This window comes from Vicia villosa, linkage group LG4 (genome assembly GCF_029867415.1).
Source record: "Vicia villosa cultivar HV-30 ecotype Madison, WI linkage group LG4, Vvil1.0, whole genome shotgun sequence".
Lineage (NCBI taxonomy): Eukaryota > Viridiplantae > Streptophyta > Magnoliopsida > Fabales > Fabaceae > Vicia > Vicia villosa.
In genome coordinates, this window is record NC_081183.1 from 2,844,494 (window position 1) to 2,962,788 (window position 118,295).

Consider the following 118,295-nt stretch of genomic DNA (forward strand, 5'->3'; position numbering starts at 1 on the left):
CGATCATAAACCCATTGGAAATATGGATCCCATGGCATATAATTTCTCCTTCCTATATCCTTTGCGCCAACTTTCTTTACTTTCATCCAAGCTTTGATGAAAAGGTCTCTCTTCTTCTCTTTGTCGGAATCATAATGGAAATATTCTGCACTGAGATACAAAGAACGCGGTTTATCCTTCAAGGCAAAGCCAAACTGATGTCGAGCTAGAATGGGATTATAAGTTATTCCTCCACGAACACCAAGAAGAGGTATATTAGGGAAATCTCCACAACTATCAAATAGCAAGGTTCCCTCAAACTTCTTTTGGTACCATAGGATGTCGTCGAAAGAAAGCTTCATAATTCTTTGAGCCCAAGTTAATCCTTCTTCATTCTTTCTTACGGAGAGAGGTAAGTGCGAAATAAACCACTTATGCAATAGAGAAGCACATCCTAGGACACAACCTTTCCTTTTTGATGCTCGGAAATGAATAGAATGTAGCAAGTCACCAAGTAAAGTAGGAACCGGATTCTTGCTAAGGAATATATTGATAGCAGCCACATCAACAATTTTGTCATAATGGAAAAACAAAACTTGTCCATAAATTAAGAGAGACAACACAGCTTCCAAGGCATCCATACTTGAAGCTTTAGCAAGAATCTCCGCTTTTTCGTAGAGGAAATCAAGGGGTAATCCAGAATACTCTTTCTTACTAATCCAAACCTTCTCAATTTCTGATCTTGGCAAGTGCAGGGCAGCAGCAATGACTTCCAACTTAGGCTCTTCTTCTTTACCAGTATAAGGAATTTTATTAAGCACAGGGAGTCCAAGCAAGTAGGAGAATTCTTCCAAGGATGGTACTAACTGAAAATCTCTATAAGTGAAGCAATGTAGTAACGGATCATAGAATTGAACCATGGTGTTGAGAAGAACTTCATCCACATTAGTTCGTACCAAACTTATGAGTGTATTGAGAGAATCACTGAATTTGAGAGAACCAGAGATGTTGTCGCAGAAAATCTTCAATTGTGTTGGCACTTTCTTGAAATTGAGGAAGAACGGTTTACGGCCTTTTTTTTCCATATTCAAACAACCTACAAAACAACATACGGTTAAAAAAAACCTCCAATTCCTTGAAATGGGTTAGTCATGCCATGTATGAATGATGCATGTATGCATGATGCACATACACAGGTAAATCCACACAAATCACACAATTTTTGGATTAAGGCTTGCGTGGAGTTTGATCAAGTGTCCTTCCCAAGGGTATTTCTACGGATAAGGAAATTTCAGCAACGGGTTCTACCAAGTGACTCAGAATTGTCGACCCTCCTAAAGCACCCTCGAACACGATACATACATACCATGCAATGATACTTTGAGAAAGAGCCTATCTGAGCTGTAGTATCGGGTAGCGACTATGCTCTCAACATACATCAAGAGTAGTCCCCCCACTACGTTCCTAAAAGCCAGGATGGGTTAAAGGTAACTAACGGTCCTTGAGCTCCGACTCACCCACAGGTATCCACACGAACCTCCCTCATACAAGAGAAGCATGTAAACACCCATAGAGGCCTAACTCAAGCGTGAACTCTCATATTGACCAATCCCAAGCATACACAAGGGAGGTCGCCATGACTATGCCACTTCCTATCTTAGATGTACTTGAATCCGGGAATAGGATTCGTCCTTCAGTTAATTCCCAAAACGCCCCTGAAAAATAAAACAAACAAAGCAAACAATAGAAAACATTTAAAATGAATCCTAAACTTTTAAGGTAACCCCTCTTTTATCGAAAATCCCCAGCAGAGTCGCCAATTCTGTAATACGGTGAACTGACTTTTTATCGATCGAAATGTCGCGGTAAGCAAGAGTCGCCACCGACTTTTATTTTATCCAAATATCGGAAAGGCTAAAAGAACAGGAAAAACCTTTTAAATAAAAAATAGGGTTCGGGGGGTAATTATGCAAAGGGAAGGTGTAAGGCACCCTTTGCATCCATGGTTATCCATGGGCTCTTAACTTGCTTTGCTCTTTTTGTTTCAGAAAGGTAGAAGAAGAGGATATGGACTTTAGCTCGTAAATGAGCGTAGCCATATTGAAGAATTTTGAGAAAGAATATTTGAAAATATTTAGAGCAAGGCAAAGCAATTTAAGAGCAATTCACCTTATATTTGAGAAATCTGTTCTTTCAGCCTTTCAGAGCGAAAGGGTCTATCCTTGCCATAAGAGGGCAGGAAGCCTTTCATTTGGAGGTTTAAGGGTCATCGAAATATCCTTTGCCATAAGACTGTCCCATGCCATAGAAGGGCAGGTAGTCTAAGGCAAGGATCAGAATAAGCCTTTTCGTAGGCAGCCAGAAGATACCTCAGCCTTTTCCGTAGGCAACATCCGAGGGTCGAGGTCTTTTGTGTATCGAAGGCAGCATCATTAGGGTCATGACCTTTTTATCGAGGCAACACGACTGAGGTATCCTCGAATTCGAGGGACATGGCTTATTCTGCAGAAAAAACGAAGGCAACAGGCAACAGGCAACAGGCAACAGGCAACAGAGAGGGTTACCCAAAAGCGTGCGTGTATGCACCAATCATGTGATTCAATTCAGATTATATTATCTTGTGTTTAGTTATTCTAATTAATTTAGGGTTGCACTCCCTATTTTACTAACCACGCAGTAATATAAAGCAATAAAAGGGAAGGGGACAATGAAACCAGCGGATCCCCAATGGGGTTTGACACAAGTAATAATAAAATAAAAACGAGGGGCAAAATTTAGGGTTACCGACTATGCGAGGCTTTGACATTTGGCAAACCTGAAAAGGCGAAAAAATGGCAAACAGAAATAGGGTGAGTGCATTATCGGTTCGGAGGCAAACATTATAACCCTAAAAATAAAGAATAATGAAATTTAAAAATAAATAAAGTAAATAGACACTTAGCTTCGGATTTGATCTGATATGGTTGGCGGGAAGCTTCGGGGTTAACCCTGAAAGAAACAAGGCAGGAAAGGAATGAAAGCGAAGCAAACCCTAAAAGTAAAATAATCTAAATATAATTTAAATTGAATTAGAATTAAATTACTTAACTTCGAGATTTGTTGAAGGCGCACGCTCGGGACGAACCATGTTGCTAACCCTGATAATGCACAGAAAAGAAAATAAAATCAGTGTAGGAACTGATCTTCGTAAACCCTGATTAGGGTATGAAATAAATAAGAAAATACAAACGATTTAATTAATTATTGGTCTCACGACCTAATTAATTAAATCGGGGTAAGAAAATAAAATCGAGTGCAAAAATATTTTTTTATGAACTTTTATGAATTTTTATGAATTAAATAGAATATTTTTGAATTATGAAATAAATTATTTAATTAAAACAAATAAATAAAATATTAATTATTATAAATAAGCAAACTAGATAATATAAATAAAATAATAATAATTATTTTATTATTATAAAAATGTTCTTATGAGAAAAAGAAACAAATAAAAACAAAGTATATATATATATTTATAAATAAAATAAAATAGAGTATGTAATTAAAAATAAAAAAAAATTAGAAAATTCTTAGCTTTTTATCCTGTGTGACACGCGCGTATAGAGCATGGTGCGTCCTCAGCTTCAGATGCGATGGATGGAGCTTTGGTAAGATCTGGTGGCTGAGGATGCGTGGGTGCACGCTAACGCGTGTTTCATATCGCACCAGATCCATCTGCATTCCACGAGTTAGCGCGCGCAAGGAGGTTTTGAATGGGCCAGTCATACGACGACACATCATCGTCGTCTTCACCCAGACCCTACAAAAACATCTTTTACAGCGCTTTTGGCAAGATGCGCTATAAAAGTCCCTACATTCCACACCTGAAAAATAGCGAACATGACCTAGAACCGATATAAATTTTTCGCGAGGCCATGGTTGAGACCGTCTCAACCTCACGAATCTAACCATGGCATCCATTTGTCCTGATTTTACCTGTGTCTAAAATCCCCAATTTGAAGCTTCGAACCCTAGCATGGCCAATTGTTCATAACAGCATAATAACATCCAAATATTTCCAGAATTGATAAGCACAGTATAACAAACACAAATATGCGTTTGGATTTGAATATGGATGCATGAATATAGAGAATCGAATTGGTTTAGAACTCGGTTAAAAACGACTTACAGTGCTTGATTCGTGTGGTTTTGTGACTCGAAAACGATTGGGAATCGTTTAATGATGTTCAGAGAACGGATTGGGATCAATTAGAAGCCTTCAATTCCTTTGTAGCCAAGGATTGCAGTTTGAGTTTTCCTTGAACTTTTTGGCTCGGGTTTGGAACTCTTTTGCTGCCAATTTCGTCCCCTGGTGATCTGAGGGTGTTGTGTTTATATATTGGAAGGAATTAGGTCAACAATTATAGAAGGAATCTTGCCATATCTTTGATTGAATTTTGAAAAAAATATGATTGAAATATGATTTTAAATCTTTCCAAATTTACTCAAACTCAATATTTTTCACTCATTCTTGGAGAAAACGAAATCACATGGAATATGGGGACAAATAATGATTGGATTTGATTCAAATTGGTATTTTAATTGAATATTTTGATTTTCATGATTTATATAAATTATTTATCATATTTAAAAGATAAAAAATTCATATAAAATCAAATAAATGCCAAAATTTCGTGGGAGTTGGGTTTGAGGCTTTAGATGACTTATGGATCAAGTTTGAATGAAAACATCTTGGGCCCATTTGCAAAAATTTTCAATTTTCTTCACATTTTTCCCTCCAAAATAACCTGACTTTGATAAGGCTTATTTCTCTCAATTTTTGGGGTATGGAGGTGTTCTAAGACATTCTAGAAACCTTAGAGTGTCCTCTAACCAGTGTCTTTGGTCTCATATCAAAATCATTTTCCATTCTTATTTTATGACCTTTTGAAAAACATGTCTTTTTGTTGACTTTCGAAAAGGACCTATAATGTATGAAGCCATATCTCTTAAACCATTGACCTATGAGCTTTGATTCTTGTACTATTGGATAGAGGAATGAATTCCATTTAAAATGAGCTTTGGTGGGAATTTTTCTGATGAAGTATGAATATTTGGCGAATTTTCAAAGTTTGGTTGACTTTTTCAGTTCATGCCCAAAATAGTAACTTTTGACTTTTGACTTCTCTGATCTTTCCTTGCATCATCATGATCAACCCTTGATCAAATGATGATTTTAGGGTTATGAGGATGTTGTTGACCAAATATCTTGAGTTTTGACTATATATTGACTTGAAATGACTGTTTTGCCCTTGAGAGTCGACTGTTGACCTAACCAGGATTTGAGGGACTAAATTTGCTCTGTTTGACTTGAAACTTTATATGGAGATACTTTGGGATGTTAGTGACCCTATGGAACCACCTTGAGCCATTGATTCAATGATTTTCCATCGAATTAATCAAACCCTAGTTCAGAGCTTTTGTATAGGAGAGTGTGTTTTGGAGCTTTGTCTTTTGATTTGGTTTTATGTATGAAAAATAGCATGGGCAAATTTTGGGGTATGACACCACTAAACAGGCCACGTGACCTTAAAAGTACACAAAAGAACCCAAAAAAATATCTTCTTCCGCCCGGCGAGACAGATGCTCCGCCGGGCGCTCCAGAGCAGAAAGATGGCCAAAAAATGAGCTGCTTCGCCCCTGGCTCGCCTACCACTCGCCGGGCGGAGCTTCGCTTCCAAGCTATTCGCCGGGCGAAAACAAGAGGAACACTGACACCTTCAGAGTTGCCAAAATCCTCGATTCTTCGACTTTTTTCCCGATTTTTCTAAACATTTGCTATCACCAATAACTGAAACACTAGAAAATAGATCAAAATACCAAATATTTACATATGACAAAAATCACTTATTTACATAAGCTATTCTTCTAAAAACATAGAAAAAGGGTTAAAAAGTGCCTTAAAAACATACGAATAGAAACAACAAAAGACACTCAACAAAATCTCCCCAACTTGCATCTTTGAATGTCCTCAATCAAAGGAAAATTTTAAAAATTAAACCAAAACGATTCAAAGCACAAAATCAACCGAACAAAACTTGAATGGTTCAAACTCGACAAGTGCACGCCCAAGGCAACTTCATAACTTAGATAGATAGATAGCACTATAACGAATTAAACCCTAAACACAAACTTCAAAATGCAAATCTTTGCCATAACATGCTCATGTATGAATCACCTAAATTTCTCACAAAACAGGGATTATACACAATATAAACAATGGACAAAACACTCTCGCTAATAACTATATTAACATCCAGAACAATTCATACGTTCATCTCGACATTTCGCAAAGAAAACCATGGAACAAAGATCACAAAGGACTTTTCTCGGTTGTAGCTTGGCTTAGGATAAAAAGGAAAGGATAATATATAAGGCCATTGAAACGAAAATTGGTAAGAAACAAGAAAAACAATTCTCAATTCATTCTTGCTCAATTCACAACTTCTCACAATTCACTTCCTTTTCTTACAATGCATCTTCTCTTTATTTTTTTATATTTTTTTTTTCATTTCTTTTTTTTTTTTTCAATATATATATATATATATACATATATTCTTATAATCATGTATTTAAAAGATGCATTGCCCACCACACTTTCTTTCCCGTGGCAACTTCACAAATAGGAACCACTCTCCCCAACTTCACACTTTTCTATCTCAAGAGACGAGAATTGCTTTTCAAAGTAAGATAAAGGTTCAAGGGAAAGTGTTTACACAAGAAAAATATGAGAATGAATCATCATTGACTAAATTTGCTTGATCAACAACACAACTACTAAGTGGTAATCTTAATAATTTGTTGGCATGCAATGGATTCATTCACACAAACTTTCGGCTCAAAAAGGTTTACAAATGCGCACACACTAATTCGGTTAAATGAAACCTTTTTGGAATGGTGGTTTTTCTCAATAATACAAACAATGCCTTGATCCCTTCTAAGTTCCATAATTTCAATGGAATACAAGATTTGACATGAATCGAACGAGTTAAACATAATTACTAGACATCACAATATTTCGGTGAACAATGGAAGCTACTCACATTTATGGTTAAGTCCTAATGATTCACACATGAACATATATTTACTAGATGATGCATATCACGAATTTGCATAAAGCGTTAATTTAATTAACGTGCTGTCATTCTACAAAGCGATTAAAGTAATACCTTCTATGCACACTTTTGAGAATTTTATCATCAGCATCCAAACTTTTAAGTTGACCTAATTTTTTTTCTTGCTCCTTGCGGAACCAAAATCTTAAACAATCAAACTAAGAAGCATCAGATTAAACCAATATGTACAAAGCTAAAAATTTAAACAAACTAAAATATATAAAAAGAAATCCAACTAAACTTAACATAATCCAACAAAACATGGCCAAGCGCCAACATCCAAAAGTTATCAAATACTTAAAACATAAAAAAAAAACTAAGACAAAAACAAAGACAAAATAACTAATAAACTCCTAATCAAGGATGTCATCACCAATCTCATCACCATCTCCATCAGCATCATCCACCCCCTCAGAAAAGAAAGGCCTGCCCTCAGGCCAATTTGCATAAGCGGAATAATCCTCGCGAGAAGGAAAAGGAGGGATCTCACCAGAAGGTGCAGAATGATGCAGATATAACTGCCTCATAGAGTCCATAAGGAACTCATTGGACCTCCTTCCAGCCTCAAGCGCATCCCAAGTATAATTAAAAGATGATCTCAACCTCGGATCCCAATCTTCATAATCCAGAGTCTCACCATGCTCACCTGCAGCAGAGGACTCACCAGCTTCCTTCTTCTTTTTCTTGGCAGCCAACTTAGCATTACAGTAGCGGTTGATGTAGATATCATCAACCACATCTCTTTTCCTTTCATTCACCACACTTGGAAAACGAACACCCTGCTTTTGACACAAAGAAGTAATCAAACAAGGAAAAATGATAGGTGCGCTAGAATGTACCCCAGGACGACGAGTGTTCTCGATGAAGATTTTCATCTCATTAGCAATGATTTTAGCAACGTCGACCGTCTTGTTTTCCAAGATGTGATAAACAAGCAAAGCCACATCAAGAGGTGCCGAAGACTTATGAAACCTTGGCCTTATGTTAAACACAATCAGAAGAAGCACCACCTGAGCCAAAGGAGTCATATCAATCCTGTTGTAACGAATCGGCTCCTGAACATTGTTCAATTCCACCTGCTTTCCCGGTTTAAGGATCACACGAGAAATTACTTCCTGGTTTTGATGAGTTCTTCGTGCCACAGAAAACTCATCAGTCTGGATATTTGGATCAAATGGATTCCAAGGATGGCCAAGTAGCTCACTGATCGCATTACGCGAAAAATCGATCTCCTTACCACGAACAAAAGACTTGTAAGAACACAACTCACCCTCCGGTTGAAGTGCATTAGCATAAAACTCACGGACAATCTCATAGTTTATGCAATCAACCGGAGTGAGCAACCTTCCCCACTTCTTTGCATTGAAAATGTTTGCAATCTCCTTGTAGCTTCCTTCAGTGTCAATCATAAACTTCCTCTCCGCCAAAATCTTTTTCTTTTCCAGCATTGGCATGCGGTCCTGGTGGATTGCACTACTAAAACGCAATGCATCAAAAGCTCTTGGCGGAGGATTTGAACTACCCGCCTCGGTTGCATCCTTTTGAGGCTTGGATCGCTTCCTTTTCCTGCTAAACATCTGCACAAAAAGAAGGAACCACACAAAACAAGCCACCAAAATTGTTAGCTACAAAACATACCACAGAATGTTAGAACCAAAGAAAATTTTTGCAGGACTGGTGTGACTCGCCCGGCGAGCCAGAATGCTCCGCCGGGCGAATCGAGCGAAACAGGGCAACATAACTGCAGAACAAGCAACATCCCCAACACATAACTCTATTACATCCTATTTCAACTAAAGGTTTTCAAAACCCTATGGTAATTTCATTACTCTAGCTTAATAGGCATGAACACAAGAGAGAAAAGATAACAAAGAGGGAAGAATTTACCTTTGCTTAAAAATTGAGGAAGAGAAGAGCAAGAGAAGAGGAATGGGAGCAAGGCAAGGAGAGGAACGGCTAGGGCGCACAAGGGAAGGGGGAAACGAAAATTGCAAGAATGAGGGCAAGAGTGGGCCTCACACAATAAGCCCCTTTTCTCTGCAGCCCAAGCACGTGACAAACAGTCACAGAAAACAAGCCTTCGCCCGGCGAGCCAAATTGCTCCGCCGGGCGCTCCACACCAGAACCAGAAATTTTTTTTAAAAAAAGATTACAGGTCTTCCTCCTTTCTTAACACAACACTCTAATAAAATTAAAAGCTCTAGTAACAACTAAAAAAACAGTAAATACTTACAATGCCGGGGTGCCTCCCGACTAGCTCTTTGTTTAACGCCGGTCAGCTCGACGGCTATAAGTGATCAAGGATCGCTAAGAGCAAGCACACTTGTTTCTCTATTGAACTCGCACCCACGGTACACTTTCAATCTTTGCCCGTTAATAGTCCATGTTTCTTTGGATTTCGGGTCTTCTACCACAATTGCTCCAAAATGCTTCACCTCCTTGACCAAAAACGGTCCAGACCATTTTGACTTCAATTTTCCCGGAAAAAGTCTCAAACGGGAATTGAAGAGAAGCACCATTTGACCAACTTGGAAATCTTTTTGCCGAATTTTACTATCATGATAAAATTTGACCTTTTCCTTATAAATTTTGTTGGAATTGTAGGCATTAAGTCTCAATTCATCCAACTCATGAATTTGAACTTTTCTTTTTTCACCGGCCAAGTTAGGATCAAAATTTAAAAGCTTTAACGCCCAAAAAGCTTTGTGCTCCATCTCAACGGGTAAATGGCAAGTTTTACCATAAACCATTTGAAATGGAGTTAAACCAATTGGAGCCTTATAGGCGGTACGATACGCCCACAACGCGTCGTCAAGCTTGTGAGACCAATCTTTTCGCGAACTTGACACCGTTTTCTCAAGGATCCTTTTGATCTCACGGTTTGAAACCTCAGCTTGGCCATTGGTTTGCAGATGGTATGGAGTAGCAACCTTGTGCCTAACTCCATATTGCTTCAACACTTTTTCAAGTGGAGCATTGCAAAAATGCGATCCGCCATCACTCACCAACACCCTTGGCGTACCGAAACGCGAAAAAATATTCCTTTTCAAAAATTTGATTACGGTCTTACCGTCAGCTTTTGGTGAAGCAATCGCTTCCACCCATTTAGACACATAGTCCACAGCGACCAAAATGTATTCATTGGCAAATGAGGATGGAAATGGACCGACGAAATCAATTCCCCAACAATCAAACACTTCCACCTCTAGGAAGCTTTGTAGGGGCATTTCATCTCGACGACCAATTCCACCACTCCGCTGACAACTGTCACAACTCGACACATAACGATAGGCATCTTTAAACAACGTAGGCCACCAAAAACCCGCCTGAAGGGCTTTAGTTGTCGTACGTAATCCATTGTAGTGACCACCATATGGTGAATTGTGACAATGCCACAAAATACTTTGAGATTCCTCACTAGTTACACACCTCCTTAAGAGATTGTCACTACTTAATTTGAAAAGATAAGGCTCATCCCAAACGTAAAAGTTAGCATCGGATAAGAACTTCCGTTTTTGGTTCCAAGTAAGATCTTCCGGTATCCACCCGGTAGCTTTATGGTTAGCCATGTCAGCAAACCAGGGTCTAACTTCTTGGACCATAAACAGTTTCTCATCAGGAAATTCCTCTTTGACCTCACTTTCAAATTGTGTTACCTCGGTATTCACCAACCGAGATAAATGGTCAGCTACCACATTTTCAGACCCTTTTTTGTCTCTTACTTCAAGATCAAACTCTTGAAGCAGGAGAATCCACCTAATCAGCCTTTGTTTTGAGTCCGGCTTAGTGAGCAAGTATTTGATAGCTGCATGGTCAGTATAACACACAATTTTGGAACCAATCAAGTAAGAACGAAATTTCTCTAATGCAAACACAATAGCAAGCAACTCTTTTTCGGTAGTTGCGTAATTGACTTGCGCTTCATTTAAAACTTTGCTTGCATAGTGAATAGCATGAAAAATTTTGTTCTTTCTTTGTCCTAACACGACACCCACCGCATAATCACTCGCATCACACATGAGTTCAAAATCAAGCGACCAATTAGGAGCGACGATTATGGGTGTGGTTACGAACTTTTCTTTAAGCTCTAGGAAAGCATTTAAACAGGATTCATCGAAAAGAAATTCCGTACCTTTGTTGAGTAGATTACTCAATGGCTTTGCCACTTTGGAAAAATCTTTGATAAATCTTCGATAAAACCCGGCATGTCCTAGAAAACTTCGGATACCCTTCACATTCAATGGAGGAGGCAACTTCTCTATAACTTCAATTTTTGCTTTATCCACCTCAAGGCCTCTTGAAGAAACCTTGTGGCCGAGCACAATTCCTTCGGTAACCATGAAGTTGCACTTCTCCCAATTGAGGACCAAATTTGACTCCACACAACGACTTAGCACGGTATCAAGATTTTTCAAACATAAATCAAATGAAGCCCCAAAAACCGAGAAGTCATCCATAAACACTTCGATGCACTTCTTAATTAAGTCGGAAAAGATAGCTTGCATACACCGTTGAAATGTTGCCGGTGCATTACACAACCCGAAAGGCATTCGCCGATAAGCAAAAATACCGAAAGGGCATGTGAAAGCGGTCTTCTCATGATCCTCGGGATTGACTACAATTTGATTGTATCCCGAATACCCGTCTAAGAAACAATAAAATTGTTGACCGGATAATCTCTCGAGCATTTGATCCATAAACGGTAAGGGAAAATGATCTTTCCTCGTAGCTTTGTTTAGCTTACGATAATCGATACACATCCTCCATCCAGTCACGGTTCGAGTAGGAATTAGCTCATTCTTCTCATTTCGAATCACCGTCATTCCACCCTTCTTAGGCACCACATGGACGAGACTCACCCAAGCACTATCCGAGATCGGATAAATCACCCGGCTTCTAACATTTTCACTACTTCCTTTCTCACTACCTCTTTCATCACCGGATTCAAACGTCTTTGTGGTTGAGCTACCGGTTTAAAGTCATCCTCCATCAAAATCTTATGCATACAAAAGGAGGGACTAATGCCTTTGAGATCGAAAAGTGTCCATCCCATTGCTTCTTGGTTTCTTTCTAGGACCACAAGTAATTTTTCTTCTTCAACCTTAGAAAGGGCGTTGCTAATGATAACCGGCTTGTTTGCATTCTTCTCAAGAAACACATACTTCAAGTGAGAAGGTAACACTTTCAATTCCACCTTTGGTCCTTCAACTTCAAGCTCATCTTTCAACTCATCAATTTGAGCTTCAAAAGGATTCATCTCATCACATGCCTCAAGATTTCTCAAGCAATCTTTTGTAAGCACTTCAAGAGCTTCCATCAAATTTTTCTCAAGAGGATTAGTCAAGTGCATTTCATTCTCTACTTTCATAATCGCTTTTTCTGTGGCATCGATTCTAAAACAATCATCGTCATCACTAGGATGCTTGATAGCTTCAAAGAGATTAAGACATAACTCCTCGTCTTGGTATCGCAATTTCATTAAGCCATCATCAATGTCTATCATCATTCGGGCCGTCTTCATAAAAGGCCTTCCTAAGATCAATGGTATATCAGGATCTTCTTCCATGTCTATGACGACAAAATCAACGGGAAACCAAAATTTGTCAACCTTAACAAGCAAGTCTTCTGTAACTCCATGAGGATGAGTTGTGGACTTATCTGCTAATGATAGTGTCATTCTAGTCGGCTTCAATTCATTAATTCCTAACCTTCTCACCATAGACAATGGGATCAAATTAATGCTAGAACCGGTATCCACCAATCATTTGCCTATTCGAACATTTCCAATAGACACCGGCAAGGTTACCCGTCCAGGATCATTTGATTTAATCGGTGTAGTGCGTTGAATTAACGCATTACAACAAGAGCTCACCGTGACTACCTCCGGATCCAAGAATCTTCTCTTCTTAGTGATGATATCTTTGATAAATTTAGAGTACATCGGCATTTGCTCTAATGCTTCGGAAAAAGGAACATTGATTTGCAACTTGCTAAAGATGTCCAAGAACCGAGCATAGTGCTTTGCATCTTCTTTCTTTGACGGACCGGGAGGGTAAGGTAATTTCTTCACTTGTATAGAATCATCCACCTTCTTCTTTCCCTTCTCACTCACACTCAATTTTTTTCTCTCTTTTTCTACTTCTTTCTCAAGAGTTTCTTTTTCCACTAATTCTTTCTCTTTCTCATTTTCAACTAAATCACCCTCAACATTTTTTTCTACTTCAATCACCCTATCTTTTTCACTTTCAACAATTTCCTCCTCAACTATCTCTCCTACACCCATATCAATATTTCTACCGCTACGAGTTAGAATTGACTTATAATGCTCATGAGGATTTTCTTGTGTAGTAGCCGGAAAAGGACCTTTGTTTTGATCGGCAAGTTGCTTTGACAATTGCCCGACTTGAGTTTCAAGGTTCTTTATGGCGGCATCCGTACTCTTTTGGCTCGCCATTTGCAATTGCATGAATTGGCTAAGAGTGTCCTCGATTGAAAGCTTTGTTTGTTGAGGTTGTTGATTGTAACCACCTTGATAAGGATTTTGACGATTCGATGGACCCGCATCCGGCCTCCATCCTTGTTGATAACCTTGATTACCTCTTTGTTGGTAACCTTGGTTATTGTTGTAAGGTTGTTGTTGTTGTCTCCCACCATAACCTTGATTAGGATTTGACACATAATTCACCTCTTCACCCGGTGGAGGACAAAAACCAGTTTGATGGTCACCCCTACACAATTCACAACACATCACCTGTTGATTTTTAGAAGGGATCCCATGTATCTCTTTGATTTGTTGAGGGAGTTTTGACATTTGTTGAGTGAGCAATTCTACTTGTTGTGTCAATAACTTGTTTTGAGCAAGTATTGCATCACTAGTATTCAATTCAAGAACTCCTGGTTTTCTTTGCGATGCACTACGGTTGTGTTGCCCTTGATGATCATTCAAAGCCATCCTATCAATGATAGCAATTGCTTCAGCAGCTGTTTTTGACATCAACGAACCACCCGCGGTAGCATCTAAAAGAGTTTTTGGTTGAGGTTGGAGTCCATTCCTAAAGATATGGATTTGAGACAATTCATCAAACCCATGACCTTTGCATTTTCTAACCATGGACTTGAACCTCTCCCATGCTTCATTGAGAGATTCATTCGAACCTTGAGAGAACACCGCAATAGAAGTTTTCGCTTCCATGAACCTATTGTGAGGAAAGAACCGATCCAAGAACTTCTCTTCTAACTCGTTCCAATTTGTCATGACATTATTTGGTTGATCAAGGTACCATTCCTTAGCTTTTCCAATTAAGGAATGAGGAAAGAGTCTCCTGAACACCTGTTCTTCTTGGTCTTCCGGAGCACCAATTGTTCCGGGGATCTCGTAGAACTTTGTTAGATGAGTAAATGGATCCTCGTGATCTGCCCCTGTGAAAGGATTCTGATAAAGTAATTGAAGTAACCCCGTTTTCATCTCGGAGTTTCTTCCATTGGCTTGATCACGAGCAAATTGTGCATTGAGTCGAGGGCTATTAACACAAGACCCTCGAGCTGGAACATTAGGATCCGCAGCCATTTCTTCCTCAACCAAGTTTTCAACCGGAGTTGAAGAAGAAGATGCTTCTTGTTGTTGTCTTCTTTCCCTAGCTAGTTGTCTCCTCCTACGAGTTTTGCTATTCTCTCTATGTGCAGTCCTCTCAATCTCTGGATCAAAAAGGAGTTGATCTGCAGGTATACGTCCTCGCATAAACTGTAATCTGAAAAACTAACCAAGCAAATTAACAAACACAAGGAAAATAAATTTAGAAACAAGAGATTAATTATAAGACTCAATACAAAACAAACTATTGCAATGCTTGCAATATCTAAACAACAATCCCCGGCAACGGCGCCATTTTGTTAAACGAGTATTGTGGTACTTTTCGTTTATCGTTTCCACAGGGATTATTGCGATATCACCGCCGTTCTATAGTCTATTTTGTCGTGAGTTAAAGTTATCATGGGGTTTGGTTTTGATTCTGGTAACGTAATTCTTTAATCTCATGCAAGAAGTGCTAAACTTGGTATGTGGTTTTAAAAGATGGTAAAAGAATGTCAAGATTAGATTTGTTTTTGATAATTTGCTTCTAAGATATTTTCTTGATCAAATATGTGAACTCATGAATGATACATATAATCACAATCCTCTCAATATGTTTCATGTCTAAACCATATTGTGAAATTTGCCATTTTGATCCTTAAATGATCTCTCAACCTAACTATCAAAATGACAACACTCAAGGCTTAATATAGGCAAATATCAACTCACAAAGCTATTTCTAAACTTTACTTGTTGATAGATAAAAAACCTAGGTCAAGACTTGAAAACATTTTCTCACATAGAATACAAATCTCATAAATAAATAAACACCAGGTTTTTCACCATATATATATCATCACTTGTTCACATACAAAAGATCAAAAGAAATACAAACTAAAAGCAAATCATCTACCTCTAATCTTGACACCAAGAAGGTTTAGCCACCCATTTCCATGGTGACTTGAGCAACAAGCAAACTATCAAGCTTTATGAACATCAAGATGGAAGTCTCCAAGATTGATGGGTAAAAACTTGAATTTTACTAACAATGGAAGTTTTTGGGTTTTCTCACTCCAAAAATATTGTATTTTGGTTCAAGAGAGAGATATATAAGATGGAATGGTTCTCAAAATATCTAACTAGCACTATATAGCATGGCACATCAGCCCAGATTCGCCCGGCGGAAGAACAGCTTCGCCGGGCGAAACCCACTAAACAGGCCACGTGACCTTAAAAGTACACAAAAGAACCCAAAAAAATATCTTCTTCCGCCCGGCGAGACAGATGCTCCGCCGGGCGCTCCAGAGCAGAAAGATGGCAAAAAAATGAGCTGCTTCGCCCCTGGCTCGCCTACCACTCGCCGGGCGGAGCTTCGCTTCCAAGCTATTCGCCGGGCGAAAACAAGAGGAACACTGACACCTTCAGAGTTGCCAAAATCCTCGATTCTTCGACTTTTTTCCCGATTTTTCTGAACATTTGCTATCACCAATAACTGAAACACTAGAAAATAGATCAAAATACCAAATATTTACATATGACAAAAATCACTTATTTACATAAGCTATTCTTCTAAAAACATAGAAAAAGGGTTAAAAAGTGCCTTAAAAACATACGAATAGAAACAACAAAAGACACTCAACACATTTACAAAACAAAAAAGAGAATATATTGGAAAGATCATTTGCATTTGAAGCGTCTATGAAAGAGAATTTGAGAACTCCAACTTCTATTCTTTCTGCAGTGTTGAAGGGATTGTCTAGTTCTCTGCCCCCGTCACACCTCAGCAGAATGAGATTGTCGAAAAGAAGAGTCGTATTTTGCAAGAAATTGAGCGAGTTATGCTTCATGCCAAACATCTTCCATATCACTTTTGAGTAGAAGAAATGAATATTACTTGTCACATTCGAATCGAGTAACAATACAGTCATGTATGAAGGTTACTTAATATGAGTTATGGAGAGGAATGAATCCCAAATTTAAATCTTTTCATGTGTTGGGTAGTGCATGATATATTCTTTTTTATCATGAGCAACCCAAGAAGTTAGATCCAAAGATAGATGAATGAAATTTCTAAGTTATTCCTTTAACGGCAGGGTGTATAAAGTATTTAAAAAGCACACAAAATCTATGATGGAGTCCATAAATCTGACTGTTAATGACGATTAAGCTTAAGTGATTCCCAGCAAAGACAAAGATCCTAGTTTCACTGGTCCAAATGATAAGAAAGACGTTCCAAATAATATGGAGAACAACGTACAAATAGCTTAAGAAGATGGAGATTCATATGATGAAAAGAATATTGTTTGGGAAAGAAAAGAATCATCATCAATTATCAAGAAGAATGCTTATATAAAAATTATAGAAAATTTAGATGAACAAGTCACTACAAGAAGAAAAGAATCAGTTACTTATATAAATATTTAAAGAGTTCACTTTTTTTTTTAATTTTTCGTTTCTACACCTCAAACCTCTCTCCGACCTTTCACTTTCCACATGGAATTATTTGAATCTCTCTAACAACATGGTGGAAACAAGGAAAGGAACGAACACTTCTGGAAATTAAGACAAGAAGAACTTGAAGAATAAAGCCTCCAAAAAGGATGTTGTTGTTATGAATGCTCATGGAGTTCACATGAAGGGCATAACGATTCGAAGAAAGGCCGATGGTAAGTTCGAAGGTGTTTCTACTTTCATCAAGCCTAAAGAGTTCGAGCGTAAAACTCTAAAGAAAAGGATATGATTGTACCCCTCTTTTCATGTCGGACCAAATTTTTTGTTTTATATGCTCGTCACAATAAATAATATTTTTATTTATTAATAAATTTGAGTTTTCTTTGATTTTATATTTCTCATGTTTTTTAAAGAATGGAAGTTGTATCCGTATTTTTATTGTGTTGTTTGTTTTCCTTTTAGATTTTCCCTTTTATTTTCTTTGAGTCAGTTTTCTTATATATAAATTTTTTTGAAAAAGTGAATTACATTTAGTAATTAGATTTGGACTTTTGTCAATTGAGTGAGAAAAATAAATTTTATGAATTTAGTGAAAGAGTGAAGAAAAAAAGAATGGTGTGAATACAATAAGTGGACAATAAACGTTGAGAAATAAAAAAAAAAATAAAGATTTCTTTCAAAATTAGAGAATATATTCTCATTATTTGAGATGACAATGTCATAATTATTTTTTTTCTTAATTAGTTTTGTTGACCAACTCTAATTACTTAATAAATTATCCATAAATAATTCTCAAATTAAAAAAGTACAAGTGCACCCCTCCCCCTTTTTAGTCAAAACTTTTAAAGAAAAAATACATCTAACAATATTAGAATAAACATACAAAATTAAATTGTAAAATAAGAAAAACTTAACAAAAATATTATAAAAGATCTTCTTCTCTCACTTTTTTCAATCTATCGTTTTTTTCCTTGCGGTTTTGCATCTATTAGAATATTATGATCTCTTTAAAAAAAAAAAATTATTCTCATATAAAACTTTTAGTTTTCTCGTCAAAAGTTATAAATAGATCTCATGAAGCCTTACTCACTTTTCTTTTAGTAAATATGGTTTTTAAAACTTGGTACAACTATAGTTAAAATCTTTTACGATAATGTAGGGTTCTATGAAAGAGAAAAATATATGAAATGATCTACTTCAATATTAAATTATTTAAATTTTTATCTATTTCTCTCTTTAATTGAAACTCTTAAAAATAGTCTTAATACATTAAAACATAACATATACAACAGAAATAGTAAATAACTAACAAGGTGATGTTAAGCATGAGTTCAAGAATTTTTTTCCTCTTAATTGATACTTGCTAATCTAAAATTGAAAGGAAATAACATGGGGTGAGATACAAAATCTCAATTGAATTATTACAACAACTAATAATTTTATGTGGGCTAGTTATTTCATCCACAACTTACTATTGCCACTAATAGAAAAATCAAATAGGTCTCAAAGATACTCAAATGTCTCCCATGAATAAACTGGAATATGAATCAGATCTTGTACACTATAGAGACATGTCATGCTATCCCATACCTCATATATAACCATATAGACCAATAATTACAACGATCCCCCTAATTTGAGTCTAGTTTATGAGATTATTAGCATTCTAATACGATTCTGTGAGACTCCAACTCTACTCCAAATTATACAACCAGTGTATGCAATGAGACATGTCATTCTCTATATGTATTTAGTTCATTTCTACCGTTTATTTTTTTTGGACATTAGTTTCATTTGTATAACGACTATACATTGTAAATTAAGATGTTAGTTAAATTAGTGTTCACTGCTTAGGATTTCCCTTACGAGGGCGTTCCACCACTTAAGGATCCCATGTAGTTTTATATAAAGCTCATTTCCCACTCTTATATTCACTTATACCTAACTATAAGCATCCTACCCTATCTAACTATAAGCATCCTACCCTAGGATAAATATCCATATCTAAGACATTACATATTAGTGTGGCTAAATATGAAATAAATCATATTAAAAATAATGTTATTTAAGAAAATCAGTTATAATAAAAATCGTCTACCAAATATGAGAGATTAGCAAATGTAAAAATGAGAGAGAAACTTGAGAGGTGGTGATAGTGTTTCAAAGACCAGACTGAACCTGCCAGTCAAACCGAAAATCAGAAGGGTCATCGATCTGATTTGATTTTTAGATGGGATAAAATATTAAATCAATGAGAGTCGGCCAGAATCAACCTAAACCGATACAAACTGACGATTTTAAAAACCTGGCGGATTAAATGTTTGTTTTTTCTCAAATAAAACAACGTTATTTTGATAAAAGAAAATTTAAAAATTAAATAAAATTATAAGTAGGCTTTGTTCAGTGTTCAAAATTTATTTGAAACAATTTTTCTTTTTTAGAGTTGAATTTAATAGACATTACACTTATTTTGTTATTTAGTTTATTATTATTTTTATTTTATTTTGTTGTTTGTGGTGATTATGCATAAAATTTGAATTTAAAGAATGAATTTGTAAAATTATGATATTTTGAAAATTTGAAACTTGGTCGATGTCGTGGTTTTTATAGAGATCAAATCATTTAGTTCGGTAGATTTTATAATTTTATAGTTTTGTTTGAAAGACCGATTTATTCAATTGAGCTATTTGGTTTTTTAATTAACTTATTTAATTTAATCCAATTTATTCATGCAGTTTGATAAGTTACCAAATAATTCGAATAAGAAATTAATGACTCACCCTCTTCAATTTGATGACCGATTTAATTTTTTAAATATTAAGAGGAGAATATATATATATATATATATATATATATATATATATATATATATATATATATATATATATATATATATATATATATATATATATATATATATATATATATATATATATATATATATATACTCTTGTCAAATGGCTTATGATGCATTAACTTGTAATGTTTTGGTCATGGTCATACACACAGGCACATGTTACATTCAATATTAGAATTTTGGTGTGGCTATAGCCACAGTCAGCCTATGCATAGATCCGTCCATGCTAAGAACCATTCCTTTGGCATTCCAACCATTATAATACCTAGTATTCATCTCACACCCCTCCAAGAATGGTTAGAACTCACTTAAAGAAAGAACACAACCTTGATTGGCTACGACGCGACCATGGGGCTAGCTAGGGTCTATAGCAGACCAAACAACCTCCAGGTGCACAAACTAAAAGCGCTAACAACTTAGCCGTAGCAAGGGCCACAACCGTAGCACGCATAGGAGTTCATCTTCTTCACCAATGGTACATGCATATATGTTCAAACATAACTTGTCGCGGCCTAAAAAATACTCGAGCGTAAGGAACACTCGAAATACAATAGAGTCGTCACAGTTCTTTATTTATTTCAAAAGGAAAGGGAAAATATCGAATAAAACCCACGAGAAAAGGGAATGGTCATCGCAACAAAGAATGGCTTCGAGAATCTATTATGCAAGGAGAATGCATTAGCCCCCCTCATATCTGTTGTACTCAACGAGACTCATTTAGTTAGTTTTGCAAATGAGTGTTTGCATGATAGTTTATCCGTGATCTTTTACTTATTAGGCGAGAAAAGAACGAAAGAAAAATGTTTTTGGAATTTTTATTATTGTGCCTGACAAGACTTTTGGTCTCGCTCCTACGTATCTACAGGTGCGATGGAGAACTCAAGGTTACGTAGTTCTGGGTAGCAAATGTTTGTGGATTAGTTCATTTTAGCGAAAGAGTCTCAAGTCGCATTCAAATGGAAAAAATTATTTCCCAAAACATGGATAATTGACCATTTGCATCACTTCAAGAATGAATGATTGAATCTAATTTGACACAGATTCTTGCAATAATCACATTCGAGTGGAAAAAGTTTGATCTTCACATGTGGAAGCGTTGTTTGCATCATTTGCATCGCCTCAACAAAGCCTGTCTTTCTCTCAACTTTGTAACTCCTCTTTTGTACCATGCTCTCTGCAACTCCTCTTTTCTACCATTGGCATAATTCTTTCAATAACAACCCCCCACCACCTCCATCTTGATTGACAGATTTGGCTATGGAGTCTTTCAATAACAACCATCACCACCTCCATTTTCACAACAATAATAACAACCACCACCAGCTATGTTTGGTTTAAGACAAGAATTTACAATATAAACACTTAACCTGACAACTGAGAAGAATTGGTCTCAAGTTTGAAAAATCAAAATTAGACCTTTCTATATTTTTATTGTTCATATACTTCTACCTTTTTTCTCATATCTCAGTTACAACCACTAATTTTCTCCCTCTCATATCTCAGTTTCTTAATCTACTCTAATTAAATGTGTTTCCGTGGAGACAGGGTGATGATTAAAGGTATTTCTTGTAACAAAAACTCAACAACAAAATTTTATCCAAATAGAACCAAAGCGATCTTAGGACAAGAATAACATTTAATACTCTTGTCTCTAACTACTTTTCAACAAATCCCAGAGCGTCTCAGGTTCCACATCACACCGGACCCCGTCTTGGAGACCGGTCTGTATTATTTAAGGTTTTTCCTCGCTCTTTCAACACCCGACAAAGCCTTGAAGACAACTAGTCTGTACCGGCCAAATATCCAATAAACCAAAGCCCAATCCACCTCACTTGACCCAAGGTATATAAAACAGTTCACGCTGGAAGCAAGGTATATTCTCTGATCTCCAATTTCTCTATACTCATCTTAAACATTGAATTGACTTAAGCATTGGAGTGTTAGCATGCAAGTACCGTGAAGAAGGTCGAAGCCACCGTTCAAGATGAACAATTATCCAACTATCTTCATTTCTAATTTTCGCACGGAAATAGAACATTCATTTCTGGTTCCCGAATGAAACACTACTTTAATATTTAGTAAAATAAGGGTATTACCAATATTTTTAACTCCGAAGACCTCTTATTTTTCACCTATTGGGCTAAAGATATTTTTGTTTCTGGCCCATATAAAACTTTCTTTCCCTTGCTTTCCAGAATGCAACCAAACGAAGGAAAACAGTATATATTCCATAACCTTTCTCTCCATCTTTCTTTCTTTCTACCTTCCATACAACCAAACACACCCTTGACTTGTCGCTATAGTTAAACTTCATGTAAAACGCTCTCGTTTCGTTTACAGAAAGAGAACGCGGCGCGCTTAAACCTATCTCAAAGGTTAAAGAATTCGCAATTCATCTCAACAACACAAGAAGAAGAGAAAAAGAGAAAAAGAATCTCAAAATTTCTCAATGTCGAGATCGTTGGTTCAACCCGTAGGCCAAAAGCGATTAACAAACGTAGCAGTTGTTCGTCTCAAAAAGCACGGCATGCGATTCGAAATCGCTTGTTACCCTAACACCGTCCTTTCTTGGCGTTCCGGCGTGTACGTATTCATTCTTCAATCTCTTTTTCTTTTCTCTCTTTTTTAACCTAATTAATCGATTATTTTCTAATTAATGAATTAATCGCTTATTTAACAGTGAAAAGGATATTGATGAAGTGGTGCAGTCTCATACGGTTTATACCAATGTTTCTAAAGGCGTTCTTGCTAAGTCTAAGGATTTGAACGCTGCTTTTGGTACTGACGATCACTCCAGTATTTGTTTAGAGGTTAATTCTTTTGCTTAATCGATTCAACACTAGTTAATTCATAGATTCGTATTTACCTTTTTGATAAGCTTATGAAATGAATTTTTTAACCTAAATCATGCAAATTATTGTTGTGATTTTAGTTTACTCCGAGTTGAAATTAGTGCTTAGACCGTGTGAGGGATGATTTATGAGTAGTTTAGTATGATTTAGGGTTTGTTTGGATAAACAGATTATTTGCAGCTTATAGCACAAGTGCTTAACGAAATAAGTGCTTATGGATAAGCTTGCATACGCTCTTTTTATAACAAAAGATAAAATATATTTAAATTGTTTTTGTATATGTTGTAAGTTGTTGTTTTTATTAGCTATCTTGAAGAATTTGTAAAAATAAATTCAAAAAAATATATAAAAATGTCATAAGCTGTTTTGGTAAAATCTTCCAAACAGTGTCACGAAACTTAGGGCAGTAAGAAGCTTCAAATAAGCCAATCCAAGCAGGTCCTTATTAGGGTTTATCTTATGACACAAGCACTTGTCAGAGTGTGTGAACTTTGAAAGAGATTGTAAAAATTGTTTATGATATGTCCCTAAGCCTGTCCAGGTAGCTTATGATAAGATTTACAGTTTACATGAAAATTGTTTAGCTAAAATTTCAATTTGATTGTAGAAATGACTTTTACGTTAGTGCTTATTCAATAAAGATATAACTAATTTGTTTATCCAACTACATGTAAGTGAGTGTTTTTGGCAGAACTTATTTACAACTTTTTTCCTGGTTTGAGAGTGCATATATTCAAGTTATCTCATTTAACCACTCTGTAAGCACTTTAAGAATACTGATTGTTGTGTTTGTGTTGGCTTATGAGTAGCTTATTTGGATAAGCATTGTCACACTGTTTGGGAGGATTTATTACAATAGCTTATGATAATGTCCATACGTTTTTTCAACTTTTTAATAAACTGTTTAGGATAACTTATGAAAACTGTGTGCAGCTTATATTCAATGAACATATTAATAGTTTATAAGTAAGTGTATATATGATAAACATTTGGAATGAACAGTGCGGCCAAACAAAAGTGAACAGTGTCGCACAATGAAGGTGCCAAAGGGCTGCAATGAAGGTAGAAAAACAAAAGAAACCGCAAAGACAACTGTTAGGCTATGTTTGGGAGTTTGGAGGGGAGGGGAGGGGAAGGCTTCAAAAAATAAAATTTTAAAAAAATATAGGAAAATATTTGACATTTTTTGAAAAAATGATTTTGTTTAGAATGATAAAAGAGTCATTATCATTATTATATTTTTAATTTTGGGAATACTATAACAACCTAAAAGATATTTGGAACATTTATGTAAGCCCTTCAAAACCCTCCAAAACCCTCCTTCAATACAATTTTTGAGTTCCCCCATTTTATGGGGTTTTTGGTGTTATGAATAAACTCAAACCCTCCAAAACCCTCCAACCCAAAATCTTTTTATCCTTTTCACCCAATTCTTCTTATTTTTCAAAGCCCTCCCCTCCCTTCCCCTCCAAACTCCCAAACATAGCCTTAGGGTTTATGCGTGAGCAAGACTCTGATATCATGTAGAATTTGAGAATAATTTTAGATATGAATTTAGAAGTAATTTAAGTACAAGCACTAAACTGTTTAAATAGACTATGCTATACCTAGTGAGCTTTATTTACGGACCAGATATAATCTATACAAATAAGTACGCAATATGAAAATATATTTACAACATCAGTTTTGTATGTATAGATTTACGACATATGCATATTCTATAAGTTGATACCTTAGGACTTGTATGCAAACAAGTCAACCGAATTCTCCCCATGACCGTAATACTAAGAATAGCATATATGTAAATGTATAATTAAGTTGTTTTCTCAAATAGATACTCTTATAGAAACTTAAAATTTGTAAAAAAAGAATTGTTATTGAAGAATCATGTATCTATTATAATTTGTAAGTTAGTTGAAGTTAGAAAACTTGGCTATTGTTATGGCATAACAATGGATATGATGTATAATAACTAGTGATTTAACTGTTAGTTGAGAACATATGTGTGAATGTGTTATAAAATGGTTTGCTGTTGCAGATTTTAAAGAAGGGGGAACTTCAGGTTGCTGGCAAAGAGAGGGAATCAATGCTGTCTAGTCAGTTCAGGGACATTGCCACCATTGTAATGCACAAAACTTTTAATCCCGAGACTAAGCGCCCTTACACTATCAGCATGATTGAACGCCTCATGAGGGATATCCATTTTGCCGTTGATCCAAACAGCACCTCCAAGAAGCAGGTCTCTTGTCAAGTCATTCTAAATAATTGTATATAATGTTAGTCTCATGTAACTGTTATAACGATTTGATGATAAGTCAAGTAATGAAAATTGTACTACAGGCTCTGGAGTTGATTCAGGAGCTTCAGAAGCACTACCCTATAAGAAGGTGTCCGTTGAGGATACGCGCTGCCGCTCCTGAGGAGGAAATACCTGTCCTTTTAGAGAAGCTGAACGTATGGAAGGCAACCGTTATTTCTAAAGAAGGGACTTCTGCTCAGTTATCTGTTGTAAGTTCTCTGTGTTGCTCAGTTAGTTTTAAACAACTTTATTTCTCGGTCCCATTTCATTTTAAGTTAAGCAACCCTGGGTCTTCTGTTTTAGAAGCATTGTTATAGTTGATGGTTACTTATATTATCTAATTTTCCAACTTTCCAACACAAAAAGCGATAATCTTATGGACATGCATACCGTTAATCTGGATTCTGCTAACATGTTAAGAGAATTGATATGATTTCTAATTGGGTTGCAGGTTTTTGAACTAGAACCTGGTCTATATAAGGATTGTCATGACTTTGTTATGAATAAGATGCATGGAAGATTTGAAGTTCTTGCCCACTCCCTTTACGTGGACGGGGATACCCAAGTGGATCAATACAATGATCATGAAGATATGCCTGCACCATTGCCCACAAAAACTCCCGAGTCTGTGCTCGAACTGAATGATAAACTTCAGAAGCAAACAATTTCGAGTGCAACTAAGCCTACTGAGGTACAACAACCAAAGCAAAACAAATGCAACACATGTGACGCATGTTTTGAAGATGCTAAGTTGTACAGGGAACACCACAAGAGTGAGTGGCACAAGCACAATATGAAGCGTAAAACGAGGCAACTCCCTCCACTCACTGAAGAAGAAATTGCAGCAGATATGGATTTGTTTGAATCAAAATCTGATTTAAAGGATTACTCATTTTGAGTTGTACATGACAAACACCCTTTATTAAGTTGTACCGTTTATATGTATAATTTTGCTTTTGTTTAAAATCTTTGACCGGTTGACGAAATGACAAATGCAGTTATAAGTTTACACATAAAAAGTATGGAAGATCCTGGTTTTGAACCTGGTGCCACAAATTATCCTGGTTTTTTATTCATATAATGCATGTTTGTTTGGGTTTTTAAGCGAATTCAAAATATTCTGGATTTTCTAAAGTGGAATTGGTTGTCCTTCAAACACAATTGTAATCAATTCAATTCTAAGACGGCAGTAAATTCCTTTGTTCAGTCAATAGTCATGAATGATCCTTTGTGTATCAGGAACAGTCTCCTATTCTTAAGCTTCTTATGAGATCCAAATATCCGAAACTTTCAGGAGTTATGTATCTGCAATATCACAACATATAACATTAAAGTTTCACTTTGCACTCCAAAATCAAGAAAAAAATGCAAGAGAAATATAGCTTCCAAAATAAGGTGAAAAATGTATGAAATGAGTTGAAAAAGAATGAAATACCCGTGCCGAATCAGGAAGTCAATAATCACAATGGCACAAGTTGGTTTGAAAAATTGTGTCTTGCGAACGATTTCTTCAACTTGCTTAATATGGATTAACTTGAAGCTTTCAACTTCTCCATCTTCATTATATGGTACAAAATTTTCAGGAAGTTTCAAATCATAGCAAAATAAAACATCTCTATGATATTTATATCCATCTATGTCCATATAGGAAATAGCACCAACAGGTCTAGCTCTACAAGAACAGCAGTGAAAATATTGGTATATTACAATGCTATCAATAGCAGAATGCACAAGATATCAAAATGCTAAATATCCACCATGTAAAAAAAAAAAAAATAACCAAGAAGGATGAAGGTGTTACTTAATAGAGATGGATCTTGGAATTCCTGCTTCCTCTTTACATTCCTTTACAACATTTTCTCGACAGTCGATTCCATGCGGCTGCGACAGTAGCAGTTAACTCAGAAACTCAAGACGCTTTGAATTAATTTATTACCTAAATAGATGCATATAAAACTACAAACCAGTCCTCCTGCAACTAAATTATCAAGCATTCCAGGAAATGTCGATTTCATGAGGCTTCTCTTTCCTATCCATACATGCTGCTGCTCATTGAGTTCAACATAGCCATTTACATGGATTGCATAAGCCTTTTCATCAAACAGGAGAAAAGAGAAGGTTGCAGATGATAAGTTAATACTACTGTTAAACTAATAGTTTGGCAAAAAAAAAACCCAATCTTCTTCACAAGAGAAATGAAAAGTCTTGCATATACTTCATTAAAATTAGTAAATAACTCTAATTAATCAAACAGTTAGTTACTAATAGACTTCTATAAAAGGCAAAACAACTAACAACTAGTTACTTGGTCAACAAGTAACTAAACAACTAACAACTAACTTGCTACTTGACTAACAAGTAGATAATTAATGCTTAACATTCCCCTCAAAAGCCTAACTTGGACAAAATAGAAGATGCACAAGTTTAACAGTAAATGCATCATCCAATTGATTAGCAATGTTGACAGGTAAAAGAGGCACAAGTTTTTTATGGATTTTCTCTCTAATGACATGACAATTAATCTCAATGTGTTTGATCCTCTCATAAAAGGTTGGATTGTGTGCATTGATTTCACAAGTGAGAAAAGCTAAGGCACAAAACTCAGTTTTAGTAGAGGATCTTGAGAGAATGTTTGGCTTCTTAGATTTCCAAGAAATTATAGATGAATCAAGGAAAACACAATTACCAACAATGGATTTCTTTATTTCAGGACATCGAGTCCAATCTGAATAAACAAAACCATGAAGTTTCAACTGAGCACTACTAGGGTAAAAATTACATGTACTAGGTGATGCCTTGGGTATCTCAAAATGTTTGTTGCTGCAGTAAGATAAGGAACTAGAGGTTTGGAAATAAATTGACTTAAATGTTACGCAATAAATGAAATGCCTGGTCTTGTATTGGTGAGGTATAAGAACCTTCCGATGAATCTGCGATAGGATGTAGGATGTGCAAGAGAATTTCCATCACAGAAAGAGATAGAGTTATGTTGTTGGGTTAAAGGGAATGCACATGGCTTGGAACTTAAGCAACCCATCTCTTCTAGCAGTTCAAGGGTATATTTTCTTTGATTGACTATGATGCCTTGCTCTGATCTTGCATTTTCTACATTAAGAAAGAATCTCAAATTGCCAAGATCCAGTTGTCTGCACAAAAATGTATTATATGTGCCGGCACATACATTTTTCGGGCCAACACATGTAACTCAATATTGAGCCTCTGCTTCTGTGAAGGTCTGGCCGACACGTAAGCCCTTTCAGACCGGCACATACTGAAACTTCAGTTTTATGTTCCGACACATACATCCTTCAGGCTGGCACGTAGAACTCAATGACGAACCCTGTAGCCTCTATTTCATTTGGGTCGACTCGTGCACATTACAGGACGACACATACTGAAATAAATTCTTTTATGTGCTGGCACATACGTCGAACAGGTCGGCATGTATACTTGCTTAAATAAGGTTGTAGCTTTTATTTTGTATCGGCCGGCACGTAGACGTCTTTAGGCCGACACGTGTTGTTATTCTCAATACTATGTGTCGGCACTTGCTTCGAACAAGCCGACACATACTGCTTCTTTGGTCACTTTATTTTTATTTTTTCTAATTCTGAATTTCCTCCTTTTTCCACCAAACTTCCACAACTATAAATACATCAGTCATGCATCATTGCAACTTGATGAAACTATAAACACTTACTAAGCATACACACTAACAAATCACCATAATCATCTTTTGTTGGGTGCCATCTAGATGAGGTTTGATAAAGTCCGATTAGGTTCTTGTGTAGCCGGAAATATTGGGTTAAGATTTGCAGGGGGTTTCATCCGGAAAAACCTAGGGTTTGTCCTCCAAAATCTTTGGTAGATTTTAGAGTTTTGTTACAAGACGATACAAGAAGGAATCGCAGCCTAGTGAAAGCTTTGGAGATAAATCATGCAAAGGAGTAGCGCGATAACAACGGGTTGAATTTGAAGTCTTGTGTTACAATAGGTACAATTGATCGTGCGCGAAAGCTTTGGAGACAAAGAACGCAAAGGAGTAGCAATAGTCGAATATTCAATTGGTAGTTATTGTGTCTTGCTCTTGCTTAAGATCAAAAGAAGAGAAGGGGTTGAATCAACATCAAACGGTTGTGTTTGTGGGTTGCTTTTGGAATACTTCTCTTGTAATTAACTTTATGCATAATAAGAAAATTTTCTAATTCCACAAATGGAATTAGGGGCAGACGTACCCACACGCGAGGACGAAGTGAGGAACTGCCTAAATAAATCCTCGTGTCGATCTCTCTCTTATCTCTTTACTCGCTTTATTCTCAGTATGCAATTTATCGAATAACATTGCATGATCGATCGACTTGTAAGAATTTTCTGCAATTGTTTTTGTTTAAGGTGGTATGTTTATTAGCTTATAATCACTTTAATTATAAGTGGTTTTCATATCAACACAACTCAATAGAAAAATTCTGAAAACTCATTCGCACACCAAGTGTTTGATAAATTGTGTAGCTTAAAATTTTTGTTCTTTAGCATTGGAAATAGCATTACAAATAATTTGGTATAAACGGATAATAGTATGGTACTTGATTGAAGTTAATTAAATCAATCTTATTGTGTTAATTCATTCCATATCGCTTAGTGCATATCAGATTTCCAATAGCGTGATTCGTATAGATGACTTGTTCGATCTATAGGGATATCTTTCATTTGCACTCTTTTCAATAAACTTTCAAAACCAAATTTTAATCGGTGCATTTTATATTGGTGATCTATTCACCCCCTCTAGATATGTTTTCATCGTCTAACAAATCTTTGATTCATTATTGTTGATCAAAGAACTTTTTAACTTTGACATGATTATCATTGTAGGAATGATGGCCATAAGGTAAAACCATAAAGAGGTTTCTGGAGTTCGCAGACCCTGACATGATTATCAGTGTAGGAAGGATGGCCATGAGGTAAGAACATGTAAACTTCTTCATTCAAGTCACCAAGGAAAAAAACACTGTTAACATCCAATTGCTCAAGATGTCAATGCTGGAAAGAAGCAAATGCTGGGAAAACTTTGACTGCTGATATTTTGGCTATTAGAGAGAATGTTTCAAAATAATATATCCCTTATAATTAAGTGTAGCCCTTTGTCACCAAGCTATCTTTGTGTCTCTCAATTGAGCCATTGGCCTAATATTTGATCTTGTAAACCCACTTTCATCCAACAGAACTTTTATTTGGGGGAAAATCAACAATGGTCCAAATTTTGTTTATTATCAAGAGCAAGTAACTCAATAGTCATGGCTTAATTCTACCAATTAACTTGAGAGGCTTGTGTATATACTTTAGGTTTAGTGTGTGTGGATATTGAATCATAGAAAGTTTTATATGTTGGTTTGCAATGATGATAAGAAAAAAAAAAGAAGATAAAAGGTATGCAACAAAATTAGTCAAAAAGTTTCAGTATTCAAAACAAAATTATAGTGAAAACAATGCAAGTTTCCTAGTTTCTTGATCAATCTAGTAGATTTTCTGAATAATGTTGGATTAGAAGGGAAAATAACATTCTCTTGTGATCTCTTTGTAATAGGATTTGAAGATTGCAAGCTAAATCTGGAAAATAAAACTTGGGTGAAGGTTATTAAGTTAAATCTCTGTAAAAGCTCTGGTGAAGGTTATTGAGATAACATGAATGTCATTTCAAATTTGAAGTTTTTCTTAGATACTAAATTCAGTATCAAAGACTTAGGTAAGCTGGAGTATTTTATGGGTTTTAAAATTGCAATGTCCTCAAAAGGCATCTATAATTACCAAAAGAAGTATAACTTAGACTTCCTACAAGAGATATGCCTTCTTAATGCCAAATCAACCTCAACGGTCAATACCAATGGATCCCAATCACAAACACAAATTCTATCAATATAGAAATATAGAACAAAACTATAAATTAATCTCTATGAGTTAAATATACCATCGAATCACATCCCTTAAACCATACCAGAATTCAATCACAGAATGAAAGCCAAACGATACCTAAGTTAGTCAATGAAGGTTCGCATGTATGTGATATTCTGATTGGTAGAGTTCCTTAGGGTGTCTTGAATCTCTTCTAATGGGGATGAAGAGACAAATCCAGATAAACTGTTTATTTCAATCGCTCCACAAATGGGGACCATAACCCATATAAATAACGTTAGGGTTGTTTCTTAGTTTTCAATATTCTAATTTGCCCCCTCATCAAATTAGATATTGACTTATGATATTTACACAATAACCTTACCTTTCATGACATTTATTCTTTTAACCACAGACGTAATATTAATTAGACCATTATATTATTTAAGCATATCCAAGTTATCTCGTCTATTAGTCATCTCAGTATATAAAAATCAAAGTAATTTTCGTTATACCAATCATAACTAAACCCATTAATGACCACTAATAGTGACATACCTAAATGACATAGATTCATCATGAAATATGTAGCATGAAAATCACATGAAGTTGGTATGTACATATTGATTTTCAACTTGTCCTACTTTACTTTAGTGAGATCATTCAATAACTTCATTGTACAAAGTGTAAATAGCTTAATATCAAACTTTATTAATTGAAAAATATTTGAAATCATAGTATGCATACATATTATCAAACATAGAACACAAAGTTCATAAATGACTAACTCCCTCTAAACTAAAGATTCCTCTAACCATAAAACACCCATGTGAGCTTTGTGCTCATGAAAGACCTTTAGTGGAAGACCTTTTGTAAGAGAATCGGCTACCATTGAATTTGTCCCACAGTGTTCTATGGAAATCTGTCTACTTTGTACCTTTTCCTTAATAACTAGGAAATTGATGTCAATATGTTTTGACTTGGCCGAACTCCTATTATTGTTGGAATATATGACGGCTGATTTATTGTCACAGTATAACACAAGTGGTCTTTCAATTCCTTCCATAATTCACAGTCCATTGACAAGGTTCCTTAACCAAATCCCATGGTTGGATGCCTCATAACATGTTATAAATTTCCCTGCCATGGTGGAAGAAGCCATAATAGTTTTCTTAGCACTACGCCAAAAAACTGCACCACCAGCCAACATGTAGATATAGCATGAAGTGGATATTTTACTATCTTTGCATCCAGTAAAATCTGAGTCAGAATATCCAGTGATATCTAACTGGTCTGACCTCCTATATGTGAGCATATAATCTTTTGTTTTCTCTAAATACCTCATAACCTTTTTTGGATGCTTTCCAATGACCCATTTCTGGATTGCTCAAATATCTGTCTAATACTCCAACTATGAACGGGATATCTGAATGTGTACAAACTTGAGCATACACAAGACTCCCTACAGCTAACGTGTAAGGAATCTTTTTCATTTCTTGAATTTTTAAGTTTCCTTTTGGGCACTGACTGAAACAAAATTTCTCTCCCTTAGCAATTCAAGTATCCCCTGGTTTACACTCGAGCATGCCAAACCTTTTAAGTACACTTTTGATATAGCTCATTTGTGATAATCCTAGAATACCCCGAGATCGGTCTTAGTGTATCTGAACTCCTAACACAAATGAGGCATCACCAAAATCTTTCATTTTGAACTTTATTGGTTTTGTGCATCATGTCTATATCATTGGCAGCAAGCAGTATGTCATTAACATACAGGATCAAGAATATCTACTTGCTACCACTGAATTTGTGACACACACAATTTTCAACAACGTTCACCTCAAAACTAAATGATATGATTACTTCATGAAACTTGTGGTACCACTGAAGAGACACCTGCTTTAGTCCATAAATGAATTTTGTCAATTTGCAAATCATATTCTTTGAGTCTCCCAACACAAAATTTTCTTGTTGAACCATATAGATCTTTTCATCAATGTTGCCATAGAGGAATGTCGTCTTGACATCTATTTGATGGAGTTCTAAATCATAATGTGCAACAAGAGCCATGATTTTCCTAAAAGAGTCTTTCTATGAAATTGAAGAGAAAGTTTATTCAAAGTCAATCCCCTTTATCCATAAGATGAGCCTTATACCTCTCCACATTAGCGTTAGAATCCCTCTTGGTGTTAAAAATCCATTTACAACCAATGGGTTTCACACCTTCTAGTAATGAGACAAGTTTCTAAACTTTATTGTCTTGTATGGACTTATACTCCTCCTTCATTGCTTCAATACACTTTTTTGAGTTCGAATCCCACATGGTTTGGCGAAAATTGATTGGACCATCTTCCATCATACCATTATTTTTATCATATTCTTGGAGAAATACTATGTTATCATCCAAAATAAAATTTATCCTTTCTCTAGTGGATCTCTGCAAATGTATTTGTTCTTGTAACACTTGTTCTTGAGGATTTTGAGTTTGTTCTTCATGAATTACCAAATCATCTTGATTAGAAGGAAATTCAACAATGTCTTGTGGAGGTTCTAGACTTGCTTGATCAAAAGCAAATGTATGAATCAGTTTTGGAATTGCTACTGATTCTTCTCTAAAACAAAGTCTCAAACCTTATTTTTCCTCCCAAACTCAATATCCTCAAAGAATGTGGTTGTTATCGTCTCAAAAATTGAGTTTAGTTTGTGATCATAAAATTTATAGCACCTAGATCTTTCATAATAAATAATAAAGTAGTTGCTCACTGTTCGGGAGTCCAATTTCTTTTCATTTTTCCTATAAGTCCTTGCCTCATATGGATATCCCTATACGTGAAAATGTTTTGGACTAGGTTTTCATTCAGACCAAAACTCATAAGGTGTTTTGGAAGCTGTCTTTGTTGATGCTCTATTTAGAATGTAAGCTCTAGTCTTTAATTTCTATCCCCATAATAACTCTTGCAAGGTATAATGTCAAATCATACTCCTTACCATATTCTTAAGAGTCGGGTTTCATCTTTCAACCTTAAAATTCATGCTAGGTCACCCTGGCATGGTGTACTGTGGGATGATTCCACATTCCTCTAGGTATTTGGCAAATGGCCCGGGACGTTGTTCACCTGAGCCATCATATCTTCCATAATATTCACCTCCTTGGTCAGATTTGACTTACTTAATTCTTTTGTTGAGTTGATTCTCAACTTCAGTATTAAATGATTTGAAAACATCTAACGGTTGAGACTTTTCATGTATAAGAAATATGTATGCATATATAGAATAATCGTCTATGAATGATATAAAGTATTGTTGAAAATTCCAAGAAGGTGAGGGAAATGGTCCACAAATGTCTGTATGTATCAATTCTAAGACATTCTAGCTCTATATGCACCAAATTTCTTTGTTTTGGTCTGGTTGCCTTTAACACATTCAACACAAACATCAAAGTTTGTTAAGTCAATGGAATCCAAAATTCCATCAGACACTAGTCGACCAACTCTATTTTTAGAGACGTGACCTAGGCGTTTGTGCCATAATGCTCTTGACTCGTTATTATCAATTGTATGCTTAGTACCACGTGATTCCACATTTAAGGATTCGCCACACGTAACTACTGTGTCAAGCAAATATAGATTATCAAGACCCATAAGTGAACCAGTTCCAACAATACCTGAATTAAAAAGGAAACTTGAACATATTGTTTCCAAATAAGAAAAAATAATCTGATATGTCCAAATAATAAACTAAAATTAAATCTCGTCTAAATGACGGTACCAAAAAAATGTCTTTCAAATCCAATAAAATCCAATACACAATAATAATCTAAATTTCCTTATAACTTCCACCTCCATCTACTTTCCATCTCTAACTTAGATGTATCTTTTAACATCATTTAGCTTCCGCTAGTTCAGGCAACAATGCACCTTTCGGTAGTTCATGCAACCATTCAACATCATTTAGCTTCCGATAGCTTCCGGTAGTGGAAACTGAGTCTAACCACGGAGTGTTTCTAGGTAATGAAGCTAAATTGACCTCAAAACATATAAAATTAAGAAATGTACCTTTCCTTGCACGACAAGCGTGATATTTGAGACATTTCTTCTTCACACGTCCAGACATTTTGCAAAAGAAACACTTATCATCCTGTTTTTGTTTCTTTTGTACTTGAACATTTGCAACTTCATTCTTGGACTCATTAGCTTTATTTCCTTTTCCCTTGTCCTTAGAGATTCCAACAACATGAACACTTTCTGTCTTATCTTGTTTAATTTTTTCCTCTTCTTGCACATAAAATGAAATGAGTTCATTAAGAGACCATTCCTCTTTTTGTTAGTTATAAAATATCTTAAACTGTCTGAATTGTGAAGGAAGAGAAAATAGTACTAAATGAATGAGAAAGTCTTCAGAAAACTCAAGCTTTAGTCCCTTAAATTTTGAAACAATATTTCACATGCCCATGATGTATTCTCTTATATTTCCTTTGCGTTGACACTTCATGGAATTCAAGTTCTAAAGAAGAGTACTTGCTTATGCCTTATCGATTTTCTTGAAGCGCTTTTCAATCTCAAGAAGGAAGTTTTTGGCATTTGTTATATCTTCTAATATAGTACCCGTTAAGACATCAGGAATGTCGCGCTTAATGATCATGAGACTCATGTGATTGGAGCGATCCCACTTCTTGTAACCTTTCCTTTGTTTAGAGGTACTAGATTTTGCAAGAGAGGTTAGTTTCTCTGTTCTTAATGCAAGGTCAAGATCCATGCAGCAAAGAATAATTTCCATGTTCTCTTTCCAGTCCTTGAAATTTTTCCTATTGAGGATCGGAACCGAATTCAGATCGGAACACTTTAAATATAATTGTATAAAATAAAAATTGAATAATCAATTTGGATAAAACAACTAAGGGACACAACCATGTAAACCAACATAACCTAGTCTTGTTCTAATACGTGTATGCATTGTTATGTGTAGCACAACAAAACGCCGCAATTCCGAATTATATAAAAGGGCAAAAAAACTTTACAAAATTGACATTAAATCACATATATTATAAATTATAATAATAAATATAATTATTTATATATTACCAACATTGTTACATCTAATATAATAGCTAACCTAATGTGAATATTGACGTAAACATATGATACTCATGTTATTGTCGTCACAGTCTTAAAAAACATGTTACATTGTAGCATGTTTACCACATGAAGCTGATTTCTAAGCATAGTGGTTCATATAGAGTTATGATTTTGCTTGACAAAGTGTATTGACGGCAACATGATTACAAATTATTAATACATTTTAATCAATTAAGACAAAAATCATGAATTACGATAAAAAGACATGAATCTTACACAAAACAGGAAGATCAAAGGGATCCCAATTTTGGAACCATAATATAAAAAATTCAAATTAAATCAGATATGGGTGGCTCTGATACCACTTGTTAGATCTATTCATAAGCTTATGATTTCTATCAATATAGAAATTAAGAACAAAACTCTAAAATAATCCCTATGAGTCAAATATGTCATCGACTCACATCCCTTAAACTCATACCACAATTCACTTCGAAAATGAAAGCGAAAGCATACTTGAGTTGGTCATTGGGAATGTTGAAGGTTTGCAAGTAGTGATTTTCCAATTTGTAGAAATCCTTAGGGTTTCTTGAATCTCTTCTGATAAGGATGAAGAGAGAATCATGGTAAGCCGTGTATTTCGATAGCTCTACAAATGGGGACCAAAACCCATCTAAATAAACTTAGGATTATTTCCTAGTTTTCAATATTTTAATTTATCCCCTCATCAAATTATATATTAACTTATGATATCTACTCAATAACCTTACCTTTCATAACATTTATGTTTTTAGCCACATACATAATATTAATTAGACCAATATAGTTTTGGCCGGTTAAATAATGACCCCAAAACATATAATATTATATTTGTGACTAAAAAATTATAACAAGTATACCTTAGACTTCCTACAAGAGGTATGACTTCTTGATTCTAAATTAGTCTCAACAGTCAATACCAATGGATCCCAATCACAAACACAAAACTGACACATATAACTTCCTCTTCCAAACCCTACTTCCTTCAAAAGTCTCATGGGTAATCTCCTCTATTTAACTCTCACTAGACCTGTCATAAGTTTTTCTATTTGCAGATTAAGTCAATTTCTCTCAAATCCAACAAATGTACATATTTATGTTGCTCTTAAGATTCTTCGGAACATCAAACTAGCTCATGCCTAAGGTCTATTATTCAAAACTAATACTAATCATACCCTGACAGGATTTACTGATTTGAATTAAGGCTCTTGCAACGAGACCATACGTTCTACTACTAGTTTCTATTTATACCTAATAAGCTCACTCATGTTATGCTGGAAAAGCAAGAAGCAACACATTGTCTCTAGATTATCATTATAGGCAGAATATTACGCTTTAGCAAACACCACCAATGAGACTTAATGGTTGTTGTATCTCCTCAACGACGTTGGAATTCATCACCCCAAACCCGTGACAATTTTTTGTGATAACATGTATACCATACATATTGCAAACAACCATGTCTTTCACGAATGCACCAAATACCTTGAGATTGACTGACATGTTGTTCGTGAAAAAGTTCAGGAGGAAAGTATACACTTAATACCAAAAATTAAGCAAACCAGAAGGTAGATGTGTTCACAAAAGAGATTTATATTGCACCTTTCACTACTTTATTTCAAAAACTTAGTCTGCAGAACATCCACTCTAGTTTGAAAGAGGGTGTTAAACATCATTAACCATTTCTGTTTATTAATACAAATATTATTAATTATTTAATTAGTTAATGCAAACATGTGGTTAGTTATTTATTTATTATAACCATCTATATTTTCATGGCAATTAATTATTACTCCTCCCTTATAAATATGGTCAAAGGGATGTAAATGCTAGCTAGAATAATATAATTTCATCTTTAGCGTTATTCTATTTTTTGTATCATTTGAGGTGTCCAATAAACAAATGTTAATAATTTTTAGGCTCTGTTTGATAAAATTAGCTGGTAACGGATAGCTGGTGATTGGTAGCTAGTAGCTGGTAACTGGTGACTGATAGTTGATAGCTGGTTACTGATAGCTGATAAGCTAATTTGAGTGTTTGGTAAATTAGCTGTTACGCTAGTTGATAAATACAAAATGACACAAAGGACATTCTTATTAAAAAAATTGTGATTTATTTATCTTATCATATTATATTATTATATTATTAAATTAATTTATATTTAATAAAAATAAACATATTAATACAAAGTTACAAAGCAATTTTAATATATGTGAAAAATTTAAGAAACATCAAAATATTTTAAATTTATATATAAATTATATAAATAAATTTAAAAAAATACATGAAATTTGAATTCAGTTAAATTAATCAAAATTAATGATAAAAATAAGTTTATTATTTAATATTATACCATAAAAATACAAAAAAAAATTAATTTTCTTCGTCTCGGTTAATCTCATTGATTCTTCGATTACGTTTCACTAACTTAGAATTATCAACACTGTTTCAAAATTTAGTGTATACTTTAGATGTTACTAAAAACATTAAACATTAAAAAAAACATTAAACATTGAGTCATAATATATATCGAAGGGTAAAAATAGATTTTTGTTAAAATAATAAGGGTATAAATAGAAGAAAAAGTCACAAGCTAAAAGCTACTAGCTCAAAATATACTTTAAATATCTTTTCAAAAAAAAAAAGACAAAAGCTAGTAAAAAAACTAAAAGCTAAAAGCTAAAAACATTTACCAAACAGAGCTTTTTTATTTATATGAGCTGAAAAGCTAAAAATTAAAAGCTCTTTTTATGGCCTTACCAAACAGACTCTTAATATTTTAATAGTGTATTTAATGTGTCCATGTTATATACCTTAATGCCAAAATAAGGAGCTGCAGCGCGTTCTAATAAAAAGAAAGCGGGTGTGTGATAAGACGATTTCTGATAGAAGTGTAATAATAGGATTTATATTATTAGTATGGTTATTGGGCTTTTAGTAGTGTTTGGGCTTTTAAGTTATTATTATTATCCATTAAGAATGTTATATAATGTAGTCTCATGGAGACATTTAGAATCAATCAATGAAAATCAAAGTTATCTTTTAATTCTATTTTCTTAGTTTGTTTACTTGTTTCTCTTAGTTTTGTAAACCTTGATAGGTTTAGCTTTTGCTTCCTATCAATTGGTGCTTTCATCATGTACTCAAATCCTCCTATGAATTACCCTTATCTTACACCTTCATCTCATCAATGGAGCATCCCTCCTACCTATCCCACAAACCCCTCTTTCACAACTCCTATCACACCTTCACCTTCATTTCCATCCTTTCCATGGGAACTTTTCTCATCCTATTACACAAATCCATATGTTCCAACATCATCACCAAGTTTGTATCCAAATCATGGATATTCACCACATCCACCTAACCCTAATCCATATTCATCTTACTCATCATCTCCTTATTCATATTCATATGACTACAATATTTATCACCAACAACTCCAACCAACCAACACCTCCTCCATAATTTCTCATCAATATCAAACCTATTCTAGAAATAGAAGAGATTTTGATAAATATCTCCAAGTGACTCATTCCTCTTTTAAGAAATTATCTCAAAAAAATTCTCAAAAGCTTTCTGTTTCGCAAAAAAAACAAAAAGCTAAGTTTCCCAAAGTTCTCTTTGAAACAAATCTAAAACAACAATCAGAACAAACTCATAATCCGAACATGGTCGGATTTTCTGCTTTCAACTTTGAATTGTCTTCTTTCACCGCGACTTCTTCTATGTTCGGATCTTCATCGGCGAATTCAACACAGTTTGGAGCATCTTTTTCGAACCCATTTGGAGCACCGTCGGATTCTCCACCGTTTGGAGCATCTACCTCGGCTTCTTCGACTTCTTCAACGCTGTTTGGGGCACCATCGTCGTCCTCGACCTCTTCGACTCCGTTGGGATTTGCGTCTTACATAACACCGTTTGGAGGAACTTCATCTGCTTCGACAACATCAACTCTGTTTGGTGGAACATCATCTACGACTGCAACAACAACATCCGTTTTTAACTCATATGAGACCGGCGCGAAGATATTGTTGTTTAATGATGTTTTAGAACATAATGCATATAAGGTGTTTGATAAAATACCTCTCTATGTTTCTGATGAGCTTACGTCGGAAGATACTGGTTCTATTGTTTCTATTGAAGCTGAGAATGACGAGGAAAGGATTGTGGATGGACAAGGTTTTCGAACTAGAGCAGATTGTGATAGATACTCTACTGCTAGTTCAATTGATTATGATGGTTTTAGTGACAGCGTGATGCAACACCATTCCCAACAACCACGGTTCCCAGGGGAGTTAGATTTGGAGTTGCAGCAAGGTTTCCCTTTGAATACCATAGCGAAACCTCCACGACCTCCGGAATCTCCAGTTGTGTTGAATGCCTCAGCAGGCTCATATATTAGCGCCGAGACAGAATCTATACGTTGTGATTTTTCTGCAACATTATCACCAAAAGTCCCTTTGACTTCTCAAGAAATCACACCTTCACCAGCAGTAGAATCAAGTTTTGAACCCCCGGGTCAGATCAATTCACAAAAAGCAATAAAAGAAGGCGAGGAATATCTTCAGGTTCAAAATTGTGGCGTGGAAACAAATGATCATCCACACTCAATCTCATTGGAGTTACACGACCCTACCGGTTCCACGACTAACAACAACACCGAAATTGTGAATTTTGATTCTGCGGCAATAGAAATAGTTATCGAATCACTGACATTAGCATGGCCAGATGCACCGGGAACAAGCTTTGAACCCTTGACTGAACTTGGTCTACATACTGAAACAGAACCTCAAGTATCGGAAGCTGTAGCATATATTGAGAGCCACCATCCTACTGAGAAAACCGGTATTGAGATTGATGCCGCTTCCGAGGTTAGTGCTGAAACCGAAACTGAAAACGAAGGTTCTCAAGTGAAAGTGGAGATGGATGTTCTCACTGGTGAGATGGTAATAATTCAATTGCCTCAAGTGTCGGTTTATCTTACGTATGGTGATAAAGATTTTGAAAAGTCAATAGTATATTACAGCAAGTTTGGAGATTATTCAAATTCTTCTCAAATGGCATTCTTTCTCAATTATTCTCGCACTCTTCGTTTCATTCGTTCTCCCATTCCCGCAATGCTTCTTTCTTCTTCCGCATTTCAACAAGGTGATTATTTGGTGCTAAACAAGTGCAAGCTGATGGATTTCGGTAATGCTTGTTGGACGTATAAACAATTTACGAATGATATTCAGACAAGGCAATATATATGTCCCGAGGTTCTTCTTGGTTCCAACTATTCAACTCCAGTTGATATGTGGTTCTTTGCTTGCTTTTGCTTTGAGCTTGCCACTGGTGATGTTCCTTTTTATCCTCACAGTGGTGATAACGATGATAGGGATGGGGACCATCTGGCATTGATGAGGGAGCTTCTTGGAATGATGCCTCGCAAGATTGCTCTTAATGGTCGTTATTCCCGGCACTTTTTCAATAGATGTAGTGATTGGCGACACATTTGTCGGTTGCGGTTCTGGCCTATCACTAAGGTGCTGCATGTGGGTTGCAAGAGTGGAAATTGCATATGGTCTGCTTCATATCCCAGAAACAAGGCATCTGCTAGATCTGTCAAGGGGATTAAGAAAATTGGTGTCATTGGTTCTCCTTTCACATTTGCCACTACATTAGAGCATCAATACAAGAGTGATATCTTTGGAGAGAGAGGAATTTTACTGGGTCCCGTTCATGGAATTGTTGAGTCCTTGTTTAGAAGGTACACTGAAAATGGAATGAGTGAAGATCTTGCTTATAAGAACACTGTTGAGTCCATAACAGGAGTAATATCTAAAACCATCTCAACTCAGGGCATGTTGGCTGTATACAATGCTTTATCTGAAGATGGAAAGAAGGAATTTGAGAAAAGTTATGGTAAAGCGGTGCAATTCTTTACCATGTTCCGAAAATCAAAATTACCTTGCATGATAAAATTGATTTTTCAAGTTCTGAATTTTGTGTTGCAAATAATCAGTGACAATTTTTCATTCAAGCAATGGGATCCAGGAACAATATCTTTATTCTCATATTGATTTTTAGAACCTTGAGGACAAGGTTCATGTGAACCCCGCGGCAATGATAGAAGTGTAATAATAGGATTTATATTATTAGTATGGTTATTGGGCTTTTAGTAGTGTTTGGGCTTTTAAGTTATTATTATTATCCATTAAGAATGTTATATAATGTAGTCTCATGGAGACATTTAGAATCAATCAATGAAAATCAAAGTTATCTTTTAATTCTATTTTCTTAGTTTGTTTACTTGTTTCTCTTAGTTTTGTAAACCTTGATAGGTTTAGCTTTTGCTTCCTATCAATTTCACCGGGTATAACTGGTAAAACAACAACAACAAAAAACTTATATAGTTTGATATTACAATAAAAACATAAAATAGAATAAAATGATGGAATGGGTAGTACCTCATTTCGTATACCAGGAATGTGCTCCTCACCTAAATACTTAACAACATATCCAACGGCATCGGTTCTTTCCTCAACTGTCTTTAGTAATGAATGCAATGTAACATAGTCACCAGAGGAGTTTTCATCTTTCAGAAAAACAAACACATCACTGTAGCGTCTTAAATGCTCTACAAATCTGAAAAAAAATTTAACACAATGTAAAGTGCTTAGGGTGAGGATTAAACCCATAACCACATATTAAGTTGCAAGAGATCCATTACCCTCTCATCTAAGTGCTATTGAATAATCAAAATCCTATTTGAATTAAACACATCATAAATATTTTTCATAAACTCTGCCAGAGTCGCAATGTTAGTAATTTTCATAAGTTCTCCAAAAAAGTCACATAAATATTCATTTCCATAAATAAATATAAATAAGACATCAGAAACATACCCCCGAAACCATCCACTATGAAATGCTTCATCTGCTTCTGATAACCCGAGCTGCCAGCATAAAGGACTGTTATCAAAAGGTGTTGGAAAATACTAAGTGGATCATTGGGGACGGTTCCAGTGTTAATTTCTGGCTTGACATATGGCTGGAGGAACCGCTGGCAGATTTATTCAAAATTCCAAACATTTTTCGAAAGAATCTCTCTGTGATGGTTAAAGACTGGATGGTTAACAAAGAGTGGTGCATCCCTCCTAATGTGTTGGCTGCATATCCTAGTTTGAGGAATTTAGTGGAGAAGATCAAAATTCCTGAATTGGAGATTGAAGATTCTATAGCTTGGATGGACGTGGTGAATGGCGAGTTGACTTTGAAGTTGGCACATTCTTGTTACCAAAAGAAGATTTCCAAGGTCCTTGACTTCTACCCTTGGGATAGAAATGTGCCTCCTTCTCACTCCATGTTAGTTTGGAGAATTGCCCATGACAAAATGCCAACAGATGAAAATATGGCTGTTAGAGGTTTCATACTCCGTCTACGTGCTCTCTGTGTCGGGTCAGCATTGAAACAACTTCGCACATCTTCTTCCACTACCATTATGTTTCTAACATTTGGCAATGGTTGTTGGGAAAATTGCAATATGCGGGCAGTATATCGAGTCTTCAGGACTGTTCCAATTTGATAAAGGCTTGGTGATCTCCGCAGGCGAAGGATGTAGCGCGATCGTGCATCTGCAGTGTGTTCTATAATGTTCGGAGTGCAAGAAATATGCAGAGGTTTGAAGATAGGAATACCCATTGGAGATCTTGCATTACCAGTATTATATCTAGGGCCAAATTGGTAGGGAACAACACTTCTAATTGCTCTAGTAACAACATGATTAGCTTCACAATCTTAAAGAGCTTTGATGTCTTACTGCATCCTGGTAGACCTATACATTTGTTGGATGTGTTTTGGTGTCCACCCCCTACAGGTTGGATCAAGGTAAATATGGATGGTCTTGCTAGAGGTTCGCCTTTGTTAGTTGCGTGTGGCGGTATATTTCGTAATGAGGAAGCTAATCATATGGGGAGTTTCTGTGATTTCATGGGGGAAGGGGGCACAACGTTGGCTGAGGTGCTTGCAGCTATATGTGCTATTGAAAAAGATAAATATTTGGGTTTTAAAAAGTTGTGGATGAAGTCTGATTGCATGCTTGTTGTTCAAGTTTTCTCTAATTCTACTTTGGTTCCTTGGAAGATTAGATCTCGTTGGCTCTCTTGTATTGCGTATACTCGATCGATCGAGTTTATGATTTCTCATGTCTATAGAGAAGCCAATTTTTGTGCGGATCTCCTTGCGAATCTAGGATTATCCGTAGGTAGTTTTAATTAGTTGTCTTTTGTCCATTCTGTTTTAGTACAGGATTACCTTTTAGACAAGGAAGGTACCCCTAGGCTTAGACTCTGTTCTTAAGGGGTCTTGGCTTGGTTCCCCCCTTGTGTATTTTGTTTTCCGTTTTAATGATATTTTCAGTTAAAAAAACCATCCACTATCATTAGCCTAAGTGCAGTCCAACACAAGCTCATATTCATATAACAAATCATAGCAACATAAAGATTTGATTTATAATCTAATAAGGAGAACCTATGAAACATTCATGAATAACAAATCGATTTTTTTAAAATAACCATATTTCCCCACTTAAATTCGAAAATAACCATCTTTCCCTTCTATATACTAAATTACCCATGTTTCAAACAAAAATTGGAATAAAGAGCATGCACCAGACTAATTGACGCATGCTCTCAAAGTTGTACTTAGGCGCCAGACCAATTGGCACATGCATATAGCAAATAAAAAATGAATACACATTGGCGCAAGACCAATTGGCGCATGCATATAGCAAATAAAATAAAAATGAAAATACGGTGGCGCTAGACCAATCGGCACATGCATATAGCAAATAAAATAAAACGAATACATATTGGCGCTAGACCAATTGGCACATGCATATAGCAAATGCACATAGGTGCCAGTGGAACTGGCGCATATATATAACGCACATACATAGGCGCCTATTGATTAGGCGCATGCTCATTGCTGCAACTTTTTTGGTTTGAAACATGATTAGTTTGGTATATATTAGGAAAAGATTGTTAGTTTGGAAATTAAATTTGGAAAGATGATTATTTAAAAAAAAATTCAAACAAATCATGATATAACACAAGAAATCTTACAAGAAAAAAAGAAGAAATGAAGTAAAATTTACCTATTGTGAATGAATCCAACCAAGTTGCCCTCAACAACAAATGGAAGGAATTCTGATTTTTTATCCTACAACCAATTCCAAATTCAATAACACAGACTCAGAAACCTCAATTTTGATGGTATCAGTAATCACTGCTCAATAAAATACAATAAACATAAAGAAATGTGTATCATTCTTATTCACTTCAAAATCAGACACAAAATTTAAAAATAATCATACATCCTAGTTCCTAATTCAAAATTCAGTTAGATTAAGAAAATTGGCTTCTAGATTCATCCTTGAGTTTGATATTATCACATGGCAAAAAGCTTTTTTTGCTTGTTTGCAAATATTATATGTTCAAGATTTTCTCCTGACTATTTTTATTGATGATTTAAGCCAATATATTTCATCAGTATAGTACCATATTATCCTTAAATATTGTCTTATGATTCCTTTTTTCCCGTTGGCGAGGTTTGTCTTATTTGTCGCAAGACGTGATTGATTACATTTGGGATACGCGCCGTTCATCGTAGAAAAGCTTTCATGACTCAAATATCAACATAATTTTGTCAAGGATACCCTATTTGATTTATTTTGGCAAACGTGAGTATATGTGAAAAATGCGGCGCCTTAGAATTTGTTGACCGACCCACAAGACGGAAGATCAATACTTATACTACTTAATGTTCTAGTATACATGTGGGTAAGAGGGAAACATGCATTCATAGACTTGACTAAAATTTTCCCACCTAAAGTGTTTAAATATGAGAAAGCATGTTCCTATGCATTTGACACTTTTAGCTTTATAACACCATAAACAATGAATCTTTTAATAGAAAGCCCGAAGTCTCATGTACAACAATGTTGTGTCTCATAGGACAATGAAAATAAATTTTAGTAAGATTGATTTTATTTTTCAAAATGGCATAGCGGTGTAGTTTGTTGTATGTGTTCCTTCTATTCCTTTATAATTTGTTAGAATTAATTAAAAAAATATAATATTAAGTTTTTTTTAAGGAAAAGTGTTTATTTATGTTTTCTTCGTAGTATTTAATATTTATGATAAGACTTAAAAAAATAAATAAAATTAGTAAATCCATGTTAAAAAATAATTGGTCGCAAATTTAAAGAAAAATTATAATAAGGGAATTTTTTATTTTTAAAGAAAGTTTTTATTTTCAAAATTAATTATAATTCTAGCGGGTAAGAGTTTTCCGCTAGAGTAAAATACACTTCTAATTATTTATTTTTTCAAAGCTAATATTTTTTTTAGTTTGAGCTTTTTATTTCTCTTTTTCACCACTTCTGCAATTATTTGTCTTTGACAGTAAGGTGATATAGTTGACTCGATTAAAATAAATATACATCAATATTTTAATTCTATAATGTAATTTTTTTTCTTTTATCTTGAAATATGAAAGCAATTAAAATCGACTTTTAACTTGTGGTGGCAACCCTAGTTTTTCTAGAAAACCTCCATCAAGCGCATATTTTAATTAAAGAAAAAAAACATGGTATCAAATGAGAACTTTGGCTATAATGAGAACTGAGAACTTTTAATTATAACCATTGGATTTGAGTTAATGGCTCAGATTTACCTCATATCTTCAAATATATTAATTAATGTTTAAGTGAACAAGATATTTATGTAATATATATATATATATATATATATATATATATATATATATATATATATATATATATATATATATATATCGCATTTATTTCCTACCACATGTTGTTTATGATGCATAAGGTGATGACTTATCAATAGACATGGTTAATTGTTGTTTTTGAACCATAATTGTCATTATGGCTTTGATCATGTCATCTCTATTAACCTGGCGCTTGTTGTAATTCCTTAGACTGCTTTCAGGATTATCGATTGACCCCATTAACCAACACGAGTCTTTTCAGCATGCTTTGTCCTCACTCACATGTTTTTTTAGAAACTTCCTAGAAGGTCACCCATCCAAACACTACTCCAAGCCAAGCCTCCTTAAACGTGAAGTTCTTATCTATTAGGCTACCAAAAAGAAGATACATCTTGTTGGTATAAGTCATACCAATCAATCCTTATAAGCCATTCTTCAACCATGCAGACCCTTCCATGCACAACCTCAGGATCTTTCTCATTTAGATGTGAATTTGGCAACCACTCCTCGCCATCTTCGGCCTCGGGTGTTACATGCCTACCATCTTTCGCTTGGTTCATCCCCGAAACATATCATACTGGAAGAGGCCTGCTTTGATACCATTTGTAACACCCAGACTGCTTTCAAGATTGTCGACTGACCCCACAAACCAACACGAGTCTTTTCAACATGCCTTTTCCTCACTCACACGCTTTTTGGGAAACTTCCTAGAAGATAACACATTCAGATACTACTCCAAGTCAAGCCTCCTTAACTATGGATTTATTATCTGTTAGGCTACCTAAAATAAGATGCATCTTGTTGATATGGTTAGTAACAATCAATCCTTTTAGGCCATCCTTCAACCATGCAGTCCTTTACCTACACATTCTCAGGATTCCTCACATTCCAATGTGAATTCGGCGATCACTCCCCATCCTCTTCAACATCAAGTGTTGCATATGACCACTCTCCGCCCTCTTCGGCCTCGGGTGTTACACTTGTTCATTGCTTGATATGCAACCTTGGGGCCTTTTATGCTCGCTTGTTGAATCTATATACACTCACCTTATGATTCTTTTAGTAAGGTGAATCTTTATATACAAGAAAGATTCATTTATTTCTCGTTTGATTCTTGCTCTCCGTAGATTGGTGTCTTTTTACAGGAAGTTTTCTTGTTCTTCATCGCTGGCTTATATTCTCTCAAAGTATTTACGCTCTCCATTTTCAAACTTCTTCAAGCTTTTACTGGTAAGTTTCTTTGACTTTTATTTGTTTAATGTTTGTTTTTTTTCCTTTCTTTTCTACTAGGCTATTTTCTTCCTTATTGAAAGCAATAACAATTCCCCTAAACCTAAGCCTTTGTATTTTATGCCAATAATGGATGGTGAAGTTAACCTTGCTATAGGGTGATTATTGATGCAGTAATGTTTTTAGATTTCATTCCATCCATACGACTTGGAAGGGTGAGAAGACATACATACTTTCCTCAAACTTAATTTTTCTCTATGTCGAGAGGTATATGGTGAAAACCATTAAGTGTCATTCTTATAGATCTCTGATTGATGACAAAGTGTGTCCTTTATACCCAGGTACTCCTTCGGTATATTCAAACTCAATCACATAAGATAAATATAAAATGGTGGATCAGTTTGGTAATACCCCAGTGATTGAGTAATTGTGGTTTCAACCTTCCTAAATTGAATAGGTCAGAATTTCCCCCATCCCAATTCCCGGAAGTTTGACATGATGCTATCGGAAATGGGGTTCTTCATTCCCTGTACTAAATTTGAACAAGAGATTTGAAAGTGCAGTCACTGTATCTTATGGTATCGTTTATTTGTTTTGATGTTTTTTTCAATTTAAATGTAGTTGTTTTAGTACTTGCATATTTTTAATTTGCTTTTCATTTAATAGGTGTGTGCTGGTACTCTATTCGTATTTCATTTGTATTGTAATCGCTTCAGATATAATATTTTTGTATCATTAAGAACCATTATTACTCTTTTAAATAAGAGTGTTTGACCCATGGTATTGTTTATTTTTTAGCCTAGAAAATTGATACTTTATCCTTTCATCAGGCGTAGCTTGAATCACAAGTTAGAACTCTTAAATCTGGATGTTGAGTTAATTGATTCGAATCACGTTTAAAACATGATTCAAATCAGATTGTGAAACTATGAATTGCCTCAAGTTTAAAAGTTGATTCGAATCAACTCTCTTCATGAATTAGGGTTTCGTCTTGATACGAATCAAAGCTTCTCAAGACCCATCTTTCATCCTTGGTTTAAATAGTTGTTTCTTTGTTGAAAGCAAGAAGTGAGTGAAATATACAGGTCAAACCCATAGAGACAAAGATGAAAATTTGTCTTCTCTTCTTAGTGTGTCTATACCCATCACGATGAATCTTTATATTCTTCTCTATAACAACCTCTTGAGTGTAATCAATGTCAGATTCACTTATTTTTGTTGCATCTTGTTCTTGTGCTATTTGTTGTTGTTTTGAGTGAACTAGAGAGAGTGAGTTGATTAATCTTGTTGTGTTGTTCATGATTAATCAAGCTTATGATAACAACTAAGAACCAAGATCCATTTACCCATAAATTCGAGAGAATCTTGTGTGTGTTATTTATTCACATTCATCTAAACCCATGACTAACACCTTGCATTTTTAGAATGTTTGTGAGACATTATGTCACTATTCATCATCTTCATTCTTAATCTTTTTCCATTTTTGAGGATCTTCATCTTTAAAGATTGAGTGTTGAGGAAGACTTGTGGTATATTAGGGTATCTAATGTTTTTGTGTGAAGTTTGTTATTTGTTACAGGTGCATATACCATTTCTTGAATGTAGTTTGGTATTTGTTGTTATCCATCAAGAAGAGAGTTTCAATATAACCTTGTATCTTTGTTTAAAGCAGATTTGGTTGTCTTGTGATTGACTTGCATTAGAAGCAATCAAGTACTTAACAACATCATGTATTACTTCATTTGGTTTAATTAATTGAGATGCTTCCAAGCTCTTCAATTTTTGTGTTTTACTTTCGTGCTTCTTAAAATTTATGATTTCATATATGGGACCTAAAACATTTTTGAAATCATCTTAAAGGGAAAGAGTCTATTCAACTCCACTACTTGACCTCATTGTGTCCATATTCTCACCCAAGAAGATTCTTTTATATCTAGCGATGGAACCGTCAAACATGCACTCTAACCGTTGGGTCATTATTATTTACTTTTAATTGGTGTGTCATTATATGTCATATCCATCAATGTCTTATTTTTCATTTTCACCCTTGCTTCGGATAGATCAAAGCCCCCTTGATACATTTCAAACAATCCCCAACATTGTTCAAGGTCTTCACAAAGTCTCTTAAGAATTCCAAGTCCAGGTATATCATCATTGAGTTCCGTACTATTAATGATCGCTAAAACATGTGTCGTTTTGAATAAGGGATGTTAATGTTATCTACAAGCCTTTGTTTCCTCGTTGATGGAGTCGAGAATATTTTAGCAAGGGGAAAGCGGATCTGATATTTAAAATGGTGGAACTTTCTGATTATGAGAAGAAATGTTTCCAAGCTATTAGGTAATTGGTTCATAGTTTTTAATAGGCCTCTTATATTAATAACAAATATAAAAAGCATAAAAATGAAAGACCAGTACATATATATACATGGCTTTTGGTTAAATCCCCTATTGGAAAGACACTTTTGGGTTGTTGTGTGCGTTTCATAATTCTTTGAGGTTTTAGTGTTTTGATTACCTTTGAATGAAGTCTCGAATTTGAATGAGCAAGTGGTGGAAACTATGATTTAGAAACTAGAAAAATATGATGAGAGCAAATATTATTTAAAGAATTAGCTCGCAGAAGTTGAATGGGAGACTGTCACCATTAATTCCAAGCCTAAGGAGCTGAAAAAAGTCCTTTGATGTGATTAGAGAAACCTTTGCAGCGAGAAATTTGTCATGATATAATATGTCATGGACACGAATCAATAAGCTTTTTACAAGGTTATGCAACATATTGTATTTCACAACCCCAGGGTCCCTTGCATGTTGAGGTCGTTAATATTGAAAAATAAGTGATCAACAAGGAAATGGTCTTTCATGTAAATGATTCCCCTTGATTCCTTTGTTTTTATTGTCTAGTTTTTTGGACCATGGAAGTTTGTTCCTAGTTTAACTTTGTATTCTAAATAATGGACCGTAGAATTTTCTCGATTTATAATTTTTGTTGTACTTTATCATTACTTTTGTTTGTGACGATGAACATGTCTTCTTGCAAGGCGTTCCTGACCAATTATGCGAATGCTCGACATTTTTCACTGCTTTATCAACTCGAGAAAGGCTAAATCTCTGATTGAGCTAGAACCTCGATGGTGACTAACCAGTTCTATCGAGGATCTCGTGTCTGCCTTCTTGGTGGTGTTTTTTTTTAGTGTTTTCCTTTATTACCTTTGATAAATGGACTCAACCTTTTATAAGTATTTCGCGTGAATTCATTTGACCTTACTTATAGTGTAAAGTAGGAAACATAGACGGAGAAGAGTATTTGTATTATTTGTGTTACAACTTACATCTTTTATTTACAAATTAGCTTTAAAACATCTTATACTTTTCTATATTCCAGGTCTGAGGAAGAGTTTTGCCATTCAAGGTCTCTACAATGTAATATGTCTCTCTGGAACTGGTAATGACTCGATATGGGCTCTCCTAATTAGGGACGGGTTTTCCATATGACGCGTTCTTGGTACAAACACCCCCTAACTTGAGATTTCTTAGGGAAAATTCTAAGGGAATGTCCGTCCTCTTGTATTTTGATGCCTTCTTCTTCTTCTTCACAATGTCTTCACTTATCATAGTCTAATCCTCGTATTATTCTAAGAGGTTTAACCTTTCCTTGCACCCTTCCTTGTTATCTTCCCTAAACACTCAATGAGATGTCCTCTAGCTCAACTCTCATATCTCGACATGGATCACAACTTTAGTTCCGTTAATGATTTGGAAGAGGGTTTCTTTCATGGAAGATTGAGGGGTAGTATGACATGCCCATAATATGTTTGGATGCTCCTCTACCCAATTTCCTTTAGCATTCTCTAGCCTCCGCCTCAAACCTCCTATTAAGACTGTGTTTGCTGATTCGACTTGGCCGTTGGTATGAGGATGTTCAACAGAGGTAAAATGTTGAGCTATATATAAATATTAGAATAATTATCTAAACCTTTTATTTGCAATATGCATCCCATTGTCGGTTACCACGATATGGGGGTACCAAATTTGTTGAACCAAACATGGTTTGAAAAACAATAACATCTATTTGTAGGTTTTTTATGATAACAATAAAATTAAAAGTTATTGATACTCTAATGTGTATCTTTCCATATGAAGAACAATTTTAAATCATGTACATGAAATAAAGACAAGATTGTCTGCAAAAGAAAATGATCACATGTACCAAATTCAACAAGTTTGACCACCTGGTCCTCAAGTCTAAATGATCATTTGCAGTCAGACGGATTTTAAATCATGTAGATGAAATAAAGATAAGATTGTCTGCAAAAGCAAATGATCATATGTACCAAATTCAACAAGTTTGACCACCTAGTCCTCAAGTCTAAATGATCATTTACAGTCAGACGAAGGAAATAATCTTCTACACAAGAGTCAACAAAATTGACTACATGATCATATGCACTAAGATAAAAGGACACAATTTCTGGCCCTAGAGAAAGGGAATGATCATATATGCTCAAGTTAATAAATTCGACCATATGTTCCATGACTGATACGACCATTTACACCTCAAGGAAAAAATATCATTTGTATCCAGACATACGTGATCATCTTTACCTAACACAAGTGACTACTTGTGCCTAAATGAAGAATTGATCACTTATACCTCATTGAAGAAGACATGATATGCTATGTTACTACAAAGATCGTTCTCAACAGTCACATTCTGACAACTGCTTTAGTACAAGGAATAAAATGATAACCATAAATACAAGGAATGAATATATAAGGATTCCATATATATATATATATATATATATATATATATATATATATATATATATATATTATATTTCCCATGACTCCATTCCCAAGGTATAAAGGATTAGCAAAGAAAATTCGCACAATAATTATAAATTTCTAAGTCCTATATATAGGACAACTTAAAATATGGAAGGTTGAACACCGTACCACAACTGCGTTGTATTATTCTTGTGTCATTGAATATTCGTAAGCTTTAAAAAACATTCTCATATTAGCAAAGAGAAAACATCTACAAACAAGAGATATTTTATTCTCTACCTCTACTTTGGAAAGTTAAAAACTTGTAACTAAGATATATTATATTTACCACTATGTGTCAGTTGTTGTAAACAAATCACTTTGTAATTTTTCTAAAGCCATCTAGTGCGAGACATGCAAGTGCTAAAATGTTCAAGGCAAAGAATTCGTTACACGTGGTAAGGAAAGGAAGTCTTATAGTGTGAGGCAATAAAATGTTCGACTAGGTTGTCTTAGTAGTTATTTGTAATCAAGTGCGATTAAAGTGGAAATCTCTCAAGTGTGAGGGGAATGGACTAGCCTCCCATTATTAGGGTGAACAACTCTAAATCTTATGTGTGATTATCTATCGTTATTATTCTTACTTTCCACTTCCATACTCTTTATGTTTGAGATTATTAATGTTATATTAAATCCAATATGAGATAATCCTTTCATTTTGTTGTGTTTTTCTCACCTTTAAAATCTGGTAATAATGCACCTTTTAAAGAAACACAAAATTTATTACCCTTAATCTTTGCTAATGGCTCCACTTCAATCCACTTTTTGTAGTAATTTACATTGAAAGTTAAATATTTTACTTTCCCTGACGCATTAGGGAAAAGGCCTAAGATATCCATTCCTCACCTAGAAAACCGATCCGGGGAGGATAAAGCGCCCCTTTCTACAGGTGGAGCAATGTGTAAGTCACCATGTCTGTGAAATTTTTTAAATATATGTCTTAGCATCTTTGTTTATTGTCGGCCAATAATAGTCGAACATGAGAATTTTTCTTGGCTAATGCTCTTCAACCACAATTTTTTCATGCACAACCTTAATGTTTTACTTCTGATATTTTACCCTAATCTTTATTTTTCAAACACTTTAAAAAGGGATTTATAAAGCCTCTCTTTTTACAAGCGGCCTTCACTGAGTGAATACAAACAAGTTTTCCTTTGGATTTTTTATGTCTTCTTCTTGTACTTCGACAATGGTATGTATTTAATGATCGGTGTCATCTAACTACTTGGTGGTTCTCCTTCCATTTCACCCTTAATGGCATTTGCACCACAGTTCACACTACGGTTCAAAAATACCTCGTGGATCAAATTTATTGCAATCTCACGCTTTGGAACTAGGAAATATTTCTCCCTCAATGTGTGAAGTATGCACGCTTAGAATAATATTTCCAGGTGGTTGTCAAAACCATCAAATATTGTTGCATAACTGCATCTTTGGCTTGTATTCCCCCCACATGTGTCAAAACTATCTTTGTGTTAGAGTTGATCACCACTTATTCCCCTCCTATCTCGAATGTAATGGATATTTCGGTCAAATAGGCTACTCAGCTTGATCATTGGAATTCAAATATTAATGTGGCCTCTAGTGTAAGATCATGACCGCTTTTTACCAAAAGTTTTGATTTTATAACATTGGTGTTGGAATAGTCATCTACAAATAACGTCTACCTAGAGGGTGTATCTTGTTCCTCTATTGCATTTTCTAAAATGAAGTTGGAAAAAGTAGATGCTTTGAGAATTTTCCTTGGTTTATAAGAAACATTGAACTCTAAAATTTTGACGACCCAATTTGTTATTATTACTACTAAGTGTAGTTTAAAAAGTTTTGGTCTAAAAGTTTGTTATTACTACAACAAGGCGTGAAATGAAATAGTGCCTCAAATTTCTTGTAGGAGTTACAAGGGTGAAAACAATTGTTTCTACCTATCAGAGGCATACCTCTGACCGTCGTAGTACTTTCTCGATGAAATACAACAGGTCTTGGGAGATACCACATTACTACACCATGACAAAACATATGACTTCTAAAGAAATGAATTGATAGATAAAAATTGCTTCATTGTCATAAGGGCGAACCAAAATAGGTGTTTGCAACTATAACTCTTCGAGCTTGCTAAAGGCAGGTTCACACTTTGGTGTCCATTCAAATGTGGTTTCCTACCTTAATAGTTAATTTATAGAATGGTAACGCGTTATGACCAAACCTAGGGATAAACCACAACAAAGCTATTAACATGCCATTTAGATATTGAATTCCTTTCATGGTTCTTGGGGCTGCCATATTGACTGCGCCTTAGCACCCTATAAAATTTTATGACTTTACCCCTAAGGTGCATTTATATAGATTTAAATGCATTCCTTAATTTCTAACCTCCACTAGCACGACCTCCAGATGGGTTTGCTAGTCCTTCTCCTTTGACTTGGCGATCATGTTGTCTGTGTAGACTTTTAGCATATCCCTTATTTGGTTCTTGAAAACTTTGTTCATCATCCTTTGGTACATCGCACTCACATTCTTCAGACTAAAATACATGACTTTGTAACACAAATTTCCCACATCACTGATGAATTCCATTTTGTTTCATTTGAGGGGTCAATCAGGATATGGTTATAGTCGAAGTATACATCCATTAATATAATCTTTAACCATGAAAGCTATCAACAACCTTGTCTATGTTTAGTAATGGGCCTGTTTCTATTTTATTTCATTTAAGGGGTCACTCAAGGTATGGTTATAGCCGAAGTACACATCCATGAATGATAGAAGCTTGAACCCTGAAAATTTATCGACAAGCTTGTCTATGTTTGATATTGGGTATGCATTACTTATGAATACTCAATTTAGGTTTGAATAGTTGACACACATGATCCACCCTTTGTTTGATTTCTGCATGAGGACTACGTTGGAAATCCATGTCATGTACTATGCCTCGATTATACATTCAGTCTTTATGAGCTCCTCGATGGCATTATTTACTACTTCAACCTTCTTAGATGAATGTTTCCTACGAATTTCAGTCACGTATGAAAAGTTTTTACAGATGACAAGTGATTGGTATGCTACCTCAAGACTAAGTCCTAGAATTCCTTTAGATGACCAAGTGGGTAAATTATGGTCTCTCTATATGGATATCTTCAGTTTTTCTTATATAGATTTAGGTAGCCTTGCCCTGATTCAGATGACTACTAGTGAATCCTCTCTAAAGGGGATTTCAATTAAATCACCGAGGGGATATGGACTTTCCACCTTTCTTCTTGCTTCCACATGTATGTTTCTGTGTCCCTACATTCCTCTCAAAGGTTCATTATTCCATATAGGTGCCTAGAGATACTAGTTCTCTGGGGATTGGCTTAGAGACCCAATCTCCTCTGATGGGTGTTTCGTTTCTAAAAGGGCCGAAAAATATGCATATATGCAACCAAATATATTTTGAGCACCACGATTTGGACCATAATATTATGAAACTTCATCTTGAGGCGCACCATGTCGGCCTTCCCAGAACACAATTATAAATGGACTCACACCTTAATCACCAAGAACTTTACCTTGACAATGCTTATTTGATTTTTGATACTGAATGTCATCGAAAGTTTAACATATATACCATGAGTTTTTTGTCGGTGTCGTTGAACGTTGAAGGTTCCATCCATGATAGGGTTTAAGTATTGGTTCCATACCCAAAGTATTGTACATTTATGTGTACATGATATCACAATACTTCCTGGGTCTACCAGCACATGTCAGACATTCTGTCCATCCATCTTCTCTCTTTAAGGATAGGTACATGGTGATTCTGGAAACCATTAACTAGTTTGTCTTCGAAGAACGACAATGAGGGATTCTCCCATGCTAATGATCCTTCAAAATTTACCCTTTCGTGAGAGTCTTCACCGGTTTCTCCATCAAAGAAAAATAATTTCTTCTGTTTGAAAGAGGCGGGTCAGCGTCTATGATGAAGGATTGAATCTGAGTTCCTATACTATATTCGATGAAGAAATATATATGAGTAAATGTTCCCAAATGGTACACAATATCCTGTTGACGTAAGTTATGGTGTGGATGTTGTCCCATAAAATGAAATTTCCTTTAGTGTTGGTGATTATTCCTGAGAGACTATGTTGGATATATCTAATGTCAAAATGCACCATCTGAGTTTGAGGTATAGAGAGAGAAATGTCGTTACAACAATTTTTACATACAATCCCAAAGGTCTGGTGTGGACCCGATGTGTTTACTGTTAGAGTGTTGAATTTATATTTGATGGTGTAATCTGGTTTGTGGTTAAAGCTCTAGAATCTCAGTCCAAAATTAAGGGAGGTGCTTATAAACACTCTAACGTTCAAATTAGTAATTATTATAGATGAAAAGTATTTTAGAGTAAGCAAACATATACTTGAATTCCAAGGCATACCTTAGACTTTATATTTGAATGCTAGGATTTCATATCCCTAGAACTTTTATTCTAAGACACTTGTCTTTGGGTGGTTTTGTCCATTGTGATTTTATATCTTCTTTATACAAGTTAGCGCTCTTACTAGATTAAATGTACGCATCGCCCTACGCAGAAATGGATCTAAATGTGTAACATATATATTTCAAATTTAATATATATAATTAATAATATTATTATTATTTGGGGAAAATAATATCATTTACAAAAACTAACATTTTTGTCCTCTGACTTTTATTCTTATTAAATGACCAGCTAATTATTATTTCACTATCTTCTTCTAAATTTGTTTTCTTTAAGAGTCTTTTCTTTCACTTTTTTTTTACAATTAAACAAAATTAAAATATTTTATTTTATTTTCTTCATTCAAACTTTCTAGTAAAATTGAATTCAGAATCTGATAATGACCATTATCATAATAATTTTAAAAAGATTTTGACACAAAAAATGACATTAGGTTTTAAAGGATCTGGATCCTCTCCTGCTGATATTTTGGTGCTGCCCATTCAGCTTCTATCTTAACCATTCATTAACATAAATTGTTGTTTTCAATGCAAATTCATTTTCTAAAATAAATTATGAACCATTGGATTAAGGGCAGCAGAAACAGCAGGAGAAAAAGGGCAGTAAGTGATCCATTTTCGGTTTTAAATTGGTAAAATTGACTTTGATAGATATATTTTTCAAGTTAAACAATTGGTTTATTTGACTTCTAATTCTTTCAACAAATATATGTATTCTTCAATACACGAGTTTACAATTATTAAATACTTTGACATCATATGTCGACCTCTTCTCGCATATAAAACCATACAAATTAATTGGTGTTTTTTTAGTCATAATTGAATTAAGTGCAACATGGATGTAGATTCAAGAGAAAATCATAGAATATTAATTTGTGGTGACATATTTAATGATAAATTAAGAATATTTTTAAGAGATTTCTCATATAGAATTGAAGTTTGTACATTCTTTTGAACTGAATTGCATGAAACCATACCTATTATCGAATATGATAACAGAAAGAATTAGAAAAATCTTTGACTTTAAATTTGAATATTGTCACTTATCTTTTATTTAAATGGAAGAATATTATGCACACTACCGCTCTTTTAGATTCAAGATATCTCACATTTTTAAAGAAGAAAATGCATGTGTTGATAAATTAGTATATGCATATTTTTTTATTAATTATGATATTTTGTGAGATTGACTTTGTATTTATATTATTGAAAGTTTTTTTAGAGGTAGATTGATATGTCTAACTATTGATTTTGTCAGTTTTTTGATGGGTTAGGTTTTACGTCTCCTCATTTTTTTTTTTTTTTATTCAATAAATTATTTTTATTTAAAAAGAGTTAAAATTTTTAATTATTATTTAATTTAATTAAAGATTTTAAATTATAAAAAAGATAAAATTGTTGTTGGGAAACCTTAATTTAATCCTTTATTTTTTTCATTTTATTGATTTGATACTTCAAATTCTAAAATGTTTATTACTATTTTGTTCAATCTTCATATTTTCGTAAAAATTCACTAAAAATGAAGTATTATCGTTTTATTTTTCTATTTCTCTCTCACGCACAGTCACAAAACATCAAACTTTTGTTTCTTTTCTTCCATTCTAAGGCTATGTTTGGATACAATAAAAAAATAGAACATAATGGAATAAATATGTCATTTTATTGTTTGGATATTTCATGATAGAATAGAGTAATTTTGTCCTACCTCTCAAATTGAAGGGTAAAAAAAAATGATGAAAAGTGATGGAATGTGATAGAATTCATTTCATTTAATATCATTCCATTTCATCCGTTTTTAAATAAATAGAAATATTATTTAATAAATAGTTCTGAGATAAAGAAAGTTTGATAAATATTAGAAATATTATTTCGTTTCTCTCTACTTTTACATAAATATTTTCGTGGAATTCATATATATGGATGTTGATTTAATGAATATTTTATATGTTATTGAACTAAATTTATCATTATCTCTACTTTTATAAATTTAAAATTATAATATTGAAATAAAAGACGGATTGGTTAATCAGGCTGGCCCACCAGACCACAGACCTATTAGTAACTGGATTGAGTTCATCTTTTGCAGCCCATGAAATAATCGGGCCGACCAATTTCAACCCCTTTATATGTTTTGGTCCCTCAGACCGAATTGGACTGGGCGGACCAACCTATTTGATAGCTCTAGATAAAACAATATTATTTATCCTTTTTATGTTAAAAGAATAATTGATTAAATAATATCACGATGGCCGTAATTAATAACATTTATACTAATTAAAGTCTTTACGAGAGTAAGGAAAGATAATAACTTTGATCTGTTTCATTCATTGATAAAAGAGAGGTAAGAACTCACAGAGCTACGGTTGCAAAGTTGGACTTTATGGAAGTAAGTTTGAAGACAAGAAGAAGAGTCCTCTTCTAGAGCTGCTTTTGATTCAGAATTTCGGACAATATTGTCCCACGTGAGCTTGCACGTGCCACCATTGGTTATAGTAGAAGAAGAAAAAGAAGGAAAAGTGAAGTTGGTGGAGGAAGAAGATGGAGTGAAGGGTTTGTAGCAGCAAAGTATAGTAACAAAGTTGCATGAAATTCCCATCATTTTGGAAAAAGCTATAATTAAATCTATTTTGTAATTGCAATATATTTAAATACAAAACATAGGTATATAATTTAGTACATATATTATTTAATTTTTAATGTGTATTGAATCCACAACGTGGTTCGTCGTACATGCCGATAACAAGTTTTTGTACACGTGTCGATCAGCTAGGGATACTGTAGAATGTCAAGTGTTGTAGAACAGTGCCAACAGCTCAGAAAAACAGTGTATTTTCCTGTGTATAAACAGTATTTTTTGATAGAGTACAGTCCTTTCTGACAAATGTATTGTGATTTCTTATGTTAAACCATGTGTTCAATGAATATGGATCTCTCTATTTTTTTTTTAAAAATGAAAAAAAAAATTATTAGGGATATTCCATATGTGATTTGAGCGATTTTACGCTAAAAATTATTCGAAGCGTAAGAGAAAAAACATTTAGTGTGATATGGTTTAGTTGTCTTTTAAAAATTTATTAAGTCATATATATATATATATATATATATATATATATATATATATATATATATATATATATATATATATATATATATAAAAGAACATAATTTTGTGTTTAATCATTATTATATTATGATAGAACAAATTTATTGTCGAAATAAATTTATAACTTGATACATAAATATGAATTACCTCTGATAATTTTATCTTAGGTCTAATGAACAATATACATGAAATTGTATTATTGAAAAAATTTAAAATACTATTATATTTCATATATAAAGGGATGCGAAAACTTTTTCAAATCTTATCCTTATCAATGTTAACAAATTATATATATATATATATATATATATATATATATATATATATATATATATATATATATATATATATATATATATATATATATATATATAGAGAGAGGAGGGATCAAATTACACCCGAAGAGTTACACCACGAGTTACACTCGTTCAATAACTACATCTCGAATTAATATTTTTTAAATTCAACCGTTGGATTGAAACATAATATCATATAGATCATACCTATAAATTTTGAGCTTAATCTATAATGATTTACTATATCATCAAGATATCCAAAGATTAACGTCAAAATGAGCTTTCATATAACGTTAATTTTGATGTGATTCAATGACATAGTAAATCATTATAGATTAAGCTCAAACTTTATAGGTAAGATCTATATGATATTATGTTTCAATCCAACGGTTGAATTTAAAAAATATTAATTCGAGATGTAGTTATTGAACGAGTGTAACTCGTGGTGTAACTCTTCGAGTGTAATTTGATCCCTCCTCATATATATATATATATATATATATATATATATATATATATATATATATATATATATATATATATATATATATATATATATATATATAGAGGAGGGATCAAATTACACCAACAAGTTACACTAAGTGTTACACTATTTTATAACCATTGATTGTACTTAAATCTAACGGTTATTATATGACCTCTTTTTGACTCATTATTCACATAATTCTTTCTAAAGATAGTTTTCTCTATTTTTGGTAATAAATAACAATATGATTTTTTTAAATATTTAATAAATAAAAGAATTAGAATTCTTAAATACTTCTAAAAAAAGTTATTGATTATTAATAAAAAATAGTTTCTTCTTGTTTTTAAAATAATTTCAACTTTTGTATTTTCTTTATTTTAACTTTTATTATATTCAACTAAAGTAAATAATGAATTATGATTTTAAATTTTTCTTAAAAAATTATAATTTTTAATAAAAAATTATTATTCTTAATTTTAAACAAACTTATCTCTTTTTGACTTATAAGTTTTTAAATAAAATTTAAAAATTAAAAATTAAAAAACATAAAATGAAAAAATAAAATAGTGAGTAATGTGTATATAATTATTATGTTGTAAATTGGAAAAAAAATTAAGTGAACATTTTATTGAAATTAATTTATATCATTTATTTATTTTATTCAAAACTAAAACATTATATCCATACATGTTTTGAATATTATTTCATACTATTGTTTAAAAAGTATTAGTTGAATCTATATATAATTGAACTTAATTTGAAGAAGAACATGGATAAAATGTTGTTTTGTTTAGTATTAAAATTCACGTTTTTTTTTAATTTCTTATCCATTTTAAAAAATATTTTTTAATTTTTATTATATAAAATAATATTTACCCACTTAAAATACACAATGAAATTTATAAGTTTTAAAATAAATTACAAAATTGTATTAAAAAATGTGAATTAATCATAAAGAATAATATTATTTTTATTAATCATAAAGAGATAAGTTAGTTTAAAATTAAAAAGAAAAATATTTTTATTAAAAATTAGGATTTTTTAAGAAATATTTAAAATCATAATTCATTATTTACTTAGTTGAAAATAATAAAAGTTAATATAAAGAAAATATAAAAGTTGAAATTATTTTAAAAATAAGAAGAAATTATTTTTTATTAATAATCAATAATTTTTTTTTAGAAGTATTTAAGAATTCTAATTTTTTTTATTTATTAAATATTTAAAAAAATCATATTGTTATTTATTACCAAAAATAAAGGAAACTATCTTTAGAAAGAATCATGTGAATAATGAGTCAAAAAGAGATCATATAATAACCGTTAGATTTAAGTACAATCAATGGTTATAAAAGAGTGTAATACTTAGTGTAACTTGTTGGTGTAATTTGATCCCTCCTCATATATATATATATATATATATATAATGATTTTATTTCAAATAAAATTGCTAGGTGCCTTGAGGTTGGAGCCCACCTCAAAAAACATCAGGTAACATGTATAGCTTTATTGGAAACTCGAGTTAAACTGAATAATAGTAATCATGTTAGGAGGAAACTTGGTTTTGACTGGGATTTCATTGATAATTATGAACACCATAGTAATGGTAGAATTTGGATTATCTGGAATCCTAAAATCTGGAACATAAAGGCTATTGATAAAACTGATCAATTGGTTCATGCTGAAGTTGTCTCATACGGAGGTGTTCTCTCATTACTTAACTATTGTGTATGCTCAAAACCAGCTTGTAAATAGACAAAAGCTCTGGGATGACATAGATAGAATTAGTAAAAATATTACTGGTCCCTGGATTTGTGCAGGAGACTTCAATAATGTGTTAAAAATTGGGGATAGGATTGGTGGGAATGATGTGCACATTGCAGAATATGTGGATATGGAGAAGATGATGACAAACAGTGGCCTTTTTGAACATGAGACATCAGGATCATTTTTTACTTGGTCTAATAGACAAACTGTTAATCCCATATCCTCAAAAATAGATAGAGTCTTGATCAACACTGTTTGGTTCCTAGCTTTCCCAAACAATAATGTGGAGTTGCTAAACCCACATATCTCTGACCATTCTCCTCTCAGGATCAAGATGAATTCTGCTCAAGTTTTATGTAGAAGGAAGGCTAGATTCAAATTTTTAAATTGTGTGACTGATCATCCTGATTTTCAAAGAATTTTGAACTCTAATTGGATTCACCATGAGTTAGGGAACCCTATGTACCACTTATGGAAGAATTTGCAGAGGCTTCAATTTCACCTCAAAGGCCTATCCTGGCAGGCTACAGAGGGTATCAGAAACCTTAAAGATAGTCGGGTGCAATTAGACAAAGCCCAATCTCTCCTTAGGACTGATCATCTTAACCCTGAGTTGTGCCAAAATGTTAAGTATTGGACTGAAGAGGTGATCAAGTATAGTGATCTTGAGGAAAGAATATTGCAGCAAAGAGCAAAAGAAGATTGTATTAAACTTGGAGATGGTAATAACAGTTACTTTTATGCCAAGCTTAAAGCAAAGAACTCTCAAACTCAGATTAAACATTTGCAGACTGCTACTGGGAATATTCTTACAGATCCTGAAGACTTGGAAGAGGAGGTTTTGGATTTTTATACTAGGCTCATTGGGCAGTCAGCACCTAGTAGAATGCATGTGAATATATCTATCCTGAGGAGTGGTGCACAATTAACTAGAGAACACCAAGACAGTCTCACCAACCCTGTCACTGAAGAGGAAATATGGAATGTTGTAAAGAGCCTGGGGGATAACAAAGCACTTGGTGCTGATGGCTACACTGCAAAATTCTTCAAGGCTAGCTGGAGTATGATGAAATCTGATATTGTCAAGGCAGACCAGGATTTCTTTACTAATAACAGACTGCATAGAGCAGTAAATTGTGCTGTTGTGACTTTGATCCCCAAGACCAAAGAGGCTAAATCTATGAGGGAGATGAGGTCAATTGCTTGCTGCACAACCATCTACAAAGTTATCTTTAAGATTCTCACCAAGAGATTGAGCAAAGTCATCAACCATGTTGTTGATGATAGCCAAACTGCATTCCTGCCAGGCAAAACTATCCATGACAACATCCTGTTGGCTTATGAAATTTTGAGGGGCTATAATAGGAAGCATATATCTCCTAGATGCACTTTACAAATTGATATCCAAAAGGCATACGATACTGTTGAATGGGATGCTCTAGAGCAATTTTCCTAAATCTTTTGAACATATGCAAACGAAAATCCTCTGCATATTGCTTCAAATCAAAATGTTCATATCAAATCATGGAAAATTGAGTTTTAGAAATCTTTCAGTTTTGGATGGAAAAGTTATTTTTACATAAATAAATAATGTTCCAATGAGATCACATCTAACCAATTCTTAGAAAATACAATCCACTAGTAAAAGAAAAGAAAGAATAACAATCAAAATATTCAACATATGAATGCTTGGTTCAATGAAAAGTTTGATGCTCTTTGTTTCAGGACCAATCTCCTATTCTTAAGCTTCTTAACAGATCCAAATATCCATCATTTTCAAGACTTATGTATCTGCAATGTTTATTACAACATATAATTTGTTAGATCAGCAATTAGTAACAAAAGAGTAAATACAAATGTAAATCACAAACAACGAATGCGATATTTGTTTACGCAGTTCGGCCAAGTATGCCTACGTCTACGACTACCGAGCAATTGTAGTTCCGTATTATTATATTAATTAATGAATTAGAGTTTCAGTATTACAAGCAATATAAGAAAACCGGCTATTTAACAACATTTTCATTTTGTACTAAATATCTTTTGCCGACCGAACATTTGATTTGTTCAAATTCTGCTATACCATAAAGCTACAACACTCAAAGAAAGAAATACCCGTGTCTAAAGAGGAAGTCAATGATCACAATAGCGCAATTTGGTTTGAAAAACTGTGTCTTGCGGATGACTTCTGCAACTTGCTCAACAGGGATTAACTTGAAGCTTTCAACTTCTCCATCTGATATTTTATTTAGCCACTTATTACAAAGCGTGATCAAGGCACCACTAAAAAAGAGAGTAAAATCGGAGAATGAGTTTAAAAGGCACACCTATGTTATTCGGTACAAAACTTTCGGGAAGCATCAAATCATAGCAGAATAGAACATCTCTTTTGTATCTATATCCTTCGATGTCCTTGTATGAAACGACACTAACTGAGTTAGCTCTGCAAGAACAGCAATGAAGAAACAAAAAGATGTTCAGTTAGCTGCTATGAAGTATTGACACAAACACGAACACCAACATGTCGCACTAGTAATAAAAGTACTTCAATGTAATCATATATGTCAGTGTCGTGTTGAACATTGGACACGTTTTAATTTGAAGTGTCGATGTTCCGTAGGTTGGTTAACTATTCCAAAAGAAAAATTGAAATTTGTGCGGTAAATGAGGAGAAGGATGAAGGTGTTGTGGTTGTAAACTTACTTAATAGAGATGGATCGGGGAATTCCTGCTTCCTCTTCACATTCCTTTATTACATTTTCCAGACAACCAATTCCGTGTGGCTGTGACAGTCGCAATTAACTCAGAAACTCATGATATTGATAGTACATATTAATGTAAGGAAAACAGTTAGGCCTGTTTTTTGAACTTATTTACCAACATCAAAACTAGTTAGACTGTTTGGAAACAACTTATTACATGTCCATGAGTAGTTTTCAGCTTATCTACATAAGCACTAGAAGATAGCTTTATGAAAACAATTTATAGCTTATTTGAAAATAGTTTGACTTCAATACGAATAGTTCATACATAAACACTTATATGATAAACGTGTATGTTATGAACGATTAATTTAGTTGTTCATCTAAACACGGCATACTGAACTATTCCAAGTTCCAACCCACAAAGTCTTCGGAAGAAATGTGTAACATGTCAAGGCTTAGGTTTGAAATACTAGTTAGCTTATTATACAAACAGATAAAAGAAAACTACAGACCAATCCTCCTGCGACTAGATGATCAAGCATTCCAGGATATGTGGATTTTGTCGGACTTCTCTTCCCTATCCATAAGTGTTTCTGCCCATTCAGCTCAACATAGCCACTCATATGAATTCCATAAGCCTAATATTGTAAAATAAGAGAAAAAAAGTTTAAAGACAACAAATATTGTAACAAATAAGAGCTTTAGAATACAATCTGGACTATTAATTATCAAGTCTGTCGTAAAACAAATAGCGTGATCGTCTTCAAAATAATTCCGACAGTAAGATTGCAGAGAGACGACATTCAATTCCGTATAACATATGCAAGTTTGATTATCATTTTTTAATTTGACAACAAACTAGTACTTGACTTTTGTACCTTTATGCCAAAATAAGGAGCCGCGGCACGTTCTAATGAGAAGAAAGCAGGTGCACTAAACGAGGATTTCACAGGGTATAGCTGGTATAAGATAGACAACAAATGTAGGTTTGTTAGTTAAGTATTAGAAAAGCATCCAATAGCAAAGAATGATGAAATCTATCATATTCTAAACCTATAAAATGGCTAATACCTCGTTTCGTATACCTGGAATGTGCTCCTCTCCCAACTGCTTGACTACATAACCAACCGCGCTGGTTCTTTCCTCAGCCGTTTTCAGTAATGGATGCAATGTAACATGATAACCAAAGGGGCCTTCGCCTTCGGGAAAAACAAACACGTCGTCGAAGCCTCGCAAATGTTCAACAAACCTTAACAAATTCAAAGTTTAACCAAAGAAACATTCATGAATAACCAATAAACCAAACATAAGATCACACAAGCATCAAACATGAAGAATAAAGAAACGGAGTAAAATTTACCGATTGTGAATGAATCCAACATCGCGGCCCTCAACGATAAACGGAACGAATTCAGATTGTTTGTCCTACAATCAATTCCAAACTCAAATGATGAATATGAACATGAACTTAACATCATCTAGAGAAAGCAGATTGTTTGTCCTAAAAGCAATTCCAAACCCAATTACACAGTTTATGAGTAAACTCTAGTTTGTCGGGATCATTGATCACTTTCCAACAAAATACAATAAACAGAAAACACAAAAAAGTGGATTCTACACTTCAAAATTAGCTAAACCCAAATTTCATAAACTGTTGTATTAAATTACTAATGATAAAGATTAAAACTTTATTGAAAAAAAAAAAGTGGGGTGATGCAAAAATGCACAATTGGGTGGTTAAAATTGATTATTAATCACAATTCTCATTCAAAAGAAAAAAGGGCACAATGTAATATAGTAAAGGTAACAACTTTGCTTTGTTTGATTCATTGTTTTGTAAGAACTCACAGAAGCACGATTGCAGAGTTGGATTTTGTGGAAGAAACCTTGGAGATAAGAAGAAGGGTCGTGTTCTGTGACAGTTTCAGATTGGGATATGCGAAAAACATCGTCCCACGTGAGTGTGCACGTGGTGCCAGTGGCTGAAATAGAAAAGGAGGGAAAGGTGTGGTTGGTGGAAGATGAGGAAAAAGAGTGAGAGGTTGTGAAGGATGATAATGGAGAAGAGAAGGGTTTGTTGTAGCAGGAGAAGGTAGGAGCAAACATGTGTGTCACTCCTGTCATTTTGTGAGCACAAACAATGGTTCTGATCATATTTCTACAGGTTGAGTAAAAACAAATCATATTTCTACGTGTGTAAATTACCAATATTTAAGACATAAACCAAAAGCATTAGATTTTAAATTTACTAGTAATTCATTTGCTCTTTGGTCGAGTACTTTTTTTTAAGACTAATGGAGTAGGGTAAGACCATAATGGCTCGTAAAGTGCCAAGGGTCAGGATCGAACGAAGGACTTTTAGTTAAGGTGAAAGGGGTTCTTTATCATCTAATTTTGTAATTTAATTTCATATCATATCATATGCAACTAGAAAGGTGTATGTCTGACCATATAAGTAGGGGTGTTCAAAATCGACCGACTCAATAAAAAAGTATTAATCAAATTGAATTAAATCAAAAACGATAAAAATCACATTTAATTTAGATGTGTTTTGGTCATATTTAAACAAAACCACGTGGTTCGATTCGGTTTGTAATTTGTATAGTTAGAGTGATTTTGAATTAATTAAACTTTTTTTTTTACAATATCTTATAGCTTGATTTATTTTTCTCTATTTTATTCAAAATTAACCTAAAAATACAATTAAAATACTAGAAAAATTACAAGAAAAACGTAGTATGATTGAATGTCATCACAAAATATTAAAGATTTTTAGGGTCCTGTCTTTATGTTTTCTACGAACATAGATCCAAGTTGAAGCTCATAAATGTGAAAAAGATTTTCATCATCTATCTTAGTTTGATTTTGATGAAGACAAAAGTTTATCAAAAAAGAAAAAACTTGAGGCTAGCTCAGTCAAGCTCAAATAATCATATGCATTGGAAGTTCAAAGTATAATGGAATTGATCTAAGGTATCATGCAATCCATTATATAATAATTAAAAGGCTTAATAAATATCATGTATATTCATCTCAAACCTTTCATGCATAATCAAAATATTTTAACTTTGGTTCAGAATCATAAAAATAAGTATTTGGCTTAACAGGTGTAACCGATTACAAGTTTTTGATAACCAGCTACAGGTACGGATTTTTTTTACTTTTAACAGCTATAGCTATAACCGGTTACAACATTATGGTAACCGGATACACTGAAAAATGATTTTATTTGAACCACCATGACTTTAAAAGGTTTCAAACCTTCATGGAATTGTTTCCAAAACATATGCATCAATTCATAGAGGTATTTTATGATGTGTATATCAAAATTTGAATTGAAACAAAACATACATCAAAATTTGAAAAATGACCTCTTTCATAAATCATTTTTATATAATTCAAACAACTTTTTCAAGTGTTCATATTTCCATAAAAAAAAACTGTGTGCATACCATTCATTTCATTGAAAAGAGTTTCATTCATATCATTATGAGCATTCAAGAGAGAGAAAATATCAATTTGTCATTCTTGGAATTCAAGTCAAGTTTTCAAATTACTTAAATTCTATACTTTGTTTGTATATATTAGCTCACCATTGTTGTTTGGTGTTATCATCAAGTTGTTGGTCATTGTTGTAAAAAGATCATTTGAATTGGTTTGATTCAAAGTCCATCATTGTTGTTGATGTTGTGAAAATCAAATAAGTTGTGTGTTTCTTTGTTGTTGTTAGAAGATTGTAAAAGAAGTCTTAGTGGTAGACTTGTACAAAGATCTAACAATAGTGAAATTTCTCACGGGGTGTGAGGGGACTGAAGTACTCTTGTTTGAAAAGAGGAACCAGGATATATCATCGTGTTCTTTATTTTCTGCACTTAAATTTTATGTTATACATCTTTCAAACAGCCCCTACACTTTATTCTAAACCAGAAAACTAAAAAAGAAAAGGAACTTGCATAAAAACCATTAAAGTCCAGCAAGTCTAATTCACCCCTCTTAGATTGCATACTCAAACTATAATGGCTCCTAGGTTAAATCTCTTGATACTAGTATCCGTACTGTTCTACATATTAAGCCTAAGCTCTCCATTAATTTAGGATTCCTTCTCGAGACCTTGAAATGAGTGGTGAATCTCCAATGTTGCACTCCTTATGTGTCGATGAACTCGTTTCTTAGACATTAGAACAATGCCTTGGAGCCACCCTTCAAGGTAAGAACAAACACCTTACACATATGTGGGTCTTTTTCCCCTATAAATTTTAAGAAAATATCTACGAGTTCCACATGCTCATCTAGATCCAATGTTCCATTGTGTGTCTCCAATTGTAATTATTTATATATTTCTTTTCAAATTGGGTAATCGTTTATGGTTCTTTTAAAGGAGTTTTAAAAGGAGTGTCTTCATAGTCTTCCGGTCCATCAGATGAAGAGGAGTGTGAGGTACATCTATAACTATGATGATATTGCCCCGGATGGTATCCTCGTGACTCAAATCAAGATGGTGAGTGTTTATGAGGTGTTAGAGAACATGTCTTTCCCCTCTTATGGTGGCATGGTTGATGATGGTGGGATAATTTAGCATGATTTTCATTGTAATACATCAACATTCTGTAGTTGACCCGGAAATAACATCTTGTGGGTCATCGGGATTTTAGTGGTGCTTGGTGGACTGGGTAAGTCGTCTCAATTCTCTAGAGTCGTTCATTATGTAGTTCTAAGGTCTTTGACTGACTCTGAACAATTATTATTAAATATCTTAATGAAGAGGTTGTTTCATAGTGTTTGGTATACTACTCTATCCTTGGAGAATTGGAGTCGAAAATGGAATTTCTTTGCTCGAAAAAAGGATCTTCGGAGGTGGGGCATTATGTCGATACAATGGAGAAAACACGAGTGCCACAACCACGGGTGGTAAGGGGATTAATGCTCCTTTATGAGAAGATGAATATGTGAGCTCGTTGTTGGGGGCGTGATTGACTTAAATGATTTTTCTAGCACAATGATACGAGGACATATGGAAGTTGGTGCAATTATTTTCCTCAACTAACAATTTTGATGTGGTTGAATCATTGATGATGTTTCCACATACGACGCCATTGATCTTACAGAACTCTGAGATGCTACCAAATATGTTAGTGTGTTTGGATTTGATGGTGAACTCCAACTTATACTTGGTGTTTTTATGCTTATAGTTCATCATCACGGGGTTCACCTTTAAATACTCTGACGCCCAAGTCAATGATTGTCAAAGGTGAGAGGTGTTCTAGAGTTAAAAATATGTGTACCTTGATGTGATGTTTTTATCGGCCTCTTATAATAAGGTTGTAGGGTTTCAAAAACCTTGAACCTTCCACGTTGGGCAATTGTCAAAAAGAGGGCAAGTGTCGCATGTTGGTTGGTTGCACAATTCAACGATCCTGCTTTAATTATTTTCTTTAATCAAGTGTTTTTCTAGAACATGTACACCCCAAGTCTCACATGCCTAGAATATTTTTATGTGTTAAAACTAAGAAGATGACGTCTTGGATTTAGCGTCATTACTTGATGATCATTTGATCTAACGGTCCGTAAACTCTTCCGTTGTTGAGATTTTCAGAACTCTCTTTATTGGGTCAGATCATAACTAGTTCGGTCTTACAATAGGACGAAAATATAATTAACACTTTAAATGAATAAAACATCTAAAATTAGTTTTAACTTTTTCTAAATAAAAATCAAACATGCTCTTAATTAAAATTAAATTTACAAAATCAATTAACTCAAAATTAAGTTTTGTAACCATACTAAGTAATTTAAAATTTTGGTTAGTTGAATATTATCTTTAATCCAAAAACAGAAAAAACAAAAAAATTTTAATCCTTTCTTTTTATGTCAAGAATTAGTGAGAAAGGAACTTGTTGGAACATTAAATAGTTTGTTCAAAGAATAGCAAAATCTTTGACATTTAGATTTCATACAACCAAAATTGTGGCCGGTTGACATTCTAGTTGCAACCACTTCAAAAATGTGGATAAAACTATGGTCCAAAGTTCAATGTAAAGAGAAACTAAAAATAATTTTAAAAAGTAGACAATTCCTCACATTAATTAACATCACTAATCAACATAACTAATTGAAAAATACACACAATAAATTATTAATAGATATACCAAACATACTATTTCCACAACATTACTAAAGAAACCATCCTACACTTATCAATTTTACAAACAAGTAAAATCAAATGTTTACAAAAGAAATGAAATTGAAAATAACCCTACTAATCATACAATACTAGACATGGCTAATCTCAAACCCTAAAACACCCTTAAGAACATCAACAAGTTGAAGTGGAGCAGTTAACTGAGGAAAATGTCCAAAAGTATCAATCACCTCCAATGTAACTTTCCCTTTAATTTTCTTCTCCATATAAAGTGCTACACTATATGGAACTGCCATGTCACTTGAGGTTTGAATTATTGTGCATGGTGTTTCAACTTTCTCAAGAATATTTCTATAGTCACTGCAAAACACTGTCTTGGCTAAGGACAATGAAACTTCATTTTTCATTCTTTTTAATGACTCTCTGAATTTGTTCACTGATGATTCATCATTTGGATCCACTACATTCAAGGAGAAAGCAAAAATCCAGTTTTCATAGTTTGATTCTATGTTCTCAAATAAATTCTCAATATCTGAGCTTGCAAATCCTCCCTCATAGTCATCTGTATTTATATATCTGTATATTATATTGTCAATATGTTAGAAGTATTAAAATTTAATCATGAGAATAAAAATTTAATAACATTTTTTATTCAAGTAAATAATTAAAAATATATATTATTTCTTCATATCATTTTATTTTAATTGAGTTGTACTTACTAGACATATGAAGTTTTATATAAATGATTATTAATACAATATAAAATAAATAATTAAACTTATTTAATTTATCTTTTATAATGGGTTATTTAAAATGTAAATATAATTAATCTGACATTTAGTTTGTGTTCAGAATATATTTTTATAGATATAAGTAAAATATATATATAATTTTATTCAAGTAAATAATTAAAAATATTATTTCATCATATCATTTTATTTTAATTGAGTTGTACATTTACTAGACATATGAAGCACATGTAAATAGATACTCCATATTTTAAAATATATACCAACAAACACCTAAATTAATTTGAATTTTTATAAGGTGAATTCTTATCTACCCAACTCAAAAAGTTGGGTAAAGTTACCCCCAATGTAAAATGTATTGGAAACATCAAATAATTGTATTATTTTATAATTAATTAAATATGTTAAAATTAAATGGGATCTTCTGATTGGTTGAAGGTACACTACCCAACTTTTTGAGATGGGTAGAGAAGTTGTCCCCTTTTTATAAAAATAATATTAATATAATATAAAAGATAATAATTAAAATTATTTAATTTATCTTATAAAGGGTTATTTAAAATGTAAATATAATAAGTTTGACATTTAGTGTGTGTTCAGAATATATTTTATTATAGATATAAGTAAAAAAAATATATAGTTTGTTAAAAAAAATACCTATAATTATGTGAATTTTTTACAAAATTATTAATTTATAAATATTAATAATTTATTTTAAAAAATATATAAACATAAATAATATTAATGTAGAGAGATTGAACTTTAAGCAAACAATTTGTAACTATTTAACTTAATCATTATATACTAATTGAGCTAATCTAGCCACCAAATCATGTAAAATTGATTTGTCATAAGATATTATCTATAATACACCAATAGTTCACATCTATATTTTAAATATTTTTACAAATTCATAATCTTTTCCTAGTTGTACCTAAAAGGTTCTTTTTGTTTGGTAAGAAGCATTAATTATTATAAATATGTGGAAGAAATATGTTTGGATTTATAGCAGAAATTGACATGGCCGGCTAATTGGTGGTTCAAATTTCAAAAGAAAGAATCTTCCAATAAGATTTTATCAAAAGTTTGTGACTTAAATAATAAAAGTAATTTAATGAGTGGGGAAAGGAAAATGAAGTTTGGTTATTTTTTATTGGTTAGTTAGAAGCTATGTTGTATCACTACTCTATGCTTATTAATTTGTATTAAAAGTCTATGCAAAAAACTCGAGTTTCATGTTAAATTTTTTTTTTGTCATCCAAGTTGCATTTATGGAATCACTTTATACTTACTTATTCTTTATTTTTAAATATTTTTTATGGATGAGAGAAAGAGAACCAGGCATCAAACTCATATTTAAAAGGAATCACAACTTAGAACAAACATACAAAAACATTTTGACTACCCCCATCCAATGCAATTGATACCATACATTTTTAAGAGAATTCAGATATATATGTGTGTAAATACAGAGATTAATTTTTTAAATAAAAAATATAATAAAAGATAAAACTCTTTTTCAAATGAATTTAACATTAATTATAAGTGCACTTTGATACCATATATTTTGTTTTTTTAAATTATTTTTAAATAAATTTTATTTTATTTTATTATTATTATTATTATTATTATTATTATTATTATTATTATTATTATTATTATTATTATTATTATTATTCAATTTGTTGGCTCTCTTAAAAATATTTGAATAAAGAAAAACAAGTATACATCAATTTAGTTTCCTAAATCACAAAACATTTCTTGTTCAAATTATTTTTATGTAAATATTTCCAAAGATAAATGTATTTAATTAATTTTCAAATAAATTTAATTAATTTAAAATTATTTTTTATTACACCCTACACAATCAAACATACATTTGAAAAAATTAATACTAAAATCATCTTAATAAAACAATAAATTCAAGGAAAGAGAATAAGTATTGAGATTTATATTTTAATAGATTTTTTTTACACATATTCTAACATGAATTAACATTCAACTTTTATTTTATATTTATTTTCATATAAAAAAATCCTATTCAAATTCACAATTCTTAATTCAACTAATAAAAAGTCAATATTATTAGATTAAACATCACACTTGTATGTTTAATAATTTTTAATAATTAAACATCAACAATAAAATTTAAACTATGAACATCACACTTCTATGTGTAAATTTTTAATAATTAATTATTACCAATCCTCACAAAAAACACTAATTTTAAGTGTATTGTATATTGTGTGGAATTTTTTTTTCACAAAACATCAATTTTCAAAGGGTGTATGATAATAACAAAAGATTGTAGAAAAGAATAATAAGAAAACACACACACACAAAATTTAAATGGAAAAAAGAAAGAAAGAGAGTATATGATAATATACCTTGGGGAAGCACAAAGAAGAACAAGCCTCTTGAAAAGTTGAGGTCTTTTAATGGAAGCTAAGCAACCAATCATACCAGACATAGAATGACCAACAAAGGTAACATCTTTAAGCTCCATTTCATCCAACAAACTGATTAAATCATCTGCAAAAGCTTCTAATGAACAATACTTCAAAGGGTCATAAAGATTTTCATCTTTGACACAAGCAGAAAAGGCCCAATCAAAAAGAACAATTTTGTAGGATTTTTCACTAAAATAAGGTGTGATTTTGTCCCATATTGATTGGTCTGTTCCATAACCATGAGCAAAAACTATAGTTTCTGTTCCTGATCCTTGGATTCTAGCATTAAGATGAGATGAAAGAAGGTTCTCATGTTGTTCTAACATGTTTGGTTTGGTGTTTGGTAATAATTGTTCCATAAAGAAAGAGTGAGAAAATGAATGGAATAGAAGAAAGGTCACCACATAAAAGTGTTGGTTTGGAACCTATTTATTTATATCATTCATAATGGTTTTTTCTGTCCTTTTTTCTTCCTATTTTTCTTTCTATTTTTGGTAATTTTATTAACAATACTAATATTTATTTATCAAAATTTTAGATTTAAGATATTTATTTTTAATGCAAAATATTTTTTAAAAAACACAACTTTAAATCAACATATGTTTATGGACAATAAGTTTCACTTAAGTTCGAAAACATACCTTACATTACGTAGAAAAAATTCACGGTCATTGATCATTTTCAATCTGAATGTATCAATATCATGAACTTTGTAAAAAAAAAATTCTTGAGTAGAAAGAACCCGTCTTCTTTTATCTTCAAAGTTTAAAAAAAAAAAATCTTGGCCACAGGTAATAAGAGCAATCTAATCCATAACTCAACTCTTCTTTGTTTTTAGATTTGCAACCACCAGTACATCAACACTATCATAGCTATCGTCAGTCTTACTGCACTAATACTATGAACTTTGCAAGCCTTCTTTTTCCCAAGTGAAAAGATCCACCTTCTTTTAACTACAAAGTTTTCAAATATTCTTTTCTTGGACACATGAGATAAGAGGAACCCGAGTCCTTAACCTAACTTTTCTCATTTTTCAAATTTGTTACTACTAGTGTGTCAATACTTTCATAACCATCTTCCTCTAAGGCAATTGCAATCTAAACACAATCACCTTGTTTGCGCTTTTGGAAAAATCTTTCTTAAATGGACCAATTTTATAACAAGTGAAACATTTAAACTTTGACTTATTAAAAACTTTGAATTTGAATTTTGACATGCATTTATTCCCTTTCTAGTTTCTCTATTTTTACTCTCTCCTATTGAGATACTTAAGCCTTCGTCATTATTATTAACCTTTAAATCTTTTAACTTTGATATAACCTCTTTGATCTTATGAGCGTTTGAACTTCATCCAAAGTGATATTTCATTCCTTACAGTAAAAAAAAACATTCTTAAGTGTTCAAAAAACTTGAGTAATGAGCTTAACATAGTCTAATTTTCATGTTTGATTTTCACCTCAATATTTTTCAAATCATCAATAATCTTATCAAAGACATTTATGACCTAATCCATCATATCAGTTTTCTTATCTTATATAAGACTTATAAGTATCAATGTCTCTCCTTTTTATGATTCTAAAATTTTCCTTAAAAAAATTGACATGACTTGTAGTTAGAAACTGAAGCTAGACTAGTAAACTAAGCTTTCAAATCATATTTCTTTGAAAGACTAGAAATATATGGTTAAATTATGTGCATTTTATTCATAATATATCGTTTATTGTTTTCTATCGATTTTTTCTATTTCTATTTTAGTTAAGGTGTGTATATTCCCCCACTTTGCAAATTCTTTTATATATAAAAAATTAGAATCATGCTTCCAACCCAATTGTGAAGTCATCCACCACATGGTGCACATCCCTTAAAAAAAAACTTCAATTTTTATTTTTGACCTACACTAATTTATTTATCAATTTACTAAAGTACCCTCACAAATTTAAATATGCAGTATATAAAATAGGTTGCCCACCAAAAAAATGAAAATTAAATTTTCAAATATAAATTGAAGTAATTATGGCATAATATTACAAAATTCACACGTCATGTTTTCTAATAGAATAATACTATTTAGTACGAAACAATCTGAAGAAGAAATGTAAAAATGCACACGTGTCATTATTTTAAAGATAAATTTTAAATTAATATTTATTTTAATTTCCTTTTTAATAGGGATCATGAAATTGTGGTGATAATGAATAGTTAAAATTTATTCTTGTATTTCTTATTTTTATTTTTTTACTAATAAGCATTTTCCTTTTTGATATCAAATGTTTTTTATTTTATTAATTCTTAAAGTAAATTGTTAAACAAATTCATATTAAAGCAAACCCCACAAACTAGAAAAAAAATGAAAAACATAATCCTTTGTAGATCCTATTCCTACTAAAATAAACAAAATTATAACCTAATCCATTAGACTAATAATATTATAAATATATAATCTAAGGATCATCATGTTCACGTAGTTAATAGTTTGGTATGGTAGGGTATTTTTTAATTAAAAAATGGAAAAATAATAAATAGTTGGGACCATGATTCCATTGGGAAGAAAAGGCCCCATTTGTCGTTTTATGTTTGATAGTGGCGTGACACAGGGTGTCAAGTGTATATGTCCAATGCCAACCTTTTTATACCACTCAAATTTATAACTATTTATCTATCCATTATAAAAAAAAGTTGTGTACACCCAATTGTATATTACTATTATATTTATTCAAAGTATATTTGATCACGATCTGTCTCATAGTCCATAAAATTTAGTTTAGTACCTATCCATCACCCATTTTTTATGTCATTATTTTATTATTATTATTATTATTATTATTATTATTATTATTATTATTATTTATTTTTAAATAATTTAAAAAATTAAATTGATTTTACTTAGAAGTATTTATACCCAACTAAAATTATAATTACTTAAGAATTTACCTTAAAATAATTAAACTTATGTAACAAAATGAGACGATAAATTGTATTGTCTTTTTTTTTTTAAGGTGATATAATTAATTTTTTTAAAAATTACATATTCTTTATAAGAGATTCATCGTCTCTAGGGCTATGAGACAAAAAAAAATTAAATAAAAATAATATAAAGACATGTTAATTGTCGATGATTCTTAAAGTATGATCAATTTATTTGAATTGGTTTTGAGATGTCCATATTAAAATATCTGATTTTTTCAGTTTTATAAATGATTTTTTTAAATTAAATCTGCAGATATATATTTCCATCTACTTATATGTATATCACAACATCTATTAGTTTAAATATTGATCTTTCATCCTACAAATATACTAAAAAATTATATACATAATAAAATAATAAAATATATTTATAAAACTTTTTTTAAACTTTTTTATCATGTTAAACTATGAGTGAGTAAATAGAATATGGGTCATGCTAACATGTGCCCTAAGGGCACATGTTAAGCATACTATAATTAGAAAAAAATAAATGTAATTAAATGCAATAAAGTTATATTTAAAGTTTTGATACATTGAATGCACACGTTCCAAAAAAATATTTCTATAAATATCTCATTATCTTATGGCTTGGGGCACATGTTAGCTTTTCCCATAGAATATTTATACATGATATAAGCATAGCTAAAATGAAAGCCTTATACAAAATCTTCAAAATGTTAAAATAAAGAGGGGAAAAAAGGAGAAAAAAAAAAGTCAAAATATAGTTCCATTAATATATGAACACAATCACAATGTTATCAACATCAATTTTATTTTCCAAGATTCAAATAAATTTTGCCATGATTATTGCATTACAATCTTGAAATTTTCAATGAATCTTGTTGTTGAATGTTGATTGACTGAAATAAGGCTCACATTCCATGGTCAAAGCTAGAGTTGCTTCATTATTTGGGTGAGTCACATCACATCAGTTTTATTAACTTAATCAAATGTTTAAATCACTTAAAAATAAAATAAAGTGAGCCTCACGTAGGCGTGTTTAAATAAATAATTCTATCAAGTATTTATTTCTCTGTTTTTAAGATAATTTTACTTATTATGAACTATTATGATAAACTAACCTTGTAAATTTTATTTCACAGTATTGTAGAATTGGGTGTTTTTTTGTGAGAATTTAATCTTAGATACAAGAATCCATTTAGTATAAGAATTTTGCCGGCAACAAATTGTCCTTTTTGCATACGGATAGTCCAAAATAGCAAAAATTGATTTTAATTTGTGGAATATTCCTTACCCACTTCACTATGCAAATGCAAGTTATAATATTGCTTAACTTCTTTTGCTTTCAGTTAGAAAATATTCGAAAAAACTCAACAATTAAAAAAAATTATCTCTTGCACAAGAGTTAGAGTAATTTTTCCAACTCTTATTCTTATATATATTACCCTTTTATTTCCTTTTTATTTTTAATCTCTGTACTATTAATAGTATAACTCATCAGTTTTCTTTTCTTTGATAATAAATTTTTAGTCTATCGGATTATATTAACAATATAATGACTAAAGTAATTTTTTTTATATACTATAGAAATTAATTTTAATTTAAACTAATTTTAAAATAGTTAAATAAAATAAATATATAAACCATAAAACATAATTTGTTTTTACAATGAACAAAATAAAACAATATTTTTACACAAACTAAAATTAAAAAATTTTATATTTGCAATAATCAATAGCATATTTAGATCTAAAAAAAATAATATTTTATATCCATAAGTATTTTAATTTTTTGAAAAAATTTATAGTATTTAAAACATGCTTGAGAAAAATTATTAAAAATATTTATGTATATTTTTCTAAAAAATTATTGATTTATAAGTATTAAAAGTATATTATAGTTAGACTTTTCCTATAACATTATCAATATCTACTAAAGTTTGTTGGTAGAAAAATCCTTACATGCAGCGGGAAAAAAAACTAATTTATAAATTTAATGTCAATATTGTTAACTTTCATGAGATGAACCAATATTATTTTCATTGAAGTTGAATGTATGATATAAAATTTTTGAGAAAAAAAAAAGTAAAATCACATTGTAGGAAGGGAGTGCATGGATTTATCGTATTCACATTGTCACATTATATTTAAAAAATAAGATGAACAATTTGACTTGTTGTATTAAGAAGATTCTAAAGTCTCATATTGGTGGGAGATAGAGTATTGAAAGAGTATATATAGAGACACTCTTCACCTTACTAATCGATTTTGTAAGAATGAATTAGGTTAAACTCTAATATATTGAATGATAAAAGTATGTTGATGACACTCTTGGATGAAGTTGTCTTACAATAATAAGTGTGAACAAAATCCTAGAAAGTTATTACTATCAAAAGTTGTAATTTGCACAAAATTGAAGTGAAAAGACATGAGATGAATAGAACTAAAATGAGTTAATGCAACAAATCTTAATGAATGTCACAATCAAAGAGGTTGAGATATGAGCAGACACTTAGGTAGGGTATTTAAAGCTATAATAAAGGAAGAAAGGTGTGAAAATGAAACCAACATTCAATTTGGTCCAAGAAAGAAAAATATCCTAGTGTGTTTATTTTCATTAATTGGACGGTTCCTAATTCCGCTATAAGTAGCTATATGTGAAACTCAACAACCTCTTCAATTTAATGTTACCTTTTCTTTTGTTTCATTAACAAAAAATATCTTCATCCCTAACCATTCAATGTGAAAGAGCATGTCCAATAAATGTGACTTGGATAAGAATGAGTAGGAACAAACCATTTATACAAAAAAGAAATGAAAAAAGGGAGAGAGAGAGAGAGAGAGAGAGAGCACAACATAATAGAGAAGAAAATTGAGAGAAAATGAGTAGAGTTTATATTATTTGGATTAAGAGAAATAGTGAAAAGAATGGAAAATAAAACTATCATTTATTTATTTGGTTGTGTTGAAAATAAGAACTTCTTTTTTATAGAGGTTGAAAGTTAGAAAGTAAGATTGTTTCTTTTACTTGTGTATTTACAAAATATATCTTTTAATAAATTTAATGCAATATTAATAATTATTTCATTAATATTGTTTTTAACTATTACGGAAAAATGAAAGAAAATTTAAGAGTAATATAGAAAAACAAATGTATTAATTGTTTTAGATGAATCCCGTAATTGTTGCAATGTGGCATTTTCTTATTTTGTTTATTTAATACATATTGTTTTTTATTTGTTGCTTTATTTTTTTGAGATCGTTTCTTTGATCATTTCAATGTCTGAAGTTATTCTTGAAAATTATGTTAGACGTCTCTGGGACTGTACCTTGCCAAAGGTCGGTACTCAATCCTAGCCCTCAAGTTTAACATTAGTTCGAGGTTAACATAGTGGGGATCCACGTCTGCCTTTAAAGTGGCTAGCTACTAAGAAGAGGGTGGACTTGGATTTCAACTCTGTGATTCGTTGTTTTTGTACATGTGACTTTCGCCGCAGGGATTTGATTATTTTGGTCATACGTTTGCGACATTTGCGACACAACCCCTGATCGTTCGCTACAGGGATTTGATTGCTTTAGTTATACACGTAGGGTGTTTGCGACAATACCCATGATTCGTGACTATCCTTTACAATCATAAAGAAAGAGAATTCAATGAAACTTTATCCATTCATTTTGAAAAAGAGAGTATTACATGATTATAAGATAAAGAAAAATTTAACCAGGTGACATGGTCGTTACTTATTCCCCTTCAAATGTGCTAATACAACATTATCTAGCCTTACTCAAAGTTTTCTCTTGCATTTTTCAAGTTGGAGCCATTCATCATATTCGTCGAGATTCCTAGTCTTTTTTCTTGGGGTTTGATTACTATCCCTTTCAGTTGTTTTGTGAGAGAGACTACGTTGATCTCCACCGCCTTCCCTTTGTATTTCTCTTTTGTTTTGTGAGAGAGACTATGTTGATCTCCACCGCCTTCCCTTTGTATTTCTCTTTTTGATCGCATTGCAAGGCTTTGTGTAACCCCCGTGCTCTAAACAGGTTGGAGCGGATTATTACCGGTCAACGTGGGCATTGTGATACTTTAATTTCAGGTGGACTAGAGAGGCCACAACATCCAACATTGTCGCAAAGGGTCTGCCTAGAATGCAATTTGCAGCGCTCTTGCAGGTAATAATCAATAGGAATTGTATGTCAACCGTCATGGTGTCTCTCTCTTCTCCCAAGGCTAGTCGTCACGGTGACGTTGAAAGTCTATAGGTCTAGATTAACATGAGCTTGAACCAGAAAAATCTAAAACCATAGGTGCAAATATATATACATCCAACATTCCAAAAACCTTAATAGTTGGAAGTGTGGAACTTAAATACAAGTTCAATATATGAGGATTCACATGTGAGAAATAAATGCTTTACTCAAAGAACAAAAGACACAGAGAGAGAAAAAAACTAGTGTTGTTCATAGAATCTCAAGGCCAACCTGAACCTATAACATACAAAAAGCTTCTACCAATAAATATATGCCTAATTGTGGAAGCATAATTGAAATAACTATTAAAGCTTCTATCATACATGTATCATGATCTGATGTTTTCAACAATCAAAAAATCATGCTTGTGCAGAAACGCCGACTAGCCGTTCCAATGTCTGCAACTGATCATAAGGAGCAATCTGCATCATATAAACAATTAACACATATTAACAATAAACTATGCTGCAATTTGAAGCTTTTTTTCTACGGAAATGTCTAATTTGATGTGTATATTACCTGACTAAACCCATCGGGCCAAGTTATTGAAACTGCATAATTTCCCATCGGCTTAATTTCTTCAGGTTCAATATCTTCAAGAACATCGGTATACTGCAATTTCTGCTCCCCTGTCCATTCATCCTGTTTAAGATAAAATTAGCTTCTGAAGAAACGCATAAACAGCATTTACTGTTTCGTTTTATATCTCAGGTAATCAAAGTATGTGGCATGAACTTTTATCACTTTCATTTTATTTCTTCTTTACTTTTCAATATTATAGATAACATAACATGTCATTAATATTGACATACCACACTCTGAGCAGATCGGTCATTCCGCCTCACTGTTGCAGGATGCAGAAAGAATTCTTCATCTGAATCTGGTACTTTTACTTTAATCGCCTTGACTGATTTATCATAGGTTACAGCCGTTGAAACTGAATTGAAAATAACAAAAACATAAATCATCGAAAAAGCATGAATAGTTAGCTTTAGTATACGCACTTTCTTCTCAAATGTCATTAATCTGAAAAAGAATACCTTGTTGGCGTATTTTGGCACACTGTTGCACGACACATACTCCTAGATTTTGGAATATCTTCGAAACATCGCCTTGAGGATCGGCCACCACCTCAGGCATTCCGCTATCTCCAGAAGCAGATAACTGTGACAATTTTTCAAATATAATCAACTTGTTCTCAAATCATAGTTAGCAATATAGCAAGAAGCAAAGAACATTGAGAGAAGAGAAGAGAAGAAATGTTGGAAGTATATAAGATGAAGTAATATGAGATGACGTACAGTTGGTCTAATAGGAAGATCGAACAGATTCGGTATTCCAAACTGCTGAACAACCTGCAAATATGATCAAACAGTCAAACATGTGTCATAAGCATTACAAAATTGTTTTATATTAAGCATCATAAATATGATTAAGAAAACAAAAAAGTTAATATTCAGAAACGTTATACATGCCTCAGAACCCGAGCCTCTACCAAATGGGTAGTATCTTTTCCCATCCGCATCAAAATGACACATGTTCTCCACGACAGCTACACAAGGTACCTTTTTGCATTAACAGAAAAAATAATGTACGTAAGTATGATACGTGATTGGAAAAACAAAATGTAATAGTTATGTCTTAGGATTGTATAAGAATCACCTTAAGCTTTGAAAACATCCGAACACCCTTAGCAACATCGATGAATGATAGCTTTTGAGGAGTGGTAACAATTACAGCAGCAGTTAATGGGACAATCTATAAACATATACAATCAAAGACAAAATAAATAAGAATTAGAAACTAAAAAACAATGGCAAACAGTTATAACCGGTGTTGACGTGTCAGTGTCAGTTCTGGTGTCTATGCTTTATAAATTAAAACACAATTTAAAACAAGCTATAGGAATAGCAAGTTAGAACCTGGCATAACGTGAGTTGAATATCTCCGGTTCCTGGAGGCATGTCAATAACAAGGTAATCCAGCTCGCCCCTACATTGAATAAAAAGATATCGCATACACAGTAAATCTCATGCAAAATCCTCTTAATGGCATGGTTTGTTAAGCCAATATAGCTTGTAACTTTATCCCTATTCTCTGCATTGTATCTTTTTTATGTTTGTCAGAAATGCATACCACTCAGTTGTAGTGAGAAGTTGGTTAATGACTCCAGAAACCATAGGGCCGCGCATTATAGCACGTCCTTGTCCAGCAAATCCAAAAGAAACCAACTTGACTCCCATGTATTCGGTTGGAATTATGGTCTTCTTTTCTGGATTCTGCAGCAATACTTTAAACAATTATGTTTCTTGTACATCACTAAATTACACATTTGGAAAAAAATAGATGGTTTATCATATATTACCATTTCTAACAGTCGACTTTCAGGAGAAACCATAGTTGGTAAGCTTGGACCGTAAATATCAGCGTCAAATATACCGACTCTAGCACCCATATCAGCTAAGGTATAAGCAAGGTTTACTGCTACAGTTGATTTTCCTACACCCCCCTGCAAATTTAGATTTTCGTCAAAATTCAATCACGATTCATGACCGAAATTATGGCAGACGACTTGATATGACCAATATATGCTGAGGAGATTCACCTTGCAACTGGATACAGCAATAATATTTGAAATTGTTTGTAGACCTGATGGAAGTTGCTCTGCATATAAAGGTTTCGCTGGCTGCGCAGACATGGTAACGTTTACGTTCTTGACCCAAGGGAGCTCCGCCACCACTTCATTTGCTTTCTGCTCAAACTGTCATATGCATATCTAATCATTTTGTAGTCTCAAAACCACATGAAACTCAAATATCATACGTGTAGAGACTAGAAGAAACGAGACATAGTCGAGTACGAAAATATTCATTTATTTATCATAGAAAATATACGCGATGTTTCATTTCTTATTATCCCTTTTATATGCAATGAGTTTATAGAACAAAAAGTCTACCACTCTAACCTACGTCAGATATGGCTCAAACAATGGCAATTGTGTCATTTACCACGTCCTTGATCGGACATGCTGGTGTAGTGAGCTCTAACCGAAACGACACCTGAGATTCAAATGAAAAACTTTTTGTAAGAACATTATCATTCATTCATTCACATGTGTTGTTCAGAGTTTGAGGTCTATGATCTTAAGACCTCTCCTAGAGCTTTATCAATTTGCATATCTTTTATGAATCCGCAAGTAACAATATCTGTTCCAAAATCTGGATCAATGATCTGAGACAAGGCTTTCAACACATCATCCTCCGGTGTTCCAGTTGATACCGACGAAGTTCCAACTGCATGTATTAGAAAGCAATAAATTAAACCGAAATGATTTTGAATATGTAATCAATATTCAGCAAATCGATCAACGAGCAAGCATTGGATTTAGATTCATCTTTAGAAACCAGTTCCAAAAAGCATACATAATTAGGGTCTATCTGGATTGACTTATTTGAGCTTACCAACTGGTATAAGCACTTACAAGGATGTTTAAGACAGCTTATGGAAACCGCATATGACAACATATTTATAAACTGTTTTCAGCTTATTTCCATAAGCACTTATATGATAAGTGTCTATGATATTTATATTATAAACACTTAATTAAGCTATTTATCCATACCGAACCTTAAGCCCCAATTAACAATGATATTTTCACAACCCAATTTCCTTTGTCAACAAAAAATAAAACTTCTGCATACAGTTGAATCCATTGAGTAGAATTAAGCATAATTCATTTCATTCCATGCAAAGACAGTAAAAAAAAAAGAACAAAATTTACCTTCAACAGAAGCAGCTCTAGCAGAAAAAGAGCTTTTTAAGATGACCCTTTTATTATAAGAAGACAAAGGTGAAGACTTTACATTCACAGAAGAAGCAAGCAAACCTGAAAAACCAAAGCCAAAATTCAAAAGATAAAGCATTAGTTTCATATGAAATTGTGATAAGGTGAAGAGTTTTGGCAGTGGGATGAAGTTGGTACCTGGCCATGTTGATGAGTGTGGTGGTTTTGGGGAATGGATAGAAAAGTGTGGAGAAGAAGAAGCTTGAACAGCTTGCATTGTGATTTGTGAGAGAGAAATGAGTGACAGTTTGTGAACCTCATGTTTCGGTTGCCATTATGTTATATATATGCCTTTTTTTTTATTCTAAAAAAATTCTATCTCTTTCTTTAGCCAAAATAAAGTTTTGAAGATATATATTAAGTTCACTTTGCAATTTTCCTTAGCCAATAATATAGATTTTCAATTATTCTAAAACAATTATAGTTTTATAATTAAATTTAGATTTTTACTATAAAAATCTTTACTAGTAACATTTTTTTTTCAAATTTAAATTATTAAAATTAGTGTTTAAAAATGACTTAGATCGGTTGGTTTAATTTAATCGATTCAACAAGAAACAAAAGCGGTAATTAGGCTAAGTTGGTTATTCTAACAATCATGTAATCTAGTGAAAACCACTGCAAATCGGACAAAATAGGAAAAACAAGTGAAGTGGAGTTTCTATTAATCGAAAGGGTTATTACTTTTTTTTTATTTCTTAAAAATAAAATTGGCACTATTTAATAATAATTGTTTTTTATTTAAAAAATAATAAAACTTTAAAATAGAAAATAAAAGTAAAATTAAAATTTTGGAAGTATCAAAAAAAAGAAATCTCATAAGAAAATTCACTCATCAAGAAATTCTACTTTGATGTCCTATTTCTCAAGACTCTAATCTTCATCGGAGAGACATGATAAATAGTCTGTCACCAAATTCTCCACTCCTTTTTTATCTCTTATCTCAATCAAATTCTTGTAGAAATCATGTCCACCTACTCAATCTTTGTTTTGCATTTTTTTTTAGCAATAACCTAGTTGTTGCATGATCAGCGTAAACCACCACCTTGATTCCCACCAAGTAGGACCTAAATTTTTTCGAAGGCAAAGACAATAACTTGTAGTTCTTTTTTTTTTTTGTGGTTTAGTTAATTTGTGATTCTATCAATGTCTTACTTGCATAATAAATTGTGTGAAAAAATTTATCATGTCTTCAACCTAAAACAAATCCAATAGCAAAGTCACTTGAATCACACATCAATTCAAATGGCCCTGTAGAGTCTGATGCTATGATAATAGGAGCAGAAATCAATGAAGACTTCAAAGTCTTGAAAAGTGGCGAGTGCATTACATAGTCCAAATGACATTCTTCTAAATGCAAAGGTTCCATAAGAACATGTAAAAGTAGTTTTATTTCTATGTTCAAAAACTGTAGAAATTTGATTATACTCTAAATAGCATCTATGAAGCACTAGTATTCTTTTTCAGCTAATCTATCCAACATTTGGTTAATGAAAGGTAGGGGAAATAATCTTTTTCTGGTTGTTTTGTTCAGCTCCTGTAATCCATGAATATCCTCCATCTAGTGACAACTCTAAATGGTTATTAACTCATTCTTTTCATTCTCCACTAATATCTTATCTTGCCACCTTTTTTTGGTACACATTATATAAGACTCACTCAAACACTATCAGATATAGGATAAATTATCTCATCATCCAACAGTGGCGGATCTTCATGAGAGCGGGAGGGTGCAACAGCACCCCTCAAAAATATGTCTCCACCTATTACAAACTTATGGCTTATATTTTAATACAGCATGGAAGATTTTAAAAGAATTGCAAGTCGTATTACCTTTTTGTTCAAAAAGTGAATCCTCGCCGCTAGGCCGAAGAATATATAAAGTACGGTTAACATATATAACATACATTTTATAATTTATTATAACTAGTGTCATCATATTAAAATATATAACTTTTAGTTCAAGCATCAGTTTGAAGTAGTTTGTTCATTTTAATTAAGCGAATTCCAATGACAAAAAGTTTAATAGCCTACTTATTTTTAATAAACCATGATATTTTATTTGTTCATTTTAACTAGGCTACGGAACATTTGGTCATAAAAAAAATTAGCACATTGCTCAGTTGCCTATTATTTTTATCATTAAAATAAAAATTTATTTTAATTTAAAATAATATCATTTAGTGTAAATTTTAAAGAGATTAATTGATATGTATTATCTATATAAAAAAATTTACATCAGTGCATCACAATTATTCATAAATAATATTTTAAATATTAATAAAGTCAAACAAATATTAAATTTTAATGATTATGATTAATTAATAATATAAATATTTTAAAATTGTATAAATTTAATTTTAAACATAATATTTCAATTAATATTTATAGCACCCCCTAATATATTTTGCAAGATCCGCCACTGTCATCCAACCATTTATTTTTTTTCTTCACAACTTCTTTCATGATGGAATTCACTCTTCTTTGGTTTTCTATATTGTTCTTGGCATTGTCTTCCATTATTATTCTATGCACATGAACAATGGGAATGATCCTTTTGATCTCATACATTTTCATATAAATGGCATTTTTATGCCTTACCATAAGTGTAACAAATTGACATCGTGGTTCAGTAATCAGGTTGGTTGTTATGATGATTGGAAACTTCTGTCTTGATTCTAGGTAGGCATATTGTGAGTGAATGGGTAGTTGATTTAACTCCACAGTAGTAGGTTTCTTTATTGAAGGCACGTTGTCTTTAACCATTTTATAAGTTGCTTACAATGCTTTAAAATTATTTATCCAATCTGCAACATGTTGTAATGGCCCGCACAAAATACCTTAAAATTATATATATATATATATATATATATATATATATATATATATATATATATATATATATATATATATATATATATATATATATATATATATATATATATATATATATATATATATATATATATATATATATATATATATATATATATATATATATATGTGTGTGTTTGAGAGATATGTGTGATTATGGTTGATTAATGGCCAACAATGTAATTTTCTTCCTTTTTGAACTTGTCTATCATTACCCTTAATTTTCTCTTGAATTGCATTGTTAGAGTGGTTAAAACCTCTTAATGGATTGTTCTATCTACGTCAGCATTAGGTTAGCTGGACCGAACTGGCTTCCCAGCTTGGTGGTCATACTGGCCTTGAAGCCAAGAAATCCTGCTTTTTGTTTCATTATGGAGGGTTCTTCCAGCCTCGTTTTAAGTCGAGAAGAGTCCATCCACTTCTTATATGGATCACTCTTTAGGGTATTGACAAGACTCATGTTTGTTAGGTTGATCTTATTAGGCCTACATATTATTATGCGAGAAATAGATAATACTAGTACAATAATTATTCTTATTCCTCCAATAATTGGTCCTGAACCCGGGTCTAAAATTTTTCTTAGTCCTCCAATGTCTTCTATTTTGAAAGAATCAATACCTTCAACACCGACTCTGGTGTATAAGAGAAGAAGTAAACATATGCTAAGGAAGGTTAGCTCAGTTGATAAGAAGTTGGCTCAGATCTTTGGTGGTAATTTGTAAGTACTTCTGTTTTTATGTGAGGACATCTTTAGTGGTAATTTATAAGTACTTTTATAAGCTCTTTTTGAAGCTTGAGGTCTTCCTTAACCTTGATAAGCTCCAGGAGCCGAACTCGCCCAAACCTTTCTATAACTAAAAAAAGAGAAGTAAACTTGTCTCGCTCAAGAAAATAAATTGAATCGTCTAAAGTAGTTGTAAATACTCGAAAAGATTCTTCTATTAATGATTCTCATATTTGTGATACTTGTGATACTGACTCAAATGACTTACATCTTACTTTGGCAAGGGATAAAAGATCATGTTCATTCGTATATAGATATTTTATTTTTAAATTGCAAAAACTTTTTTATAACTAAAAAAAGAGAAGAAGTAAACTTGTCTCGCTCAAGAAAATAAATTCAATCGTTTAAAGTAGTTGTAAGTACTCGAAAAGATTCTTCTATTAATGATTCTCATAATTGCATCAATTTGATATCAAAATGTTTTTTACATGAAAACTTACATTAGGAGGTGTGTATAGAGATTCCACCTGATTTTAGTTTCACATGAAAACTTTGTAATTACAACTTTCAATATACCAAAATTTTATTTTAGTAAAAAAATATTGATGACTAGTAAGGCAACCATCTCATGTTAAAATTTCACATAATTGCTACTTTATTTCCTCTATAACTATCTCCATACATAAAATAAATAGATGAATCATTATCATCATAATAGAATCTTTCAACCATTAGAGTAACTTGCTCATCAAGCTTCCTTCATGCTTCAATATTGATCATCCAAACTAGAGATTCGGATTCTCTCATATTGATTGGCAGTGAAGTGAGTGACAAAACAAGATAACAAAGAGAATGACATGACATGACTAATACAAAAAGCAATACTATAATGTTGCTTGTCAAATGAAAGTAAACAATAAAGTTCAACACTAAATATTCAATATCTTCCATGATTAAATATCATGATTGAAAAAATAAATTGCAATAATTTGATAAATTGAAAAATGCCTTCTACATCCTGAAACTTCAAGTCCAAAGATCCTCTCCCTTCAAAGGAAAAATGATTCAGTGTCTCTCTGCTGCCATATCAATGCAAATCCAATTTTAGCAGGGCAATTTTAACTTGTCCTAATAATAATGAATCACAATGAGTTATAAAAAATGCCTGTACAATGAAAGGCAAAAACAATCAAAATGGTAGTACTAGTAATCTTGAATCAAATAGAAATCTTGTGTAACAAGATTCCACTAGCACCCTTCTTAATTTAACGACACAACCTTGTTATTGAATCCATTTCGGGGCCTCTTGTTGGATATAATATCAGAAAAAGAGTCAACTAGTTGACCTGCCAAACTACTCGGATCATCGATCAGTGTCTGAATGAAAGTATTAACCACCCTACGTTCTTGATCTGTCGACCTCAAACTAAACCATGTAAGTAATTTCAGCCTAAACTCTTGCTTGATGTGACCCTGACATTCGAGCCAACGAATTACTTTAACACAATACTCGAAGTTCTCGTCTAAGGAGAATGAACCGTCGGGTATGTGTAAAGGAGAACTGTTTATTAAGGTGCTGTCACAGTCATGTGTTTCTTCATTTGTGCTTGCTACCCTTTTCCTACTTGCTTCTAAGACTACGCGCGAGTCAACGGCCGGAACTTCTCCGGCTGGTTTATGGTTCCATGTTTCAGAACCACCGCTACCATGTGGTCTTGCTAGGTTTTTCTCTAAATCGTGAGAAGCAGCATCGTCATCTGCCTCAACAGCCTGCTGCAAAGTGCAACCATTGTCCTCATCACGAGAAGACTCGAAAGGAGGAGTGAGTTCTTCGTTTAAGTCAGGCACAGAGCTAACATTGAGATCAAGGTCTCGAGAAACCAAAGGCGGCGCTGACTGCTCAACCGGGTTGCTAGGCTTGACCGTTTCAATTTGACCACAGCAGTTTTTTGTATCGGAACGACAAAACCCCTCAATGCAACCTTGTTCTTGAGCCCATGCAAGGTGCAAAATCTTCCCAAGGTCTCGAACCTTGAATCCAGAGTCTGCCATCGTAGAATCGGGCTCTATTTTGGATCCCGATTCATTGCCTTCTCCAGATTGAGTATTCTCCTTCTTAGTATTCATGTCAATTGATGAAGTCGGAATCTTTTCCAATATCTCAACACTTTTGGTGAAACACTTAGCTTCCGAATGACCAAGGTCACCGATATCTGTATAAGACACAATCCGAAAAGTATATTCTGTGCAAGGCTGGAGGTTGGATATCAAAATCCTCCTCTGAGCTTTTGGAAACACACAAACAGGTTCTTGTGTGTGTGATTCCACCCTACTCTTGTAATACCAGAGCTTGAATCCCTTAATGTCTTCGGAAGTTAAATTCGACATTTCAAGTAAAATGATCTTGACTGAGGAAGCTGTTATCTCTTCAAACACAAACTTACATGCAGCAGGAAGTGAACCCTCTGCGAGTCAAAAAGGACTCAACATATTAAAATACCACCAAAATAAAATTCGTGTATCTAGTAATTTGAAATTGAGCTCTTATATTTAAGGACGATTTTTTCCGAAAAGAGGGCTTATAAGTTATAATTTAGGACAAAGGACATATATCAGAAAATGAGAGAAACAGTTCAAACCTTTGGATTCGGGATTGTCATCAGTAGCCAACCAGTTATTAGCTTTCTCGATAGCAAGGGAACAAAGTTTCTGCACGTCACCGGCAATAGGGAGTCTGCTGACAATGCCACGTGCCATCTTGGAAGAAACGCCGTCAACTGGACCAACTTCCTTTTCCAGTTTAGCCTTTGCCTCTTGTACCATGTCATGCAATTCTTTAAATTTCACTGTACCATTCAGAAGCCTGTAGCTCAAATATATCCTGTAACATAGTATGTCCACGCGCCGAGCATCTTTCGCTATGTTTAGCTGCTTCTTCCAACATCTGCCATTATTAAACATGAATCCCCAATATTGTCAACAACGCAGAAAAAACAGTTTGTATCGAATCGAGATACGACTCGCATGTATCATAAGACAGTAAGATACTAATAACCATGGTCGAAATAGATACGACATTGATAACACAGCATGTGAAGAAAATTACTCACCCAAGTATCCCGGTAACTTTACCACAGGAGGCACAACAATAACCACCATCGAGTTGCATAAGTTGTCCATGATCAACAACTCCGACTTTTTCATGTTGAAGGGCACACTCAATATGGCAAGACAATCCACACGAGTCCCCTTGGGAAGATTCACTGCATACCAACCAAAGGCTAGGATCTTTGTTATCATCGAAAAGATGGCAAATACAGCAAGAGCACCTTCTACAGAACGTGTCCTCTTTGGATAAAACTGCCCTGCAAGCGGAGTTTTTACAGATCCACGAGTTTGGATGTGAGTTATCAGGAGGAGGATCAGCAGCTGGTACGAATCGAATAGGGTTCTCTCCTTTGCGATGAAGCTTCCTTGAAGATTGATTGCCGAGGCCAGAAACTTTTTTCGAGTCCTGTTTCTTTACAGTCATCCTGCTATTTTGAATACTCTTTTTTACTTTATTGAAGCAGGTTCGAAGAAGTTCCTTTTCCGACTGGATTTCAGAAACTTGTGAAAGAGTTCTGCAGTCTTTGAATCTTCATCGGGCACCCTCGGATAATTCAAAAACCTAAAAGACCAAATACATGAATACAGCAACAAAAGTTTAGTATGCAAAAATAATACCTCGTAAGCGTCAAGTCTTCCCTAACATACAAAAAGAAAAAGAAAAGAGATATCTTGACAGAGTCGATACTACATGCGCATCACTATAGTCAACAATATCGCAATTCTTGGACGAGAATCCAATGTACAGGTGCTAGAGTTTGGAATAACCCTTATATAGACTAGACTCTATGCAGGGATTAGAGCAACTGTTAAAGTCTTGATTTTAAATTTATTACGCAAATCTCGATGGAAACTGGTGCAAATCTTTATACACACTAAGCATTCAATATATTTTTATGGAAAGTACCTTAAGGAACAAATTCTAAAACACATATTTAGGAAGATTATATGTCATATATGCTACATAATTATACTTTATGCATAACAGGAACACACATTAACTAATGCATTAATATTTCATAATTGCATATAAAAATAACAGAACATCACAGATAGATCAAAATTAATATTGCCAAGTATTAAGGAACAAAATAAATGGATGTTCATATTGTTGACAATGTTCATAGCCTCACCTAACTAATTTATTACTGAAAATTTGAATAAATCTTATACCACATCATTAATCATTATTACTTTCCTCAATATGATGCCACAGAAGGTTCACAAAGTCAAATACTTCCATATAACAAAATTAAAACAGTATATTTTTTAGTATAATTTTGGTCTCCATAAAACTAGCAAATTTTGGTTTTGGTCCCTATGAAATTTCTTCTTTGATTTTCGTTCCTCCAAAATCTCAGTCCCTATAAAATGAGCAAATTTTGGTATTTGTTCCTGTAAAATGTTTTCTTTGGTTTCCCGTCTCTTAAGAATATGAAATCATTTTAGGGCTCAAGGTAAAATTTTAGGGAGTCACGTGCTAACAAGGCACCACCAACATTATTATGTGCCACCTGATACGGCCACTAGGTCAAGTGTTCGACACATAAGTAGTTAAATGACTTCACACGACAATAGGAACAAAAAAACAGTACAACAACAACAATCAAGTCTTATCCCACTAAATGAGGTCGATACATAGATCAACTTCTGACATAATGTTCAATCCAGGACCATGTTTCTATTCAAGTCGTTAATCTCGAGATCTTTCTTAATATCTTCTCTTATAGATCTTTCTATCCAAAAGAGTGATTAAAGATTTTGGACGTCCCCCGAAAACTACCAGAAAAAATTTCAACAACTAAAACCAAATATGAATAACCATATGTCACAATAAGGGGAAAATAGATCAATACTAGATTGTAAGTTTGTAACCATATTTGTTCGGTAATAATCAAATCTTCGAGCTAATTCAGATATAGCATTGATCCTTAACTCTAAGAAAATAGCAAAAAAGCCGATTTGACCCCAAATCGTATATACTTACAAGGCATATCATCGTATTTCTCCATTTTAAGCTCATAATTATAACATGTTGCAAAATATGAGACAAACAAATTTCACATTCGGGATGATAAAAAGGAAACAAATATAACTCAAGTGCCCGATTAAAAGTTAAAAGGAAACAAATATAAACCTATAAACCAAGTGACGATTAAAAGTTAAAAGTAAACAAATATAAATCAAGCGACGATTAAAACTTAAAAGGAAACAAATGTAAATCAACGCGCACGATTAAAAGTTTACAGGAAACAAAGCAATAGGCTGTAAAATGAAATAATGATATAAAGGGAAAGAAAGCCATTCAAAAGAAGCAATATGTAACAATTCATTGAATTGAAACTATACATAAAATTAGTTTTTAACATGGAAGAAAGCTAAAAAGAGTAAAACTTAATAAATAACAGCATCCGCAGACAAATAACTCGTTAAATATCTTTTCCAAAGTCCACTTTCGGTCAGCATTTTAAATCATATCCATATTTTAAGTAGATTAACATGAAACAAATGACCAAAACACAATAAAAACAAAAGAGCGCGTTAGTGTTATGCATGAACCATTATCACGTTCACGCCAATCGATTCTAAGATGAACACACAGAAGAAGAAAGAAGGAAACAATTTAGTGAAGTCTAAAGTATGGTATCATACTAAAGAAAGCTGAAAAAACAGCATTAACCAGAACTGCAACCTAACCTCTAGCATCTGTTATCAAACACTTCAATAAAATAATCTTGGATTGTTCAATTCTGTTTTTCCTTCAAAGTCAATCACAGCAGGCATCAACCACGGTTTTTAAGCACCAACACAAACACAACCACCAAACACGACACCATCACTGACACGTTAGGGGTCGTTTTTAAGCACCGACACAAACATGGACACCAGACAATACACCATCACCGACATGTTTGAGGTCGTTTTTAAGCACGGACACAAACCCAAACACCAGACACGCACCATCACTGACATGTTCGATGTCATGTCAGACACTAGACACGTCTTTGTTCAAAGATGACTGTGCTACATTTTTACACACCAATCCTAATGGCAATCATAAAAAATTAAAACAACCCTAAAAACATCATAATTATATTCTTAAATACTATCCAAAACAGATTAAAATAACAATAAAACCACAATTTAGATATATGAATTCGAAACTGTAAAGATCACACCTAAACGATCTAACAACTGTTTCAATAAGCATTGCACATATTAACAATAGTAGGTCAAAATCAAAACAAATAAATAAATTATAATTTAATTAAAAATAAATAAAAAAAAAACAAAAAAAAACTATACAAATAATGGCAATTCACAATCAATAAAAGCACTTATTTTAGCAAAAATCACAAAGCCAAACATGAAGATATGTTGTGAAACGGTCAAATTAGAACGAATCTGTGTTCAAGATAAATAATTATAAAAATTAAAAAAAATGAAAATAAAAACAGTATAAGAAAAAAAAAAGGATAAGAATGGAAGATTTACCTAACGAAGAGAATGAGGAAGGAACCAAGGGTTTTAAGATTGTGAATCTGAAACAACAAAACACAACACAACACAAATTCAGTGGTTGTTGTTAGTTTATGTTGTTGTTGTTGTTGTTGTGATTTCTACAGAGAAAGAGAGAAAAAAGGGTTATAGTTTATTACTATAGCGTAATAGAGGTGAGTGTACGACACGCGCTGTAGATAGCGCGTGATATAGTAGTGGTGGTTTTGAGGAGAAAAAGTGAGGAGGGTTCGGTTTTCTTTCACCACGGCTGGTCGTTGGCTGGCTGCATGGGATTGGATAGTCAGCTGCGTGAAGCTGATGTTACTTCTTTTTACCTTTCAATGATATATTGTTATTGACGTTAATGCCCCTGGTCTTTGAATTTTATTATCTTAAGGTTCAATGAATTTTGTGAGAGTATAAATATTCATTGAATCTATACAAATAGGAGTGTTTCTTATTTTTATTTTTTTGTACTTATAAAAATAATATCGATTTTTTTAAGTTTTTTTAATAAAGATTAAATATGTTTTTAGTCTTTAAAAAATTACCAACAATAATTGTTAGTTTCTATAAAAAATATTGATTTTTAATTTTTATAAAATTATTTTTGCATACAGTTTTAGTTTCTGTGAAGGAAAAAAAAATAAGTGCAAAAATAATTTTATAAGGACTAAAAATTAATATTTGTTTATAAAAAGTAAAAGTTAAAATTAAAATATTTATAAGAACCAATATCATATTTAATCCTTTTAATAAAATAAAGTTGAAGTTTGAAAACATAATTAAAAGACTTGCTTTTTTTATTAGTTGGATGAAAAAAATAAATAATTAAATATGTGTTTGGTTTAGCGTTAACTTTTATGAAATCACGTTGAATTTTTATATATGGACAAAATTTTGACTTTGAATCTTCACTGTTTTCAAGTTAAATTTATATTAGGATTATTTTCACGTTAAACTTGTATTGAAATGTGATTTTTTTTTTTTTTTTGTTAAAAGTTGATGGTTTATAAGTATTGAAATGTGATATTTGATGTTCAAAGGATTAGATTCACATGCATGTGATATACATTGACTTCTTACTCTATTAATTGCATATGTGTTATAAATTCTTCTTCTTTTCATTGCATGTATCACAACTCAATAACCAATATTCAAAAATTTCCAAATACTTAAGACTTTACTCTTTGATTTACCTTAGGTAATCATCACTCGGTTTTTCGTTGTAATCACTTCCAGAGTAATTCAATTGTTGTCTGCTTATAATGTCTTGCTCAGCTTTGAAATCATTCTAATGCATCCTTGTTTGAATAAGTTATCCATAATGCTCTACTTGATTCCTCCAAAATTGTAAAGCATGAGAACATGTGGCCCACATAACTATTGAACTAGTTCACTTAACATCTCAATTATCTCATTATTTAATATACATTTCATTATTTTTATTCCAATTATGACTTCTGTCTAAAATTGTAATATGAACTACTCATGCATGTTAGATTTTTAAGAAAAAAAGTTGTCTTATGTCATTATCTAGGATCTGAATCCTGAATCCTCTTCTGTGAGATTTTCCCTAGAGCCATGAAAGTGCAATCTCCTTCATGCAATCTCCTCATGTAATTTTTTATTGTTTGTAACTTGGATGTGCTCAGAATTTTCTCTTTGTTATCAGGGCCGGCCCAAACAAGCCGGGGGCCCTGTTATAAATTTTAAAAAAGGCCCAAAAAAATAAAAATTTATACCTAAATTGTGAAAATAAAAATTATTTTACACCTACCTTTAAAAATTCGGTGTAAAATGTTTTCAAAAGAATAATTATTTAATACCTATTTTATAAAAAAACAGGTGTAAAAGGTATTGTTTTAATAAAAATAAAAATAAATGGGGCCCCCAAAATTTTGGGGCCCAGCGCTGCAGCCCTTGCTGCTCCTGCTAAAGGCCGGCACTGTTTGTTATCCATGTTGATGTGTTAGGTCAACATATGTTATTGGTGGAGTGTCGTATTATCATACGATGTCATTATGATTTTTTTATTTTCTATTGATGAGGTTTATCCTGTTTGTCGTAAGGTGTGTTTGGATACATTTGGAAAACACACAATTCATTGTAGGGAGTTTCCAGGCTTCATATATTGACATGACCTTGTTATGGATATGTCTTATTTGATATATTTTTGCAGGCCTAAGTATCTGTGAAGAAATAGGCATTTGTGAATTTCTTGACTGATCCATATGAGGGGAGATCGACATTTAGAACAACAGTTGCTCTAGTGTATGAGTAGATAGGAGGGAAACATGCTTGTGTAGACTTGATTGGAGTTTCTCCATTTGTGGTATTGAGGACCGAAGATTTTACTGTAGGAGAGACAGCTCTCAAAGTTGTCTCAAGTAAAGTGGTCAAACATGAGAAAACTTGTTCCAAAAAAACGGCATGCTTTCAAATCATTTGTTTTTGACATTTTTTATATCCTAGTATCAGAAGTAATTGATCTTTTACAAAGAGTCTAAAGACTTATAAATTATTTAGATTCCACCATAACAAAATTTCATGAGAGGGAATACTTTCCCATTATCTACGTCCAAACTAAGATAATCATTGAAGAATTCCTTAAAATATGGATAATAGTTTCATTTTATCTTCACAATGTGTGTTATAGGGTATCCCTCTTCGTTTATTTTATGTAATTTATCAAAAATATATCACATCTAACAAATGTAATATCCCGTTCGACATAGATAAATGACACACCCTTTTTTAATCATCATTTTCGATCAAGTCAACATACTTACAAAAATTTATATATCAAGTGTGTTATCTGATAGGGATTGATTGAAGAAATCTCATAATTTAATTTTGTAAAAGAAAATAGAGTTCAAAGTTATATAAAAGATTTAAATTTTTCATTACTAAACACATCAATCAGAAACACTATATACTTATATTTGATTCTTTATTTTTCTCCTATAAATAAACTTTATTATATTTAATTAATTCTTTATATTAAAATAAATTGATTAATATATTGAAAAAAATAAATGACTTAGATTCCACTGTAACAATTTTTCACGAGATAGAATCCATCCCCCATTACGATCAAATTTTAAATTTAATACGTTGGACTTGGACTTAAGAAAAGAAGACTTGGAAATATTTGATTGTAATCTTCACATTTATGATATAGGATTTGTGTATTTTAAAACATAAAACTTTGGATCTCTTTTGCATTTGTAAAAATATTTTTATTTAAAGACAATTAAAATATATCAATAAAAAAATTATATTTATATTTTACCGGCACCATCCTTATTTTATTTTATCTTGCAAATTTGTTATCAACATTAATTTTGTGCTCATTTTATGTAATAAGTTGTGAGAAAATATAACGACAAAAGAAACAAATCATAAGAATAAAAAATTAAATAATACTTTACTTTCTATAAGAAAAATTAAAAGTAAGAAAAAAAATCCTGTCATATCTTTCTCTTCAAGTAGAAAACTGAAGTGTTATATTACAAGACCTGACAAAAGTGAAAGGATTTTAATCTTCAGAAGGGATGATGATCATAATACCGCTTCCTAGTAAAAATTGTCTTCCTCTAAGAGTCTTCCACTCACTCAGTTAAGGAATAACTTCGCCTTGGATATTGAGATTTCCTAAACAAACTATCAAAATTCTCCCTGAGAGATTTGGAGTTTCCTCAAGCTGAACTAAACATATAAGTCTCGTCTAAGAGGCGCGACTAAAGTTTAGCCTAAGAGACTTAGTTTTAAGACTTGTTTGAGAGTTTAATAGAAATCCTGCCCTAGAGGTCTAACGCCTCGCTTGACAGACTTAGAGTCTCATCAGTCAGGCTCTATATAATTTCGCCTAAGGGATTGAGATTTTCAATCAAACAGGTTATCAAAACTCCCTTCCTGAAAGGCTTGGAGTTTTCTCAGACGCGACCATACATATAAATCTCGCCCAAGTGGTGCAACTGAAATCTAGGGCCTTAGGAAACTCCATCGTTCTATAGTCTAAAAGCGCTTAACCATTTATGAAAGCCCTTGTGTTTGAGGGATTTCATAGTGTTATATTCGTAAATGACCTAGCAAAGGCGTGATAGTTTTAGTCCTCAGAAAAGGCGATGATCATATGTCGTCCCTAGTGGGTATCGCCTCGTCCTAACTGTCTTCCACTTGCCCGGTTATGGGAAAACATGGAGAAAGAGGTTTCTTGGTCATGGAAAATTAAAGTCAATAGGTGGTCAGCATCCTCCTAGAATATAGAGATTCGATGGTCTAACATTGGCTAGTGGACAATTATCATTTCCAAAAAAACATTAGGCCTAAAGACATATATAAAATCTCTCCTCCAACGGGAGAAAGATAGATCATAACTTGACCAACATATGTATAATACATAATTTCTCACCTCCCGAGTTGACCTCTCATATTACCACAAATACCACCATACAAAATTTATTGCAGCCACAAACAAGCCCTAACCACTCTAAGTGTTATAAACCTCCTAAGATTTCTAAGTATTTCTTACCCAAATAAAAATACGACACACACATATACTTTTTACTAGTAAAAAAATGACTTTAATCTACCAAAGCAACTATACTAGAGAATAACTCTTTTTAAAAATTAAGAAAGGTGATTTTAATTGTAAAAAAAACAAAGAAAAGTGATTTTAATCTACCAAAGCAATTCACTCAACATTATTATGTAAAACTTACAATTTAATTCCCTCATCTTGAAATTTGTCATGAGAATTTATTATCTTGATTATTTTCATTGGTGTTAAATGGAAACAAAATTTTATAAATTCAAGTACATGAAATAATCCACATGAAAATTATAGAAAACTTAGGATAGCCCATAGATAGGTGATAGAATGTGCCATGCATGCAAGTAGTAGTTCCTGATGTGACGTGATTGGTTGCTGTATTTTCTGCGTTATCTACCTATTTATTGCTTTCTTCTTCCTAGTACTACTAAATTAACTTAATCTGAAAACAACTTATTCAACTTTTTTTTTCTTCAAAGTTCACTAAAAAACGAAATAAGAAAAAGAAAGATAGGTATAAAAAGAAAATATCGATAGAAATTGTCAATCACGTGTTTTATAATGCAAACTTATAATAATAAATATCTCATTTGCAATATTTGTTTTTTAAAAATAATTGTTAGTTTAAAATATAATAATATAATATTACTTGCTTATTTTAGAGGAATAATTTTTATTTATTGTAATTAATAAAATTATTTTAATAAATGAAACTCATTTTAATATTAAAATCAATACAATTAGTCATTCTATTAAAATATGTAAAGAACTCAAATAAAATATTTATAATGAGAAGATGAAAATGTAAAATTCATTCAAACATGCTTTCTATATTCTCGATGAAAGATTTATGCCTAATTGACTCAATAAAAAATTTGTTACTAATGGAGTCATATTGACTCAATCAAACATGTGTTTGCTAGTATATTGGACTTATATAAATATTTTGTTGTTAGTTGTTTTGCTAAAATTGAGGCAGTATTAGACAAGCTTGAATGTGAGTATTTGTAAATAAAAAGTGAGTTAATTAAATGTGAGTAGTTCCGATTTATTTTAGAAATTAGAGTTACGAAGAAATAATAGTTGTGATTTATAAAGTTGAAATAAATATATGATTTTGATGGGTTAATGATAATATAAAATTATTTTATTTTATTTTATTGATTAATGGATTAATCATAAAAGATATATAAATATAAATTTGATTTTTAGTAGAGTTCTAATTTTAGTTGATTTATAATTATAAAAAAAATTCAAAATTAATATCATTAGTTATAAAAATGTAAATTTAGCTTGAGATTTAGACTCTGTTTGGTAAGATAAAATTTTGAGCTTATAGCTTATATCTTATGTCTTATAAGCTCATATGATAATTTAGATCCGTTTGGTAACAGTCTTTTCATCACGAGCTTATAGCTTATTTTACTAACATATAGCTTATTTTTCAGACGTTATTTCAAATAGCGTTTTAGCTTATGTCTTAAAGCTTAATATTTTTTCTTCCTTTTTTATCCTTATTATTTTAAATAAAATTCGTTTTTAACCCTTATAATTTATTTTAATTTAAAATAAAATAATTATATATTAAATATCTTTGATGTCATTTTAAATTTATAAGTTAATTGAACCGCTAATTTTACTAAACACTTCAATTAGCTTATATGCTATCAGTCTCAATCATCCGCTATAAGCTATAACCAATAAGCAATCAGCCATCAGTCATAAGCTATAAGTTATCAGCTATCTTATCAGTCAACCGTAATTTTTATCAAATAGATCTGATTTAATGTAATTATTTTCTCGTGATATTTTAGTTGTATATAGAAATATTTAAATACTAGTTAGAATTCTGCCAAAAAAAACTTTGATTAAGATAATTAATCGCCCATCCATGTTACGATATTTATTGTGGTTAATCCACAACATAACCTCAACAAAATTTATTTGATAGAGATTAGCTTCGAATTAGCTGTTATTTCCGTCGTAGTTAATCCTTGTTTCCTTCCAATAACTTGCTTTGTGGACTTACAATGGCTGCCATGACATAAACAAACATGACATCGATAAGGCTACCTTAACATCTACTCATGCATCTCTTTCGGTAACTCAAAGATAACAATAAGCTTTGTGCCTTAAGAATGCTTCTTTGGCTCAACGTTTAACTAATTATACGACCGTCATCCTTGGGGCCGTTTCACAGTCTTTTAAGAACGCCTTGCAGTAAGTGGAGCATTTTCACTATCTTCTACTTATTTCGAGGGAGCAGATTCTCTCGGATCAATGCTGAAGGATGGGAATGTGACACCCTAAACCCTAATAATTTTTTTCACTTTTATAATATAGTAAACACGGACGAATAAAAAATTATAAATCAAGGGTGTCACATTCAAATAAATAACATGAAAAACATAAAATATTTCATTAATGAGTGCTTAATCCAACTTAATATCAAACATAGCAAATCTGAAAATAATAATCCTGACCCTGATATTACAATATCAGAGCTTTATTATAATTCAAATCAACTAGCTGACTTAATAGTTCAGCAAAACATAAACCTAAGGAAAACGAATGAAGTGGTCTTCTAAATTACCATCCTCCATAAGATACCGCAGGCGACTACTCCTCAGTCTCAACCTGAGAATACTCTGCATATAGGTTCACATTGAAAAACATAGAAAAAAAGGGGTGAGAAGATATTCTACATAATAACATAATATACCAAGGGAAATATAAACACAAGTTACAAAATTCTCACGACATCATATGAAATCACTTAACATTTCAAAACATACATATAGACTCACTTAACATTTTAGAGCATACATATAATGTTACTTAATATTTCACAATATACATATAAAGCTTATGAGATGCATTTCACCTCTACTCCAATACATGTGGTACCATCACCGAACCCATAACTTATTTTCCGAAGTACTGATAGTTTAAGAGGGTAGATGAGCTACGTTCCGCACTAAAAGGCTCTACTAGACATTTGTATAAATACAATATCTATAAGTACATATGAGCCACGTGCGCACTACAATACCATTCGCTAAACTCTACTTCTAGAAGTACATGTGAGCTACATCATACTTCACTCTATCTCTAAACGATACATACTCCGATTCATATATGATGCATGATGATTCAAACAAATATGTTTTCCACTCGAACCTCCAAACCATATTTAACATACAGTTTCTTATCAAACCTTCAACTTAATGGAAAACTAGTTCTTGTTGAACCTGCAACATCATCAAAACATTGGCTCTTATCATCAAACCTTTGACATGATAGCCATATTTGGGCTTCACTATTTCTTTATCAACATGGGACTTACGTACTAAGGGAATTCACACAATTATTCATAAGTTCACAATTTGCATCTCATCAAAATTTTGGACTCTTGTCCTAAAACAATTACAACTTAGTTCACAACAAGTATTTTATTGAAACATTAGACTTGCATCCTAAAACAATCACTACTCTACACAATACATCTTTTCCACAACATCGTTATACCCAGAAACATCATGAAACCATTACCATATTCATACCATCATTCACACATAAAACATCATGAAACCATAAAAATACAACGTCAAAATTATGTCATATCAGAATCACAGCATAATATGGGTAGAATCATACATACAACATGAATTCAAGCACAACAACAATTTCACATAGCATACCTTTGGTCATTCTTCTTGTACAACAACATTCTTATCAAAACACCCCCAAAGTCATGTTTTCTACTAGTCATACCTCAAATTCAAATAATCATTTAAAATATCAAATGAAATCAGAATCAAGTGAATGGATATGTTTTGGAAAGCTTATAATGTCTATTTTAATACTATGATTTTTAATTTAGGACTTAAGGTCCTAATTGGTACAGTTTAATCGAATAATATAAACTGGTGCATAAACATGGCAAATAAAATACTAACTATATATCAAATGATTGTACTGCAGAATTTCAAGACAGTAGTTGAACTTGTAGTTCAGTTTTCTCAACTTTGTCACAACTAAAATGATCCAAATAAAATTCTATCTTGTCCTAAATCTTATATAGTTTCTAGAGATTTTAGTTTCACTCCTAAAAGATCTCTGTAACTAAAATTACAGTCAAATGACTAACATGGTATACTAATTACAAGTTGTAGAATTTTAATCTATTTATTTCTCACTATGACATATAAGTACTACATCACTGGGTTCTCTAAGACCCCAAAACTTGTCTCAAACAGTTAAACACACATACGAAATTCCTATATCACATCATATACATTAAATCTATCTTTAATTCTCTAATGTTAAAACATCAAACATGTAGTGTACATATTCACCGTGTAGAAAGATTATCCAAACACTACGATGCATGCATCATGATTGATTCTTAATCAAAACTCCATACCTTTTTCTAAACATAATGTTGCACTTTATAGCACCATTTAAACATCAACTATATAGAATCAATTTATCACAATACATCATATTTCCAACATCAAATAATATCAACACTTACCCATAGAAATCCATGAAAGATCACAACAAAAAAGCATAAATTAAAATTAAATTATTAGTGATAAGAGAGATACTCATGACCTAAATTCATGAATCGTCATCCCAAGATGAATTCGTATATAAACTCATATTAATTTGGGATTTAAGGAAAACCCCACTGCCCTAAACGCTAGAATACCAAGATTATAGAATAATTTCTCCCCCTTACATTGTTATTGGGGATCTTTCTCCGCGAAACTCTCAACAGTGGAGGTAATCCTTCTTTGAACAATCACTACTACGATCTCTTAGGTGCATTGGTGTTTTCTTTTGGATTTTTAGGGAAAAAGGTCTTGGAGAAGGAGAGGGTCTTTCGAGGCTAGGTTTTTTTCTCAGAGAAATATGTGTTTCTCTTTTTTAATTTCTTATTTTCTCTATTTTTCTCATTTTTCTCTCTTTACTCTTCTCCATTTTCTCTCTTTTCTCATTACTCCCCTTTTTTCTCTATATTCTCTCTTTTTCTCCTTTTTCTCTCTTTTTCTATTTTTCTTCTTCTTCAAATTCCCTCCCTATTATTTCTAATAATTCAAAATTATAAAATAAATTCTAAATAATCATGTTAATAATAATAATAATAATAATAATAATAATAATAAAATCATAGAAATACCATACAATTAGAATAATGATAATAATAATAACAAGGACATTAATAATAATAATAATAATAACAATAATAAAATTCATAAAATAAAATAAAATTTGAAATAACAAGCAAAATAATAATTTCATTATTTTGGGGTGTTATATGGAAGGTCGTTTTCTTGGTGGGGTAGTCTTCCATTTTTTTTTGCCTCCATGTTGTAAAGTATATTTGCAATGAAGAAATAGATGTGCGTACTTTTGTAACGAAGTATATTTACCTGTCTGAGGTATGCTTTGTGTGATTTTGTGTAAACTTACGAGGTCTTCCCTCAAAATTTATTGGACGTCTCTGGGACTGTTTCCGCCCAAAAGGTCGGTTCCCCTTCCCCCACCAAGGTGAAAACCCGATTCGAGGTTGAAGTGTGGCCAATCCACCACGGTCTCTAGAGTGGCTAGTTATCAGAGGAGGTGGACTATTATTGTCATTTTAATGATTTTGCCACTTTTCTCGGGTGTGTGTTTTATGTTGTGGAAAACAAATTGTAATAGTTGTATGTGCATGGTGTTTGCAAGAACACCTTTGAATCTTTGTGTGAGTGCTTCAGACTGTGGGGAATTGATTGATGTAGTCACATGTCCGTGGCGTTTACGACAACACCCCTGAGTTTTTGTGTTAGGGCCTCAATCCCTTTGGTCGTCTACCTCAATAGTTACCTGTGTGAATTTGTCGATGTAAGACCGCACACTCTCCTTCTTTCCTTTATTGATCCCGCTCAAAGTAGCTACTATTGCTGGACAAGTGACTCCAAGTACAATAGAAAGGGTGAGCTTGAATTATGACATTTAAATTTCATGTTTATTTTGATGGTTTTCTTAATTACACTTGGAATTATGTTAGTAATTTTTTAAGGATAGAGTAAATAGAAGCAGAAATAAAGATAGTAAAATAAATAGAGGAAATTAAAGAGGATACGGGTTTGTGATATTGCACCCGAGATTTATCCAGGTTCGGCCGAATGTACTCTTGTCCCCAAGAGATCTTCTTGAGATTTTGACTAAAACTTTAAAATTTTATAGGTTATGGCCACGAACCTTTTGATACAAGCTGATCTTTACGATGGTTTATCCTTAACCTAATAGGAAGCTTTTACCCTGGTTAAGCTAAGCAAATAGATATTTTTTCATGCTAATCTCAAGAACCTAAGAGAGAATTTTAGACTAATTAATCTCAAAAATCAAACTTTATTCTTCCAGAGTATCACACTCTTGAAAGTAATCACAATGGAACTTCACTCAAACAATTAGATAGTCAAGATAATTGATTGTTTAAGCCCATTTTGGAAAGTTTGAATAGAGAATCGTTAACAGTCATTAAGATAATATCATAATTGATTGGTTAATCATTTAGGCCTTTTCCAATCGATTGTCCTAAGGCCACAATCGGTCGGGCAATTCAAAAAAATATTTCCAATCTATTGGCTTAAGGCCTCAATCGATTGAATAGTTCAAAAGAGCCTTTAAAAGAAAGCAGACAATTTCTTAATCACTTGGATTGGTCTTGAAAATATTTTTAAAAGATAAAATAGGTTGTAAGTGTGTGCATGTGTGTGAGTTGCTGATAAGTGCCAAAATGTACTTATTTTGTGTATGTAAATAGTGGTACTTATCGATACTTTTGTTAATAGCGTTTGAATAATTCCCCATTTTGTGTATAAATACGTATACTTTGTGAATAGTTGTATTTTCATATACTTTTATACCATTTGATAGTTTTTCCTTTGTTTTTATAGGTATTCATGCTTACTGGAGCCTTGAGTAATAAAGACCAAAGGCTAAGCTTCAAGAATGCAAATTCTACCAATTCATCAAAGAATAAGGCTCAAAATAAGGATGACCAAAATCATCATTTTGGTTTCCATTCATTCATTATTGGATAGAGCATTGAATAAGCTTTCCAACGCTTCGAACCGGGCGCAATTCGGAGTTACGGTTCTCAACTTATGGCGAAAACAAGATTTCACTTTTGCTGTCAGCCGCTAAGCGGGAGTACCTCCGCTGAGCGACCATGACAGATATCAGCTCGTTAAATAGGGGTAAAAATCACAATTTTTAGGTTATGTTTTGGGGTAATTGTTCCCAAATCATCAAACCTTCATTCTTAGGGTAGATTAGCTTAGAAAACAACTTCGGAGGTTGCATTTGGATGATTGGGGGTGGATTGAGCGTCGAACGGAGCTGACAAACCGGGAGATTTTCAGTTCATTTCTCTTCTTCTTTGTGTATTTCTCTTTGGTTGGGTTTTGTTTGTATATTTACTTGAATCTTATGTATATTTACCGATTATAATGTTATGTTTAACTTGCTTTACAAATTTGTGTTGATGTTGTTCTGGATTTTTGCTCTATGCTGGGAATTTAGGTTGCTTTAGAGATAAACTGCTTGAATCCTTATCTAGGATGATAATCTGTTGGTTCTGAACTCTAGAGATAGATTTAGAGCTAGCATTCACTGTTTGTATCTGTACGTAATGCTTTCGTGTTTGAGCGGCGCGCGAGAGATCGCCGACGCGAGAATACGGATGTTCTCGCGACTTTGCGTTAGAGATAACCTTAGTTGTGAGATGATCTCGTTTGTGCTCCATAGATGGACGCTTATGTGAGAGATACGTGATGACATAGATGAGTATCGTAGGTTGAATATAACGGGTTGGTAAGTGTATGTTTGTGAAGAGTGAATATATTTACATTCCTGATAAGTTATTTCTCTTCTAAGAATGTGTTTATTCTTTTCTTGTCTATATCTTTGTTTACTTTTTGCTCATTCAAACCCAAGCTCGAAACCGTAGAAACTGTTGAATGGCATCTCTCCATCTCTGAGGACGATAATTCCCGGATCAATATTTCCAAATCTTTTTTGTTGCTTGCCCTATACTGCATTCAACAGTTGCCTTAGAATGTCGTGAGTTAATTCCCTACTTTTACAAAACTCTAGTCACTTAGACAGACACGACCAGACGGACTTTCACTTTTCCTCTCTTTCACAACTCTAAGCCTTTCAAGATCCTTTGCTAGATACATCGATCATACAAGCACTTTGTTGAAATCTTGAATCCCATATTAGATGAGGCTTGAGATAAATGTCTCCAAATTTGATTGCCATCATTTTAGAGTTTGAAAGTTATTACCACAAACTTCAACATAAAAGTTTCCAAAAGATTAGATATCTATTATTTTCAGGACCCCATTTCATTTCGCCTTTTGCAATGTAAAAACTAACAAGACATAGTGGATTAGGTCACACAACATGAAAATGAATGCAGTATCAACCAAAGAGTTGGGTATGGTTCAAATGATTAATGGATTTCATTTAAGATCGTATTGATTGGAATATCCAACTTTGACATCTTAATGAAACAATCATTTATCCGAGTTTACTTATCTTCTGGCCGAACTCTAATTTACAAGAGACCCTTTCTCAAGAATCAGGGAGTCGGGACAAAGAAAAAAATGAAAGCACTATCTAGTAGTAGATATCTATCTAGTAGTAAATATCACTGCTTGTGTTACTTGTTTAAAAGTTTACAACAAATGTATAGTCCATATCATTGGTTTACAATATTAAAAAATAAATTATTTCAATTAATTATATATTAATTACATTTTCATTTCAATATATTTTTCTCTATCTCACTTACACTTTTATTTTATTAATTAATCTTTTATATTTAATATTATTAATCTATTATATAAATATTTATTTCATATTCAATATATTTAAGATATTCAAATATATTTTTAAAATATGAATGAATATTTTAAAATATATTTAAATATTTTAAATATTGTTCAAGCACGTTTAAATGATATTTAGTCATATTCAGACTCTCAAAGACTTAATATAACTATGTTTATGGAAAAAATTCACAAGAATAAATTGGCTTGGTGGTTAAGAAGCTTGGTCATTACTTGAATAAGTTAGCATAAGTTGGCTTGTACTTGAAAATGTATATATGTCAAAATAAAACTCAACTATATAATATTACCACTTAAAGTAAATTATTAAATATTTTCACTTACATTTCAATGGCCTAATGAAATAATTATTAAAATAAATTATTTCATATTTTATAATTATTTCATAAAGAAAATCATATTTTATCTATAATTATTTTAATACTTCATATTTATTACTTCAAGTGTCGATATTAATGTTTTGGACTAGCCCAATCGTTTCAATTGGCCCAATCTACTCATTAATACAAATCGGCCTAATAAATATTGGACCAATCCACAGAGTCGGCAAAAAAGCAGTATCGCCTTCGACCGGGCACGACTAAGGATTAGCTGTGTACGCTGAGGCTTCGTCCCATGCAACGGCTAGTACCTCATACATGACTAATCAATACCTAGTCAACTCTTTCCTATATTTTGGGCCTTTTGAAATTACGCTCAGGCCCACAAATATAGTGTGACCCAATCCACCCCAAAGAGAACACGGTAAATAACCCTCTACCTCTAGAGGGCAAGGTAATCTTAACTTTGCCCAAAATCTGATACTTTCTGTTGTACCTTGTTGTTCTCTTTCTTATTTTGGCATCAGAATGCCTTTTGCAAGTACAATTCATTTTTCTCTTCCATCACCGAAGATCAAGCCTACTGTATGACCACTTGTTCTGCCCGTTGCGAACAATTAATTTATGTTTTAAAATACTCAAATACGTTTTAAAAATATATTTAAATATTATAAAATTCCTTTTGTTAAAATAAAACTCAACAAAATATTTTTCTAGAACAAAATATTTTTATTCTTTTAAATAATATTCAATTTCATATAATTTTTAATATATTTAAATTAAAATATTTTTATAATGTATTATTAAATTAATTTATTTAAAAATATTAATTAATATATAATAATATATTTTTATAATTATTTAAACAATTTATAAATATTAAATGTAAAATATAAATGTAATTGAAAACTAATAATACATAAATTAATTAAAGTGTTTAGTAAAATTAACGATTCAACTAAATTATAAATGTAAAATGAGTATGTGTTTAATACATAATTATTTTATTTTAAGTAAAATAAATTATAGAAAATAAAAATGTGTTATTGTTAAAATAATAAGACTAAAAGTGGAAAAAATAAAATAAAACACTATTTTAAAATAACGGAAAAATACTATAAATTAATAAAATAAACTATAAACTCTAATTAAAAGATTAGACAAATCTAAATTATCATACGAATTTATAAGATATACTATAAACTCAAAAATATATCTTACCAAACACAACTTCATCAATTTTTAAAAAGTAGACAAAAAAAAACCAATCACAAATTATCTCATGTGTAACTTTTAAAATATTTAGGATTAAAATCAAATATTAGTGATGACAAAGATATATCTTTACACCAAAACCAAAAGTGGATTATTCACAATCAAATGTAAGGATTCTCAAATAAAACAATATTATATCATTCACACAGTCACAAACAGATAAGATTCTTGTAGAATCTAACATGAAACGCTTGCATGGATATATTGAACTGAAAAAGTAAACAAATAACTAAAATCAAAACCCTAACCTTTTCATCATGTCATCAAGAAGAAGAGTGCTGACCCTCACAAGCAGGACTATCCTCAAAATTCTTCGAAGGATACTTCATGGTGACCAGTCCAACTTCAAACACAATATCATCACCGGAAGACCGAATTCCGGTGATGGACCACCGCTTCAAGAAAGCACGAACCCTTATTCCATTAAGCTCACTGATTTTACCCTTCGCAATTTTCCCCGTGATGGTGTCGGAATAGGTAGCAACGTAGTTATCACGAGGTAGCGTGACTTTACACGCGCCACCGAGCTTGATGGAGAATTCGCCGGAAGTTTTGTTGATGACATGAGATAGCACGGTGGTGTTGGGAAGAAGACCAACCGGGAAACCATAACTGGTAAGGTCAATGTGTGCCGATGATGAGGGAGTGGATTTGGAGCTTATGAGATTCAGAAAAAGAACGATCACGATGAGAATCTTGGGATCCATGGTTTTTTGTTTTTTGTTTTTCTTCAGTCACGGGATTCGGATAATAATATGTATGTGAAAATGAAAATGAAAATGAAAATGAAATTGATAATTTTTATTATTTGTCAAATTATGGTGCATCTTTGTTTATGAGTGTGACACGACGAGAATGACATTGATTAGAGTGAATGCAGATCTTCACGCGTATAATATATGACAGGGAAATACTTACTAGTATCTCATTATCACATGGAGTGCACTCCCCGGAAGATAAAAAAATGTTACTGATATCTAGAGATATGCATCTCTGTAAAATATTTTGTATTTATTTATGTTGTTTTTGGTTTGTTTCGGTGAAAGAGAGAAGGATCACCAATTTGTCTCCACCAACTTATACAAAAGTTGATGATATATAGGGAATCAAGCACAGCGTTATATGGGAAAAAAAGAACATTCCGATACAATTCACAATGCGCTTGTTCCTTGTGTAAGTGGTATGCACCGGTTGAAAAATGGACTGCTTTCTTGAAATGGAACATCTTATAACAAATGCTTATGATAAGGTGTGTATTGATTTAACACGATATGGTTTCTCGGAGACATTTTTTCCACTTCGAAGTAAGACACTTCAAAATTTATCCAAACGCATCATGTGTATTCGATGGCTTTCAAAAACATAATATTTTGTTCAAGTTTATTTGAAACTGGGGTGTCTTATACCAAAGAAATCATTGGACTGGACGGTATATTTTACAAAAGAGGTTGAAACTTGGCCGAATCACTTTCTGAAAAGGATGGAAGAATTCACAAAATTAAGTGACATTGAAAGTGAATAAAATAAGGAAAGATCAAAGAAAGAACCACCAATAGATATAGATTTAGGTGGTGACACATGTTTTGGTGCATTTTAGTTTTTCTCTAACAATGTAACTCGTTTTTTTTTTTGAATGCAATGTTGTCAATGATTTAATCTCGATACAATTTGAGTACGAAATGTATATTCTACATTAATGTTATATAATTTGGCAGTAATTTTTAGAAACTTTTTCTGTTTCAAAATTTGACCTTACATATATACTGGTTCTATATGAAGAGTGCTTTATGGGATGAGTCTGGATATGCATATCTGAACACACTCTATTTAATTATAAAAACAATTAAATATGGATTTTGTATCTCCGTAAAAACCGTTATTTTGTAAAAAATATGATGTGTCTGGATATGCATATCTGAAATATGCATTGATGGGAGAATATTGTTTTTAAGATCCAAATTGATCTAAAACTTGTATAAACATGGGGTCTATCATCCCATGTAAGAAACACAACACACTAGAATGAATATATATATATATATATATATATATATATATATATATATATATATATATATCCATATCTTGCATTTCTATATTTCAATGGCGCAAAGCCTCCACTTCAATTTAAGGTCTCTGAGGACATATCTCTCTTCGATCTAAAATCCAATCTGGATACTCTCCTGCTATATCCATAAAATTAAAGAGTTTTCAAGTTCGAGTATATATCGTCCACCCTTAATTGACGACGAAGGGAAGATACGATTCACCAAGGTTGAACTGAAGAAGGATGAAGATTTAAAGGTTATGTGGAGTAAATTTATCGTTACACATCAAATGATTCAATTGAAATTGATGCAACGATTGCAAGATCGACCGAAGATATTCTAAGGATGTTAAAACATCTTGAACCACCTATTTGTAATGAAATGTAATGTTAATTTTATGTTAATGATATGTAATGTTAATTTGATGTTATTTTGTAGGATGTTATTTTCATGTTAATTTATAATATTTTTCCAACATTCTGTCATTGTTTCTGGTTCGACCTAACATAACATATTCCAGAGATTGATCTTCAAAAAACTCATTGAATATTGAATTAAGGATTGTTATGGAGATGCATCTTCGGAACTACCTTAGTATTTATATGAAGATGCATCTCCAGACTAAATTTTCGAAAAATAAAGTTGGCTCACAAACTTGCGTGTGTAAAAATGGTGCGTCCCAAATGCATATATGAATCCTATGAGCACTTGTGACTCATTGTGGTGAGGAAGCACCCCATAAGGCATTTCTTGGAGCAATTGTGACTCAATTTCTAAAATATTAGTGAGTCGAATCTCTTGTTTCATGGAGATATTTTTCATCCTTTGACACCTATCACATGTTTTCACAAGTTCATTAACATCCTTTGATATAGAGAGACAAAAATAACCTGTTTGAAGAACCTTAACAATTGTTCTGGTTCCTCCAAAATGGCTTTCATATGATGCATTATGACATATCATATTAGCATTTGATCAATACATTTCTTATGCAACACGTGCTCATCCTAAAAATGATTTTGTGAGTCATGGAAGAATATTTCTTTGCTAAGAATTAAATTCCGGTGGCACATATCTGCCAATCAAATAGTTCACATTGTCTACATGCTATGGTGTCACGACAGAAGTCGTCATAAGAGATTGTTCATTAGGAAACACTTATGTGATGGTTGTTCTGTCTCGCTGTTGGTATTTATTTTATTAGAGAGTCTTAGAAGATGGTTTGACGTCAAATTCTCTACTCCTTATTTCTTGTCTCTAACCTACAAATAAAATTCTTGTATAATAATCACCCATCTTATCAATCCAATGGCATAATCATTTACATCACACATTAATTCAAATGGTTTTTTTCAATAAGGTGTTTTCATAATTGGTGTAGAAATTAGTGCCTTCTTCAAAGTTTTGAAAGAACACTCTCATCCTTCATTAAAGACATATGTCACGTCATGTTGCAGCAATTGGCACAAATGTTTTATGATCTTTGATAAACATTCTATAAATGTCAGCATGTCAAAGAAAACTTTGTATACTCTTAATGTTGGATGGCAGTGGAATTTCTCTTACTTCAATATTTCTTGTAAATCCTATGACCCAAGAAAATTTCTTTCCTTACCATGAAATGAAATTTTTCCCATTTTAACACCAAGTTACTTTCCTAACATCTAGTGAGTACCAACTCCAAATTTTCCAAGCAGTTATGAAATGATTCTCCAAAAATAAAGAAGTCATCCATAAAGTCATCCATGGAACATTCAATAAGGTTAGAAAAGATGGCCACTATACATCTTTGAAAATTTGTTGGAGCATTGCATAGTTTAAATGAAATCCTTCTGAAGGCAAAGGTTCCATAAGAACAAATAAAATTTGTTTTTTCTTGGTCTTCATAAGCTATTGCAATCTGTCTGTAGAATAAATAACCATGATCAATGAATGGAAGAGGGAAATGATATTTCCCTGTAGTCTTGTTCAGTTTCCCATGATCCATGCAAATCCTCCAATTAGTGACAACTCTTGCAAGGATAAAATCATTCTTTTGGTGTCAAGCTTATAGTTGCTTTGTTTATAAATACCATGAAACAAATGGATATTTCAAAAATATAAAAAGCCATTCAAAAACATTGAAACATGCATTACTTACGCATGAAATTTCAATCTGTGTAATTTTATTTTGTATAATTTTGGTTGACTTTTTAACGGTTGAAACAAATGTGAGATATTTGAAAAATATTATTGTAGATTTATTTCATATGTTTTTAATTATAAAATTATTCTCTCATGTTATTCAGCAATTTTAATACAATTTCATATTATTTTCTCATCAATTTCATAGCAGTCTTATTTCAGTACGTTAACCAAAAGGAACAGTGCGAGTATTTTACTAGTAATGAAAAAAAAAGGCAACAAAGCTAATTTTCATAGTATAATACAGTTTACATCCCTCACTTGTATTTATTTATTTCCATCTTCTCCATGCAAATCATTAGACCATTACATTATCAGCACAAGGAAAAAGTGAGGAATATTTAAATTTGCATGACATTTTTTGACTTAGGAAAAGGCAAGTCACACTACTATTGCATCATATACAAATGGCAACATAGAATATCAAATAAAATACGTTCAAAGTGGTCTTATTAATAAGTCCAATGAGTAACGTGACCAACACAATTCGTCGTAGTTGTAGCATAGATTCCATTACATATAGGCACTACTAGCCTAATAATATTTCACACAATACTAGCTGCTTCTAAATTATCTTCACTTAGTGGAGCTGGATTTTACATAGGCTGAGAATAAGCACCTAATATCCTGTATAAAGGAGAGGACAAAAATGTCAAGAATATGAAGAAATCTATGTTAAATTCCACATACACACAAACACAAAAGTTGGTTAAAAAGGAAAGAATGTCGTAAACTTTCACAAGTTTGAATATTCTAATATCATCAAAGTCAACTAGCCTTGTTTTATGCGTAATAATGCATGCACCTACAAAAATAAAATAGAGATTAATAATAAAAGCTTGACACGTTTCAATCTTCTATTCCCAAAAGAAAAGGGAAAGTTAATATCCACCAAACCATCGTGCATGGCTTCAGCATAAAGTCTTGTTGTTGTGACAGTTGAATAAACACCCTCATAAAAGTTGCAGCGAAGATAATTCATCTTATTTTTCCTTATGTTATGAATGCCAACCAAGACTTGTCAATATAGATTGTGGCCCATGGCTCAAACCTGATCGGCGAATTGGGTTGAAAAATTTAGCTCGGCTCACTTCTTGTATCTATTTATTACAAGATATATACTGTTTTAATTTATTTTTCTTTTATGAATTTTTTCAAATATTTCGTGACAGAAAAGTACCTCTCAAACTAAAAGGAAAGTTTTTTCAACCAGTGGTAAGATTTGCAATGTTGTATGAGACAAAAAGTTTGGTAATAAAGAACCAGCACGAGAATAAAGTAATTTTAGCAGAATTGAGACTATTGCGTTGAATGTGTGGTAAGATCAGACAAGATAAGATTAGAAATGACAAAATTAGAGAGTATTGGGTAACATCTATAGTAGATAAAATGATGGAAAATAGACTTGAGTGGTTTGGGTATTGATTTGGGCATGTAGAGGAAGACCAAGAAAAACTATAAGAGAAATTATTAAAAAAAATCTTGAAATTAACGATTTAGATAGAACATTACGGCGGAAGTTAATTCATGTAGATGAGCCCACTTAGTAAGATAAGGTTTGGCTGTTGATGTTGTTGTTTAGTTGTAGTGTATTAAGTTAAAGTGCATCAACCACTTGTTATGTGGAAGGTCGAGCTTAACAAAAAAGGCAAATTCCATATGCAGTACCTAAACTATGAGCCAATTGAAAAGATCAGTTAAATTGGGACAAAACATCCACTTAATCACTTGTTTAAGGCAATAGAAATGATCATTCCAAAGAAGTGTAAGGAATTCAAAAGACATTAAGTTCCACTCATCCATATGAATCATTTCAGCCAAATAACAAAAAGGAACTACTAAGGCAAGACATGATTAATTATGAAAAAACATTGATAATGTTAATGCCATAAAAATATTAGTCAATTCCACATTATCGTACATTTGATACATCTGTGAAAAAACTGCAAAAGAGATACTAAAACTATTTTGAGGGAAACAATGGTATAATGTTAAATTGACAGTAGAAGAAAAGTAGAACTATTTCAAAGTCTGATATCAACAATTAAAAAAGAGAGAAGAAGAGACATTTAAAACAACACAGAAGTTTTATCAGCCTAAACAAAATGCTCTACATGAACCTTCATGTCAAGGAAAAGAGAAAAACTTGTCGGCAGGAAACAAACAACCAGCAGAAAACTTTGTCAAAGCTTATATAGCAAGTAAAATCATTAAAATTGATTGATATCTTTATAATCATTTTAAAATACAAATCTATAACTCCATGATGATGCCTCAAAAAATTAATACCTAGATAAGAGACACATTGGTTTGTAGTTGGAACGAGTCAATATGTAAAAGCCATAAAGCAGAATACAGATACAAAAAATTAGATATCTATTATTTTCAGGGCCCCATGTCATTTGTTGCCTTTTGCAATGTAAAAACTAACAAGACATAGTGGCTTAGCTCACACGGCATGAAAATGAAAGCACTATCAACCAATTAATTGGTTGGGTATGGCTCAAATGATTAATGGATTTCATTTAAAATCGAACCGTTTGGAATATCCAACTTTAACCTTATTGAAACCATCATTTGTCAGACTTTATCTTTTGGCCGA

At 32.6% G+C, this 118,295-nt stretch overlaps 8 protein-coding genes across 8 annotated transcripts in view; 1 reads left to right on the forward strand and 7 right to left on the reverse strand.

Moving 5' to 3' along the window:
• Nucleotides 1–22,304: 22,304 nt before the first annotated feature.
• On the forward strand, nt 22,305–26,207 carry LOC131594322 (uncharacterized). The gene is made up of 5 exons (XM_058866417.1): nt 22,305–22,597; nt 22,695–22,824; nt 24,905–25,105; nt 25,207–25,374; nt 25,617–26,207. The coding sequence occupies exons 1-5, from the start codon at nt 22,464–22,466 to the stop codon at nt 26,061–26,063; spliced, it is 1,080 nt and encodes a 359-aa protein (XP_058722400.1). The 5' UTR covers nt 22,305–22,463; the 3' UTR covers nt 26,064–26,207.
• A 139-nt stretch (nt 26,208–26,346) lies between these two features.
• Nucleotides 26,347–60,074, reverse strand: LOC131594875 (nudix hydrolase 20, chloroplastic-like). The gene is made up of 10 exons (XM_058867081.1): nt 59,829–60,074; nt 45,304–45,368; nt 42,618–42,795; nt 42,521–42,529; nt 40,519–40,521; nt 38,979–39,047; nt 27,130–27,255; nt 26,967–27,046; nt 26,601–26,837; nt 26,347–26,470 (listed from the first exon to the last, which is right to left on the reverse strand). The coding sequence occupies exons 1-10, from the start codon at nt 60,072–60,074 to the stop codon at nt 26,401–26,403; spliced, it is 1,083 nt and encodes a 360-aa protein (XP_058723064.1). The 3' UTR covers nt 26,347–26,400.
• Nucleotides 60,075–64,681: 4,607 nt separating this feature from the next.
• On the reverse strand, nt 64,682–68,001 carry LOC131598716 (nudix hydrolase 20, chloroplastic-like). Its single transcript, XM_058871301.1, has 9 exons — nt 67,681–68,001; nt 67,193–67,257; nt 66,904–67,081; nt 66,711–66,791; nt 66,345–66,470; nt 65,831–65,910; nt 65,455–65,570; nt 65,243–65,363; nt 64,682–64,918 (listed from the first exon to the last, which is right to left on the reverse strand). The coding sequence occupies exons 1-9, from the start codon at nt 67,984–67,986 to the stop codon at nt 64,849–64,851; spliced, it is 1,143 nt and encodes a 380-aa protein (XP_058727284.1). The 5' UTR covers nt 67,987–68,001; the 3' UTR covers nt 64,682–64,848.
• A 3,881-nt stretch (nt 68,002–71,882) lies between these two features.
• Nucleotides 71,883–75,575, reverse strand: LOC131598717 (strigolactone esterase RMS3). Its single transcript, XM_058871302.1, has 2 exons — nt 75,108–75,575; nt 71,883–72,547 (listed from the first exon to the last, which is right to left on the reverse strand). The coding sequence occupies exons 1-2, from the start codon at nt 75,527–75,529 to the stop codon at nt 72,103–72,105; spliced, it is 867 nt and encodes a 288-aa protein (XP_058727285.1). The 5' UTR covers nt 75,530–75,575; the 3' UTR covers nt 71,883–72,102.
• A 6,816-nt stretch (nt 75,576–82,391) lies between these two features.
• Nucleotides 82,392–86,483, reverse strand: LOC131594323 (fe-S cluster assembly factor HCF101, chloroplastic). The gene is made up of 15 exons (XM_058866418.1): nt 86,328–86,483; nt 86,127–86,231; nt 85,496–85,638; nt 85,354–85,404; nt 84,951–85,106; nt 84,711–84,854; nt 84,482–84,624; nt 84,268–84,337; nt 84,008–84,103; nt 83,821–83,910; nt 83,647–83,700; nt 83,386–83,509; nt 83,158–83,282; nt 82,865–82,987; nt 82,392–82,767 (listed from the first exon to the last, which is right to left on the reverse strand). Exons 1-15 carry the CDS (start codon nt 86,404–86,406, stop codon nt 82,705–82,707), a joined length of 1,566 nt encoding a protein of 521 aa, XP_058722401.1. The 5' UTR covers nt 86,407–86,483; the 3' UTR covers nt 82,392–82,704.
• Nucleotides 86,484–90,490: 4,007 nt separating this feature from the next.
• Nucleotides 90,491–96,695, reverse strand: LOC131594324 (VIN3-like protein 1). Its single transcript, XM_058866419.1, has 4 exons — nt 96,391–96,695; nt 92,898–93,457; nt 92,427–92,731; nt 90,491–92,252 (listed from the first exon to the last, which is right to left on the reverse strand). Exons 2-4 carry the CDS (start codon nt 93,317–93,319, stop codon nt 91,048–91,050), a joined length of 1,932 nt encoding a protein of 643 aa, XP_058722402.1. The 5' UTR covers nt 93,320–93,457; nt 96,391–96,695; the 3' UTR covers nt 90,491–91,047.
• A 6,654-nt stretch (nt 96,696–103,349) lies between these two features.
• On the reverse strand, nt 103,350–112,213 carry LOC131594325 (uncharacterized). Its single transcript, XM_058866421.1, has 2 exons — nt 111,710–112,213; nt 103,350–103,602 (listed from the first exon to the last, which is right to left on the reverse strand). Exon 1 carries the CDS (start codon nt 112,166–112,168, stop codon nt 111,725–111,727), a length of 444 nt encoding a protein of 147 aa, XP_058722404.1. The 5' UTR covers nt 112,169–112,213; the 3' UTR covers nt 103,350–103,602; nt 111,710–111,724.
• A 3,903-nt stretch (nt 112,214–116,116) lies between these two features.
• LOC131594326 (uncharacterized) overlaps nt 116,117–118,295 on the reverse strand; it is a 3,262-nt gene continuing 1,083 nt past the window's right edge. The window contains exon 2 of the mRNA XM_058866422.1: nt 116,117–116,320. The gene's annotated coding sequence lies outside the window, so the exon portion shown is untranslated. The remainder of the gene's footprint in view (nt 116,321–118,295) is intronic.

Excerpts from the sequence above, each read along its gene's own strand:
- LOC131594324 (XM_058866419.1), bottom strand. The coding sequence starts at position 93,319 with ATGACTGTAAAGAAACAGGACTCGAAAAAAGTTTCTGGCCTCGGCAAT. Across the intron at positions 92,732-92,897 it reads AAAGTTACCGGGATACTTGG|ATGTTGGAAGAAGCAGCTAA; the intron begins GTGAGTAATTTT and ends TAATAATGGCAG. Across the intron at positions 92,253-92,426 it reads TGACAATCCCGAATCCAAAG|AGGGTTCACTTCCTGCTGCA; the intron begins GTTTGAACTGTT and ends TTTGACTCGCAG.
- LOC131594322 (XM_058866417.1), top strand. The coding sequence starts at position 22,464 with ATGTCGAGATCGTTGGTTCAACCCGTAGGCCAAAAGCGATTAACAAAC. Across the intron at positions 25,106-25,206 it reads ACAGCACCTCCAAGAAGCAG|GCTCTGGAGTTGATTCAGGA; the intron begins GTCTCTTGTCAA and ends ATTGTACTACAG. Across the intron at positions 25,375-25,616 it reads CTTCTGCTCAGTTATCTGTT|GTTTTTGAACTAGAACCTGG; the intron begins GTAAGTTCTCTG and ends ATTGGGTTGCAG.
- LOC131598717 (XM_058871302.1), bottom strand. The coding sequence starts at position 75,529 with ATGGAACAATTATTACCAAACACCAAACCAAACATGTTAGAACAACAT. Across the intron at positions 72,548-75,107 it reads CTTCTTTGTGCTTCCCCAAG|ATATATAAATACAGATGACT; the intron begins GTATATTATCAT and ends TATAATATACAG.
- LOC131594323 (XM_058866418.1), bottom strand. The coding sequence starts at position 86,406 with ATGCAAGCTGTTCAAGCTTCTTCTTCTCCACACTTTTCTATCCATTCC. Across the intron at positions 85,107-85,353 it reads CATGTCCGATCAAGGACGTG|TTTGAGCAGAAAGCAAATGA; the intron begins GTAAATGACACA and ends TGCATATGACAG. Across the intron at positions 83,701-83,820 it reads GTAGAGGCTCGGGTTCTGAG|GTTGTTCAGCAGTTTGGAAT; the intron begins GCATGTATAACG and ends TCATATTTGCAG.
- LOC131594325 (XM_058866421.1), bottom strand. The coding sequence starts at position 112,168 with ATGGATCCCAAGATTCTCATCGTGATCGTTCTTTTTCTGAATCTCATA.
- LOC131598716 (XM_058871301.1), bottom strand. The coding sequence starts at position 67,986 with ATGATCAGAACCATTGTTTGTGCTCACAAAATGACAGGAGTGACACAC. Across the intron at positions 66,471-66,710 it reads CTCCTTATTTTGGCATAAAG|GCTTATGGAATTCATATGAG; the intron begins GTACAAAAGTCA and ends TTACAATATTAG. Across the intron at positions 65,364-65,454 it reads TTTTGTACCGAATAACATAG|ATGGAGAAGTTGAAAGCTTC; the intron begins GTGTGCCTTTTA and ends ATAAAATATCAG.
- LOC131594875 (XM_058867081.1), bottom strand. The coding sequence starts at position 60,074 with ATGATGGGAATTTCATGCAACTTTGTTACTATACTTTGCTGCTACAAA. Across the intron at positions 27,047-27,129 it reads ATTTAGTTGCAGGAGGACTG|CCGCATGGAATCGACTGTCG; the intron begins GTTTGTAGTTTT and ends CTACTGTCGCAG. Across the intron at positions 26,838-26,966 it reads CCAAGATCCATCTCTATTAA|AGCTAGACCTGTTGGTGCTA; the intron begins GTAACACCTTCA and ends CTGTTCTTGTAG.